Here is a 137788-nt window from a genome sequence, read left to right on the forward strand (position 1 = left end):
TGAATCACCAATCAGAAAGAATATATGCACCCCTATGTTCATCGCAGCACAATTTACAATAGCTAAGATTTGGAAACAGCCTAAGTGCCCATCAGCAGATGAGTGGATAAAAAAACAGTGGTACATCTACACAATGGAATACTACGCTGCTGTAAAAAAAGAAAAGAACTCGCCCAGCTGGTTTGGCTCAGTGGAGAGAGTGTCGGCCTGAAGACAGAAGGGTCCCAGGTCCAATTCCGTTGAATGGCACATGCCTGGGTTGCAGGCTCAATCCCTAGTAGGGGGGCGTGCAGAAGGCAGCTGATCAATGATTCTCTTTCATCATTGATGTTTCTCTCTGTCTCCCTCTCCCTTCCTCTCTGAAATTAATTTAAAAAATTATATATATATTAAAAAAGAACTCTTACCATTTGCCACAGCATGTATGGACCTGGAGAATATTATGCTAAGCAAAATAAGCCAGTCAGAGAAAGATATGTATCACATGATCTCACTGATATATGGAACAAAATAAATCAATAAACAAAAATAGATCCAGAGACATAGAAGCATGGAATAGGCTGTCGAACCTCGGAGGGAAGGCAGGAGAGGGTGGGTGGAAAAAGATCAACCAAAGAACTTGTATGCATAACCAGCGGACACAGACAATAGGGTGGTGAAGGCCTGGGGTGGGGGGCAGGAGTGGGCTAGCAGAGGTCAATGGAGGAAAAGGGGGGACTTATGTAATACTTTCAACAATAAATATTTTTTTAAAGAGAACTTCATATTGTCTTACGTGTAAATCTCTTTACTATGAGGGCTTAATTGAAGACAACTGGATTCTCATATCTGCTGCTGCAGTGCATCTGTTGTGAAATGGTATTGGTTGATATAAGTATGGGAGGGAAATCTGGCTTCACAGATACTTAGCTGGACTAGGGAGAAGCATTTTTTTTAATATATTTTTTTATGGATTTCAGAGAGGAAAGGTGAGGGAGATAGAAACATCAATGATGAGAGTAAATCATTGATCGGCTGCCTCCGGGCCTGCAAACCTGGGCATGTACCCTGACCAGGAATTGAACCGTGACCTCCTGGTTCATGGGTTGATGTTCAACCACTGAGCCACACTGGCCAGGCAAAGAGAAAAGCATTTTAATGGCCTTTTAGATAAATGTGGATATCCTTCTTTGACACAACTTGCATGTGGTAGTTTTTAAAGATTACTCAGATGTGAAAATTGAAACCATATCAATGAACATTATGCGCAATAACATTAAAATCATTGGTATATCTTGCACTTTAAAAAATATATGTATTTTTATTGAGTAAGGGAGAGAGAGAGAAGCATTAATGATGAGAGAGAACCACTGATCAGCTGCCTCCTGCACGCCCCACACGGCACGTGCCCCAACCGGAAATTGAACCATGACCTCCTGGTTCATAGGTCGATGCTGAACCACTGAGCCACGCCAGCCGGGCCTAACTTGCACTTTAAGTGGACATTTTACTCAAGGATGATATTGTAAAATCATGCCTGAGTAAAACATTGGAAAACAAAGTCATTTGGCAAGCACTGTTTCCTTGAGTTAGGCAGCTTTTCCAAAGGCAGAGTCTCTTAAATGTTGGGAAGCTGCCCAACTCACAGTGGCAGATGCAAATTCTAATTTTCAAGATAAGAATTTTAATTTTCACTTGAAAGTTCTCATTTTATCAAAGGCAACAAATACGGTCTAGTGTTTTCCTTAAAGGAACAGGTTCACTCCTTTCATTTTTGGGAAAATATCAGTCAAACGTGCCAGTTTGAGTAACCATAGTTTGTTTGATGCCCTTTCAAATAAAATGGGGTGCAACATCTTGTTCTATGAAGGAATTGCAAATGAAAGCAACGATGGGATATGTGCTAGAATGGTTGACATCCAAAACAGTGACAACAACAAGTGCTGGTGAGGGTGTGAAGCAACAGGAACTCTCCCTCACTTCTGGTGGGAATGCAAAACGATACAGCCACTTTGGAAGACAGTTCGGCAGTTTCTTACAAAGCTAAGCATACTCTTCCCATATGATCCAGCAATTGTGCTTCTTGATATTTACCTAAATGAGTTGAAAATGCATGCTACACAAAACTTACGCCCTAACCGGTTTTGCTCAGTGGATAGAGCGTCGGCCTGCAGACTGAAGGGTCCCAGGTTCTATTCCGGTCAAGGGCATGTACCTTGGTTGCAGGCACATCCCCAGTAGGAGGTGTGCAGGAGGCAGCTGATTGATGTTTCTCTCTCATCAATGTTTGTAACTCTCTATCCCTCTCCCTTCCTCTCTGTGAAAAATCAATAAAATATATTTTAAAAAATAAAAACTTGCACACAAATGTATAGCAGCATTATTCGCAGTTGCCTAAACTTAGAAGCAACCAAGACATCCTTCAATAGATGAGCAGATAAACAAACTGTGGCACGTTCATACAATGGAATATTGAGCGATAAAATGAAATGAACTTGTTAGGAACATAAGTGACCCCATCTTAAAACTAATCTGCCATCTTGACATCTGGGTGAACCTGAACCCATGACTCTCTCCCCTTCCTCTGGATAAGTTCTGAAATGCAGAACTCTGGGCTGATCACAGTACTCCCATTAATTCTCTCTCAGGGGGAGGCGCCCTGGATGTTTCTCACCCTGGCACCCAAGGCTCCTAGCTCCTGATCCCTTAGATTATCACATATTCTCACGGTTTTTCAAATCTGGGGGTGGAAGTTTCGGGGATCCATTCCTCTTATTAATGCCCAAGACTGTTTTCTGTATGTAAGTTCCCTAATAAACTCTCTAAACCAACAAGCTGGACTTGTCTGCCTCGTTTTTTTTTTGTTTTTTTTTTTTTTTTTGCTTTTTTGTTTGTTTGTTTGTTTATTTTGGGCTTATCGGCCCCTTCAGCTTTTGGGGACTGCTTTGCATACACAGCCCTTTCACAAAACAGAGCTATCAAGCTACTAAAAGACATAGAGGAAACTTAAATGCATATTGCTAAGTGAAGGAAATCAATATGAAAAGACTACATACTGTATGATCCAAAGTCTGTGCAATCCTGGAAAAGGCATAACTATGGAAATAGTAAAAAGATCAGTGGTTGCCAAGGATTGAGGGGAGGGAGGGAGGGAGGGCTGAATAGATAGAGCACAGGGGATTTTTAGAAAAGTAAAACTATTCTGTATGATAATGTAATGTGTCATGGTACTTACATGTCATTATACACTTGTCAAAACTCATAGAATGTACAACACAAAGAGTAAACCTGAATATAAACTATGGTATTGTTAATATATCAGTATTAGCTCATCAATTGTAAAAAAATGTAAGATGTTAATTGAAACTGGGAGAGTGGCCCTAGCTGGTTTGGCTCAGTGGCTACAGCGTTGGCCTGCAGACTGAAGGGTCGGGTTTGATTCCAGTCAAGGGCACATGCCTGGATTGTGGGCTCGATCCCTAGGGGGGGCATGCAGGAGGCAGCCGATCAATGATTCTCTCTCGTCATTAATGTTTCTACCTCTCTCTCCCTCTGCCTTCCTCTCTGAAACCAATAAAAATACATTAAAAAAAAAGAAGAAGAAGAAGAAGAGAGAATAAATCCTTGAGCTATTACAGGGCCCATTGGAATGACTCAGTAATTTTAAAAATTTTATTAGCCAAATTAAATGGGAATAGAAACATGTGAAATAAATTTTATCAATATTTTTTATTGAACTCAATATATCCAAAACATTAATCGACATGTCATCACTATACAAAATTACTAATGGGGTATTTATGTTTTTTTTTTCATAGTAAGTCTTTGAAAACCAGCATGTATTTTACTTTTACATCACATCTACATTCATACTAGCCACATTTCAAGTGTTCCACAGCCACATGTGGCCAGTGGCTACTGCATTAGACAGTGCAAGTGAAGATCACGATTTTTTAAAATTTATTTATTTTTATTAAGGTATTATATGTGTACATATCTTACCATTGCCGCCCACCCCACTCCCATACATGCCCTCACCCCCCAGAGTTTTGCGTCCATTGGTTATGCTTATATGCATGCATACAAGTCCTTCGGTTGAAGATCACGATTTTTGACCCACCTCCACTTGGCCACATTGTAGCCTTTCCATGAATGGGGCAAGGAGTGGGGCAGCCAAATTCTTCCTGTGAAAGCAGGCTGGTATTGTTCATCAAAATTCAGGTCTGCAGCCCTAGCCAGTTTGGCTCAGTGGATAGAACATCGGCCTGTGGACTGAAGGGTCCCAGGTTCGATTCTGGCCAAGAGCACATGCCTGGGTTGTGGGCTCGATCCCCAGTAGGGGCCATGCAGGAGGCAGTCAATCAATGTTTCTCTTTCATCATTGATGTTTCTGTCTCTCTATCCCTCTCCCTTCCTCTCTAAAATTATATATATACTAGAGGCCCAGTGCATGATTGAATCATGCACGTGTAGGGTCCCCTACATGCTTTTGCTTTCGATCGCAGGGGAGCTGGGTATCTGTCCGCTGGTGCACCAGGCCTTTCAGAAGCCTCCAGCGTGGCAGAGGCTTCTGAAAGGCCTGGTGCCTGAGTGGACAGGCACCCAGCTCCCACGCTTTTGCTTTCAATCACAGGGGAGCTGGGTGCCTGTCCGCTGGTGCACCAGGCCTTTCAGAAGCCTCCGCCCCGCTGGAGGCTTCTGAAAGGCCTGGTGCCTGAGCGGACAGGCACCCAGCTCCCCCGCTTTTGATGGTCCGCGGTGGGACGTGAGCTCGCTGCCCCAGAGGCCCCTTCTGTGCCGCAGCACAGCCATGGCACAGACGCTGAGCTTGAGCTGCTGCTGGCGACGCGAGCTCAGCGTCCCGCCGGCCCAATTGGCCACCCCGGCCACCCTGAGTCCCGCCCCCCCGCGCCTCCTGGCCAATCGCGGGCATAGCAAAGGTACGGTCAATTTGCATATTTGTCTATTATTAGGTATTATATATATATATACATATATATATATATAATTCAGGTCTGCAAAATATAATAATCTTATCTAACTGTGGATAAGATTTCAGTATAAATTAGAATAAAGAGTTTCAAGATGCTACAGAGGCCCAAAATTTATTGGACCCTTTAAAAAGTATTTGTTAGAGCAGCTGACATTTCCCCCTTGGAACTGTTACTTCTTGTGGGATGGGACAGGAATGCTTCTCTCCTGCATGTCCCTGTTATTCTTCTTCTGTCATGATAAACACCGTCCAGGAAGAGTGGACTTTCTTTGGCCTGGAGCCAGGTGGATGGAGAAATTCTTTGCCCTGGGCCCCCTCTATGGTCCCTAGGGCAGTTCCCTTTTCTGATGGGGCTCACTAACCCAGCGGTGGTGCCCCTGAAGGGAAATGCAAGATGATGGAACTCTGAAAGGAAAGGCGGGTGCGTGTGCCATCATTTCCTGATTCACACAGGCAGTGTTTGCTCCAGGCACTGTGCTGGGCACCTTGAAGGTGCTCTCGAACTCCTCACCAGCTCAGCTTTAGCACCTGCAAAACCCAGAGAGGTGAAGCGGTTCACTCAGGGTCACCGGGTAACCCTGAGCTTTCTGATACCAGAGCCCAGGATCGAGGCATTCCAGACTTTGGGGGAATTAGTGCTTTCTGCCCATCTACAGACAAGAGAGCAAGCGTTGTCCAGCAAGAAATGTTCATGTGTAAAGATAAAAAAATAAATAAATAAACATTTAAAAAAGCGAAATAAAAAAAAAAAAGAAGAAAAATGTTCACATCTGCTTTCTGCTTTCATGTGAACTAGGCCTGGCAGGGGGCTTACTGTCCCATCCCAATTTTATTTCAATCTCTACAAACTGGAGTCAGATGTTTGGTCACAAATAGAAGCCGCTGCCCTTTCTATACCAGCGGTACAGCTTTAGGAAACCCGGCAGGGCTGCTTCCTCTTTTCTGATTCCTGACAAGTTAGAAGACTCCGGGTGCCGGGGAGTCCTGTTGCTTTAAGCCTGAGCCTGGGTTTGGGAGGAGACTGGGAGGGCAGAGGAGGGTGCCCGCCTACCTGGGGGAACCTGCGTGAGGTGTGGCTGGAGCAGCTCGGGCTGTCAGGTGGGGAGGGAGGGGGGAGGCGGGCTGAAAGTTGGAGCAGGAAGTGAACCCAGGGCCGCCCTCGGAGGAGACAGACTAGGCGAGTTCTGCTGCTGACTGGCCTGAGCTGCTGAGACATGGTGAGTGAGCTGGGAACTAGGAAGGGGGTGATTTAAAGACAAGCTGGAGGGGCTTGGGGATCAGGAAAGCTGAGAAGGTGGCAAGTTAGAGGGCTGGGCCAGCGCTGACAACTAACTGCAAATAGCTCTGAGCTGCTGAAATTGGTGTTCCTGCTTCTTCTCTAACCCTCTCCCCTCCCCCCGACCTCAGTGCCGGCTGGGCCTAGAGCTGGGCCTCGGTGCGAGTGAGGAATGCGAATTCCAGGCAAGGAGTTGTCTGAGGGGCCCTTCATCTCCTCCCCCAGTTCCCGCCACCCTCCCACCCCGCCCCAGCAGGTGATGTGACATTCCTGGGCAGCGCTGCTGTTTCCCAGTGTAGATTCCGGCTCAGCTCCCCCCTCTGCCTTTCGCTTTACCCTATAGACTCTATAGTATAGAGAAACCCAAAGCATTTGTCTCTCTGAGTCCCAGGAGTTGGCCCCCTCTTTATACACATAAGGAAGAACTAAGAGTTTGTAAAAGAACCAGAACTTGGTTCTCTGTGATAATCTACTGTGGATCCACACCCTGCCCTGTTTTTGGAGATCCAGTGGGTCTGGGGAGGGAGGAGCTTAATAACGTTTTCTCTTCCTTGTTCAAAAACCTTATCATGAAGCCTGGGGGTGAGGCATTAAGCAGGGAGGACTTGCCCTCCATTTCCCCCAGTGCCCAGGCTGCTGTTTTTACTTAATATCAACTTAACTGGTGATTGTTTGGTTCCTGTACAAGCATGTCAAACTCAAAGGCTAACAGGGGCCCAATAAAGGAGGCGTGTGGCCCGCCGGCAGTGAGTTTGACATGTTTGCACATGGTGCTAAGAGGGATTGGGGAGAAGCAGAAGTTGTGGCCCAACGGCTCGCTGTCATGGGCCTTGTGAGGAACTTGGAGCCTGGCTGCTGGTGCTCTGGGTCACAGCAATTGGGCTGCCCAGGCGGCCGGTGCCAGAACAGCTCTCCAGCCACCCCCGGGGAGAGAGGGAGGGTTGCGCCAGGTGAGGGTGTTCTTCCGGCCAGCGCAGACATTTTTTGTTGTTGTTGTTAATCCTCACCAGAGGACTTTTTTCCCATTGATTTTTAGAGAGAATGGAAGGGAGGGGGAGAGACACAGAGAGAGAAACATCCAAGGGAATTGAGCCTGCAACTGAGGTGCATGCCCTTTACCAGAATCAAACCTGGGACCCTTCAGTCCTTGGGCCGAAGCTCTAACCACTGAACAATTAGTTAGGGCCAGTACAGACTTTTTTTCTTTTTCTTTTTTTAAATATATATTTTATTGATTTTTTTACAGAGAGGAAGGGAGAGGGATAGAGTTAGAAACATCGATCAGCTGCCTCCTACACACCCCCTACTGAGGATGTGCCCGCAACCCAGGTACATGCCCTTGACCGGAATCGAACCTGGGACCCTTCAGTCCACAGGCCGACGCTCTATCCACTGAGCCAAACCGGTTAGGGCAAGCACAGGCGTATTTAATGAGGACACGGTAGGATCTGGGAATTGGTAAATGGTGGGGTTTTGCATTTTGCAATGTCAGCTCAGCTGTCTACTCTGAACTTCTTTGAGGAGCAAGGAAGTAGTAGAGAGGAATCCAGTGGTGTGCTTCTTTTCATTGGCAGAGGCCCTGAGAACCTGAAAACATTCTGTTTGTAAACAATTCAAGCAGTGCAAAGAGCTAAAGTCCACCTGAGGCCTTCCCCTCCTCCGGCCTCTGATGCTGAGTCTCAGTGCCTCTGCCACTTGGCTTAATTAACCCCTGTGTGCTGCCCAGGAGGAGGCCAGTGGAGGTGTAGGACATGATCGAGTGCGGAACCTGCAGAGTGAGGTGGAGGGAGTCAAGAACATTATGACCCAGAATGTGGAGCGGATCCTGGCCCGAGGAGAAAACTTGGACCATCTTCGCAACAAGACAGAGGATCTGGAAGCCACAGTGAGATGGGGAGCCCACTGGGGACAAGAGGAAGAGAGGGAGGGAGGATCTTTGGGAATTTGGGGGTCGGTGTTGTTGGGAGCAAAATGAACAGGAGGGAAGTCTGCCTCTTCACCTGTTTTGGGAATTGAAGTTAGCTGAGTCCTCGCTTCTGATCCTGTTCTACTCCACCGATTGGTACTGGTCCAGGGAATAGGTCCAATGACCGGGGTTGGTGGGCGGGGGCTGACCCATGGAGGCATTTTCTAAGAATCCAAGCATTCTTAGGCTTCTCTCCTTCGAAGGTGATTTTCCTTTTGAAAGCTGCCCTTGACAGTCATTTGAACCTGACCTCCCCGGGGCAAAATATTGGCTTTGGAAAATCCCCTTAAGGCCCTTTGGCCTTCTCCGGGAGTGAAAACTGCTAGAGTCTTGCTGCGTCAGCTTTAAAAAGAAGCTGGGAAGAGAAGTGACATTCTTTGATGGAGTCCTCTGTGAGCTGAAGGCTAGAATAACATCTCCCACACATCTGCTCGACCTCATTCTTCTCTCTCTCCAGCCAGGTGCTCAAGAAGGGAGTTCCTCTAAAGTTCAACAAAGGCTGGGGCCTAAAGTTCCTTGTCCATGGGGACACACTGGCTGGGGCTTTCTGAGTCCTATGTGTAATCTTGGGCACAGCTCTCTTGTCTTCTTTGGACTTAGTGCTTCTTTCCACAGCCTAACCTGTGGAGCATGAAACGTAGTTACTGCAGCTCCAGTTTGGAGAGAAAGCACATTCCCTCACTTCCAACCACCATATTGCCCTGGCCCCTCTCCTCCAACTTCAGCAGTCCCCAGGGGGGCAAGGAATCGTGGGACCTGACTCTGTTCTCCTTGGCCCCAGTGTCTGCCCTCCGAAGGGGTGGATTGTGCTGCCAGTGTCACACCCCTGGGTGTGAGCATGTGTGAAAGTCCCCACAATGTGCATGGCAGTGCAGGGGTAAGAAGAGAAGGGGGTAGGCAGGTGGCCAGGGGGAGTCCAAGATTTCTAAATTTAAACTTGGCCCACCAGATGGTTATGAAGGTATGTTTGTCAAGGTAGGAGGACCGGACATTTTCTATGTAACAGTCTGTTACTTCAACTTACCACTTAAATATTTAGATGTATGGCGTGGGGGCCTGTATTTGTACTACTGTTCCCGTGGGAGGAGGAACTGAATCACACTCTCCCTCATCCCCTGCAGTCGGAGCACTTCAAGACAACATCGCAGAAGGTGGCTCGGAAGTTCTGGTGGAAGAACGTGAAGATGATCGTCCTCATCTGTGTGATTGTTTTTATCATCATCCTCTTCATTGTGCTCTTTGCCTCTGGTGTCATTCCCTCTTAGGATGACACCCCCCTGCCCTCCTCTTCGAGACATCCCTCCTTGGTGGGCGTCTAGAAGGGCCCTCTCTCCCGTCCCTCTCCGCAGGGAATGCTGCTCAGCCCTCCGCCCCTCACTCCGAGGCCCTCGGCTACATTGTCTGCCCCAGGGAGTACCTTGATCCCCGGGGAGGAGAGGGCTGAACCGTGGCCACATTCCCCAGGTCCTCGGGGTTGGTTGGAGAGTCCTGGAGAGCCCAGCATGTGGCTGGGACACTGATGGTGGCTGGTAGGCAATAAAGACCCTTCAGTATCCCTACGTTGTGAGGTGCTTTCTCCTCTTGCATCTGGCCTTTGGCCCTTTTCTCCCTGAGCACACCCCGGATTCTCCCATTGGTGGCCTGAGTTGTTGGAGGGGTGGAGAGTGCATGTTGGGAGAAGAAAGTGGAAGCCCCCCTGTTTTGTTTTGTTTTGTTTTTTTATTCCCCCTTCTTCCATTCATTGTCACAGGCCTCGAGAACAAAACTTTTCTGGGAACCTTGGCACATGGAAGACTCAAAGCCTTCACAGCATTCGAGGGTGGTGCGCAAGGCTGCTCAGTGTCCCTCTTGGGCCTTGCCATGTCGCTTCATTACTTTTCTGCTGGAAGCATTAACCGAGACATGAGGCCTGCCTGGGCCGAGCATCCAGGAACCTGGTTAAGGGCCACCTGCCTCTCCCATCACTGCCATGTCTGCTCTGTGGCCCTGTTGTAGTCTACTGCAGGGTTTAGAGGAACTGGACTGCTTTTCCTTCTCTCGTGGTCTTGCAAGTTGTATTTGTCTTTTGTCTGCTCCTGTCCTTCTGGGACTTAGCAGGGACTCCGGGCCTCAGCTGACCTAAGCGGGTGAGCATCTCTCCCCAGGTCCCGTGGCTGAGCACAGTCAGTATCACAGGACAGGGCCTGTGGCCCTCCTTCCCCTCCATGTACAATGGGACTCTGTCTTTGAGCCTCCCTCCTCCCCACCAGGTTCCATTGTCATTGTCATTCTTTCCAGTGCTCCGTCTGCCTTGCTTTGGGGGAAGAATTCTTGCTATCTGTCCCTTTTACCCTCATAGGCTTTCCAAAATGGAAACTAACCTGTTCTGGGGGAGGGAGGAGGAAAGCACAGAAGAGACTCATTGGTAATCTTTGCCACGATGATGCCCATCCTCTGTCTCCTCAGGCCCCTCCTAGTCTCCAGGGCCAAGGGACTTGGCTGAAACCTCTTCCTTGGGACCCAGACTGTCCAGGATGAGGCTTGGGTCTATGCTCACAGGGGCTCAACCCCAGGGAGGGAGCCCTCAACCCGCTTCCTCATGAGGGGCCACATTTAATATGTTGAGGGTGGCATGGGCTGGGGTGAAAAGGTGGCTTTGACTTCTTTGCAGCCACGAGGAGAGCACACAGATGGGGAGATTCACCTTCGGGAGGGCTCTGGAGGGGCAGCAAACCACCAGCCTCGCACAGCCTCTGAGGAGCAGGATCACAGCAGGGCAGCGCTGCACTCGCCCTCCTGGGAAATACAGAAAAGCTAGAGCCGCACCTTCTCCTTGCTGGTCTGTTTTCTTTTTTAATGGAGGCGAAATTCTCAGAACATACAATTGAGCATCTAAAAATGTACAGTCCAGTGGCAGGGAGTGCATTCACAATGCTCACTGTGAATAAACTTTCTTTAGTTTCGAAACTTTTGGCCCTGGCCGGGTAGCTCAGTTGTCTCCTTATGCCAGGGTTGCGGGGGTTCCATCCCAGTCAGAGCATATGAATGCAGAGTCAACGAATGAATGCATAAATAAGAGGAACAACAAATCGATGTCTCTCTCTTTTAAATCAACCGATCAGTAAAAATATTTAAAAAGCTACAACACTTTTGGGGGGTCTGTTTATGGTTATGGGTGAGATGCACTCACCATGGTGAAGACGCTGGAGACACCTAGCACAGTGCCTGACAATGGTGCTCCTACAGGCCCCCTAGAATGAATGAATCATGCCACCCCAGGTAAGCCCGGTCTACCTGATCGTGGATGCAGTCCCAGAGATGCCCCCCACGAGCCGGCCCCAGGGCCCACGTGGGGCCAGCGTGTAGACCCGGCGCCCGGCTGCTCAAACTTAGCCCCAATGCAGGAGGCTGGGGAGTCACCCGAAGCTGGGTCCGCTGGCCCGGGAGGAGGCGCCCTAAGGACCCTGGTCGCCGCTGCCGGCTGCTTTCGATTTAATTTGAACTTGGTCTCGGTTGTGGGGGAAGGCGCCCCCCCTCCGCCCCGCCCCGCCCCGCCCCTCTGCTTCCTCCCGGGCTCCGGCGCGGGGGCCACTCTGTGGGCAGAGGAGCAGGAGCGAGCCCAGCAGCGGCGGCAGCGATGGTGAGGGCCCGCGCCGGGAGGGTGGGCCGGGCCGGGGGCGAGGGGCAGAGGACGGGCAGCGGGTGTGACAGTTGTCCTTGTCCGAGGGTGGGGGCGTCCTCCGTGACTGCGGTCCCCGGGCGAGGCTGCCGCTGCTGGGGCCGGGCTGGGTCAGCCCCTCCGCTGCCCTTGAGCGAGGGAGGGAACCTGTGGCCTGAGCCCCATCCTGGCGGCCCCGCGCCGAGTGAGCGGGACTTGGGTCCACTTTCTGAGCCAAGGGATTCCCAGCACCGGCTTCAGGGTCAGGCTGTGCGATCCTGGTGGTGGCCACTTACGGCTCTGTGACCCGGGGCAAGTCACTTAACCTCCCCGAGCCTCCTTTTCCTCCCCCGAGAAGTGGGTCAGCGATACCTGCCCTGCTCGGTCGGTCGGTCCGTGGGAGGTGAAAGGAGAGAGCATGGCAGAGACGCACCTGCCTGGCACTCCTCCTGAGAAGTGGTAGGTAATGTGCTGGCCGCCTCGGCCCTCCCTGGGGCTGTGAGGCGTCAAGCCCCCGTTGGGGAAGTAGGAACCTGAGCAGATGGGGTGGTTGGAGATTGAACCAGCCCGTGGCAGGTTTTGGGGGGTGAAAGAGGAAGGAAGTTGTTTATAAAAGTTCCACTGAAGTTATCTGAGTGTGGCATAGGCCTTCCTTCTAACCCCTATCTGGGGACACATTCCTGAGTTGAGTCATCGCCACTCCGCCGCCCTGGCTGCAGATTCTGGCCTCTGCCCTCACTCGCCATCTCCAAGGCAAAGGTATCTGGAACAGGTGGTGCCAGTTGCTGTCCTCCCCTCCCCTCGGGAAGATGGGCCCAGCGGGAAGCGGGCTTGGTGCTTTAAGGTGCTGCTGCAGGGAAGCTGGCAGAGGTGGGATGGAAGGGCCCGGCTAGGGGTTGCCAGGCCTGGATGGCCTCATCTCCGGGGAACTGGAGGCAGGAAGAGGAAGCTGGGCAGGAAGGTAGTGCTGAGCTGTAAGGCCATGCCAGGAAACTGAGGGAGGCTCTGAGAATGGGACAGAGTCCAGAGCCCACTTCCCAGTGTGCAGGGCAAGGGATCACGCGGGAAGAAGGGTTAGCATTTGGGGAGAAGAAAGAACTCCTGAAATGAAAACTGAGGGTAGGGTAATGTATTGGGGGAAACTGGGAAACTCTGGGACTCTCACAGGTTCATTTGAGGCAAAAGGTAGATCAGAGCTTGGGAAGAATACATTGATCTCCTCCCCCTGACCCGTCCCCCCACCATCTCCTATCCTCATTCCTCTGTTCTTTCCCTCTTGCCCCTTTCTCTGCCCACAGCTCATTCCCTTTCTTTTTCCCATCCCCCTTCCCTACCTGGTCCTTCTTCCTTTTCCTTCTCTTCTCTGATTCATTCAATCTAATATTTCTTTGTGTTTCCATTGTGCTGGACATAATGATGGCTATCAGGGGTAGAGTAGGAATAGTGACAGGAAAGATGGAAATTGAATGGTAATGACGTGAATTCATTCATCTTTTAGATGGTCCTCTCTCATGCACTGTCCAAAGAATTTGGGTTTTGGCCTTCTTCATATGCATACAAGTTGAGTTGGCAGCATCAAAAGGCCTGCTGAGTCTTGAGCCAGTCAGCTAAAGCATTTGGCCTCCCTTTGCCTGCATTCAGGTTAGCACAAGTGTTCAGAATGTGGTCCTTGGAGTCTATGTTGGTTCAACTCTCAGGTCTTTTCCTCTCTGGCTCTGTGACCTTGCACAGGTGATTTAACCCCTCTGAGCCTCAGTTACTTATAAAACTGGGATAAGAGTACTATATTGTCTTCAATGAATTATTGTGAGGATTAAATGAGATAAAGTGAACTGACAGCTAGCACAGTGCTTGGCTTAGAGTAGTGTCCATTGAATGGTGGCTGTTACTACTGTCAAGGGGTAAAACTTCAATAGCCTGTAGTGCCTGATGGAAATAAACTAGATGCAGGTTCTCTCTTTTCTTTTTTTTTTTAATATATTTTTATTGACTTCAGAGAGGAAGGGAGAGGGAGAGAGAGACAGAAACATCAATGATGAGAGAGAATCACTGACCGGCTGTCTCCTGCACACCCCCCACCGGGGACTGAGCCCGCAACCCAGGCATGTGCCCTTGGCCGGAATCGAACCCGGGACCCTTCAGTCCACAAGACGATGCTCTACTCACTGAGCCAAACTGGCCAGGGCTAGATGCAGGTTCTCAAAGGCCCATGTAAAGTTCTGTATTTAGGTTAGAAGCAATTAAGGGCACACATTTACCATAAAGAAGAGCTAGCTTGGATGTATATTTTGTAAAAATATCTAAAAGATTTTATTGAGCACCAGTATTGTGTAGTGCTTGGGATCTGACTGTTAAAAAAAAAAAAAAGCTGGGAAAAGTTAGGCTAAATCAGTAAGAATAGCTATTATTTATCGAGTGTCTAGGGTGTGTCAGGTATTGTGCTAAGCATGCTATTTATAATATGTCACATGCCTTAGCTAACATTATGGTAGATATTATTATTGTCATCACTTTATAGATGAGGAAGTGGAAGGTCAGAAAGGTCATGTCCTTGGTCTTCAGTACTCAGCTGGTGAATGGCAGAGGCAGGATTTGAAGGAACTCAGGGCTGCAATGCAGAGAGCCCTGATCCTAGTCTCTGAACTCAGGTGAGTGCCACCTGAGGAAGGAGTTGATATACCTGGTTGCTGCCCAGGTCCATCTGGCCACAATGATGACAACTAGAATAGGGTTTCTTAGGCACTAACCAAGAGGGAGGGTGATAGCAGAGTCAGGGAGATTTTGAGAGCTTTGTTTTCAGAGGAACCAAGGGCATTTGGCCTGGAAAAATCTGATGGGACATTTGAGTGTCAAAGGAGGGATATTCTGTACAGAGGATAACTGTCTGTCAATAACATTTCCTGTATGACTTCCACTCTCTGTCTGCCAACTACACTGCTCCCTGCTCTCCCTCTGCTCACAACCTCAAGCCCTTCAGGCCCTGGAAGGGCTTGGAAATGCCTCTCTCCCCCACCCATCCTCTACATTCTCTGCCTCCCCCTTCCCCTGCCCCCACCCCCAGTGGACAGCTCACCCTGATGGCACTTCTCTTCTCACCCTGTCTGGCTGGCCTCTCTGTTTTAAGTTTTCTCACTTCCAGACATGCCAGCCTACCACCAACAGATAAATTATCCTGAAGCACCTCTGCAGTGTCACCCTTGGCTCAGAGACCTATATCATCCCTCCCTCCGAGTGAGCTTTCTCTTCTCTTCTAAAATTTATTTTATTATTGTTTTTTATTGATTTGAGAGAGAGAGAGAGAGTAAGAGAGAGATAGATTGATTTTTGTTCCACTTATTTATGCATTCATTTGGTTGATTCTTGTATGTGCCCAAACCTGCAACTTTGGCATATCGGGACAACACTCTAACCACTGAGGGGCCCAGCCAGGGCCTGCGCTTCCTCTTCTTGACTTTTCTCTGGCCCACCCTGCCGCTCCACCCTTACCCTCTGCCTAGCCCTCAAGAATGCCCCAGTTCCACCCCATTCTTCAAGGGCTCACCCCACCCACTCTATGAAGGTTCTCAGGAATCACTCCTCTGTGGGCAGCTCCAATACTCCCTATTTGCATCTCCCCGTGTAACTCTTTACTCTTCTCTAATTGTATCGTATATGTCTCTTTCCTCAGCCTTTAGGGATCTTCATATATATATATATACACACACACATATACATACATACATAAATACATATATATATATCTTTATTGATTTCAGAGAGGAAGGGAGAGGGAGAGAAAGACAGAAACATCAATGATGAGAGAGAACCATTGATCGGCTGCCCCCTGCACACCTCCCACCAGGGATCGAGCCCGCAGCCCGGGCATATGCCCTTGGCCAGAATTGAACCTGGGACCCTTCAGTCCGCAGGCCAACACTCTATCCACTAAGCCAAACCGGCTAGGGCGGGATCTTCTTAAGAACAGGCACAATTCATTCAGAAAGTATTTCCCAATGTCTCTGTGTGCCAGGCACTAGGCTGCATTCAATGTGGCAGCAGGCAGCTTGGCCTTGATCTCTGGTCGCTACCTCCTTCCACATCCTGTAGTTCTTTAGTTGAATGGGGCCAAGGAGAGCCAGAGACTTGAGTCTGAGGCCTCTGTGTTCCTTGGAGCGAATGTGTTCCTTTAGGCCTGGACCCATCTGGGGTCCAGACAGGCCTGGTGCCCAGTGGGGGAAGGAGACTGCAGACTGCAGTGGGAGGTACAGCCAGCTCTCCTAGAGAATGTGACCCAGTGTCACCCCATGTAGGAGAAAAACAACAGCTGTAGTCTTCAGAGTAGAAAAAATAAATATCCAACGTCCCACCAACCTCTAGCAGTGATTCTCATTTTCAAACCTTTGTCCATTCCCAACTTTTTGCCTTGGACAATTTGAATGTGCAGATGCCTTGTACTGTTTGAACGTGAGAGACTCCACATAATGGAACCTTGTTGAATAATCTAGTCATCATAGTAGTGGTCATGATGTGGTAGAGATGAGCATGGTTTCCCTGCTCTCTTTGTTATTCCTCCTTGTTCCTCGGAACTGCTTCCCCTGGCCGGTGAGTCTACCAATCTACCATGGTTTGCCTCTTGAAGCAAATACTTTTTTTCTAGCTCATGAGCAAATATTGACCTACTTGGGTTTTAGATGCTACCCCTCGAAACTCCTGCTGGGCTAGATAAACACACAGGGGTAACAGCTCTTGAAAATAAGAGTTGCTTTTGGACAGGCTATAATGCAAATGACTCACTCACCGAGTCCTTGCAATGGTCAGCACTGTGCTGGTGTCCCGGGGCCCTGATTCCAGGCAGACAATAGAAGGGCACTGGGCCCTGCCCTCCCTCTGGGAGCTTGTGGCCCAGTTGGGGAGGCGGACTCATGAGCTGGGGTTGCCTCGAGGCTGTGTGCAAGGATCCTGAATGAAGATTCTTGCCTGAGTAGGAGGTGGCCTGCTGTGACCACCAGATACCTTCCCTTTCTGTGGTTTTAAGTGGAATTCAGTCAAGTGCCAAAGTGTCTACTGTAGACAATGGACAATATGGTATGGCAGGAAAGGGAGCTAGGCCAATGTTCTGTGAAGAGGAGATGAGAAGAGGGATGGGCTGCGGGGAAGTAGAATGGGAGGAGGGAATTGCTGTGGTTTGTTAATCCTCTCATATTCATCTCCCTGATCTGTGTCTCAACCTGCTCCTGGACCTCCAGCTCTCCAACCAGGACCTCCTACCCTGGGTCTCTCTCAGTTGCATGTGTCCAAAGCCCAGTTCTTTTCTTGTTTGTGACCCATGCTTTTTTCCTCTCCCCTGTCCTCCCAACCTCCCCCAAATTGGACCCTGCACCTCCCTTCCCAGTCCTCTAAAATGAGCTGGGTACTTTTGTTGGGTAAGATCCAAGCCTGATCTCATCTGTGTGAGTTGGACACCAGTGAAGATCCTGGCTAGCTGGGAGGCCAAAGGTCAGAGGCCGGGAAGGCTGAGGTTCCAGGCAGAAAGGGACTCAACTTCGGGCATTGATGTGGGCAGGTCAGGCCAGGAGGCAGAACTGGCCTGACTACTCAGAGGCCCAAGGAGGGAGAGCTGATCTGTTTGTGTCTTTGTGTGTGTCTGTGGGTTAGGCAGAGGTGATGACGTGTGATGGTCCAGAATTACATTTCTAGCTCTGTGGGGTGGATCTTTCTCTCTGGCCTCTAGCCAAGTAGCTTGGTTTCCTCTTCTTTGCTGGGGGAAGCCATAGGGCCAGTGTGCCATCCTAGAACCATAGGTTAGACGCCACCCTAGAGCAGGTGAGAAAAGTACCTGCTTTGTGGAAGGGTGGGGTTCTGGGAAGGTCCCATCCTGGGGCACCTTAGAGGAAGCTGGCTAACCTAGGACCTGCTTCGATGGGCAAGAGGAGGGGCCTGTGAGACCAAGGTGAGCCACACACACCCAGGAGGTTGGCCCTTTACTCCACACATATATTCTTACATGAAAGATGCTGTTTCCCCTGCCATACATCACACACACACACACACACACACACACACACACACACACACACACACTGAGCAAGGAGACCTCTAGATTTCAGTACCAGGTGAGGGCCGGGTGGGGGCTTCATTCAGCCCTGACCTTGGGCTTTGTGCCCAGGCAGGGAAAGAGTTGGAGCAGTGCCAGCGGCAGGCGGACGAGGTGACGGAAATCATGCTCAACAACTTTGACAAGGTCCTGGAGCGCGATGGGAAACTCTCGGAGCTGGAGCAGCGTTCAGACCAACTCCTGAACATGGTGTGAGGCCTGGGGAAGCAGGGAGGGGGGAGGGAGAGGCTAGCGGGAGCCCTGATAGGGAGCTCATAGGCTGTGCTCTGTGCCTCCAGGCCCTTCGTGGGACCTGAGGGCCAGGGTGGGGCCTGTGGGTTTCTTGATGACCCCTAACCTAGATAAGCAATGGGAAGGCTTTGGTTTGAAGCTGTGGAGCTTTCTAAAGTTGAAAACTGGCATTGTTAACTGGAGGTTAGCCCAAAGGCCTGCAAGTTAAGGGCTACACCAGTGTCTGAGACTAGGAGTCAGGCGGGGAGGGTTCCAGGGCAGGCTATGTGGGGAGAGGGAGCATACAGATGGAAAGGATGCAGGAGACTATACCTTGCTGGGGCGGGGTTGGGAAGAGCTGGCCTCAGGTCTCTAGGGAACCACTAACTCCTGTCCTATGTCTGGGGACACCTACAGAGCTCAGCTTTCAGCAAAACAACCAAGACCCTGGCCCAGAAGAAGCGCTGGGAGAACATCCGTTGGCGTATCTGCTTGGGGCTGGTGGTGGCCGGAGGCCTGCTCATCATCTTGATTGTGTTGCTGGTCATCTTTCTCCCACAGAGAAGTGAGGGCAGCAGTGGCCCACAGGCCCAGGACTCAGGGGCTGCCTCGGGGCCTGGGGACTGACCCAGTTGGGCCTGGAGGAGAGGCCGAATGGCCGCACTGGCTGATTCTGGTCTCCAAAGAACGTTGGCATTTGCTCCTATCTGAGCCACCCCAGTGAGCACCTAAGGGCAGCCCCAAAGTGTGCACCTTTGCATCTCCTATCACACCACTGACTGGCCCTTGAGGGCAGCCTGCTGCACTGGCCATGGCAGGCCAGCCCCACTTGGAGCTCAGTAAACGCTGCTGCTTGGTTAAAAAGTGCTGTTTGGTTAACAGCTGGCGTGTGTGTGTGTGTGTGTGTGTGTGTGTGTGTGTGTTTGAAGGTCTCCAGGTTGTTCATTCTGCTCTGCTTCCACCCCTTGGGCTGCTTAGAAAGGCTACCACCCCAAGGCCTCCATCCTGGGGAAATGGCCTCTTCCTCTCACTTCCCTACTTGATCCAACCCTACACAGACAGATCCTTCTGGAGTGCAGGTGTAAAGGCACAACAGCCCCCAAACCAGACCCTTCAACTGGTGTCCTCTGAGCCTGTTTCCCTGAGAATGAAATCTGTTATTATTCTGATGTGTTGGGGGTGCTCAGAGGACCAACGGGACTCCAGATGGGATGACAAAGAGGGAAGCACTTCAGAGATTTTTTTTTTTTTTTTTTTACTTCAGAGATTTTTATATCACAAGGTGAGAGGCTAGACTTTTTGTCCTCTGAACACTTCCTCCTTCCCAATTTCTCTGCCCCTGGTTTTCCTCAAGCTTTGCATCAGATCACAGATGAGGCGGGTGGCGGTGAAACCGGGAAGGGTTTCTGTGGTGTTGTGATGCAGTCACAAAGGATGACTTGGAGTTTGCCCTGTAGGCGAGAATTTGGGCTTTTTAAAGCTCCAGGGCTACACAGGGCCAAGTAGGCAGGGCCTTTGGGGCCACAGGAAAGATCACTGGGTAAAGGCCATGGGAGAAGGAAAGAAGGCCCTGCCAAGACCGTGGACGCAGAGTAACCCAAGCCTGGGCGACTTAACTGCATTTCAAACTCAAGTGTGGGAAGGAAGGGGAATTCAGGGTCAAGTGTGTAACAGAAGCAGTTCTTAGTTAAGTAGAGAGAGGGCTACTGGAAGAGAAATAAGAACAAACCTGAGAGCTGTGTGGACCCCTCACCAGAGCTCATTACTTCTGAGGTAGGATAGTAAGCTAGGAAAATTCCTTGGCAAGTGGAATGGGGAAACTGAGACAGAGAGCTGAACAAACTGGCCAAGCATTTCCCGCCAAGTTACAGAAGGTCACTAGGGCAGAAAGCCCCGAGTGCCTAGCAATGAGCAAAATTGGTGCCAGACCTCAAACCCAGGGTGGCTTTTCCTGCCTTGGCATATCGATGGCCGGTATCTGTGCAGTTTAGACCTCCCTGACCTTTCCTCCCTAGAGGTAACACTTAGGCCTCAGCTGTATTTCAGCTCCAGGCTTAGGAAAAAACAGCAAAATCAGATGGGTGACACCAGGACCAGCTTGGATTACTAATGATACTCTGCCCTGGCTCCGACCAATCAGTGGAGACCACAACCCTGAAAGGATACACCTGGAAAAGCTGAGGAATATTCTATGGAGATCCTTCCCTAAAACTTCCCCTACACTCCCAGCCTTTAAAACCCTCAAAACGTAGGACCCCAGTGCACACTCTCCCTCCCAGGAATATGTCCGCACCTTTCCTCCCCCCTCTTCTTTCCCCGGAGGCCTGCATCTCCTAAAATCTAAGGAACCCCGTGAGAATTGTAACCAGGGGAGCACTGGGCAGGGGGAGCTAATCCAAGGCTAATGCCCTGCCCTGAACCTCTCCCAAGGCCCCCCTTTCTCTAACTCTCCAGTGAGCTGACAGCAGTCTCACCTTGGCTCACTTCTTTCTAGAGAGCCAAAGCAGCCCTGGGCGCCTGGGCTCTCTCCTATGGCTTCTTCCATCCTAAGCCGTTCCTTGTTTCACTTCCCCCAGCTTTAATAAACATATCCTCAAAAGCACCTGGACTTGCGCTGTGAAATCTTTCCTACACGAAGTCAAGAGCCCACACACTACAGCCCGTCCAGCAGACCAGCTCCGGCCATGTCCTTGTCTGGTAACACTCCCAGGGAGCTCACTACCATCTTCCTGGCCCTGGGAAAGATGGAGGAGAGCACTTGGCCTTCACTTAGAGGCCACGTGACTTGGGCAAGTCACTTCCTTGGCTTGGGTTTTACGTGTGTAAAAGGGATGTTAAGGGTTCTAGGTGGCAAATAAATGGTAGCTGTCAATCAAATCATTTAGTGCTGTGGTCCTCATCCCTGCCTCATGCTAGAATCACATGTAGAACTTATAAAAATACCACACCCAGGCCTAGATCAGTTAAATCTGAATCTTTGAGGGTTAAATCTAACAAGAATTTTTTTTTTTTCCTGAAGCTGAAACCCCTCTCCAGGAGACTCATGGCTAGTCAGGAATGCAATCTATTAGATCTGATCAAATAATCGAATCGATATCACCTCCCATGGGAAACTGACCGTTAGATCTTTTCCCAAACCCACATTCCCTTTTGCTTAGACCACATCCCTTTTGCTTAGACCACATCCCATTTGCTTAGACCACATCCCATTTGCTGAGATCAGTAACTTCTCCTTCTTACTTGTCCAGGATTCGCAATTGCCTGCTGAAAAAGCCCGCCTAGAGTCTAACTCCCCCTCTCTGGGTGCTGGCACCGTTTGGGGGCTCAGCTCATCTGATTTTCTGATGACCTAATAAATTAATAATTCTTTACCACTTTTGGCCTCCGGAGTACCTCCTGCCGGGACCTTAACACAAACTACTTATTTTATCAAGCCGCTAATTCTACAGGAACAAGGGAAGAAGTTGAGCGATGGGCTGAAGGTCACACTGATAGCCAGGAGCAGGTAAGGCCCCAGGTTCCTCATCAGGGATACTTCCTTTCTTGGTTGGAAATGAGCAGAAAGGTGTGTGGGTTTTTTTTTTTTTTTTTGGGGGGGGGAGGGGAGGGAGGAGATAGGGGAGGATTCAAGAACCAATTCCTGAACTAACTAGAGCTCAGGGGGTGCAGGGGGTGCATTAGTGCCCGGTGGGCCCAGGGCAGGGCAGCGGGAAGCGGGAAGCGCCGACTCCTTCTCCCCCTGGACTGTTAAGACTCTGCAGAGTGCCCCTGGACCAGCACCTCCGCCTGAGAGGCCTTGACCGAGACCCTCTGAGCCGCAGAGCCGACTGAGGACACCCTACATCCCGAACACCCGGCTTTTCAGGGCGCAAATGGGTCACTCCTTGTACCTATCTACTCTCGGCTCGGATTCCAAAATAAAAGTTTTCTAATCAGCCCCGGCCACTGCCATTGGCTTTAGCCTTTGGTCACCTGACTTACTCAAGCCAATGAGAGGTGAGAGCGTTAATACTTCCGCTTTCCCTGCGTGTAAGGACTGACGGTGTCCGCCTTCCGGGTGCTATGATTGGCCACCTTCTCTCACCTCGCTAGTTTATTGGCCGGAGCCGCGAAGCCGCAGTCCGCGGGGTCTGGAGGCTGCTGTGTCAGAGATGGCGTCCTACTTCGACGAACACGACTGCGAGCCGTTGGACCCCGAGCGGGAGGCCCGAACCAACATCCTGCTGGAGATCGCGAGGTGGATGCGCGGGGCCGGGCGGCGGGGCCGGGCGCAGGTGTCTGGGTCGGGGCTAGCTGGGGAAGGCGGGTTACCTGGGGCGGCAGATTGTGGGGAGGACGGGTGAATGTTCCGGAGTTAGTCCGGAGGCCCGATTTGAGGGGAAGTGGATACTTTGGCTCGGCCATAGGCCTCCCGGGTAGGGGGTTTCGGGAAGACGAGCTGGTGGCCCAGGGGAAGTCTGGCGGGAGGAGCGGGGGCTGGGAGGTGGGCGAAGGGAGCCGTGGGGGCGTGGCCGGGTGAGTACAGGGCTGAGGAACTACAAGCTCGCCGGCACTGCCACTTGGAATCTGGCTTCCCAGGGCATTCCCGCGTGGCCTCGGAGCCTGTTGCCTCATCTGTACAGTGGGAATAAACAGCCTGCGTGGTTGGGGCTGTGACAGCAGCTGTAAACCATTTCTCGCTCTGCTCTTAACCTGATGAGCACTGCTGATTGGGGTAGCTGTTACTAGCTGGAGAGGGTGTTGACCTATGGACGCCGGGTAAATTGTGGAGGCAAAGAGATAGTATGGTTTTCTGACCTTGCGTCCTTCTGCGCAGGTCACTTTTCATCAGTGTGGACTTTGAAGACTTGGGGTTGGTAGTAGATTGGGATCACCACCTGCCTCCACCTGCTGCCAAGACTGCGGTTGAGAGCCTCCCCAGGACAGTCATCAGGGGCTCTCGGTCTGGTGAGAACACTAATTCTTTCTGCTCTTGGAGGCAGGTCTGCCAGACCTTACCCCCACCCCATTGCCCGCCCCCCAAGCCAGACTGTGGACTGGCCCTTCAGTTTTCCAGGCCAGGTTGGGGCAAGTGACCTTTAGGAGTGGGAGCTGGGAGGTGGGGCTGTCGCAGCTCTCCTGATCAGCACTCCCTCCTAAAGAGCTCAAGTGCCCCGTGTGCCTTTTGGAATTCGAGGAGGAGGAGACTGCCATTGAGATGCCTTGCCATCACTTCTTCCATTCCAACTGCATTCTGCCCTGGCTAAGCAAGGTACTGCTCACCCTGCCCAGTTCTCCAGCCCCTTTATTTTTATGAACTGTTGGGGGAATCAGAGAAAGAAGAAGGGTCAGGGTGAGAACTGAGAGCAGCGGATGGATATTAGCTTATAAAGACCAGACCTGGGCTGGCTAGAACACTGCTGTTTTTTCCAGACAAATTCCTGCCCCCTCTGCCGCCATGAACTGCCCACTGATGATGATACTTATGAAGAGCACAAACGGGATAAGGTAGGAGCTGGTGGTAAGTGGAGGGGGTGGCTCCCTCTGGCTGTCCTCGATGCTCTCATCTCCCAACTCCGCAAAGCTGGGTAGGCCTCAGGTCCCCTGGCTCTGGCTGCTTTCTCAGTAACTGTGGTGAGGAGCACCCAGATGCCAGGGGCCTGAAAACAGTGTGAGCCAGTTCCATGATAGCTGGCCCATCCGTTCATCCACAGGCCTTCAGATATGGCCCCTGCCTCTTTCCTTCAGGCTCGCAAGCAGCAGGAGAAGCACCGACTGGAGAACCTGCATGGAGCCATGTACACATGAAGCAGCTGGGGCCAAGCATTGGTCCTCCACGTCGTCCTCTTGCACCTCAGATCCTCATTAAAGGTTTCTTTACCCACCGTGCGGCTGCATTGCTTAGACGCTGCACCTTCCACTATGGCCTTACTCTACTGGGGAAGATGGGCCTGGACTGCAGAAGGCACCAGGCTGCATATCCTTCCTTGCCAAGCCTGCTGGCCTGAGGGCAGTGGAGCCCAGGCCAAGAACCTGGCCACTGGGTCTATGTGTTCGTGGCTGGAAAGCAGAATGTCATGATCTGGCACCCAGTAGATATTTAAAGATGCATTCCTTTACCCTAGTTAACCTTGAAATTCCAGGCGCTTTCTTTTTGTTCCTAACATTTTTAAAGCCATTCTTTACACGCTCCCCACCCTCATCCCCTAAGGAATCAGATTTCAAACCAGACTCTGAGTGGGGGAAGTATGAAATGATCAGATCAGTCAGTTCTTTAGCCCAAAAAGGGCTTCAAGCCCTGGAGGGATGTTTGGCTAGTACCTGTCATCCTTTGTTGGAGGCAGCCCTGCTCTCAGAGCACCGGGCACTCAGGACTCTCCCTAGGGCTATTCTTTGCCTAGGGAAAGCTGTCCTGAACCAGGCCCTCTGACTCTCCAGAACAGACTACAAACATGCAAATTAGAATTATTTTAATAGATATATATAAAAAAAAGTACTAAAATACCCACATGGTTCTGCTGTGCTACTTGCCCTAAAGAATATAAGGGGCAGAGTGAAGAATCCCAGTACAGTTCAGTAGGCCCCAAAGTGGGCCTTCCCACAGACTAAGGTGTGCTCACTCTCCCCTTCCCCCCCACCCCCATCACTATCCCTCTTGCTGTTCCCAGCCCCCAGTTCCTGCAGCAGGAAACCCCAGTGGTCTGGCCTCGGCACTGGGTATAAAGGCACCTGAAGGGGTGGCTGGGTGACTGAGGATGTGTGACCTTGAAACATAAAGACAATATTAAGAGTGGGGAGCGGGTCATGTGCAGCTCAGGCAGCTGCCAGGGCCCGCTCCTATATGGCACAGGTGGATGTGGGATGGCCACTCTTCCAGGAGTGAGGAAGCCTCTATCCCAACAGAATACTTTCTCAAAATTGTTTTTGGTACAAAATGAATGCAGAGAAGACATGGGGTGGGGAGTAGTGGAGGCTGGGCCAGCCACCCTCCCCAGCCCTCAGATCATGGCGATGCTCTCAGGGGCGCAGTTGAGGTGAGTGGAGGTGCTACTGCTCCCGGAGGACTTGCAGGCCCGGCCAGCAGGCTGCAACGCAGCCACCAGTGTCTCTGAGGAGACGGCCCCAAACTCGTAGCAGAAGGTGCCGTAGAAAATGAGGATGTCGATGACAAACACCCACTCGCACAGGGCTGCCCCGTGCTGCAGCTGAGAGCTCTCATGGATGAAGAAGACGCCGCCTGGAATGGTGCTAAGGAAATGTTCAGTAGGACCTGTGGGGACTGGAGACACATCTGCCTTCCTGGATATATAATTAGGTTGGGGCAAAGGATGGGCCCTGAACTCCCAGGAGAGGGAGCGGAGACCACCCTGGATGGTGGTATCTGGAAGGTGTGCCGGTCTCCCTCATCTTGGGTGAGAGAAGGGCTGGGCTAGAGGATTTCCTGGCTGCCCTGTCCTGGAAGGATACTGAGGATCAGGACGACAAAGGCGACGGCTGCCAGCACAATCCGCAGGTAGGCCATAGCCAGGTCCTGAGGGGCGGCGGCTCCGTGGTAGGAGAGGACACAGTGCAGGCAGACAAACAGCAACCCGGCGGGGAAGGCCACACCAGCTCCGATGTAGTGCAGAGACTTGGCATGATCCACCTGGGCCCAGAGGGGCTGAACAGTGAAGCAACCCTGCCCCTCCCCCTTCACCTCTTCTCTGTCCCTCTCCCCTTCTTTCCCTCCCAGGTCCTCCTTCCCCACCCCCAACTTTGAGGGGCTGCCCCTGCAGCTTGGGTCAACCCTCAGGAGACGGGGTCCCTGCAGATAGCCATGCCCTTTTAGGGGAAGTTCTAGAGGTTGGGAGGGGGGGCGGTATACCTGAAAGTTTCCAACCACCACCAGGCCTGCAGCGTTGGTGCAGCCCGTGATGAGTGTTGTGGTGTTAATCCAGGAATGCCGGCTCTGCTCCAGGAGCTGCCCGTAGAGCAGGAGGCAGAGCAGGGCCACTGGGGAAGAGCATGGGTGGAGCTGGCATTAGTGCCTTCCTCTGGCTCAGCCCTGTCCAGGAGCCCGCTTCTCTCACCCCTCCAGACACTTTGAGGGCCAGAAGGGAACAGATGGGCGGGTGGTGAACTGGGTTTCCTCAGGCTGTGTGGGTGTCAGCCTCTAGTCTTTAAGGAGCAGGGAGAGAAGTGGCCCCTTTTGCTTTAGCCCTTGGGTGGGTGGGCTGCGTCGAGCAAGGGCTTCCTGTGCCCTTCTGGGGGGAAGGGAGTGTGGGGTGGGCTGGACCGGGCTGGCTAGGGGCTAAGGGCACAACTCACCCATGAAAGCACCCACGTTGCCAATGAGGCTGAAGAGGCAACTCTCTGGGGGATATGTGCCGCACTTGCTGAGGGGAGGGGGGCAAGGACAAAGTGAGAGGGGCAGGCGCACCAGAGGGCCCCCATTCTGGCCCACTTGCCTTCTCTTGCTTCATCTGTGCCCAATTTAAGCCACCGAGAAGGACCAGTGTCTTTCACAAACAAATGGTCCTTAGTGGTACCCCCTCCCCTACAAGAAAAAGCAGAGCTCATGTGTGTGACAAGTTAGGGAGGACCCAGGATTGCTTAGCAAACCCCAAGACTCCTTGGACTCCCTGAGACTGTTAAGGCCTGTAGCTGGCTTGGCTTTCTTTGAGCCAGAACGTGGGCCAGGCAATCAGAGGCCTTGAGCTTAAACCCAGGTATCTCGCCTGGCTGGCGTGGTTCAGTGGTTGAGTGTCGACCTATGAACCAGGAGATCAAGGTTCAATTCCAGTTGGGGCATATGCCCACGTTGTGGGCTCAATCCCCAGTGTGGGGTGTGCAGGAGGCAGCCAATTATTCTCATCATTGATGTTTCTATCTCCCTTCCTCTCTGAATTCAATAAGAATATATGAAAAAAAAAAAAAATCCAGGCAGCTCCACTAACTAGTTGTGTGACCTGAATGGACGACATAACTCAGTTTCAGTTTCCTTGCCCACAAAATAGAACAATAGCTGCCCCAATGCTGGGAGGATTAGACGTCATGCATGTAACGTGTTCCGCACAGTGCCTGGCACACAGTAATTGGAAAGCAGTACTGTTACTAAGTGCGCTTAATATAATTATTATTCCTGTGAAATCCTTTGGGACAGGCCTGTTTGAGGGGCTTGGCTGGGAGTCTATCAGGGCCTTGGGTCTCACTGATCTGCCCAGTTTCCAGGCCTTACCTGATGAGGGGGACATCATCCAGGGTGCAGCAGCTTTTGGGACCCCCTTGCTCAGTAGGGTCAGGAGAGCAGGATTCGTTGTAGGACCTGGAGGCAGGACAGAGTAGATTGGGGGACCCTTTGGCCTGTACTTCAGGCCTCTCAGAGACCACCCTCCCGGACCTCCCTTATCGGGACAGGAGAGCCCACTTCCCAGGGCCTGCCTGAGACAGAAGCCAAGGGGGCAAAGGGATGGTGGGAAGCAGTGGGCACGAAGCCATGCCTGGGGGGCAGGCGCGCCAATGTCAGAGAAGAGCAGTGACCCCGGGTCTCCATCTGGCTCGCAGCAGCCCCGGCCCAAGAGGGAACAGAGATGAAGGGAGCTTTAGAGTGAAGCTGTCTGCAGAGTACGCCATACCAGTTCTCCACAGGGCACACGTGGCGGTTCATCACGGCCATGGCATACCTGTGGGAACAGAACTGTCACCCCATGACTCCAGCCCAACCTAGCCTTCCCCCACTGAATATTCTCTTCTCCCTCGATTCTGGCCCTGTTCATCATCATTGCCCCTGCTAGGGACTCAAGTTGGGATGGCCCCGATGCCACACCAGAACCCACAGCAACGGCCACAAACTAGAGGACCTCTGGAAGTTGCCCTGCCTAAAAGTATGCCTGTCAGGGCCACCTTGCTGGACAGCAGTGGTGCCAGCCTGTCCCAAGGACTTGTCCAGGCATCAGGCCAGGGTTTGGAGACAGCCAGAGTGACCGTGGGTATCACCCTGCGGCCTGCAACAGGACAAGGGACTTTGTGTGTGCTATCAAGCTCCTGTTGGGTCCTGGCGGGGCCCTGTCCCTCCTCAGCCTGGGCCCATTTTGTCTCCCGCTTCCCCTCTACTCACACAGTCCATAGGCCAGTGATGGAGAATGCTGATAAGCTGACGGGAAGGAGGATCCAGGCGGTCATGAGGGAGGGGAGCCAGGGTGGTAGTGGTGTGGGAGGGAGGAGAAGAGGTAGGTGGGGAAGAGGGGGCAGGCCCAGCTACCTTAAGACACTTCGCCAAAACCATCAACTGCCCCGGCCTGGTGGAGAGAGAGGGGTCAAAGTCCAGGGTCCAGTGAGTGGTCAAAGCCGCGGGGGCAAGGGGTATGGGTGGGGAAAGGAAGGTGGTCATCACCTGATTCGGAGCTCCCGCCGGGACTCGGAGTGCCCACACTGAGCTCAGCCCACGCCAGAACGTGGCCACCCTCTGACACCGACCGGGGGCCTCCGCGTCCCACCCCCAAGTCACCGGTACTCAGGGGTTTAGGTGGCGCCATAACATCTGGACAGCGAGTCCCCCTCCCTCGCCTGAAGGAGCGGGTCTGGCAGCCAAGCAGCAGTAAGGTCGGTCAAGGGGCCAAGCCAAAGGAAAGCCCGGTGTGGGTCCAGGCCCGGTAGAAGGGCGGCCACACGCCGGCAACCCCGCGACCACTGCGCCCTGGAGAAGCGCGGGCTCGTGCGGGAAGCCCAGCCCGGCCCCCGCCCGCATGGGCGCCCGGAGCCCGCGGCAGGCGAGTCCCCGGACCCGGGGCACGAGCCTTCTCTGGTGATCCCCGGAGGGTTCTGGGAAGTAGGGGCCAGTACGCACCTCCCCGGAGCGCCCTGCGGCTGCCGCGCACCGTCCAGCCCCGCGTGGCGCCGTCCCCGGCTGCGGCCCTCTGAGCGGCCCTGTGGGTTTAAAGGGCCGGCGGCCACGCCCTCGCCCTCGGCCGCGCCCTCGCCCTAGGCCACGCCGCGGCGCCCGCCGGGACGTGGAGTCCAAGTCGCTAGTGTCCTGGGGCCCGCGCTCCGCCCAGGACTACAACTCCCGAGGCCCCGCGCCCAGTCCCGGTGGAAAGGGGGTGGTGCCCCAGCTTCGGGGAACCTGGGCGTGAGGATCGTGGCGTGGGACTCAATGGCAGCTCTGTCTCCGAGATGCGGGAAGGATTGTCCTGTTGCCCGGGTTCCTGCGGTGGAAGCTTCGGGAGGCGGGAAGCTGGGGGCTGCACCACCTTCCAGCTCCACCTGTGATCGTCCTGGCGCACGTGGCTGAGGAAGCCTGCTCCGCCGCAGGGCACATTCCGCTGCAAGTGAGAGTTCGGGTTATCTCTCCACCTGGCGCCGGGTGCCTGCTCTGTCCCAGGCGAGGCGGTCTGCAGAGAAGCCTTAGCTATGCCTTACAGTCAGGCGTCCTGGATTTGGCTTTTGCTTTCGACTCCGCAAACTCTGTAGGATGCTACTCGCACCGGATGCATTTTCAACGGAACAAGCAGACAGAATACTACTGTCCAGAATTCCGTGTCTAAAACATGGATTACCTAAAACATGGGTAACTCTTAACCAATGGATTATCCATTCTGAGTAGACCCACATGGCCAGGTGTTGGTAACAGGAAGGTGGGCGACCCAGAGCAATTTGGGGAAAAGAAGCAGAATAGTGTAGGAATAAATTACCCCTTCAGCTTCACCAAAACTTACAGGCCAAGAGTGCCCTCTTGGTTCCCTTCCTAATTAAAAAGGCAGAATACTTCCTTGCACATACCAGAAGGGTGCCTGGCGCTCTAAAAGGAAGCCCAGCATCTGTTGATTGCCCTTGTGAGACAACACTGGGGCCAACAGATCATTTACCTGAAGGGAGCATGGGCCCAGGCTGCCAGGAGGCCGTTTTAGGGAAAGGTTAAATGGCTGTTACTGTTAGGGAAATGGAGCAGATAAACCAGAAATGGCACTGACAAAGGAGGAACCCCTTTGGACCCAGTGACAGTTAAAAATGGAAAAAAAGGGGGGGGGGGAAACTAGTGGAAAAAGGAAACCTGCTGGAAAGCCCTTTGCCAAATCCCATCAGGACAAGTAAAGTATGGCGGTACAGAGCCATTGCTGAACAAGAACACTGGCCATGCTCTGTGCCTCAGGAAAAAGGGGAGCTTCTAATTCACAGAGACACCATCTTCTGACTCAGGTGTGTTCCCATTGGCACAGGCCCCTTTTTCTCATCTGCCCAAGGGTGTCATGAGCCCTCAGCATTTCCTATCTCATGAGTAGCTTTGCCATTCATAACCAACACTATATCTTATTGATCTGGGTTTGTGTTCCTGTCCAATCTGTATCCTGGGAAGACCTGAGAGAGCTGGCTGTTTTAACATAAAGTGGGTAGACAGGTGCTCTAGAGCTGTGAGGAGGAAGATTTGGGCTTAATCTGACAGTATGAGTAAGGAGTTACCCCGCTAGAGCACCCTGTAACTGAATGGGTAGTTGATAGGGGAGAGTTAGACAAGAAGTAGGACCAGAAGTCTTTAAAAGTCCCTTCCAGCTCTAAAGCTACGGGCGTTACCCTTCCACCAGAACAGTTCTTAAAACAGGCTAAGCAAGAGATGAGATTTCAAGTGCTGATTCTGTGGTGCTGAATGTTAGGAGCAGGCATTTCATCGTCACTTCCCTACATACACAGGTGATTTCACAACTCTTGGCAAAAACAGTGCTGTAAAAATAATGTTTATTGGTTAAAAAAATTACAGTCTTTGAAAATACCTTCCCTTCAGGATTTTTCAAATAATTTGCATACTTTTTATTCATCTACATAGCAGAAACATTAAAATGAGAAAACAGAAGACTATATGGCTTTTTATACATTTAACACCATAACGTAATCAGTGCAACCAGTCTGTCATTCTGGTGGCTCTGAGAAGGCAGAGGAGCCATTCACGCAGGTTTTCACTTCTAGCTTCACTCCAATCACTGGGGAAATTTGGGCTGGGTGCCTATGGCTCACTGGCCATCAAATTCCTCAGGGACAGGACAGGAATACAAAGAGAGAGCATAAAATGTTTTGAATAATTTTCAACATTCTATGGTGATTCTCCCAAAGGCTCCGAGGTAGGAAAATAATGTCTTTATTCCTCTTTCTGTAGTCAAGATTCATTTATATTTGTGAATCAGCTTGGAATCCACTACCCGACCATCCACACCAAATGCACAGCAGGTTGGATACCCACTACCCCAAAGGATTTCTTCCAGCCCTACAGGCTAACCGCTAGTTGGGAGTGCCCCTTAGGGCAGACCATGGAGATGGAATCTCTCTTTCAGAGGCTCTTCCATAGAGAGCATTTGTTAATGCCCACACTAGTCGGTCCTCCTAATGTCTGGCCAGGCTCCAGACTCCCACTCTCTCTCTCTCAATACAAAAAGCTTTACATTCTTTTCTTGCGTTATGTTTGCCAACTGGCTGGAACTCAAGCTTTAGTGTTTATTTTTGCACAGCCCAAGCCCTATGCAAACCCCAGCTTCCTTCTATTTGTAACATTACCCACTTTGGGCCAGGAAACACAAAACCTTAAAATCCAAGGCTTAACTCTCAGTAAGTGAAGGAACACTTAATTTTGGATGGACATGAGATATGCCTATCAGGCTACCAGCCTTTTTTTTTTAAGACAGCCAAGAATGTATCTAGTCAAGTGAGTGTTGAACCTGAAGCAGCCTGCTGGAAAGCTCCAGCCAGTCCAACACGGCTGCCACTGCGCTGCACAGTGCGGGGCAGTCCCCTGCGGGACATATCTACAGCCTGTGGGAAATGCTCTGAACGTTGTCCTTCATGGCAAAGCACCGATTTTTGAAAACAGCTGCCAGATGTCTGGAGGTAAGTCTGGTGAATAAACTGGTTAATACCATCTTAGATCCCAGATGGGGTGGCAAAATAAGCTACGAGCCTGTGCTAGAAAGCTGCCTGCTGGCTGAGGGCCATCACCAGAGAAGCATCTCAGGCACGCCTAGAGCAATGGCAGCCTGGGCACCAACAGTTCTGTTCTGCAGGACAACCTCTCATTTAAGTACCAGGCTTAGTGCTTTACGTAGTCAGACTGCATAAATCAAGAGTGAGGTCTTTCTTGAGTGGAAAATATTTTATATGCACTTGATATGCAAAGTGCAAGAAAAATTCTACACGTAAGGAGCTCTCATGAGTTTCTTACCTGAGATTACATGACAAACACAGAGAGACAATAGGTACATACTTCTCTTCTCACAAAACAGGAAGGGAGGCTAAAATCTCCTCTTCTGGTCTGGTTTCTAAATTTTATAATAAATCCAGGAAGCAGGTCATCCAGCGGTGAGAAGATGAACCCCAAAGTATTTCCAGACTGGGAAGTCTAAGAGTTCCAGTGAAATCCTATGTCCAAGTCAGATCAGTTGAAGAGCTGGAAGACTAAAATGACTGGTCCTCTGAGCTGCAGGGAAACTGGGATGATGGCACAGCCCCCTTGACCCAGGCTCTGGAGGGTAGTTAACATTATGTTAAAAGGCACTTTGACTCCAGCTGCATATATAGAGGGCAAACTTTCTCCTTTAAGAGTAGAACTGAGCCCAGGACCGGCAAGTTTAAGGCCTTTAACCTTGGGCCAGTTCTGTGGGTCAGGAGCACTCTGGTCCCTTCACAACCAGGCCTTTCTAACTAATCCACCTCACGGACGTTCCTGGCACTGTAAGCTCTGGCCACCTGCACTTTAATAAGTATTTAAGAGTGCCCTCAGATGTCCTTTAAAAGTTGTTGAGATGGACCAGCCAGACTGATCTTGAGACCCTGATGTGAAGAAACCCCTGGGGCAGGCAGACTTTGGTTTCAAGAAGTCTCAGTGCTCATGGGTTCACATAAACCCCAAATTTCAAATTACAAAAAAGGTTCCAATGTATTGGAAAACCGAAGTGGCTTGAACTGCAGTGTGGATTTCTCAGCTCTTTAGCCTAACCTCTGCATTAGGAAAAATGTTCACTTAAGTGAAAGCACTGATACTCCTGGGATTTTTATTATAAGGATCTGTTGGGAGACTATATACTCTTAGGAGGCAGGAAAAGAGAAAGAATGGGGCAGGGGAAGAGCAGATGAGAGGTTCATTTCCTCTGAGACATTGTTTGGGCCTTCCCCCGTTCTCCCCCCACTTTGCAACTAAGGTTCTAAATAGGCAATTATTGCTGTTGAATTGCTCTTTGTATCTATGTTCCAGACTGTTAAATCACATTTCGAAAGGCAGTTTTAAGCATGTTTTGATAATTCCCCTTTAAGGGATGAGGATGAAAGCTAGAATTCTATAGTCCTAACCAAGGCAGGTTTTGCTGCAAGAAATCCTTGCAGTTTAGTTTTGGCATCATCTTCTTAGGTCTCCTTATCTAGATAGTGTAAAGCAGTGGGGCATGACAGAAACTTGAAAAAGCTATGGCAGGGGAGGGAGACATGCTTGGGAGTTGGCCTCAAAAATGAACATCTCTCACTGTGTTGCTATCAGGATTACTGGGAGAGCGTATCAGAAAGGTAGGCCCTCCCCCTCCCTCACCCCAGGACCCCAAACCTCCAATGTCCTGAGCAGTTGGAGGCGCAGTCACATTGGGAGGTAAGGAGTGGGATGGAACTGATGGACTTGGAGACAAAAAGATGAAGGAAAGAAGAAACAGTTGGAAAAAAAAAAAAAAAGACCTAGGAAAACATGAATGAACATGAGCAGAAGCACGGTAGGAAGGAACCATAAAATAACATGGCTCATGGAGCTGGGTGGAGCAGCAGTGGCCAGGTATCCCAGGGCATATGAACTCAGTGAGAAAGCAGCATGTTGGCATAAGGTTCATAAACCTTGGCTCTCCCTGGAGTCTCTGCTTCTAGAACACCAAGCTAGCCAAACAAAATTCTCAAAAATTCCAAATCAGGATGGTCAATGGGCCAATATACAAGGAAGGTGGTCAGGCATTGTCCCTGCAACACCCTTTTCTAGCAGCTCTGGGGTGTGTTTGTGTGTCAAGATCAGCCCAGACTGGTCCTGGCATCTCCAAACTAGGGAGCTCCCTGGGCAGTGACTCCAGCCTGGAGGGAATGCTTTCGGCCCGGTCAGTCTCGGCTCTGGCGCTTTGCAATCTCCTCCTTGATGCGCAACTTGAGGGCCTCTTGCATGGGTGGATCCAGAGGCGTGTGTGCTGACACCTCCTCACTCACCCTTCCTGGATCATCGTCCTACGTGGAGGAAGAGTCAGGAAGCTCAGGGTCTGGCCTCTTCTGGAAAGGCGACCTGCCCTGTCCCTAGACTACACTCTCAAAGAACTCCATTTGACTCAAACTTGGCCAGTGCCTGCCATTTCCCAGGTATCCCCTGTAACAGTGATTCTCAACTGAGGGCCATGAGCCCTCCCTGTCGCCCGCTGAGGATCCCTGTGTGGCAGGAGTTGTGCTCAAAAGCATTGCCCAGCAGTTTATGCTCCCAGGTGGAGCAGACACTCCCCTCCGACCCTGATGAAAACAGTGGCTTGGGGGCTGGCAGTGATTTCTACCAGTTCCAGGGAAACCTTCAGGCTGTAGCTGTTTCCACCAGGCGTACCTGATACACGATAACAGATGTGACCTCTCCGCTGTCCGCCTCATATTCTAAGCAGAAGAGCTGACGGCCAGAAGGCTCTGGCTCGGAGCCGCCACTACTGCTGCTTTCACGGGACTCTTCACAGTCTGGGTTGCTGGGGTGGGTAGAGCCATCTGGAAGGATGAACCAGAGTGAGAGGGAAGAGGGGAAGGCCGCTGGAGCCCTGACCACAGAGATAAAAGCCCCAATCTTTTCCTAAGTGTGCCTGTATGTGATATGGGGTGCCAGACAGTTTCGTGTACCTCTGCATTCCTGCCCTAGGGCCAGCACAGTCCTGTCACACAGCAGGCATACGATACACATTTGTTTAGTGAATAGGGTTGGAAGGTATAGGAGAGATGGACAGAGCTCTGCCCTGTTCAAATCCAGGCTCTGTCATTTATGAGCTTTGATTATTTGGGCCTCTGTGCCTGTTTTTCTGATTGTGAAACATAAATAAGAGCTCCTATCTTATGGGGCCTATGATAACTATGTGAATGTACAGAAGACCTAACAACACCTTAATGCTCAACAAATCTGGCGTCATATGTTGGCTGTTGTGATGCCTAGGTCTCAGGGAACCTGGGGACAAAAGCCTTTTGCTGGGTTTGGGCTTCAGTCCACAATTCTGTCCTGTACAGCTGTGCTGAGCCTTTTCTCTGTGAGGCAGTGGGAATGCGGACATACAGTATGATGGGGCACACTGGCAGACAACTTCTTGCTGGCTCCCCGCTATGTCCTGTAATACTGATGTTTAACTGGGGGGCCGTCCGTCCACCCGCCCTGTTCTCCAGGAAGCAGCACTGAGCCGAGATTGGGGAGCGTCGAGGTGGAGGTTCCGGGAAGGGACGCGATGAGCCGAGCCTTGGGAAATAAGTGGTGTGTGTTTTTCCAGAGAGAGAAGGGGGCGCGTCGAGGCAGAGGGCGCGGAGGCAGGCAGGGTGGGCGGCCTCACCTCGGCGTCGCGGCAGGTACACCTGCAGGTCGGGCTTGCGGGGCCTCGTGGGCGCGGGCGTGTGCCGCCTCCTCGCCTTCTCCTTGGCCGCCTGCTTCACCTTCTTGTCGTAGTCATCCCTGGGGGGAGCCGGGCGGGAGTCAGGGACAGCCGGGCCGGGCGGGGCTGGGGGAAGGGCGGCGGGGTGGGACGGTACCGGGCGAGCTGATTCCGGCGGATGTGGTGCACGAAGCCGTGGCTCATGTCCAGCCGCCCGCCAGGCTTGCAGCAGAGACGCGGCCCTGGGTCCGGCGCCGCTTCCATCTGGAGCCCTGGGCGCGGGGCCGCCGCCGCCGCACCGGCCGCCTTCCGCCCCGAGAGCTCAGCACCGCCCCGCGCTCGCCTTCCGGCCTCGCACGCAGCACTTCCGCCCCGAAAGGGCCGCCGGGCCGAGCGCCCCGCGCGCGGAGTTCCTAGCGCGGGTGGGCGGCGGGACGAGCGGAGCTTTTCTTTGTGACACCACGTGGAGGAGCAGGGTTTGGGCTGGCTGCTGCTACGTCGGACAGTTCGGCTCCCGTGACGCCACTCGGGTTCGGCGTGGAACCTTCCCGTCCTTCCACTGGGGATAGGGTGCTGTGCACCTTGCCACCTGCTGCGTGACCTCGGCTGACTACTGAACCCCGCTGTGCCTCAGTTTCCCCATTTGTACTTGGGGACCGGAGAGCACATACCTCCAGAAAGCCTGTGAGGGGGCGAGTGCTCTGGCAGGACACGCAGCGGCGCCCCGACCACAGCCCCCGCCCGCCCCGGCCCCTGCTCTGCCCTCGGCCGACCTGGCGCCCACTGGCTGGATGCCTTAGCTGCCCCCGCGGGAGGACCCAGGGGTGTTCAGGGGTCTGAGCGTGTGCCATTTTCGAGTTCTACTTAAACACACACACACACCACAACACACACACACACACAGACAAGATTAGGAATTCGTGATTAGGGAAGCGACACACCGTGGTGCACCAACACAGCAAAACGTCTATGTGGGACGCGCTGTGGACACCACGAGGATGAATTTAAAAATAAACTCAGCGGAGGGAAACGGGCAGCGTCCAAAAGGACCCGCCCTGGGCTTCCCTGTCTCAGAAACGACAAGACGCCAACTAACCTGTAGCGACAAAGAGGACACTTTTGGGGCTGGTGGGTAGGTTCATTGTCTTGAGTGTGGTGATGGTTTTGATGGGAAACTCAAGACGTTAAAAGTTTTTAGTTTTCAATCGATAGTTAATAGGCTCGGACACAAATGCATGTAGAAAGCTACTGTTGCAGGGACTGGAATGTGTGACCTGCGCTGCCTTCAGGAGACCCGCAGCCATTCGTTGTGCCCCGGAGGCCTGCGAGCCACCTAGACGGTATCTGAGCCCTTGTGCTCCGGGGAGAGGGCGTCTGCCGCCCGGCATGCAGATGAAGGGACACTGACCAGCAGATGAAGGGTCACCGGCCCGCAGATGAAGGGATGATCGGCAGATGAAGGGATGCTTGGAAAATCACGGGCTGCAGCTTTTATCTGATTAACCTTTCCCCTGAATTCCAAACCCCTTACTTACTTTCTCCTGAATTCCAAACCCTTTACCTACACTTTCCTTCCTGTAAAAAGCGTGGCTTGAGATGAGATGTAAGACGGTCCCGATTGCTGGCCGCCAGAATAAAGGTCCAAAAAGATGGAAGCCTTGTCTCTACTTACTGGTTCTGGTAGTGACGGGCAGCACACACGCCGACTTACTTCCCTGCTTTCAGTTTCCGAGTGGATCCCGGCAGTTTTGAGACAATCGCACACTTTAAAGTGCGGTTTATTTTTATTTTAAAATATATTTTATTGATTTTTTACAGAGAGGAAGAGAGAGAGAGTTAGAAATATCAATGAGAGAGAAATATCAATCAGCCGCCCCCTGCATACCCCTGCTGGGGATGCACCCGCAACCAAGGCGCATGCCTTTGACTGGAATGGAACCTGGGACCCTTCAGTCCAATGGCTGCTGCTCTATCCACTGAGCCAGACACTTTACAGTGCGGTCGGTTTATTGTATGTCACAGCCCCTCAGTAGATCTGACAAAGAAAGGAGCTCCGGGGTCATGACAGTCACAGGCCCCGAAGCCGTAGCTTTATTGGTGTCATTGTAAGTCCCCCCTGTTCCATGTATGCACTTCCGTGTGCTACAGGAATAACCCTCTAAATGTGGGTTTAGAGTAAGGTGACCAGATTTTAACATTGGTAAAGCGGGACACCATTGACCAGGGGGGGGAGGTTCTTGCTTAAAAATTTGGTCTATATGGAGCAACAAAAATTTTCATAGAACACAAAAACAGTATTGTAATATATATTTTTAAATTTCAACATAAGTACAATTTACAAATATAATAAATAAAAAAATTATGTATAGTATTATTTTATTCTTTGGCATATTTCTCATTTGAGTGAATTTTTTTTAGTAGATTGCTGTCATTGTTTAAAAGGTCATGAATTTGCTGTAACGTAAGTCGTAAGTGTCACTTTCAAGGCCGGCGCTAGACTTTTTGCCGCCACTATAAAATATAAATAATACGAGTACTGTCTGCTAAATTCAAGAAAATTTATGTATTTATGAAATAAATAAATAAATTACTTACCTAAATTATCTGAATAGCTGATTTGTAATGACATCACTTGTTTAACTAGCTTACTAGCACGCAGTACGATGTGTATGTCTGAGAGACAGTTACAAAATGTTTTCGTCGTTGCCAATCCCAAAAAATGCCATTGTTCATTAAGTCCAAACAATGGTGGTCGGATTCTAACAACTGATCAATAATGCGAACTTTGATAAGCAGTTCTCGATAATCAGTTCTCAACAATTATTTGTTATTATTAAAGTTTAACATTATAAAATTAACAAAAATAATATAAAACTCATATCCTGGCTAAATAGCCACATGGCCGCCAAAAACCGTATATTCCCTTCCCGTTCTCTTGTCATGCATTCTTTCCAAAAATTGGGACTTTTTTAAAACGCCGTGGGACGCGGGACAAATTGTTAAAAATCGGGACTGTCCCGCCAAAAGCGGGACGTCTGGTCACCTTAGTTTAGAGGCTCCGGGCTGCTGCAGGCAGGGGATGTTTGGGGGATGTCGTCTGGTTCTCCAGCGCAGGGGTGTCAGTTTCCGGCCCGAGACTGTGGAGCCGACCCCCTAATTTTGGTTTTGGGGCACAATGCATCTTTTTTTTTTTTTTTAAATCCTCACCCAAGGACAGTTTTTTTTAATTATTATTTTTTTAAAATATATTTTTAATTGATTTTTTACAGAGAGGAAGGGAGAGGGATAGTCAGAAACGTCCATGAGAAACATCGACCAGCTGCCTCCTGCACATCCCCCACTGGGGATGTGCCCGCAACCAATGCACATGCCCTTGACCGGAATCGAACCTGGGACCCCTCAGTCCGCAGGCTGACGCTCCATCCACTGAGCCAAACCGGTTTCGGCAGGACAGTTTTTTTTTAGGGAGAGTGAAAGAGAGAGGTAAAGACAGAGAAAAACATCGAAGTGAGAGAAAGACATGGATTGGCTACCTCCTGCAAGGCCGACCAGGGCTCAGGCCGGGGAGGAGCCTGCCACCGAGGTACAAGTCCCTGACCCGAATCGGAATCGAACCGGGGACCCTAGGTCCGCGGCCGACGCTCTAGCCACTGAACCAAATCTGTAGGGCCAATGTATCTTGAAGAAATCTGGGACCCAGTGGCGGCTTCCTTTTTACCCAGAAATTCTACAGCCAGTCAAAAGTTCCAGTCCCTTTAAGCTGGAAATTTGGGGCAAGGTGGCAGTAGCCCTGCAGGTCGCTCTCAGCTGCGCACGCAGCCGCCAAGAGGCCGCTGGAGGCGCCGTACCGCCTAGTTTTCTGTGACACGATTTGTCCCCAACGGCGACTCGTAGAGAGTCTTGGGTTGGACTCAGCGCTGCTCCTGATTGGCTGCCTCCCGCGCGCTCCGGAGTCCGGGGGCCCCCGCGCTGAGCGACTTTGCCGGTAGTGGCGATGTCCGGCCGGTCCAAGCGGGAGTCTCGTGGTTCCACCCGCGGGAAGCGCGAATCCGAGTCACGGGCCAGCTCGGGTCGCGTCAAGCGGGAGCGAGATCGGGAGCGGGAGCCCGAGGCGCCGATCGCCCGCGGCAGCCCGGTGCGCGTGAAGCGGGAGGTCGAGTCGGCGAGCGCGCGCGAGGCCCCGGCTCCGGTGGTGCCCGCCGTGCGGGTGAAGCGGGAGCGCGAGGCGGACGAAGACTCCGAGCCTGAGCGGGAGGTGCGAGGTGCGCGGGGCCGGGCCGGGCTGGGCTCGGGCTGCACTGCTGCGTTCTCCTTTTCCTTTTCCAGCCTTTCCTCCCCGGGGGCTGGGGTGGGCGGAATCACACTTCACCGGTGTCCGCGACACGACTCCCGGCTGCGTCTTAAGATGGATAGTCGTCTGAATGATAACCACAGTTACACAATTTCTAAGCAACAGCAATAACAGTAGCCGCTTTACTTTATCGAGTGCCTAACACGGGCTAGATATTGTGTTAATTATTTTACAGGAGTCACCTTCAGTGTTTACAAAACATCTGAGAATCGAGTCTTGCTGTAATTTCTGGAATTAGACTATTCAGAGTTGAAAGCCTGGACGCTGAGCACCCGCACCAGTTATCCCGGCTGTAGCAGACAGGAGATCTGGATTCTAATCCTGACTCGGAGTCACTGTGGTTTGGGAAAGCGGGGTTCGAGTTTTTGCTCTGGTGAGAGAGAGAGAGAGAGAGAGAGAGAGAGAGAGAGAGAGAGAAACAGTGATGTGAGGGAGAAACATTGATCAGTCAAACCTGCAACCTAGCTATGTGCCCTGACGGGGAATGGAGCCTGCAACCTTTTGGTGTCTGGGAGGAAACCCCTACCAGCTGAGCCACCCGGCCAGGGCTGATGTACACTCTTTTTATTTTATTTTTAATTTTTTTTATTTTTAATATATTTCTTTATTTTATTAATTTTTTTACAGAGAGGAAGGGGAGAAGGGATAGAGAGTTAGAAACATCAGAGAGGAAGGGAGAGGGATAGAGAGTTAGAAACATCGATGAGAGAGAAACATCAACCAGCTGCCTCCTGCATACTCCCCACTGGGGATGAGCCACACCGGTTAGGGCATGATGTACACTCTTAAATCTACCTCGTATCAAGAATTGTGGTCCTACCGGTGTGGCTCAGTGGTTGAGCATCAACCCATGAACCAGGAGGTCATGGTTGGATTCTCGGTGAGGGCACATGCCCGGGTTTGGGGCTCGATCCCCAGTGTGGGGCGTGCAGGAGGCAGCCGATCAATGATTCTCTCTCATTATTGATATTTCTATCTCCCCGAGAGGGATAGAGAGATAGAAACATCAATGAGAGAGAAACATCGATCAGCTGCCTCTTGCACACCCCCTACTGGGGATGTGCCCGCAACCAAGGTACATGCCCTTGACCGGAATCGAACCTGAGACCCTTGAGTCCGCAGGCCGACGCTCTATTCACTGAGCCAAACCGGTTTCGGCGAGTAAACAGAATATTTAAAAAATTGTGAAGTGTCTAAGACCTTACCCTCTTTGCAAGCTACCAAGTTAGCCTGTGGCAGTTTCACGGATGCTGAAGGAAGACACGGGACTGTTGGACCTCAGACAATGTATTCCATTGGTAACAGTAGGCAGAATGTAGCATTGGTGTCATTTCCCGAGTCCAGAGAGCCTGTGTCTTTGATGAGGGGCTGTGAGATTGCCTCCCCCTCCTTTGTCCTCCAAGGTTGTTCGCTATACAGACGTCTTTGACAAGATAGTCTGGAGTTGTTCGTGCCTCTGGTCACAATATGTGCAGAAATACGAGGCGACCCACAACACTGTTCAGCTTAAGAAGTGGAACATAACCAGAATCGTAGGCGCTCCCCTAGGCCCCTTCCCAGCTGTGTCTGCCTTCTTTGCTTAAGTATTCACTTCTGAATATTTTCTGGTCACTTCTGCTTTTACTCCCGTAGTTATACTTTTACCTCATATATGTATCCCTAAGTAGTACTGTGTTTTATTTGTATTTGATATAAATGGAATCACACTGTATGTAGTCTCCTTATTTGCCTTTTTTTTTTTTTTTTGCTAGCTATCCAGATAGATATTCATGGCTACATAGTGTTCCATTAATGATGTACCAAAATATATTTCCCCATTTTATTTGTGGTGGATATTTCGGTTGTTTCCAGTTTGGGCTCTTTCAAACATTGCTGCAATAAATATTTTTTAGTAAAGTACTCCTGGTACGTGTGTGCAGAAGTTTCTCTATGGTACATAAATAGAAGAGAGATTGCTGGGTCAAAGGGTCTGCATACTTTCAGCTTTGATCTTGCTGTACTATTTTCTAATAGGTTGTAACAGTTCTCACTCCCAGCAATACATGAGCATGCTCATTGCTTCACATATTCGCCAACATTTGGGATTTTCTGATTTTATTTTTTTCCTCTGGTAGGTGTGAAGTGGGTTTATCATGTGCAAGGATATTTGCATTTTCTTGATTATTGATGAGGTTGTATATCTTTTCATATATTTATGGGCTGTATTTCTTATTTTCTGTTGGGTCATCTGTTTTTTTATTGCTTCACGAGATTAAAAAAAAATGTTTTGTTTTTATTTCAGAGAGAGGAAGGGAGAAGGAGAGAGAGAGAAACATCAACGCTGAGGGAGAATCATTGATCGGCTGCCTCCTGCACACCCCCTACTGGGGATGGAGCCTTCAACCGGGCATATGCCCTGGCTGGGAATCAAACCCTGACCACCTGGTTCATGGGTCAACACTCAATCGCTGAGCCACACTGGCTGGTCCAGATTTCTTTGTGTAATCTGCAAACAAATCATTTGTTGGTTATATCTGTTTCAAATATATTCCCTCAGTCTGTGGCTTATTCCAATAGTGGGCTTTTTTGTGTGTTGCCAGGCCACATGTATAGGAGCTCACCCTGATTAGCTTTTCCCATTTGTTTCTTTGTTTTCCTGGCATTTGACAGGTTTCCAATTCTCACAACCTATGATGATTTTCCTTTCAGCAAAGAATGGCCGAGTGGATTCTGAGGACCGGAGGAGCCGCCACTGCCCATACCTGGATACCATTAACAGGTTAGTAGGACAGCAATGCCAAGAGCAGCAAAAGAAAAATGCAGTCTATGCAAGAAGTTCTTTGGAATGCACGTTGACCAACACATTCAAAAATTTTATCCCTTTTAAAGCTTTCTGCCCAGAAAATTGTGCTTCTTGCCATGTTTACTAATGTTTGCTCTTTAATGTAAAGTGTCAGAGGACATTTTGTTTTAGGGTGGGCGTAGGCTTTTAGCTCATTTTGAATTTGTGTGGTGAAATAATGGGATCCGCAGTGTCAGTGACAGTAGCAAATTTAAATATTTATTGAGCGCCACTGTGTGATGGCTACTACTCTAGGTGCCCATGGTTTATATGTGGCTATTGGACCACCCTCTGCAGGGCGCTGGGTGAGACTGTGGAACACAGAGCCAGTGCTGCTTCACTTGGGTGCTGTCCTGGACCTCCATCCCTGTTAACTGCTTGTGTTTTGTTTTGGTTCTCTTAGGAGTGTGCTGGACTTTGACTTTGAGAAACTGTGTTCCATCTCCCTCTCGCATATCAATGCATATGCCTGTCTGGTGTGTGGCAAGTACTTTCAGGGTAAATAAATGTTTGTATTATAAACTTACTAAGTTTGCAGCTCTAGCTGCAGGTCTGCTCCAGAGAGATTTTTCTTAAAGAAACTAAGCTGCTGTTAGGTCTCATAATCCTTATCTTTGTTCCCAGGAAATTGGAATACTCAGAAAACCAATAGAAGGTTCTCTGATTGGTTAGAACCCAAATCCATATGAAAGAGGGAAAGAGCTAGTCACGTGAAAGACTATGTAGAAGATTTCAGAGTCTCTGGATTTTTGAATCTCTGTTGTTTTCTATACTTACGTCTTTTTCTGAGAATCCTTTGGCTCTAAGGACTTTTTCATTCTGTTTTCTGGAAATTTATGATTTCAATTCATTCAGAACAAACAAATGCTATGTACATAGTATAGTGGATGATGCAAAAGAAATATAAATAACATTCCTTGCTCTTCTTATAAGGATCTTATACTCAAGGCTAATACACAAAACAATTAGCAAACTCTATAATACTGTAAAGATTACTGCTAAACTGTGTGGCACTGAGTATAAATAAGGAGTAGAAGTATACAAAGATCATTATTGGCTGGAGTATTTGTGTTGAGTTCATGAAAGAGGTGGAGGTGGGACTTGAACTGGTAGGACCTAAAGGTTTGAATGAGGTGAGGAAGAGATATTCTAGAAAGGAGTGCCAACAGTGAAGAAAGGTACTTTAGGTACGGGATTGTCCTGACTATGGGCAAATGGAAAGTCAGGACTGAGTGATGATGGACTGTCACAGGATATGTATATGTGCATATTTATGTATGTACGTGCATATATTATATATCAATATATACATAGACATTCCTAACTCAAAAAATTTTTTATTTCCTAATTTTAAAAAATAAGAAATTAACTCATGTATGTATATACATATGCACACACATTATATATATATTTTTAATATACATTTATTGATTTCAGAGAGGAAGGGAGAGAGAGAGAGAGATAGAAACATCAGTGATGAGAGAGAATCATTGATTGGCTGTCTCCTGCAGGCTCCCAACTGGGGATTGAGCCTGCAACCTGGGCATGTGCCCTTGACTGGAATCGAACTGGGACCCTTCAGTCCGATGCTCTATCCACTGAGCCAAACAGGCGAGGGCCACACATGTATATTTCATATTCATATGAAATCAGTTTCCCCAACCAATGTCTTATGCCATCTAGGGAATAAAGTAACTGTTGTGCTATTCTTGCTAACTTTTGTGATGAGAGAAGTTCATGTGGGAGGTTCATTTCATGGATGAAATGAATTGTACTTTGTTTTGCCAATATTAACATGTTCCAGTACAAAACAATGAAAGGAAAATCAAACTTGATCTGTGCCTTTCTGGAATATGCCCTTTTCTCTACAGCCTTTCATCCTTCCTTGCAGGCCGGGGTTTGAAGTCTCACGCCTACATTCACAGTGTCCAGTTTAGCCACCATGTCTTCCTCAACCTCCACACCCTCAAGTTTTACTGCCTTCCAGACAACTATGAGATCATCGATTCCTCCCTGGAGGATATCACGGTGTGTGTCCAGAGGGCTGATTTGGAACCAGTTCTCCGGAGAACCATCCCAGGGATCCTGGGATGGGTATCCCCTCCCACCAACCCCCCTCCCCAGGGAAGAGTCTCAGCCCCTTGGTCTTGAAGAGGTTTCTTTCCCTTTGGGGGGAACCAGGGAAACCAAGTAAGGAGGTCAGGATCCATAATTATGGCCTATAGGCTACAGCCTCGCCATCATTCTGCTTTTACTGTTGAGGGTTGGGACTGAAAAAATATGGCTACTTACTAATTGGGGTGAAAGCGTTTTTATGAAATAAGTTATCTTTCCACACTTGGAGTGAGGATGTGAATTGGGCCTGGCATAGGACAGTGCATACCAAGCTGCATTCCGTCCTAGCTGCTTTGATGTGATGTGGCCAGAGTGGCCAACCTGTCCCATCTCTGGGCTCCTGTTTGTGACCTGTGCCAAGAGTCACTGTAGTTAAGAAGAAAGTGTGGGAAGTCCTCTTGGGCTTTGTTTAATGTTGGAACTTTTGATTATTATTTTTTTAAGGAAAACTGGGTGTTCAGAGTGTTTGAAATACTGCTAATGCTACTTTTAGCCTATATTTGAAGTTAAAGTGGCTATGGACAGTATTTACAGAGGGAGAAACGGAAGTAAATTCCAGGTTTCAAAGGGAGTTAGTGGTGACTGCTGTCCATCCTGTGACATGGCACATGTAGCTCTAGGACTGGGAAGGATCTGCTCCTGCCCCTCCAGCCCCAGGGGTTATGAGGTCTCGGTCTCGCACGCTGGGGTGGAGGTGCTCCTGCTGTGCTCTGGGTCCATGTGCTGGGCCTGACCCTACGGCCTGCAGAGACCCGAGTGTCCTGCCGCTTCTGACAGTGATTGGTCATGGGGTTGGCTGGACCTGTGTTGGAGGATAAACCTGAGGTTCAGTAATGCTGGGTTAAACATAGATATCCCCTTCTAGATTAGTAATGTGGAGAGGGCCTACTCCATGTGACCTCAGTCTTTATACCTATTGTTGGGAGCTCTTTGGGTGTGTGATGAGACGTTCATGACCAAAGGGTTTTTTGTTTTTGGCAGAAATTGCTGTTCGAAATATATCTTGTGAACTCTGTAGGCAGCTCTAAAACAACTTACAATTGTCTTTTTGCTTTGCAGTATGTGTTGAAGCCCACTTTCACAAAGCAGCAGATTGCAAACTTGGACAAGCAAGCCAAATTGTCCCGGGCATATGATGGTACCACTTACCTGCCAGGTATTGTGGGCCTGAATAACATAAAGGCCAACGACTATGCCAACGCTGTCCTTCAGGTAGGATCAAGAAGGGTATAGTGAGGGAGAGGCGTGGCGAGGGAACACTGCGGAGGTCAGCCAAGAAATGACTACCTGTGACAGAATGCAGTCACATGGTCCCCAGACCCTGAGTCTTACTGAGGACTCTACTTGAATATTTGCTCTCAAATGAGGAGGCCTTTCCTGGCCTCTGGAGCGGCCAGGGAATGAGAGATAGGATTTGTGTGTGGCCTGGCAATACAGGTCAGGGGCAATAACCAGTAGGAAACACATGCTAGGTGATGCATTTTAAAAATATATATATATTTTATTGATTTTTTACAGAGAGGAAGGGAGAGGGATAGAGAGCTAGAAACATCGATGAGAGAGAAACATTGATCAGCTGCCCTCCGCACACCCCCTAGTGGGGATATGCCTGCAACCAAGGTACATGCCCCTGACCAGAACCGAACCCGGGACCCCTCAGTCCGCAGGCCGACGCTCCATCCACTGAGCCAAACCGGCCAGGGCAGTGATACATTTTTTAAAATACATTTTTATTAATTTTTAGAAAGAGAGGAACGTGAGGGGAGAGAGACAGACAGACAGACAGAGACAGACATCAATATGTGAGTGAAACATCGATTGGCTGCCTCCTTGCCTCCTCCATGCTTTCTATCTGGGATTGAGCCCACAACCTGGGGATGCGCCCTGTTGGGGAATTAAACTGGCAATCTTTCGTTGCAGGGGATAATGCCCAACCAGTGGAGCCACACTGGGCCTGGCTGTGATACTTTTTTTTTTAAGAGATTGGGGAAGGTGGGGAGGGGGAGAGAGAGATCGGCTGCCTCCTGTACTGCCTCCTATACATGCCCTGACCAGGAATCAAACCTGATCAAACCTGTGACCCTTCAGTGCATGGACCGACACTCTAGCCATGGAGCCACACTGGCCAGGGCTTAAATACCTTTTTTTAAAAACTCGTGTATCATATTCATGTCAGCAGAGTGTCTGCAGAGTTGGACTTTGTGTGAAACTCAGTATGAAAGCTATTGCTGTAACATGAACTCTGAATGTGAGCATTTACTTCTGACTTTTTAAAAAAATATATTTTATTGATTTCAGAGAGGAAGGGAGAGAGATAGAAACATCAATGATGAGAGATAATCATTGATTGGCTGCCTCCTGCATGCCCTGTACTGAGATGGAGCCCCAACCTGGACATGTGCCCTTGACTGGAATCGAACCTGGGACCCTTCAGTCCACAGGCCAACACTCTATCCATTGAGCCAAACTGGCTAGGGCTACTTCTGACTCTTAAAGGCTGTCACAGGCACAGTTCTATTAGAAGAACTTCAGTTGGAAGAGCTTGGCTCCCAGGGGCCTTGCAGGGGCTTTGGATTAATCAGGATGTTTGACTTCCAGGCTCTGTCTAATGTTCCTCCCCTTCGGAACTACTTCCTGGAAGAAGAAAATTATAAGAACATTAAGCGTCCTCCAGGGGATATCATGTTCTTGTTGGTCCAGCGTTTTGGAGAGCTGATGAGAAAGCTCTGGAACCCTCGAAATTTCAAGGCACATGTCTCTCCCCATGAGATGCTTCAGGCTGTTGTCCTTTGCAGCAAGAAGACTTTCCAGATCACCAAGCAAGGTAAGGAGCAACTCATTAACATTTTTTGATTTTAGGGCAACAAATCTTATTTGATGAATAAACTTCCACTTTGCATTGAACCTTATAGTAGCTAGAGTGAGTGTCTAATGGATCGCATGGTTAGGTTCTGAACTTCTATTTTATCAGCCTTCTTTGGTCAGATTCCCAAGACGTCTCAGGTGGCTAGAAAACCTGTCTAATTGGTAAATTAACATGTCTGGCTCGGGTGAAGACCAGGAAGCTGGGAAAAGACACTGACCCTTATTAAGCACCTGCCACCTTTGCCACTCATTTTGTCATGTTGTGGAATAGAATATTCTGATGAACTATTTTGACTGTTTTCATCCCTCCAGTTAGTTGTTGCCACGTGAGTAAAGTGGACGCTTTGTAGCTCTTAGTACCTGGATCTCATGTAGTGTCCTCTAGCATCCATGTCAGCTTATACACCTTTCATTCATGGTGCTAGTAGATTTTAGAGCTGCAGGGATAAGAAATAATTTTTTTCTTTCAGGAACTCCCATCATAGTGGGGAAGATAGTTATGTAAAAAGGTGATTATAGGGTGTTAAGTGCTCCGATAGAGGAAGTAAAGTGTGCTCTGGGAGGGAGCGTGGAACAAGGACCCCATTGGAACATGTGGGAGGAGGGTTGGGCATCAGAGTGAGGAAGAGACACCTGAGTTTTAGGTGGAGGGGGAGACAGGTCAGGGACATTCCAGGAAGAGAGGATACTGCGGACAGATGCATGGAGGTGCCTGGCTCAGACAGAAGACTGCAATTAGCTGGACTCTTGTATTTCAAGGGAGAATGATGAGGACTGAGTGGAGGTTGGGAGGGAGGGACCAGATTGTGGTTGTCCAGTTTATATGCCTCTATAAGAAGCTTGGTTCATATTCTGACAGTAACGGGGAGTCAGTGAAGGCTTTTAAGCAAAGATAGGACATCAGATACATGTTTAAAAAGATTATTCTGGCTGAGGAATGACTTAGAGGGGAAGTTCAATAATAGCTTTTAATGAGATACAGGTTTGGAGCAGAGATGATAATCGAAGGTCCTGGTTGGATCAGAGAGCCTCTGGAGAGAGTCAAGATCAGAAGACTAAGAATTTGACCTTGAGCATTTAATGTCCAGATAGAGGAGGGTGCCCAGGGGATGGGATGGCGTACCCTAAAAGGAAGGAGGAAACCAGGAGCATGGGGTCAGGCCAACCAGTGCGAGGTTTAGGTTATCACACTGCCTCCCAGCTTCACCGTGTCCCTCCCTTCTTTTCCAGGGGATGGAGTAGACTTTTTGTCCTGGTTTCTGAATGCTCTGCACTCAGCTCTCGGGGGCACAAAGAAGAAAAAGAAAAGTAAGTCATGTCACTTGTAAAAGGGAGCTCTGTTTTGTTTGCTTCCTTTTATTTTTTTTAAATATATTTTTATTGATTTCAGAGAGGAAGGGAGAGGGGAGAGAGAGAGAAACATCAGTGATGAGAGAGAATCATTGATGGGCTGCCTCCTGCACGTTCCCCACTGGGGATTGAGCCCGAAACCCAGGGATGTGTCCTTGACTGGAATCGAATCTGGGACCCTTCAGTCCGCAGGCTGACACTATCCACTGAGCCGAACCAGCTAGGGCTGTTTGCTTCCTTTTAAGAACACTTTGCAACTTCCCAACCGTTTCTAATGAACCATTTAATCTTTGTGTTGGGGTGGTGTCTTTGAACACATGAATTTTGTTCTTGAATAGGCTCCTCTCTATGTTTTTATTAGAATATGGTTATAGCCACTAGAATTTTTAATATGTGGAAACGCATATAATTGTGCTCTAGAAATCCTGGCCCTGCGGGGCTGGGCAGTGTTGTAGACTACTAAAGTTAATGTGAGGAGGACTCTGGGGGTGCAATGCCTGGCTTGCAAGTTGACTGGTAATGCAGACTGGAAGCTATTCCTTGCCTGAGCCTGTACTTGGAGAAAGGAGGCTGGCCTCCATACAGACTCTCAGACCTGTGCTCCTTCACATCCATGTTGGCTTTGCAATGTTAAGACATTTTTTTATGAATGCCAATCAGCTCAGAGATTGCTGAGTTAATTAGCTCAGAGTGCTGAGTGATTTTGGAGTGCTAATGCAGTTTTCTTCCTCTCTTCTTTCTGTGCTCTGGTGGTGCTGATGTTTCTTGATGTGGGATTGTGGCCTGATGTTCCTTCTACTAGATGGCCTTGCACCTCTACCAAGTGTCCTTAGCCTGTGCACACCATCTGAGTTGTCTGACTTGTGTCCTTGAGGATTGTAGAACCATGTTGTGCTTTCTGTCTCATTTTTTTAATTCTGTTTTCAATATTTTTATTTTTGTTAATCCTCACTTGTTCTCCATCGACCTTTTTACAGAGAATGGAAGGGAGGGGGAGAGACAAAGAGAGATACACATCCATTGGTTGCCTCCTGCACATGCCCCAATTCAGGGCTAGGGATGAGCCTGCAACTGAGGTATATGCCCTTGACTGGATTCGAACCTGAGACCCTTCAGTCCACAGGCTGACACTCTAACCACAGAGCAAAACAGTCTGCTCCATTCTTTAGTTTGTCATTTTTCTTTAATGTCCAATGCATGGTAATCATTGTCTCCCTTTTGCAGGCAGCATGTGGTCATGGGAAGTTCCTTGGATGTGCAGTTGACCCTTGAGCAACATGGGGTTAGGGTACCACCCCCTGTGCTGTAGAAAATCTGCATACTGGTATAACACTGACTCCCAAAAAAGTTAACTAGTAATTGCCTGCTGTTGACTGGAAGCATTACCAATGACATAAATAGTCAACACATGTTATATATGTTATAAGTATTACTAGAAGCCCGGTGCATGAAATTCGTGCACGGCAGGGGGGTGTCCCTCAGCCCAGCCTGTACCCTCTCCAATCTGGGACTCCTGGAGGGATGTCCGACTTCCTACTAGGATCGGGCCTAAACGGGCAGTCGGACATCCCTCTCACAATCCAGGACTGCTGGCTCCCAACTGCTTGCCTGCCTGTCTTCCTGATTGCCCCTAACCGCTTCTGCCTGCCAGCCTGATCACCCCCTAACCACTCCGCTGCCAGCCTGGTTGATGCTTAACTGCTCCCCTGCCAGCCTGTTTGCCCCCAACTTCCCTCCTCTGCCAGCCTGGTCACCCCTAACTGCCCTCTCCTGCAGGGCTGGTTGATCACCTCCAACTGCCCTCCCTTGCAAGCCTGGTCCCTCTCAACTGCCCTCCCTTGCAGGCCTGGTCCCTCACAACTGCCCTCCCTTGCAGGCCGGGTGCCTCCCAACTGCCCTCTCCTGCTGGCCATCTTGTGGTGGCCATCTTGTGACCACATGGGGGCAGCTATATTGTGTGTTGCAGTGATGATCAATCTGTATATTACTCTTTTATTAGATAGGATAGAGGCCTGGTACAGGGGTGGGGGCCAGCTGGTTTGCCCTGAAGGGTGTCCCTGATCAGGGTGGGGTTCCCTTGGGGCGTGGGGCGGCCTGAGCGAGGGGCCTGTGGTGGTTTGCAGGCCGGCCACGCCCCCTGGCAACCCAAGTGGAGGCCCTGGTATCTGGAGTTTATTTTCCTTCTACAATTGAAACTTTGTAGCCTGGAGTGGAGCCAAGCCTGCTGCTCCCTCCGGGGCGGCAGCCATTTCTGTGGCAGTTAATTCACCTTCTACAATTGAAACTTTGTAGCCTTAAGCGGGTGAGCCCGGCCAGGGTGTGCGGAAAGCTTTGCTTCCCCTGTTGCCGCCGGCAACCCTGGCCTGCTCTCTCAAGCTCCATTCTGCCGCCATTTGTTTGAATTTGTTTACCTTCTATAATTGAAACTTTGTAGCTTGAGTGGAGGCTTAGGCCTGCAACGGCGATGGAAAGCTTGGCTTGCTCTGTTACCTGGGAAACCTTGCTCTCTGTGGCTGTAGCCATCTTGGATGGGGTTAATTTGCATACTCGCCCTGATTGGCTGGTGGGCGTGGCTTATGTAGCGGAGTGATGGTTAATTTGCATATTACCATTTTATTAGAGAGGACATTCTGTATTCTTACAATAAAGTAAGCTAGAAAAAAGAGTTATTTAGAAAATCAGAAGGAAGAGAAAACACATTCGTAGTATTGTACATACTTATTGAAAAACATTTGCCCATTTATTGAAAAACAAGGGTCAGCTGAATCTTGTTTTGCTTGTGAAATTTTTTGTGACTCGTAAATCTCCACACTCTGTAAATTATTCATTCATTTCAAATGCACTTAATTTTTCTCTTATGGGCCAGGCCCTGTGCTTAGAGGGTCAAAGGGCATTTTTGTGGAGATGACAGACATAAAATTATTTACACAAACAATTATAAAGGTACCATGTTGACATACATTGCAAAGATACTTCTATGTTTAGTGACAGCTTTGGATCTGATGATTGGAAGGTGCTCTAAATCAGAAACTTAGAAGTTAGGACTGTATTTTGGAAATGTTTTCCAACCTGACAGAATTTGCATTTTGATTTCTGTTTGTACAGCTATTGTGACGGATGTTTTCCAGGGGACCATGAGGATCTTCACTAAAAAGCTTCCTCATCCTGATCTGGTGAGTGAGTTGAACCTGAGTCTCAGACTGATTATATTGCCTGAGGGGACATAGGATTGACACAGATGCTCAGAGAACCAGTGTGGCCTCTTGCCCAGGAAGAGGTTCTATGATACACCTGCCAAGTGGTGGTTTGCCCATTAGTGAGCTTAGGTTTGGGAGTTAGTGGTTGGATAGGGCCTGCTGGTTTAAGTGTTCTGGCCATTGGGTGGTGCTGGCATGTTTTTTTCAGAAGTTCAGGTAAGCTTTTTAGATCATTTAAAAGCTTTAAAAATAGTCTAGTATTTAAGTAAACTCTCTGAAGATGGAAGCCTATCCATTCTTGCATTCGTCTATTCAGATGGTGAAACTGCCCAGTCTGATTGACTTCATCCTATATAATAAAAGGGTAATGTGCAAATCCACGTAATGGCAGAATGAGTAGTCGCTGTGATGCACACTGACCACCAGGGGGCAGACACTCAATGCAGGAGCTGCCCCCTGGTGGTCAGGGCGCTCCCACAGGGGGAGTGCTGCTCAGCCACAAGCAGGGCTTATCGCTGGTGAGCGCAGCTGTCCGCCTCCAGGGTAGCACTAAGGATGTCTGACTGACATCAGTCGGACATCCCTCAAGGGCTCCCGGACTGTGAAAGGGCACAGGCTGGGCTGAGGGGACCCCCCCTCCAGTGCATGAATGTTGTGCACCGGGCCTCTAGTTTCAATATAAAAGAAGCATAATGTGAATGTAACAAAACCTTGTTCTATCTGTGGTGGTCTCTGAGCTGCTCACACTCCTCTCTCTCCTTCTCCCCCCATTTTCAGCCAGCAGAAGAAAAAGAACAGCTGCTTCATAATGATGAGTACCAGGAGACGATGGTGGAGTCCACCTTTATGTACCTCACTCTGGACCTTCCCACCGCACCCCTCTACAAGGACGAGAAGGAGCAACTTATCATCCCCCAGGTGCCGCTCTTCAACATCCTGGCCAAGTTCAACGGCATCACTGAGAAGGTAGCCCATTTGCACACCAGCCCTGCCCTTCCTCTCTCTTGACTTTTTAAAAAAATATTTTTTTTACTTTTAGATAGAGAGAGGGAGAGAAAGGTAGAAACATTGATTAGTTGTTTCCTGCACCCCCTCTGCAACCCCCCCACTGGGGACTGAGCCCAAAACTGGACACATGCCCTGGCCAGGAATTGAACTGGGGACCTCTTGGTCCATGGGATGATGCTCAACCACTGAACTACACCGACTGGGCTCTTGACTTTTTAATTTTCTTTTTATACTTGGAAATTACCACACATATGTAACGTAATCATTATAAAGTTGTCCTACGTGAGCTTCCCAGACCCCGTGCTGTTTCTAGCTGATCACCCCCTAACTCTTAACTTGAGTTATAGTACCCCCTCTTGTATTTCTCAAATGTCCCTTTAAACCTTCTGCCTCTGGTTAGTATGGAGGAAGGAGGGCTATGTAGGACAGTAGAAACTCATAAAGGTAGGAAAAACTCCCATCTTTTAAAAAATATAACATTAGTATTAAAGTGGGGAAAAACAACTAAAATATAAACCAACAATTTATTCTTACTGTATCAAGTTAAAAGTTTCTTTTTATCTGCTGAGTTGTTGCTTGGTATGATTTCAGTCTTCTTGAATTTAATAAGCTAGTTTTGTGGCCTAATATGATCTGTCCTGGAAAATGTTCCATCTTTGGCCCTAACCGGTTTGGCTCAGTGGATAGAGCGTCTGCCTTCGGACTGAAGGGTCCCAGGTTTGATTCCGGTCAAGGGCATGTACCTTGGTTGTGGGCACATCCCCAGTGGGGGGTGTGCAGGAGATGGCTGATCGATGTTTCTCTCTCATCGATGTTTCTAACTCTCTATCCTCTCCCTTCTTCTCTGTAAAAACTCAATAAAATATATTTAAAAAAAAAAAAAAAAAAATCTTTGGGTGAAATATTCTATAAATGTCTATTAAGTTGAACTGGTTTAATGTTACTTACATTTAAGGCTATTATTCCCATATTAATTTTCTATCTGGATGATCTATTCATTTATGTGAGTTGGCTATTAAAATCCCCTGTTATTGTATTACTGTGGATTTCTCCCTTTATGTTCATTAATAATTGCTTTCTTTTTTAAAAAAATATTTATTGTTCAGATTATTACAGTTGTTCCTCTTTTCCCCCCCCATAGTTCCCCTCCACCCGGTTCCCACCCCAACCCATGCCCTTATCCCCCCCCCTCCCCCCCCACTGTCCTGATCCATAGGTGTATGATTTTTTTCCAGTCTCTTCCCTCACCTCCCATACCCATTTCCCCCTGCCAAGATTTGTCAGTCCACTCCCTTTCTATGCCCCTGATTCTATTATATTCAACAGATTAGTCTGTTAATCAGATTTTTTTATTCACTTGATTTTTAGATTCACTTGTTGATAGATATATATTTGTTGTTCATAATTTTTATCTTTACCTTTTTCTTCTTCCTCTTCTTAAAGAATACCTTTCAGCATTTCATATAATACTGGTTTGGCGGTGATGAACTCCTTTAGCTTTTTCTTGTCTGTGAAGCTCTTAGTCTGACCTTCAATTCTGAATGATCGCTTTGCTGGGTAGAGTAATCTTGGTTGTAGGTTCTTGCTGTTCATCACTTTGAATATTTCTTGCCACCCCCGTCTGGCCTGCATAGTTTCTGTTGAGAAATCAGCTGACAATTGTATGGGTGCTCCCTTGTAGGTAACTAATTGTTTTTCTCTTGCTGCTTTTAAGATTCTCTCTTTGTCTTTTGCTCTTGGCATTTTAATTATGATGTGTTTTGGTGTGGTCCTGTTTGGATTCCTTTTGTTTGGGGTTCTGTGTGCTTCCTGGACTTGTAAGTCTATTTCTTTCACCAGGTGGGGGAAGTTTTCGGTCATTATTTCTTCAAATAGGTTTTCAGTACCTTGCTCTCTCTCTTCTTCTGGCACGCCCATAATTCTGATGTTGGTATGCTTGAAGTTGTCCCAGAGGCTCCTTATACTATCTTCATATTTTTGGATTCTTTTTTCTTTTTGCTTTTCCGGTTGGGTTTTTTTTGCTTCTTTGTATTTCAAATCTTTGACTTGCTTCTTTCGATCCTCTAGTCTGCTGTTGGATCTCTGTATATTATTTTTTATTTCAGTCAGTGTATGCTTAATTTCTAGTTGGTCCTTTTTCATATCCTCGAGGGTCTCGCTAAATTTATCGGCCTTTTCTAGAAAAACCTTATAACCGTGGTTTTGAATTCTATATCTAGTCGTTTGCTTTCCTCCATTTATTTCATTTGTGATCTGTTTCTTTGTCTCCACATTTTGGCTGCTTCCCTGAGTTGATAGAGTGGCTTTGTGTGCTAGGTGTCCTATAGGGCCCAGTGGCTCAGCCTCCCCAGTTACCTGAGGTGGACACTCTTGATGCACCCCTTTGTGGGCTGTGTGCACAGTCTTGTTGTAGTTAAGCCTTGACTGTTGTTGGTATCACTGGGAGGAATTGACCTCCAGGCCAATTGGCTGTGAGGATCAGCTGTGACTATGCTGAGAGAACTTCTGTGCTGGAGACACCCTTATGGGACAAGACTTGCAAAAGCCTCTGTGCTCAGCTTGGATGGGGTGGAGTCTCAGCGCGGAGCAATCAGCAATGGCTTCCCGTCAGCCCTGCCCCAAGAGGCTCCTGGTTCTCAGCGTCCCACGGCAATTGCTGCAAGCACCTCTGAGAGAAAGAAGTCCTCGAGCCTCACCCGCCGCCAGACAGTCCAGTTTCTCCCCGAATGAGTCTGGGTCCCCAGAGTCTTGCCTGGAACCGGAGTTCAGAGCAGTCGGGAGCTTCCGTCTCCCTCTCGCTTGAGAAAGCCAGCCGTGCACTCAGTTGCCAGCCCTCTCTGTGTACGTGCTTCCACACCTCTGCCCTCCACAGCTCCTGTGAGTCTCAGTGTGCTTTTCTCTTTCCTTCTAGCTGTAGAATTTCCACTCAGCCAGCCTTCCTTTGGTACTGGATGATGATCGTTTTGTCTTTTAGTTGTAGTTTTGAAATTGTGCAAGGCAGCAGTTTAGGTGTTTACCTATGCCACCATCTTGGTTTCTCCTTCTATGTCCACTACCTTTTAAGCATCTTGGTCTGGGTAGGTTGTCCTGGGTCCTCCACCATTCAGTCTCCTGAACATGCTGAGTGAGTCCTCAGTGAATGTTACCTGATAGATTGCACTTGACCCACAAGTCTTGGTACCTTTGAGGAGGAAGGAACGTGGTAGTGTGTTGGCACCTCTGCTGGAACACCCTCAATGAGGGTTTCTCACTGCCACATAGTACCTGTTCCATAAGTGCATGCATCCGAAGGCCAGGAAGTTCTTCCTTATTTTGAATTAAGTTAAACTTTTATGGTTTTAATTCTGCAGCTTTTAACATATCCTCTTTTTCACTTGACATTTTTGTTTTTCTTGTAGAAATGAATGCCCACAGTTGAGGTAATTTAGTCATCTTTAGCCAAAGTCTCCTTTCTAAGCTTTATACATGGTTTCTGGGATCAGGTGTCTTGTGAATTCTAACTGTAAGGCAATTACATGAAAATCTTAAACCAAAGCAAACCTTGTGCCCCTGCTCTGGTACTCGAGCACTAATTTGATAGTTTTCTTTCTATCTCTAGGAATATAAGACTTACAAGGAGAACTTTTTGAAGCGCTTCCAGCTCACCAAGCTGCCTCCATATCTAATCTTTTGTATTAAGAGATTCACTAAGAACAATTTCTTTGTGGAGAAGAACCCAACTATTGTCAACTTCCCTATTACGTGAGTATTACCCCGCTTCAGTTCTTCTTAGGGGGAGTGAGCCTGAATTTCTCATTTTTGTACCACTATTAATTTTGAACTGTTTAGTTGGAAATTGCAAGGAATAGAGCCTACCTATACGATGTAAGTTAAGAGTTCTTATTTGAAGACTATACTGGTAAATACTTCAAGGGCCTCAAGGATAGATGTTTATCTGGAAGTAATCCCCCATTTACCTTCTTCCTGTTGTTTGCTGGGAATTGTAGTCTTTCAATCTAGTGAAAAACAGTTGATAAAAATAGAGTAGGACAGCCCTAGTCAGTTTGGCTCAGTGGATAGAGTGTTGGCCTTTGGACTGAAGGGTCCCAGGTTCGATTCTGGTCAAGGACACATGCCCGGGTTGTAGGCTCAATTCCCAGTGGGGGCGTGCAGAGGCAGCTGATCAATGATTCTCTCTCATCATTGATGTTTCAATTTCTCTCTCCCTCTCCCTTCCTCTCTCTGAAATCAATAAAACATATTTTAAAAAATGTAGACTAGGACAGGTAGGACTCTGCCTGGCTTTGAAGATACTCCTGAGCAGTTAGATGCATCTGTTTGCTGGTCATCACGTCTTGCACACTGCAGTTGGGTGTGGACAGTGAGGATGACTCCAGGTCTGTACTCACAGTCTAAAGTTCAAAGGGAGATATCTGTCTAGAAGTGACCACTAGAGTAACACTGTTAGCAGGTCTTGTGAATCCTTTCAGGTTCACATTATTGTGATTCGAGTTGTGAATGTTAGCACATCAGACAGTTCTGCAGAGATTGGAAATACGATATAATCTCTGTTATTCTACCTTGTATTATTTAAATTTACATAAACATTTGTAGGCTAAAGATATATTTTTTTCTAAAATTATATAGTTATCATATTCTCTTAATATTCACATTAACTTTCAATCTATTTTCCTATTTAACTATTTGAAAGTTCTTTAAAAAAAAAAATATTTTATTGATTTTTTACAGAGAGGAAGGGAGAGGGATAGAGAGCCAGAAACATCGATGAGAGAGAAACATCGATCAGCTGCCTCCTGCACACCCCCCATCAAGGATGTGCCCGCAACCAATGTACATGCCCTTGACCGGAATCGAACCCGGGACCTCTCAGTCCGCAGGCCGACGCTCTATCTACTGAGCCAAACCGGTTTCGGCTTAATAACTGTCTCAATACAATTTTGTTGCAAAAGGAGGGAGAAGAATAAAAGTGATGTCAAAGCAGGAAGGAGGGCAGATAGCTCTCTTAGGTCCTGCTTCTTCTCCTGTGTCTGGTTCCGGGAGATGGCAGGATGGCAAGCGCTCCGAGGGCTCCTACCAGACCTAACTCAGGTCAGATTGGCTCCAGGCCTAGTTTGGAAACCTTTTTTTTGCACTTAATTCCTCTTTTGCACTTAATCTACCTCAGGTTGGTTTCTATTATTTGTAACTATTCCTCTTGGCTAAAAGAAAGAAAATCAAATAAAGAAGCAAGATCCGGCCTGGCCCGTGTGGCTCCGTGGTTGACCATCGCTCTATGAACCAGAAGGTCATGGTTTGATTCTTGGTCAGGCCACATGCCTGGGTTGCAGGCTCGATCTCCAAAAGAGGTTATACAGGAGGCGGCCAATCAGTGATTCTCTTGCATCATTGATGTTTCTATCTGTTTCTCCCTCTCCTTGCCTCTCTTTGAAATCAATTAAAAAAAATTTTTTTTTAAAAAAAAGCAAGGTTCCAGAAAATCAAAGAAAAAAAAATAAATCAGAATGCCTGGTTTGCCATATTGAAGTTGTTACCATGATTATGTGCAGTGGCAACCCACACAATCATGTGGTTGGGTCTCCCATGGCCTGAGGCCGAGCCGGTGCTGTCTGAACACCGCAGCTGCAGCTGATGCCCAGGCCAGGCAGGGGCTGAGGCGGTCAGCCTGTTGTCTCGATCCTCACCGTCTCAGAGATGGTGACTCATTCTCATCATAGAAGAGCCTTACGTTAGGTAACCTGCTTAAACTCACACATAGCTCACGAGTGGCAGAGCCCTGATTTTAGTTCAAGTCTGATGGACTCCAGGCCTACACTGTACTGTTGACTGCTAGAGAGGCTTTTAAAATGTGCTTTTCCCAGAGAGCCAGCCTTTCTAGTTTGACTCATTTTTATGGCAGATTATGTGAATTTCCACAAACCTGGACTTCTTTGGGTCTGCAAGCCTACCTAGATCCCAGGTCCTAAGATAGGCTGCAGTAGCTTTGTGGTTCATTTGTGAAGGACAGTTTCCCTAACCTGTAGCCTTGGTCTGATCACCAGGAATGTGGATCTGAGAGAGTACCTGTCTGAGGAAGTGCAGGCCGTGCACGAGAACACCACCTATGACCTGATTGCCAACATCGTGCACGACGGCAAGCCCTCCGAGGGCTCCTACCGGATCCACGTGCTTCATCATGTGAGCGGTGCTGACTTCTCGTGCACAGAGGGGCACAACAGCTGGTGCTCCTTTGGCACCTCAGAGGGCAGCTCCCTTCAGTTTGCCCTTTCTTCACCCTGACTGGGATTCCGCAAGGAATAAGATGTCAGTGATGAGTTTGAGGCAGTGGCTCTCAATTTTGGCTGCACATTGGACTCATCTGGGGAGATTTTAAAGTCCTGATATTTGGGTACCACCTCAGGCCAATTACATGAGAACCATGTAACGTATGCCTGTTGGTTTTCAACTGTGGTAGAAGCCAGGGATCCTGCTAAGTATCCTATAGGCAACCCCCACAGCAAAGAATTATCTGCCTAAAATGTCAGTTAGAGTTAAGAGACTGCATTGGGAGTATCTGGAGGTGGGAAGCAGGCATCACTGATGTTTTAAAATTCCACTGTGCGGCCAGCTTTGAGAACCCCTGTCCTATGCTGCTGCCTTACCACGGAAAGTGGAGTCTTCGGACCTGCAGCCCTCACCTCATGAGAACGTCGTTAGAAATGCAGAACCTCAGGCCCCACCCAAACCTTCTGAATCAGAAGCTGCATTTTAACAAGAACCTCTGATTGATACAAAGTTAAATTTTATGAGGTACTTGTCTAGAGGTTCCCTTTCAGCTAAAAAATTTTGTGAATTTGGCTCAAGCTAAAAGTGGATGAAACGTACTTAAGATATATTTGGCATTGCACATATTATTAGCACAGGTTGTTCTAATTTGGTTAGTTTTCTGGGACTGTTCTGTTTACCAAGCGCCTGGGAAGTTCACCAAGTGCTCAGTGCATGTTCATTTTGTTTATATTTTTAAAGCACACCTCCAAGACCGGTGCTAATACCACCACTTTACAAGTGAGGAAACCTACTTTCATAGTTGCAGTAATTTATGTACTGAAGTCAGTAGACTTAGGATTTAAGCCTAGATATTCTTAACCAGACCTCAGGCCGGGAATGGGGACTTGATATGTGATCCTCAGCTTTTGTTTAGGTTCCTGTGTTCTGAACTATTGGACTATCTGGAGCATCTACAGTGTACTCTGTAGTGTCTGTCTTTGGCATTTCTTAGAGTTTGGATGGATGAGGCAGGTGAACTTCCAGGAGTGCCTCTGTCCTAATCCAGAAACCTCTTTTCCCCTTGCTTATGGCTGCATGAAGTGAGGTAGGTTTTGCTGTGTTTGCAGCACTAGTTTTATTGACCAAAAGGAGTGAGTTAATAGGATGAATAGTGTCCACCAAGGACACTTTTTCTTGACTATCACTGTGTTCTATGGGGTGGGGGTGGGAATGTCCATTGTTAGGTTTTTCCAGCAGTTAACACTGTACCTCCTAAGTGAGTGTGTCCAGTCTCTCATTTTGGGGCAGCAAAGAGATGTCTTAGGTGAGGAGTAGAGGACTTTTTCCCCTTCTCTTTATTATTCACCTAAATTCTTCTTAAAAGGTATAAGGTGTTTGGACTGTATTATACTTCAAGGAATCTTTGGCAGGAATTGTGTTTGCCAAAATCAACACCCAAAAAGCTCTTTAAATTGAACAATGCCTAGTAGAGGTCATGCACCCTTTTACTTAGGATGACTCCTGCTGGGTGATGTTCTCGTGGCTATTCTGATTCTTCTGACTTCTGACTGTGGTCCCTTCCTTGTATACCCTTTTGGTTTTAGTGAGCAGACTAACCCAGCCCTTCATACTCTTTGCAGGGGACGGGCAAATGGTATGAATTACAAGACCTCCAGGTAACTGACATTCTTCCCCAGATGATCACGCTGTCGGAGGCTTACATTCAGGTGAGTTTGCCGCAGACGTGACCAGTGCCAAATAGATGGGGTGTGGGGTCAGTGAGGAACGATGTGCATGGAGGCAGGAAGTAGGGTTGGGTTGGAGCCTCAGTTAGGCTGGGCACCTGTTGAGATGCACTGAGGAGTGAGGTTATATGGCCTTGAAAGTCTAGGAGTCTAGGAGTCTCCAGGGAAGACGAGCAGGCAGGGAAGTACGGAACACTTAAGAGTGAGCAAGGAGGTTATGTTTATGGCCAGGTTAGTCTTGCACAGGTGTGTGATCTGGTTTCAAGGAGGAAGGGCCTGGAATCATCAGGACATCAGTTAGGAGTCGGCTCTGAAGCTTCCCCAGTTCTCTAGTCAAAGTTAACCCTCTTCTCGACCCCACAGCACTCTCTGCTCTTTATTGGAGCACCAGCCGTGTTATTCCACCTCCTCTGTTGGGTTGAGAGCTGGGGGAGCAGACTGTCTCTGCCTTCTCTTTGTAATTGCCCTAGTACCTGGTGAAGAAGGAAGACTGAGACTAAGGGAAAGCTACAGCTTTATCAAAAAGAGGGCAGACCCTTCTCATTCTAGAATGAACTCCTGACAACTTTGTCTAAGGTTGTAGGCTTGACTATGAGTTCTTTTTCAGAAGGGAGTTTGGAATGGGAAGTAAGAAGGAGATGGAGGGAAAAGTGAAAATCACATGAAAGGGAATTTTCTGGAAATTGTTTCAGGGAACTTAAATGTGTAAGTTGAGCCCCAGGCTATCCGTTGCCTAGGTTAGGATAGGTATTTTGTGAATTCTGTAGGTTGAATACCAGCTGCTAAATATCTATTGAATTCATTTCTTACAGATATGGAAGAGGCGCGATAATGATGAGACCAACCAGCAGGGGGCTTGAGGGAGAAGCCAGCCAGGGCTTGCTCCCAGGGCTTTGTTGAATATGTAAATAAACCACTGCGGTGTGACTGGACCTCCCTGGGCCAGCCTCGTGTCTGTGGGTGTGGTTCACACCGGAGCATCAGAGGGCCCACCTGCCTGGGACGACTTCAATCACTTTATTGTAGATGATGTTCTTTCTCTGTCCTGTCTAGCTCCCCTCTAGCTTCAGCAGGCCAGAACGCCTTTACAGATGATGTAATTTATTTCTGAGTAGCTATGAGTATCTGGAGGACAAGATAATTTCTTCTAAGCCTCAAAGCCTCAGGATTCTAGGAATAAGAGCATGAAGCCAGTAGCATCCTTTTTTCTTCCTGGTTTTTTTTTTTTAGAAGGAATTAAATATTTTCCTGTTTGTAAACCAGCCTCTTGTTTTATATCCTTCCCTTAGGCTGTTTTTTTTTTGTTTTTTTTTTTTTTTAAGCCTCACAAACTGCCTATCCTACAGTCTGTCATCTGGTGGACACCACGCTCGTGTCTTCCTGTCAGCTTGTAGGTGGTATGTCAGCGAGGATTGCATTTGTCTCTAAGTAACAAAATATCTGACCAAAAGCGATCGATTATCATTGTACTTAACGAGAAGTCCAGAGGTGAATGGTTTCAGCCTGTGATGCAGGGCTGTGAGGGAAGAGGGACGGAAGGACGGTCAGAAGAGCAGCTGGCTGCAGTGCAATTCTGAGAGTCTCAGCCAGGCCAGCGGGAGCCAGAGAAAGCTCGCCTGTCAGAAGAATCATGCAGAAATGGCTTTCGTCCAGCCCGTCATTGACGAGGAGCAGTCTGGAGAAGTGTGACCGTGGCTGAGCACTGTGCAGGCCTGAAGGGGTGGGAGCTGAAGCTACAGTGCTGATGGCAGTCAGTCCACTACAGCAAGTCCTCTGCCCCCTTTACTTCTGGGACACAGTACTGTCCTTGCTTCCTTCTGCCTCCGACAGCTTCAACATTTCCTTTGCAGGCTCACCTTCCTCCATCCAGCTGTTAAAAGTTGGGATTCCAAGCCGTGGCCCACGGGGCTCAGCTGGTTGGGCATCATCCGTTCACTGAAAGGTGGCCAGTTCAATTCCCGGTCAAGGCACATGCCTGGGTTGCGGGCTCGATCCCCAGTAGGAGGCATGTAGGAAGCAGCCAATTAAACCTCTCCCTCTCTCTCTCTAAAAGAAAAATCAATAAAAATTCTTAAAAAAATTTTTTTAAATGGATTCCTCGTTCGGTAGGCCCTCTTTCTCACTGTTTACTTTTTCTGTGGGCCACTTCAGCTGTGCCTGTGGCTTCCATTTGTCACTTTAAGGGCTGTGACTCCCAACTTAATCCCAGACTTGTCTAAATTCTCGAATTTAGAGCCTACTGCCTATTTGACATATTTTGGGTGTCCTAAAGTCAACTCAAACTCAGTGTTCAGATCTGAGCTTGTGAGTTTTCTCCTCATACTTGGCCCCTTTCCAGTGGTTTCCATGTAGGTGAAGGGTTCCACCATTCATCCAGTTATGTAAGCTAAAATGATCCTTCCACCCTCAGTTTCCTTGTCTAATCCGTTACCAACTCCTATCGATTTTACTTTGTGTTTCTTGAGTTTTCCATTTTCATTCTTTGCCAATGTCTACTCTAAGCTAGGGTTGGCATAGTCCAGGGCTAATCAGGAGAGAAAAACTAAAAATTTTATCAGGGGAAATAGAAGTTCAAGGATTGTGAACTATACTGGGATTGGAGTACACATGCACATGCTGCTTTCAGGTGCGCACACCAAAGCCCTTTCCTCCTCGAGTGTCAGTCTCCTCCCTGACAAAGCTTCAGTGCCAGCTGAAGGAGAAATCTAAAGGGCCCAAATCCTCCACAAAGCAGCCAAAAAGGGTGGATTTGGAGCTGAGAGGCACTAAATTGATACTTGGCACAGTCTACCTCTGATGACTCAGCTTCCATATGCCCTCTGACACACATTGAACTCCATACACAGACAACAAAAAACCCCATCATTTCTGCCTAACAAAAGCAGCTACCCTTCTTACAAGTGAGCAAGTTTCATGCATTTGTTGATGGCTATAGTGGTTATTCCTCAGACCCAGTCAGTCCCACTGAATATTCTATTACCTAGAGACAGTTGTAAAGTTAACTTCCAACAAATTTTATATAAAATAAAAATGGGGCCTTCCTTCTCCCGCTCCCGCCCGCCGCCCGCTCGTCCTTGGCGTCCTGCTCCCCGACCCTCCTGAGCCCCCGCACGCCGCCCGCCGCTGGTCATGTCAGGATGGAGATCCGGCAGCACGAGTGGCTCGCGGCCTCCCCCCACAAGGGCTTTGAGCAGATGCGGCTCAAGAGCCGCCCCAAGGAGCCCTCGTCCAGCCTGACCCGGGTGGGCGCGAACTTCTACAGCAGCGTCAAGCAGCAGGACTACAGCGCCAGCGTCTGGCTCCGCAGGAAGGACAAGCTGGAGCACTTTCCTAACCATTAACAATGCAAGGAGAGAAAACAAGATGGCGGCATAGGTTAAACACCTAACCTACAGCCTGGCACAACAATTTCAAAAATGCAACTAAAAGTCAAAACGGACATCATCCAGAACCACAGGAAAGCTGGTTGACTGAAATGCCCACAACTAGAAGGAAAGAGAAAACCACAAGGAAAATCAGAGGAGCCGTAAAAGCCTGAGGTATGGAGACATGGGCGGAGACACGAGCACGTGCGCGTGTGGGGAGGACGGAGCCGAAGAGGAAGGGGCGGCTGACGGCCTGGCCAGCGCTCTCTAGCAGGAAGGAGATAAAAGCTCCAGTTTGCGCTGAACCCCAGCTCCGACTGCACTGAACCCCAGTTCCGGGCGAGACCCTGGGAAGCCAGGCTCATACTGGGGGAATCTGGGCTGTAAGGCGGAAATGCAGAGAAGCGGCGAAAGGCAGAGCACCAGAGGCGCGCACGGGAATGCGCGCAGAGGATGGTCTGTTGACTGTGCCGCTGAATTGCCCTGGTGGGAAGGAGACAAAAGTGCCAGACTGCGCTGAGCCCCAGTTCTGACTACACTGAAACCCAGTTCCGGGCGAGAATCTGGGAATCCAGATTCATTGGGGGAGAGACTAGACTGTTTGGCGGCGGGCGAAACTCCAGGGCGCTTTTCTCTCAGAGGTGTTTGCAGGGAGTACAGAGGGACACTGAGACATAGGAACCTCATAGGGCGGGGCTGACAGGAAGCCAAGGCTGTAGGCTCCACCCTGAAACTCCGCCCCATCCAAGCTGAGCACAGAGGCTTATACAATTTTGCAAGTCTAGTTGAATAAGGCTGTCTCCCGGCGTAGACACAGCTGATCCTCACAGCCAATTGGACTGGAGGTCAAATCCTCCCAGTGTACCAACAGCAATCAAGGCTTAACAACACCAAGACTTTGCACTCAGCCCACAAAGTGGGGTATCAAGAGCGACCACCTAGGGAGATTGGGGAAGCTGAGGCTATAGGGAGGCAGCCAAAAGGTGAAGACACCGAAGCAGGTAGGTCACGAATAGAAGGGATGAAGGAAAGTAAACTAATGGACGACACAGTGTTCAGAACCACATTTATAAGGTTACTTAATCTTCTGGAGGACCAAGATGGCGGCATAGGGCAGATGCCTGATTGTTGCCTACCACAACAATTTTGAAACTACAACTGGAAAACAGAGTAGACACCATCCAGAACAATGGCCGGAGGAATTGCTGAGAAGGAATTGACCGATGGGAGTTGGGATCGGGAAGACGAGGCCCCGCTGGGTCCTGGATCCAGGTGCGCTCACCCAGCGACTGGTCGCCGCTGCAGACCCGAGTGCCGCCGCAGTGACCTCGGACCAGCCCGCCACCGTGCACTGGGCGCACTGGAGCTTCGCCGAGCCCGCCGCCCAGCGAGTTCCGTGGCAGCCGCCCCGGAGCTTTGAGAAAATGGCCGAAGGAATTGCTGAGAGGGAATTGACCGACAGGAATTGGGATCAAGAAGATGAAACCCGCCGAAACCGGTTTGGCTCAGTGGATAGAGCGTCGGCCTGCGGACTCAAAGGTCCCGGGTTCGATTCCGGTCAAGGGCATGTACCTTGGTTGCGGGCACATCCCCAGTAGGAGGTGTGCAGGAGGCAGCTGGTCGATGTTTCTCTCTCATCGATGTTTCTAACTCTCTATCCCTCTCTCTTCCTCTCTGTAAAAAATCAATAAAATATATTTAAAAAAAAAAAAAAAAGAAGATGAAGCCCCGCTGGGTCCCGGTTCCAGGTGAGGCCGCGCCCCTGGATCCGGGTGAGGCTGGGTCCCGGGTCCTGGTGAGGCCGCGCCCCCCTGGGTCTGGGCGAGGCCGTGCGCCCCTGGGTCTGGGAGAGGCCATGCGCCCCAGGGTCCGGGTGAGGCCACGCGCCCCTGGGTCCGGGTGAAGCTGGATCCTGGGTCCAGGTGAGGCCGTGCGCCCCTGGATCCGGGTGAGGCTGGGTCCCGGGTCCGGGTGAGGCCGCGCCCCTGGTTCCGGGAGAGGCCACACACCCCTGGGTCCGGGTGAAGCTGGATCCTGGGTCCGGGTGAGGCCGTGTGCCCCTGGATCCGGGTGAGGCTGAGTCCTGGGTCCGGGTGAGTCCACGCCCTTGGGTCCGGGCGAGGCCGCATGCCCCTGGGTCCGGGTGTAGCTGGATCCCGGGTCCGGGTGAGGCCGTGCACCCCTGGATCTGGGTGAGGATGGGTCCTGGGTCCAGGTGAGGCCGCGCGCCCCCGTGTCCGGGTGAGGCTGTGCGCCCCTGGGTCCGGGAGAGGCCACGCACCCCGGGGTCCGGGTGAGGCCACGCGCCCCTGGGTCCAGGTGAAGCTGGATCCCGGGTCCGGGTGAGGCCGTGCCCCCTGGATCCGGGTGAGGCTGGGTCCTGGGTGCAGGTGAGGCCGCGCCCCTGGGTTCAGGAGAAGCCACGATCCCCTGGGTCCGGGTGAGGCCACGCGCCCCTGGGTCCAGGTGTAGCTGGATCCTGGGTCCGGGTGAGGCCGTGCGCCCCTGGATCCGGGTGAGGCTGGGTCCCGGGTCCGGGTGAGGCCACGCCCCTGGGTCCGGGCGAGGCCGCATGCCCCTGGGTCCGGGTGTAGCTGGATCCCGGGTCCGGGTGAGGCCGTGCGCCCCTGGATCCGGGTGAGGCTGGGTCCCGGGTCTGGGTGAGGCCGTGCACCCCTGGATCCGGGTGAGGCTGGGTCCCGGGTCCGGGTGAGGCCGCGCCCCTGGGTCCGGGAGAGGCCACGCACCCCTGGGTCCGGGTGAAGCTGGATCCCGGGTCCGGGTGAGGCCGTGCGCCCCTGGATCCGGGTGAGGCTGGGTCCCGGGTCTGAGTGAGGCCACGCCCTTGGGTCCGGGAGAGGCCACATGCCCCTGGGTCCGGGTGAAGCTGGATCCCGGGTCCGGGTGAGGCCATGCACCCCTGGATCTGGGTGAGGCTGGGTCCCGGGTCCAGGTGAGGCCGCGCGCCCCCGTGTCCGGGCGCGGCTGTGCGCCCCTGGGTCCGGGAGAGGCCACGCACCCCGGGGTCCGGGTGAGGCCACGCGCCCCTGGGTCCGGGTGAAGCTGGATCCCGGGTCCAGGTGAGGCCGTGCCCCCTGGATCCGGGTGAGGCTGGGTCCTGGGTCCGGGTGAGGCCGCGCCCCTGGGTTCAGGAGAGGCCACGTGCACCTGGGTCCGGGTGAGGCCAAGCGCCCCTGGGTCCAGGTATAGCTGGATCCTGGGTCTGGGTGAGGCCGTGCGCCCCTGGATCCGGGTGAGGCTGGGTCCCGGGTCCGGGTGAGGCCACACCCTAGGGTCCGGGCGAGGCCACATGCCCCTGGGTCCGGGTGTAGCTGGATCCCGGGTCCAGGTGAGGCCGTGAGCCCCTGGATCCGGGTGAGGCTGGGTCCCGGGTCCGGGTGAGGCCACGCGCCCCTGGATCCAGGTGAGGCCGTGCCCCTGGGTCCAGGAGAGGCCACGCGCCCCTGGGTCCAGGTGAGGCTGGGTCCCGGGTCTGGGTGAGACCACGCGCCCCTGGATCCAGGTGAGGCTGGGTCCTGGGTCCGGGTGAAGCCGCGCCCCTGCATCCAGGCGAGACCAAACCAGAGGGAGTCGGACCTGCATTACCACCATTTGTCCACCATCCAGAGCTGAAAAGTCAGTGCCAACATGTACACATAAGGAACTGGTGGACATTGAAATTGGGTCTCAAAAGAACTGTTGGTCCAGAAAGAAACTTACTACAGACTGATTCATTTGCCTGTCAGCATAACTATTATTGCTCGTCTCACATTTGGTTCTTATAAGTATATTTCTAGTAACACATGATCTCACTCATCTAGGGGAAATGATGAACAACATAGTCTGATGAACAAAAACAGACCCACAAACAAGGAGGCATCGATCGGACTGTCGGGCCTCAGAGGGAGGGTAGGGGAGGGTGGGGGTAGGGGGGAGAGATCAACCAAAGGACTTGTGTGCATGCATACAAGCCTAACCAATGGTTAAGGACAACAGGGGGGTGGGGGCATCTGTGGGAAGGGGTGGGGGATGGGAATGGGGGGATGAGGACAAATATGTGACACCTTAATCAATAAAGAAATTTAAAAATAAATAAATAGATAAAATAAAAAAAAACCAAAAAAATAAAATAAAAGTGGGAAGAAGAGAATAAATGGTTAGCATATACAAGTTACCATGTATGTATAACAAGCACAGAGAAAAGAAGCGAAGTTACTTAAGAGCCCTCGTTTTGGTCACAATGATGTTACCGCTGTCACTGACCTGTCCTTTCACTACCCCTTCCATGCTTCCTCTGCTCCAAGCCTGAGCCTCACCTCCGGGCTCTTCACTTGCAGAGCGATCCAAATCTTAAGTCCCTACGGGCCTGACTCCGTAATCATCCTGCCTTTGCCCTGTAGTTTTTCCATTATCCTTTACTATTGGACATAGACCATGTTGCCTATATTGTGTAGGAGGAAACCAATTTCCCCTTGGTAATGGTCTCTGAGGGACTCCCCCCTCCACTGCATGAATCAGGAGCAGTCTTTCTGACAGGTAGATTACACCCCCTCTCCCTCAGCGTTGTTTCAGTAGCATAAGGAGCCCAAAATGTCCAGTTGGTGGTCTCATCCTATATAATAAAAGCCTAATATGCAAATCAACCAAACTGCAGAATGATCGGCGGAACAACCGGTCGCTATGATGCGCACTGACCACTAGGGGGAAGACACTCAATGCAGGAGTTGCCCCCTGGTGGTCAGTGCACTCCCACAGGGGGAGCGCTGCTCAGCAGAAGCCAGGCTCACGGCTGGCAAGCACAGTGGTGGTGGTGGGAGCCTCTCCTGCCTCCACGGCAGCGCTAAGGAGCAGCAAGCAGGTGGGCGGTAAGGAGCAGGCTTGGGCCAAAGCCGGCTGGCAGACATCCCCTGAGGGGTCCTGGACTATGAGAGGGTGCAGGCCAGGCTGAGGGACCCCCCACCCAGTGCACGAATTTCATGCACTGGGCCTCTAGTCTTCTAATATAATGGAACCATTGTTGTGTCCTCTGATGGAAGCACTCCTCCCTTGGGAACTAAGACCTCTAAACTGGCAGAGCTTAAAATTGCTGGAACAGGAAACAAAAATTTGCAAGGTTGCCTTGGCTGATGTGGCTTGGTTGGGTGTCATCCCGTGCACCAAAAGGCTGCCAGTTCTATTCCCTGTCAGGGCACATGCCCAGGTCGCAGGCTAGATCCCCAGTAGGGTGCATGCAGGAGGCAGCTGATCAATGTTTCACTCTCATATTCATGTTTCTCTCCCTCTTTCTCTCTCTCTAAAAAAAAAAAAAAAAAATCAATAAAAAAATAAAAACATCCCGGCCTGCATGGCTCAGTGGTTGAGCATCGACCTAGGAACCAGGAGGTCATGGTTCGATTCCTGGCCAGGGCACATGCCTGGGTTGCTGGCTCAATCCCTAGTAGGGGGCGTGCAGGAAGCATCCAATCTATGGTTCTCATTATAGATGTTTCTATCTCTCCCTCTTCCTCTCTGAAATCAATAAAAATATATTTTAAAAATATATAAAAATATAAAAATACATTTGCAAAGTTATCCTATCTAACACAGAGGGAATATGCTAATTGACTGCTGCACCCTCAAAGATGGTGGTGCCCACAGCCACAAGATGGCAGCGCCCAGTCCCCTCAGCCCCACCGGGGCAGCAGGCACAGCAGGGTCGGGCCTGCCCTTAGGTGGGCCTGGCCGCTCCGCGCACCTGCCTCTGGAGTCCCCCAGTCCCCTCAGCCCCCCAGCTGCCCAGGGCCGGCCCAAGGCGCAGGCAAGCCTCGGATAGCGGCTGCCCAGCCACCCAGGGCCACCTGAGGTTCAGGTAACCAGGGCCAGCTGAGGCTTGCGCTGCCGGCAGTGGCAGCAGCAGAGGTGTGATGGGCGTCACCTTCCCCTGATCGCCGGGTTGCCTGCCTCTAAGGGCTCCCAGACTGTGAGAGGGGGCAGGCCGGGCTGAGGGACTCCCCCCTCCACTGCATGAATTTTCATGTATCGGGCCTCTAGTTAATTATAATTGAGTAGCCACTTCAACATCCACCCATTTTCTAGACCCATGTATTTTGGCTGTGGGGGAGAGAGCACCAGAGAATGGTCTCTGAGTCAAAGCATAAACTGCATCCTGTAAAACAAGCACCAAATGGTATGGTAGCTGAGTTTTCAGTAAGTCGTTCCACCATGCAGTTAGGCTAGCTGCTTCCGGGTGGTGGTGTATGTATATATTCTATGAAATATCTGTGTTCCATCTGAATGTCCACCCAAAGGCACCCGTTGCAGAGAAGACTCTTAATAATTAGGTGTATACTCCAGAGGCATGCTCTGTGGATGTCAGCCAGCAGCCTCTTGCTTCAGCCACCCCCAGGGCTTGCTCAGTGAGCTCATGAGCCATGGTGGCGGGGCCAGAGGCTATGCATGGGCTTTCCTTTCCCCTGACCTGAGCATATGCACTTATTCAAGGAGTCCATCTATAGAGTCTTTTTTCTAGTCTTACAATCCTGTTCCTTCTGAATCCCCGACCATCAGCCAAACCATTGGCAACTTCAGGCCATCTTACACTCCAAATATAGTGAACAACCAATATACTGCTTGAAGTTATGCCCACTAGATGGCTTTCCTTCACCACTGTCCTTCAGTGTCACCCTGAGTGGGGATGAAGGGCTGCAGCTGTCCCCTTGCAGGTTGCACTCCATATTGTACAGATCCATCGATAAAGCTGGCCTAAGTTTTGTCTTCCTTGGTCAACTAGTGTTAAAGGGCCCCCAGGAGGCAATGCAACAGGAGCTGGTATCAAAGAATGTGAGCCACCTGCTCAAGTATCTTGCTTGTGCCTCTTGGACCTTCCTGAGCTTGGTCTTGATGTGCTAGTCCCACTTGATAGATTGCGGCTGCACATGCCCAACATTATGACTAGAGTCAGACAACGGTCAGTTCATGAGGGGAGGCTCAGGCTGCACGGTCACCTGATGTCCCGTGGTTAGGTGAGCAGTCTCTAACATGACCCAGTAGCTGGCCAGAAACTGTTTCTCCAAAGGAGAATGAGTATCTGTAGAAGAGGGCCTAGACTTGCTGCAAAATCCCGGAGTTCTGCACTGGGATTCTCCTGTTGGTCCTATTGCCAGAGGCTCCACACAGCATTCCTGTGTGCCATGGACATGTCATAATATCACTGGATCTCCTGGAGCATAAGGCCTAAGCCACCCACTGTGCAGCTTAACTTGCTGTGGAACGTTCTCTTGTCCTGGTCTCCCCTTGAAACTATCAGCTTTACAGCTATGAGTCTGTAGTTGTGTCGGAGTAGCATGCTCAAACGTGGTATATGTTGTCTCCCGAAGCCAAAAAAGCCTAGTAAACATTGTGCCTTTTTATATTTTTGGACCTGCCTGAGCAGGCGGGGCAGGCGGAAGGTGGTGGTGGGGGATGGTGGGTCCTGTAACTTGTCTTGCACTGTGGAGGGGATGTTATGATATAATCTAGACCATTGATCCCCAGGAACTTCTCTGAATTGTTTTGGGATTAAATCCTACCCTCTTGTTCGCTTATGTCTTACTAAGGTATCTAAAGTACTTGGTACTCCCTGCACATCAGATCCCATCATCATCATGTCATCAATGTAGTAGACTAGTGTGATATTTTGTGGGTCGTCAAGACGATCAAGATGTCCGTGGACTGTATTATGGTGGAGAATGGGAGAATTCACATTGTCCTGCAGCAACACTATGAAGGAATACTGCTGGCCCTGCCAGGTAGAAACAAACTACTTCTGCTGATCTTTATAAATTGTCAGGGAAAAAGGCTTTAGCTGCGTGCTACGTGCCAGGCCCCTGTAGTCAAGGTGCTACAGCTCGGGCAACAGCGTCAGTTGGCGTCACCGTGTGACTGAGTTTATGGTTGTCGGAAGTCATTCTCCAAAATCCTCGTGACCTCTGCACAGGCCCCCTGCCACTGTCATTCTAGTCTAAGCTGTTGCCAGTTTCCATTTACAATGGTTTCCTAACAGGTAGCCCCACATTCCCTTGTCCCCTCCCTCCAGTTCATTCACTTTAGCCAGAGTAATCTTTTAAAACACAAATCTAACCAAGACACTCTCCACTCCCTGATCTCCCGCTGAAGACACTACTTTGGCTGGTAGGATAAAGACTGGAACCCTTAGTCTCTCTAGCCTCCCCTCCCAGGAGTTTCTCCTCGTCCTCCACCCCAGGCTCACTGTCCTATTGCTCAGATGTTCACAGGACGCAGGCCTTTATGCCCTCTCTGCCTCTGCTAGGGATGCTCTCTCTCTCTCCCTTTTAACTCCTGCTCGTTCACCTCTCTGACCTCGCATATCTGCTCGGTACCATGTGTATTTCTAATCGATGGTACTTATCACGCTGAAGTATTCCATTTTTCTTTTTATGTGAGTCTATGATTAATGACTGTCTCCCTAATCAGACTCTCAGTTCCAAAAGGACAGACTGGAACGGCTTCTTTCATGCCCAGCCCTAGGGAAATGCGTGGCACCTGGGGGCCAGTCACGAACGCTCATTGAGCAAATGGTGCCATGCTAAGCCTGTGCTCTCTGTCTCCTTCTTTTGCACAAATGGTTTTGTCTCTTTACGCTCTCCCAAGGTGTTGCTGAGCACAGAGCTGACGGTCACATCCTGTATGCAGTAGCTTGAGGTCCTCCGTGGATGACATATGACTTGCTTCCATCACTGCTGTCCGAGCCAGAGGCCTGGCTCGCATGTCCTCACAGCTGTGATCCCAGCATCTGCTTCCTCCTGGAGATCTCGGGCTCTGGCCAGTCCGAACCACAGATGCGAAGGAAGTGAGATCCTGCTTTCTTAGTCAGAAGTCACAAAGCAAAAGATTCATATGGGGAAACCTATCCTAAATTAAAAGACATATGAGAGGGGAAAATTTGCAGCCTATAGGACATTAAATGAATGAATACACTCAGTATATTTTTACTGGTAAAACAATGAAAACTCTCCAATGGAAAACCGGGCAAGACACCCACACACGCATTTCATAAAAGAGGAAACATAAATGGCCAATAAATGTAAAAATGTTTACTTAGTAAACAAAGAAATGAAAATGAGAACAACCAGAGGGTTCATGTTTGTATTGTAGACTAGCGAAGATTCGAAAGCTGCTAATACTCAGGTTGGTGAGAGTAGAGAAGAGGCCTTGCTTGCTGTTGGTAGAGAAGATGGTATGGTGCACACAGAGGGCAGTTTGGTAAAACAGCCCATACGGAAAGTAAAGATGTGCACAGTTTTTGTCCCCAGATTTCATGTGTTGGAATCGATCAGATATTGGTAATTGATAATAGTTGTTTAAAAATGAAAGTTTGTATCAAGAAAAAAAACAGTTTATATCATGAGCCAATTAGCTATGATTATGGATATCTATATTGACCTGGAAGGGTTATTTTTATTATTATTTTTAAATAACATAAGCTTTTTTAAAATCCTCACCCGAGGATATGTTTATTGATTTGAGAAAGAGAGAGAGAGAAGAGAGAGAGAGAGAGAGACATCTATGTGAAAGAGAAACATCGATTGGTTGCCTCCCCTACATGTTTCAACTGGGGATTGAACCTGCAACCTAGGTATGTGCCCTGACCAGGAATCGAACTCACAACCTTTTGGTGTATGGGATGACATTCCAACCAACTGAGCCACCAAGCCAGGGCTGGACAGGTTATTTTTATTTATTACTATTACTGTTATTATTATTATTATTATTACTAGTAGCCCATTTGCAGGAAAAATCCTGCAAGCGGCCGCTGTGGCCGCATCCGCTGCCGCTGCCAACGCCGCTGTTGTGGCTGCTGCGCCTGCACCCGCGGGCCGCTGCTGCCCACCCCGCTCTGCCCCGCTCCGCCCCACTCCGCCCTGCCCCACCCTGCTCCGCCCGGGCTTTCCCTCTGGCAGCCATCTTGCTTTCCGCTTTTCCTCCATCTTCCTTCTAAGTTGTCTTCAGTCTTCACTCCTCCCTCAGCGTATGCAAATTAACCGCCATCTTTGTTGGGTAATGTGCATACCCGCCGTGATTGGCTGGTGGGCGTGGCTTTGGCTGGTGGGCGTGGCTTGGGCATAGCGAAAGTGCGGCAATTTGCATATTTATTTTATTAGGTAGGATTATGTGTTAATCCTCACCTGAGGATATTTTTTTCATTGCTTTTCAGAGAGAGTAGAAAGGAGAGGGGCGGGGGGAGAGAGAGAGAGAGAAACATTGATGTGAGAGAGACACATCGATTGGATGCCTCTTGCATGTGTACCAACTGGGGGTGGGGAGTGAATCGCAACCCTGGTATGACCCATTGACTGGGAATTGAACCCATGACTCTTCCATTCCCAGGCTGACATTCCAACCACTGGGGAACACTGGCCAGGGCTGGACAGGTATTTTTAAATGAACAGAGCTGTTTATAAAGCAGCATACATAGGATGTTCCCATTTTTAAAAAATCCGTTTACCTATTTTTGTGTATGTGCAGAGAAAAGTTTGGAATGATCTATAATGTTACCATGATTGTGTTGTGGATTTTAAACCTCAGTCATTAACCAGGGGACATAAATGCTACTGTCTTTATTTCTCTGTAACTGAACTAGTTAATTTTGGCTCCTAAGCCCCTAAGCTTCCTATTTCCATTTGAAAATAACTCAGCCTCTTATTGTTTAATGTTCAGCCCCTACTGAATCCTCCTTTCCTCTCCTGGGAGTGATGTACAGATTGCCCTGCTGTGGGGAGAGGAGCCCGTGACACACCTTGTCTGTGGGTCTCCATCCAGTTATCACTCATCTGGTCCGATCTCCACCTTCTTGTGCCCGAATTGGCTTCACATGTCTGACTTCTGCTCCCCTCAAGGTCTGCGAATTGTCAGCGCCTTGTCCCCAGTCATGGGTCCTTGTGGGCCCACCATTTTGTTCAGAGCCGATTCTGACAGCCTCTTGGGCCTGGGTGTGGCTGCCTTCCTGTCACTCGGGGGCACCCTCTGGGGAGGGCCTCAGGTGTGTCGCCTAGGCCCCTCCTAAGGCCATCTCTTCACTCTCTCTCATGTGTTGGAGCCAGGCTTCTCCAAGGAACTGAGTTCTCTCGCACCGCACCCCGAAAGTGAAAGGGCCCCTCTGCTCCTGGCCCTACCTCCTCCTGGGCCTTTTGCCCGGCCTTGCTGGCTGGGTGGTCACCGTCACCTATGAATGCCTCCCTCCTTCAGGGTTGGGTTCATCTTCCCAATCAAGCTTTCAAAACCATCTCCAGCACTCTTCTTTAAGGGACCTTGGTCTTGCCATCGACAGACTGGCTTTCAAGACAACAGTGTGCTATCGATTTACGAAAGTCTACTTAAAAGGTTAAGTGCAGGGGCGGAGGATGTGTGTGTCCAGAAGGCCCGCCTCGGTGCTTGCGTGGCGGAGGGGTGTGGGAATGCATTGACAAGTACACATCCTGCTCTAGTGCGCTCCTGGGACGGGGGATTGTGGGTGAGTTCCGCTCATGTTTGCTCTGCAGTTTCTGAATTTTCTACAACAAACATGTATTTCTTTTATAATAGAAAATACAATGACAAAAATTCTTTTGTAAATAAATGGACACTTCCAGGCATTTGGGTCTTTAGTGCTAAAGGCCTACTTATTTGTTTTACATTTTATTTAAAATATATTTTTATTTCAGAGAGGAAGGGAGAGGGAGAGATAGGAACATCAATGATGAGAGAGAATCATTGATTGGCTGCCTCCAGCAACCCCCTACTGGGGATCGAGCCCGCAACCCGGGCATGTGCCCTTGACTGGAATTGAACCCAAGACCCTTCAGTCCACAGGCCGATGCTCTATCCACTGAGCCAAACCAGCCAGGGCTACTCATTTGTTTTCCTGTATATTTCGAATTTTTGGTGCCCTAAGACCTCACCTCACCACAGTGAGTGGACTCTGGGAGAGAGGAGGTCAGAGGGGCCGGGCTGGAAGTAGTGATAAGAGGGAGACTGGTATGGCATCAGCTTCATCAAGGAAGGGAGTGAGGCCGTGGCTTCCGCGGCATCTTAAAGGACAGTGTCTTTTTCTTTTTAGTACAAGGAGAAAGGGCGGGGTTAGCATTGTTACAGGCAGTGATGGCGAACCTCTGACACGCGTGTCAGTGCCATTTCTGATGACACGCGGCCGCTGAGGTGGCCGCATGCCGAGGATGAAACATTTATGTTATTTAAACTATAAATATCACGAAATAATGTTTTTTCCTCAAAGTGACACACTACCCGAGTTATGCTCAGTTTTTTGGCGAAGTTTGACACACCAAGCTCAAAAGGTTGCCCATCACTGGTTACAGGCATTGCATTACATAGGAACCGATCCTTAGCATGCACACCACAACTGAGCTTGGAGGAGCGAAATCATAGCAGAAATCGAATCAACTTGGAATTTCAAATAACAGTTGCCAGTTCGCCTTACAAAAAGATAAAAAAGAAAACCCCTTTTACATCTTAAGCAGCAGAACATCTCAGCTATGAAGGTTTGCCCAGTCACCTTCCCATCATGCTTGAGTCCTTGACCATGCTAGAGATGACCTGATTTAAAAAAAAAAAAAGCTTGAAGATTTCATGTCTATCTGTTATGGCACTTTATGTTCCCATTTTTATTCTTCTGAATTTTGAATTCTGTGAAAGTGTTAGCAAAATAATTGAAAAAGCTAGTGTCGTGCATACGTAGAGATGGGGGTGGGCGGGGCCCAGCTTCTATCCCGCTGTCCTCTGGAGCTGGGGAGGGGCCGTGCAGCTGGCGCATTCACCTTGGCCCAGCCCCGCGGGGTCCGTGGGACCTGGGCTGGCTCGGTGGCGGTGGCGTGGGAAGGCTGGTCTGTACTGGACTGGAGCCCCTCATCCTCCGAAGACGCTCCCTGGCCGTGCCTCCCACCCAGAGAGGGTGGGCAAGACCGACAGAGGACTGAGGGTACAGGCTGCAGGCTCGTGGTCCACCAGCTTAAAGTCCTTTTGAGGAAAGGAGGTGGGCGTGGGAGTGAAGGCTTCTCTTTAGTGAGGGGGGGCCTGAAGGGGGGCCCTAGGGTCCTGGAGACACCTGATGGCTCCCCCTAGCGGAGGAGAATGAGGGCCAGCGTATCCTTGCTGGGGACCTGTGGCCGGGCTGATGGTAGAGTTGGGACCAGAGCTGAGGCCTCCTGTCCCAACACACTGCTCTTCCTGTTTCAGCAGGAATGGTTGGCCCAGCTCCTCCCGGTGCGGGGAGACCTGGGCACTGGGGAAAGGCGGCGGCCCTAGTTGGCCCGGGTCCCGCTGCTGTCACTAACCCGGTCCCTGTGGGGTAGGTCTGAGTCGGGGCAGACATCTCCCCATGTGCTCCCACCGCCTCCCTCAGGGGCTTTGGTTGGAGAAGGTGTGAGGAGCAGGGCTTCCCCCTCAGATGGAAGAGTAGACCGGGAGTGAGCTCCAGGAGGGCCAGGGGCTCCCTGCTTTGCCTACACTTCCAGCCCTTGCCCCCGAAAGGGGCCTGGCTCCAGGGCACACTGCATTTTCAGAAAGTGAGTGAAGGTATGAATAAGTGGCCACTGTGTTAGGGGCTGGCTCTGAGCAGAATTGTAAAGTGGACCAAGTTTGCTCTCAGGGGACTTCAAGTCCACTGTTGTGTCTGTCCCTCCCAGGGCCACTTTCCTGCCCGAGGCCCCTGGTCACAGAGGTGCATGTGACCCACCCGTCCATCCTAAGGGGGTGCCACCTCTGACTTAGACGATGACGTCAGAGAGAGGGAAAGGAGTCTCGGGAGGGAGGGCCCGTGACGGTGGACTTCCTGTCAACATTTTGGGCAGCTAAGTCTGACTTCCCCTCCGTGTCAGGAGAGGTCAGCCTTGGTCTGAATGCACCAAACCCTGAAGACCAGGGAGCCCAGGCTGAGCTCTGGGGGCCCTCAGGAGTCTTGCAAGAGCTGTGGCCTGTGAGGAGGGGGACTGGGGAGCAGAGCCCCCTCCTGGTGGGTGCAGGACCCATCCCTCTCCCTCCCTGAGGTGGGGCCTGGACTCACCTGGCACAGCTTTGAGTTCTCGTCAGAAGAGGGAATCCGGGATACACTGGAGAGGACTGAGCTTGGCCGCACACACCCCCAGGGCCTGCGCAGGGACAGCACTGGGCCTCAGGCCTCGCTCCCCATGCCCTATCCCAGCTCTGAGGGGGACCGAGGCTCCTTCCGAAGTGGTGGCTCTCCCTCCACCTGCCCCCGGGGTGCTCTTCGTGTGACCTCTCAGGCCACTTCTGAGCCACAGGGGGGCCTTGGGGCTTTAGAGCCAGAGGAAGTGGGATGATGCTTGTCCCAGGACACTTTCCACCCCCCACCAAACATACACGGCTCCACGAACACCCCATCCCATAATGCACGTCAAACCATACTCCTACTCCTTTAAGCTGCCCCCTCCCTTCTCAGATTCCTCCTTTTTTCATTCTTTCATGGCTCTTTCTTGAACCCTCTGAGCCTGCCTTTTCTATAATTAAAAGGGGCAGGGGATGGCTGCTCTGGACCCAGGGTGTAGGGTCTCTGAGGATCATGGGCCAGAGACGGTGGGGGGCTCTGGGAGCTGAGGAAGCCCTAGGGCCACCTGGGAGGGGAGGGCACACCTGGCAGGTGGTGCGGGCATCCCAGCCCCTGGACATCAGGCTCTGCAGCTGCACCGAGTGCTGTTCCACAAACTGCTCACACTGAGGAAGGAGAAAGACACGGTGTGGGTGAGCCCAGGTCCTGCGGGGCGCTCCTGCCTTGCCGTCTGGCCTCTCCATTTATCTGGGTCACTCCAGGGCTCCCTCTGACCCCATGGAGGTCCAGGCATCAGACCCTTAAGCAGCTGGCAGGGGCTGAGATTAGGTTTCCGTGGGGGAAACCCAGGCAGAGGGTCAGAATCCTAGCCACCACCATTCCCTCCCCCAAGATTTCAGTTCTTGAGGAACTCTTCCAGCTCCTCTGGTCCTAGAGATGCGATGTGGTGTGCATTGATTGGTTGCCTCCTGCACATGTCCTGGCCAGGGCCTGATGGAACCTGCAACCCAGGTAGCTGCCCTTGACCAGGAATTGAACCTGTGATCCTTCAGTCCGAGGGCCTAACCACTGAGAAAACCAGCCAGGGTGGGATGTCTCCTTTTGTAGGTGGGTTTGTCCCCAGGGAATCATACTGGGAGGAGGGATGGGGCTGGGACAGGCGGATGGTGGAGAGAAGGCCAGGCCCCCTCCTGCGCCAGCCGGCCCTGGCGTTACTCATCTCCTGATGGATAACCGGCCTCACACTTCATCCACGGGGGAGGCCTGCTGGTCCTCCGAGCCACGCCCTTGGACTGAGGCCATTCCTGACCACAGCAGGCTTCGCCCTATTACAGTCCCATCATTGTTCGGCCCACAGCCTGTCCTCTCTGAGCTCCTCAACCGCCGGGGTCTGGCCCACTCTGTGCATCTCTCGCTGGGAAGCCTTTGCTGGCTCAACCCCCTCCCTCGGGCAGGCCCTCGCCCGAGTCCCGTTGCCTGCCCCGCACCTTCTGCCTGTCCAGCCAGAAGCGGAGGCAGGCCTGGCGCATTGCCTGAGGCACGGCCTGCTGGCTGCTGTTCCCTGCCTGGGTGGTCACGAACTCGCAGAAGCGGCACTTGGGGTCTTGCTGTAGCCATTCTCCCGGCAGGAACCCCAGGGGTGTGAGACCTGGACAGGAAACAGTCAAAGGCGCCCTGCAGAGGTGTTCAGTGCCTGTCCTCTCTGGGGCAGTGCAGGGGGGCCAGAGAGGGAGGGGTCCTGCAGGGCTGGGGGAGGGGGACGAGAGGGGGCAGTGGCAGGGCTGGGGCAGCAGGCTCACCTGGGCCAGCGCCGTCCTCGCTGGAGCACCGGAGGGCGAGGCCGCAGACCACCTGGGGCAGCACGCGGCCCAGCAGCACGTCCAACAGGATGACAGTGTAGCGCTCGGCCAGGCACTGGCAGATGCCGCCCGCCACCAGGGGTACCACGTGGCACACCTGAGCCACAGCCGGGGCCAGTACACCCTGGGGAGGGGCCGAGAGAGGGTGGGGTGGAACCTTCTCTTGCAAGATGTACTCCATGCTGGGACCCGCTGGGCACCTTGTAGACATTCCCTTGTTCCCTTCGGGGAACTATTATGCTGTTTACAGATTAGGACGCTGAGCATCGCAGCGTCCAGGGCACTTGCTCAGAGTCAGTGGGTGAACACAGGAACCGGGCCGTGGACCCAGCTCTGACTAACGACTGAAATTGCTGAAAGGTCACAGCCAGCCCAGAGGTGTGGGCGCCACCAAGGTCACACGGCAGCTGGAGGGGAGGTGGCCCGCCCCCGTGCCTTCTCCCTCCTGACCCACAGTACTCTGTGGCTCCTGGAGCCAGGATGTCCCAGGTTGCAGGAGCCCCGGGAGAAGCCAGGAGTTCCCCACGGATCGCAATTTCAAACACAAGTCTGAGCCGAGGGGCCGGGCGGAGGCCGCGAGAACGCTGGCTCGTGCCTCACTCCTTCATTCACTCGACCCGTGCATGTAAACTTTACAGGTAAAGGACCTGCACGCCACAAGTGGGTCTCGGCCCTGCTCCTGCGGCAGCCCCTGCTGGGAGTAGGCACAGGGAAGTGTATGGGTGTCATACCTTCCAAATGCGTACATGTCACCGCATGCACCCGCCTGCTTGCATGGGAGCCCACACTTGGCCTCCCGACGATCCAGTCCTGTCAGAGGCCGGCCCATCCACTTGTGCGCGGGGCTGCACCCTCCCCCACTTCACCAGGGCCTCACCCCGCACTGTCCTCTCTCCTTCCTCGTGACATCTCCCACCTGCCCACCAATTGGTCTCATTGGCATGTGAGCAGGCTAACGTAGCCTCCGGCATTAGAAAGCCTCACCCATCTCTGCTCCCCTTCCCAGAAAGACGCCTTGAAGAGCTGTCCCTACTGGCTGCTCCCACATCTTCCCCCCATTCTCCTGGAGCCCACTCCACGTGGGCTTCTGTCCCCGCGACTCCTCCAAAACCTCTCAAGGTCACAGCAACTTCTGTGGCCAATTCCCTGGCCACGTCTTGTCTTGCTCTCCCAGCAGCTTTCAGCCCAGGTGACCACTCCCTCCTTCTCCAAATGCCTTCTTCTTTTGGCTTCCATGACATCACACCATGGTCCCTCCCCCGCCCCCCCCCTTAGCCTGCCCTCCTCCCCACCACTTCACTGACTGTCCCTCCTCAGGCTCTTTTGCTGGCATTTGCCTTTGCTTGACTGAGACCCCTCCTCCACTCTGTCCCTGGATGATCCACCTCGTTCCCTTGGATGTGAATCTCACCCATAGTCAGCGGCCCTCAGCTTGATGTCTCTGACCTGACCCTTCGCCTAAAGCAGCGGTCGGCAAACTCATTAGTCAACAGAGCCAAATATCAACAGTACAACGATTGAAATTTCTTTTGAGAGCCAAATTTTTTAAACTTAAACTTCTTTTAACGCCACCTCTTCAAAATAGACTCGCCCAGGCCATAGTATTTTGTGGAAGAGCCACACTCATGGGGCCAAAGAGCCGCATGTGGCTCGCGAGCCGCGGTTTGCCGACCTCTGGCCTAAAGCTTGGGTACTCGGCTGCTTGCTTGAAATACCCTCTTGCGTGCCACACAGGCATCTCGAACTTAACATGGGCAGAAAAGAACTTATTTTTCTGCCCAAGTTTCTTCTCAAGTTTATCCATCTCAGCTGGTGGCCTAAGACCTGGTTGCTCAAGCCAAAGTCCACAGAGTCATCATTGGTTCCTCTTCTGTCCTCACTCGCCAAGTCCCGTTCACCACCAAGTCCCGCTGAGCCGACCTCCCAAACATAGCCTCAGTCTGCCCTCCTAGTTCCATCTTCTCTCATTTCCGTTTCTGCAGTAATCGAATTATTTTCTTTGCTTTCATCCTTGCCTCTCATCTGCCCAATGCATGCTTCAAGGAGCAGGAGAGTGGTCTTCCTAGAGTATAAATCCGGTCATAGCATCCCCTGCTTGAAGGCCCTCACCAGCTCTAAATTGCATGCAGAGTGAAATCCAGTGTTTCTTAACTTGGCTTAGACCTTCCCACGTGGCCCGGCTGTGCCTACCCCTCTGCTCCCTTCTCCGGTCACTTCCCCCGCCTGCCCAGTGGAGCCGCACTGGCTCCCCTCAAGCTTGCCATACCGTTCTTGACTGAGGCCCTTTGTTCTCAGGCCTTGTTGACCTCTAGGTCTCAGCTTAATGGCCACCTCTTCAGAGACTCCCTGACCAGCCAGCCTAACCCTCGTTCTCGCATCGCTGCCCATCACCTCCCTCTTTAAATATTTTTTTGGCTGGACTGGTCAATAATCCGAGCTGCCCTTCACTTGACCCTGGGGACCCACCCACCCCGCCAGCCACCCACAGCCAGAACAACCCAGCTGGTGGCCAGCAGACCTGGGTTTCCCAAACGGGTCTCCTAGGTTCCAGAGTCCTGCAGCTGTGAGAGGTCGCCGGGCCCTGATTTGGGTCTCTAAGAGGGCGGCCTGGCACTCGGTGTAAATGTCAATAAGGAAAGCCGAGTGTGGAGGTGACCCGGGAGTCACTTTCTGCAGGCTCTTTCCCAGGATGGACCCGCTGCCACAGCTCCTCGCTCCGAGGACTGGGGAGGGTGGCAATGGACAGCCGTGGGCCCAGCCCCTCCTGGAAGGTCCTACCACGGCTGGGAACACAGGCTGGGCTCCTGGCCCCAGCAGGTGCGTCCTCAGCCCGGAGCCTTGGTCCCAGAGTCCCCTGCTCAGAGTCTGACCCTTGCCACCTCCTCGCTCACTGGCCTGCATCCGAAACGTGCAAGCTGCCCCGACCCTGGCCCGGACACCTGCCCACAGTTGCCCGTCCTGTGTGAAATCTTGGAATGGAAATGCTGACATGCAAGCAGCCTGTTTGGGATTGGGCTGAGGCTTTGTGGAGAGCAGTGGAGGAATGTAGCTTGGGGTCTGCTCAGGGGCTTACCCAACGAGTGGAGAGCTGCTCACCTCAGCTGTTTAATTCTCTGCTCCGAGCCTATCACTTTCTGAAAAAAAATCTCTCCACCACAACGCAAAGCAGGGACCTTGTCTGCTGTGAGCCCTCGGCCACCTGGGAATGGGGAGCGGGCAGAGCTCTCCCCACTTGGGCCCCATTTCAGGGCAGGACAGCCCGGGCAGTGGCCACCCCAGGTCTGGAAGATTCCCGGTTGGCACAGGTAGGGAGGGGGGCCCATCTGTGGAAGCTCTCCTTTTGAAACACGAAAGCCCCTGTTCTACAGAGACCTCTGGGGTTCCCTCCCCGTCAGGCGCTGGGCTGCGGGAGGACAAGACTGGGTCCCGCCCCTTTCTGTGCCGTGACACTGCCCAGTGCCGGCCTGGTGCGGAGACGGGCCTAACATCAGTTAAGTGAGCTCTGGGCCTGGCACCTCCTGGGCCTGAGCCTGAGCTCTCCTCCTGACTTACAGTCCGGCCCTGATGGACGTGTGAGGAGGGGTGTGAGGAGGCGGGGAAGGTGGGGCTGTGCGGGCCTCACCTTGGGAACCACCGCTTGCACCCGCTTGATCAAAGTCCTGCAGAGCCAGCAGATGGGGAGAGGGAGGGGGAACGTCTGCTCAGCGAGATCCTAGCGGAGAGAATGGCGTGGAAGTTGGGCCGGGCACTGGGCTGGGCATCGGAGAAGGCACCCTTCAGGCATCCTCTTTTCTACCCCTCCTGCCTCAGGCGCTGCCTGAGCTGCTCATTTCCCTCCCGTTCTGCCCCCACCCAGAGCCCAAGGGCTCACAGGCCTGGCTGTGCCCCAGCTCCCTGGATGGCCACCTATCTGGTGTAAGGGGTCACCAGCGCGGGGCCGTCCTCACCTGCGTCTGCGGCAGTGCCTGGCGGGCCCCCGGCAGCGCGGGGAGGACCAGTGCGGCCAGCAGGGGGTCCGGCAGCTCTGGCTCCTGCCCTGGCTCTGGACGCCCCGGTCCGCACAAGCCCAAGTGCTTGCAGATGGCCCTCGGGTTCTAGGGAACAACGGAGGGCGAGAGGTTAAGGTGGGGGAGGGAACCCATTCCTGCCAGGCTGGCTCTAGCCTCAGGGACTAGGGCCACTGTCTTTGGGCCTGGACAGGGGAGGGGGAGCAGGCTGGCTGGGGTTAGGGTTAGAGCTCTGCGGTGGTGTGGGGCAGGGGAGGGTGGGGGTGGGGGAGGGAGGGGCGACATAAGGGGGAGATGGGGCCATGTGGGAACTTCGGGGCAGGTGCCTGGGAATGTGTGTGAATGAGCGTGAGCATGTATGTTTGCGAGAATGAATGAGTGTATGTGCGTGAGCGTGTTTGTATGTGTGAGTGTGTAACGGGTGGGTTTTGTGTGAGATTGAGTGTGTGTGTGAGTGTGTGACTGGGCCTGTGTTTGTGTGAGGGCATGAGGGTGTGTGTGGGGTTTGTAAATGTGTGAACCCTCTGCGTACAGCTGAGCAGATGGGACAGTGAGCTGGGCACCTGGCTGAGGGGCATTGTGTTTCCTGGGCAGGTGGGCAGGGTCTGTGTGGTGTGTGTGGTGGGTGGGGTCCTGTGTGGGCATCTCTGGGCGGGTGGGCAGGGTCTGTGTGTGGTGTGTGTGGTGGGTGGGGTGTGTGTGGTGTGTGTGGTGGGTGGGGTGTGTGTGGTGGGTGGGGTGTGTGTGGTGGGTGGGGTGCTGTGTGGCATCTCTGGGAGAGTGGGCAGGGTCTGTGTGTGGTGTGTGTGGCAGGTGGGGTGTGTGTGGCGGGTGGGGTACTGTGTGGGCATCTCTGGGCGTGTGGGCAGGGTCTGTGTGTGGCTGGTGGGGTGTGTGTGGTGTGTGTGGGCCAGGTGGGCAGGCCTGTGTATGTGTGTGGTGTGTGTGGTGGGTGGGGTGCTGTGTGGCATCTCTAGGCGGGTGGGCAGGGTCTATGTGTGGTGTGTGTGGTGTGTGTGGCGCGTGTGGTGTGTGTGGTGTGTGTGGTGTGTGTGGTGTGTGTGGCGGGTGTGGTGTGTGTGGCGGGTGGGGTACTGTGTGGGCATCTCTGGGCGGGTGGGCAGGGTCTGTGTGTGGCGGGTGGGGTGTGTGTGGTGTGTGGGGTGTGTGTGGCAGGTGGGGTGTGTGTGGTGGGTGGGGTACTGTGTGTGGGCATCTCTGGGCGGGTGGCAGGGTCTGTGTGTGGCAGGTGGGGTGTGTGTGGTGTGTGTGGCGGGTGGGGTGTGTGTGGTGTGTGGGGTGTGTGTGGCAGGTGGGGTGCTGTGTGGGCATCCCTGGGCGGGTGGGCAGGGTCTGTGTGTGGCGGGTGGGGTGTGTGTGGTGTGTGGGGTGTGTGTGGCGGGTGGGGTGCTGTGTGGGCATCCCTGGGCGGGTGGGCAGGGTCTGTGTGTGGCGGGTGGGGTGTGTGTGGTGTGTGGGGTGTGTGTGGCAGGTGGGGTGCTGTGTGGGATCCCTGGGCGGGTGGGCGGCGGGGGGCAGCCCTCACGATCTGGCTCTGGAAGTAGTCGAAGACCAGCGGGAAGTAGGTGTCGAGCACTTGGCGGCACTTGGGCACCAGCAGCTTCAAGGGCAGGACGTCGCACTCCTGCTCCAGGGACTTCCGCATCGTGTCCTGGGAGCAGGCGGGAGCCACAGGGGAGAGAGGGGACAGTCAGCCGGCCTCCCCGCGGCCAGCCTCTGCACGCAGGCGCCACGGCAGGCGGGCCTCCCTCTCCTCAGGCACCGGAGCTGGCGCCTGCCGAGGAGTTCAGTAGTCGGCCCCGTCCCCCCCAGGAACAACCACCTCTGGCTGAGCTCCTCCCAGAGCCCTCTCCTGGCCAGCAGGGGCCGGGAGCCCCAGGCAACCGCAGGGCTCACCCTCTAAGAGGCGAACCTCTTCTTCCTGCCCTGTCCCCACCGATTGGCCCCCAACCTTCATCCAGGGTCTGGGCCTTATCACCTGGAAAATGGCCTCCTTGGTCATCTTGGTGAGGATGAGGACGATGTCACTGCATTCCTGGCACAGGTCATCCTGGGGACGGGGACCCCAAGGTGGGGACATGAGTGAGGGGCATGCCCCCAGCTCAAGTAGGTGAGGCTCTTTCAGGCAGAGGATGACAGGCAACTACCCACCATCGAATCCCACCCCATTCATCCACCCCATCCCATCCCATCCCATCCCATCCCATCCCATCCCATCCCCCCCTAACCCACCCCCTATGGGGGCACCAATCCCCCAAACTTATCCAGAGTCTACCCAGCACCCTCCCTCCAGACCGCCAGCCCCGTGCGCCCTTGGGTGGTACTCACGGGCTCCGCGTGCCCCCAGACCTCCTGCAGGCAGTGCCCCAGTGCTCGGCACTGCAGTGCTTGCTCCAGGCTTTGGCACCAAAACTCGGGGCCCCGGGCACAGGCCAGGGAGGAGGTGGCCCCTGCAGCTTCTGTTTGGGGCCAGAGCAACCTTGGGATCCAAGCCACACCTGGCACCCTAACCTCGCCAACCTCCAAGCCCAGTTTTATTGGTGACGCTTGGCCGTTAAACGCGCTGGAGTCAGGCAGCTCTGGGTTCCACCAGCCTAGAGCCCAGCAGGTGTGACGTCGGACAGGCTCTGGGGCCCCTCTGAGCCTCAGCTTCCCCATCTTTACAATGAGGGTAACACCCAGACGAGGGAAACGCCTGGCCCAGAGCCGGAGCTCAGTCAGCGGTGACGATGGCCTTGAAGCCCCTCGACCCCTGGCCCCGGCGGGGTTGGGGGGGGGGGAAGGTGAGAGAAGCTGGGAGACTCACCAGCACCTGGGCCCCACAGTGTGGGCAGCAGCAGCAGCCACAGCAGCAGGCGAGACTTGGCCATGGCACCTCCCCAGCCTGGACACTCTGCCTGAGGTGGGGCCTTATAGCTGCGGGCGGGGACGTGGGGCCAGGGCCGTGTGGGGCAGGGGTGACCTCAGTGTTTGCCTTTGTCCTGGAGGGCCCTTCAGGTGCTTTGACCCCACCTTTTCCCAGCAGCGACTCTCCTGCTTGCCCCCCTCCCCTTCCTTTCCTCCCTCCCTACCTGATGCCTGTTCCTGCTGCCTTTGCCTCCTGCTCCCACTCCCATGGGCCTGGACTCCCGGCTCCCTCCAACCAGGGGGCTCTGAGCCTCCACATCTGGCCCCGTCTCTCTGAGCTACGGGAGAGAAACTGAGGCCAGGCCAGGGCCGCCCGAGTGACCCCTCCCGCCTCTACCCCAGGCCTCTTGGGCTTCCTCTGCTCTTGAGCAATGCTCTTCAGAGCATCCTGCCTGGCTCTTGACCCAGGGCAAGCACCGGAGGGGCAAGCCGGACCCCCCTGGGCCACGTGCCCCCACACCGCCCTGACCTTCCCCCCCAGGAAATGCCTGTTTCTGTGACACATGGCTGGCTTTAGTCAGAAGTGTTTACATGAAACAAAGAGGAAACGGAGGGCCGGAGAGCCTGAGACAAGGAGGCAGGGCTGAGATTCCCTGAATGGCTGTGGGACAGACCTGTCCAGGGGATGTGCTGTGACCTCCAGGCAGGGGCTGGGCACAGCTGGTGGTTCAGGAGGAAGAAACTGGCCTCTGCAGCTGCGGAGCGCTCAGGCCAGGCCCCACAGGGCAGGGCACACTCACGGGAAAGCACACCATGTGACCTGGGGCAGACGCTACTGCCAGAGCAGGAGGACAGCATCCGCGCGTGGCCACCACTGGGTGGTCAGGTCATGTGCTGGGTGCGGAGCCCTCTAGACTCTGGGAGGTGCGCTAATAATACTCACGGTGTGGTCGGGCAGGAATTAGTACCAGGATGAAAATAGTTGGACACGGGGTGGTCAAGGGACACCCTCAAGGTCACACAGGGATTCGTGTTGGCCTCAAGCCCTTCTCAGCTTGACAACCACAGAGTTGACCAAGGGTGTGTGTCACTGTGTGACCAAGGATTGGGAGCCCTGGGAGGCGCACACAGCCTCGAGGAGGAGGGACTGACATGTGCTTGTAGTTTAGTGTTAAACAAATTGTGTCCGGTGTGGATACAATCGGGCCTGGCTGAGCAGGGGAGAGGGGACTGGAGTTGGCTGCCTGCAGGGCTGTGTGGATCAGGGTCGTCTAGCTGCTGTAACAAAGAGCCCTGGAGTCCACTGGCTTCCCACAGTACATACTTCTTACCCACGTCACAGCACAGAGCAGGTTGGCTTCGGTGGGGAGGCTCTGGTCCCAGTCATTCAGGGTTTTAGGAAAAGGCGAGTAGAGAGAGCTGTCCCAATAACACCTTTGTGAGAGGCTGGGACACAAGGACGTCCTGGGAACCGTAGCCAAGAGAAGCCGGAAAAGGCATTTCTTTCACTGTTGACAACAGGATGTGCCCAGAGACTGCCATAAATACTTGGGAGTGGGGGAGACCTTTAAGGGATGAAATTCTTGCAACAGCTGGGAGGTGAAGTTAGTACTCTGGCATTGACTCCCTTTTTAAGCCTATATTGTGATAACCTAATTTATTCATTTTTTATTCATGCATTCAATTAAAAATATATAATCGACACCTGGCCAGTGTGGGTCAGTGGTTGAGCATTGACCGAGGATCCAAGAGGTCACCAGTTTGATTCCCGGTCAGGGCTCCATCCCCAGTAGAGGGTGTGCAGGAGGCAGCTGATGAATGTTTCTCTCTCATTGATGTTTCTATTTCTCTATCTCTCTCCCTTCTTCTCTCTCTGAAACTCAACAAAAGCATATAAAAATGAAGAAAAACAATGTGCCAGGCACTATTCGAGGCAATGGAGATGCAAGACTGAACAAACTGGTAACATTCTTGGGTTCCTCCTTGTGGATGCTGTTTAGGGAGGCAGGTGTCTCTCTAATAGAACTTAGGGCTTCGGGGGCAGGGATCTCACCTAACTCATATCTATGGCTCTCACAGGACCCTGAGGGGCTTTGTCCATAGTAGGTGCTTTGTCCATAGTGGGTGCTTTGTCCATAGTGTGTGTGCAAGCATATTTCCTGAACCAGGTGGTCTCAATGAGTTAATCCTGCTCAGGATATAACAGGTCAACATGGGAACATCTTCCAAATGGCACTTTGTGTTTATCCAGTAACAAGCACTATTGAGGCAAAGGATGAGCTAAAATTAACTCGCAGGCTTTCCTAAAGCTAGCAAGAAAAAGTCCGGCTTTGGGGAACATTTTTGCTGTTTTTATGTTAATTTATTTCTGATTGCAAAAATACTTGTATCAGGTATTTTAATGTTACAAGTAAGAGAGAACTTGACTCAAACTGACTTACATATAAAGGAAATTTTTGGTTCATGGAATTCAAGAATCCAGAAATAGATCCAGTAGCTGGATGCAAAGCTTGGTCCATAGGCTCCCATCATGTCACCGGGTTATGGCTTCTCTCTGTGCCTGTTCTCCGATTTCCGGTGCGTCTTCTCCCAGCTCCTGGTGCTCCCCTCTCGGTGTGAAATGGGGGCGGCTGTTCCAGATGTCACCACTGTCCAGGCAGAGAGTGGGGCTCCGCTGGTAGCTCTGATGACAGCAGAGGAAACCTTTCTTCCCTGAAGCCCCTGCAAACATCTCACATTTCATTGGCTCAAAATGGGGTACGCACCCATCCCTGAACCCATCTCTCTGCCAGGGAGTGGGACGCACTGATTATTGGCTGACAACAGACAGGGTTCGTCCCTGCAGATGGCTGAAATGAGGGAGGGGCAGTGCCCTCAAAGTCTTGGCACCCACACAGAAGGAAGGGAGTGCTTACTGGGAAGAGACATTGATAACTGTCATTGTAAGACATCCAGCCTGGCCAGCATGGCTCAGGGGTTGAGCTTCAACCTATGAACGAGGAGGTCACGGTTCAATTCCCAGTCAGGGCACATGCCTGGGTTACAGGCTCGATTCCCAGTGGGGAGCACGCAGGAAACAGCCAATCAATGATTCTCTCTCATCATTGATGTTACCATCTCTTTCTCCCTCTCCCTTCCTATCTGAAATCAATAAAAAATGTATTAAAAAAAGAAAAGAAATCCATGCACAAAAGTGGACAATGGAGAAAAGGAAAGTTGCCTGTATTCCTAATTTCAGAAAGGGCCTCTGGTGACTTTTGGCTGCATTCTCTTCCAGAATTTTCCCATGAATATGTCAACACACATGTTACATATATGTACATTTATTTGTGTAGGAGGCTGAATACAGCCCTACCCCCCCCCCCCCCACAATATGTCCCACTCTAAACCCAGAATTGTGGAGTATGCTAAACTCTCACTCTGTAATTAGGTTATTTATATATTTACTAGAGGCCAAGTGCACGAATTTGTGCATGGGTGGGGTCCCTCAGCCTGGCCAGTGATCAGGGCAGCCGGCTGTGGGGGACAGACCATGGGAGGTTGGCTGGCTGTGGGAGGTTGGCTGTGGGACTGCACTGACCACCAGGGGGCAGCTCCTGCATTAAGCGTCTGCCCCCTGGTGGTCAGTGCGTGTCATAATGACTGGTTGTTTGGTCGTTCGGTCATTCAGTCGCTTTGGTTTTATATATATATATATATGGTATAGTTGACATTAAGATAGAGAAAGGGTATCCATTTTGGCCTAACATAATAATATGAATATTAAGGACAGAGAACTCCAAACTGGTAGCAAAAGGGGAAGTCAGAGAGATTCAAAGTGCCATTGCTGACTTTGAATATGGAGATGGCCAGGAGCCAAGCAACACAGGCAGCCTCTAGGAGCTGAGGATGATTCTGGTGGACAGGCTGCAAGGAAAGAGAGACGTTACTGCTACAATTGCATGGAATGGAATTGCACCAACACCCTGGATGAGCTTGGAAGTGGGTTCTTCTTAGGGCTCCAGGTAAGAGCCCAGGCTGTCCCGCTCAGACTTCAGACCTACAGAACTGTGAGATATTAAATGATATTGTTTTAAGCCGCTGAGCTTTTTGTGATCTGTTATGCAGCAATAGAAAACTAATAAAATGTGCCATCCTTATTTGATTAAAATGGATTATCTTATGCCTGATGTTCTGCAACTTAACTCCCTCCCCACATAGTTTATCTTGAACATCTTTTTATAGAACATATAACTTTAACGCCTTTTTATGCCTACATAATGTGTCATTTTCTGAGCTATATCATAATTTACTTAACCATTCCCCTGCTGGTGGATTATTTTCAGTTGTTCAGTACTAGGAATGATACCTCAAAGAACACCCTTCCTATGTACGTCTGTGGCCTTCCCTCAGGACGGTTAGGGAAGCTAACTCTGAGAATCACTGAAAGGGCCAGCATAATTAAATTCTGGAACACCGCCGCCAGCTCTACAGACGCCCGCTGACCTTCCCTTCCGTGAAGGAGAGGCTGCCTTTCTCATCCCTGAAATTGTGAATAGTTTTGTTTTCCAACTGTAAAATGCATGTAACAAAATTTACTATAGTAACCATTTTTAAAAAGTATTTTATTTATTTATTTATTTAATTTATTTTTTAGAGAGAGGAAGGGAGAGGGAGAGAGAGAGAAACGTCCATGGGAAACATGGCTCAGCTGCCTCCTGGACGCCCCCTACTGGGGATTGAGTCTGCAGCCCAGGCATGTGCCCTGACCAGGAATCAAACCAGCAACCTTTCAGTTCAGAGGATGATGACCAACCAACTGAGCCACACCGGCCAGGGCTACAGTAAGTGTACAGTTCAGTGGTATTAAGCATAATCACATTGTTGTGCATCCATCACCATTCTTGATGTCTAGAACTTGTTCATCTTCCCAAACGGAAACTCTGTATACATTAAACAATGCGTCCTGCCTCTATGATTTCGGCTACTGCTCTAGGTACTTCACATGAGTGGAATCACCCAGTATTTGCCTTTCTGTCAACTGGCTTATTTCACTGAGCATCATATCCTCAAGGTTCATCCATATTGTAACATGTGTCAGGATTTCCTTCCTTTTTGAGGCTGAATAATATTCTACTCTCTCTCTCTCTCTCTGTCTCTCTCTCTCTCTCTCTCTGTGTGTGTGTGTGTGTGTGTGTGTGTGTGTGTGTGTGACATTTTGTTTATGGAATTGTGACCCTTTTAAATGTCCCTAAATACACCTGTAGGTTGTGGCTGCCATTGGTTTGGAGGGGATTCGTGTCCATTGTCAGTTTATGCTCTTTTCTGCTTTATCGGCCCAGCCTCCAGTTGTCTGGGCTTTGGGGAAAAGGGGTCCAGAGAGGCCTCCCACAGGCTTCTGGGTCTCCTTTCCTCGGGAAGAGGTGCTTCGGGCCTCTCCTGTCCTGACCAGGGAGGAAGACACGTCAGGTAGAGCCCCAAGGGGGACCAGGGTGGCTATGCCTGGAACCTGGGCAAAGTGTTGAGGGAGAATGTGGAGCAGAGGTAGGCATCCTGAGGAAGGAGGGGCTGAGAGGGAGCAGACACTCAGGCAGCACGAGGAGGAGAGAAGGCCAGGGAGCCTGCTGATGGGACTGCCTGGGACAGGGGACAGGGGAAGGGGGGTGGGGGAATGGCCGCTGCAGGGGAGGGAGAAGAAACCGATTCTTAATATATTTGGTTGCCAGCCGCCATTCCTACAGAGCAGGTGGCTTTCCTGGGGGACTGGTCAGGTCACGGTACCTGATGGAGCCCTGGCTGTGGCCAGTGCTGCGCTGGGCACGGTGGTGGGTGAACCAAGGGCACAGCACCGCTCTCAGGAAGCCCTGCTGTCTTTCTGAGAACACACGAAAGACACCCCACTCACCAGGAAGCTCAGTCTGGAGAAACACTGACCCCCAAACCCAAACCTTAGTGGCTTAGGACCACAAATGTTTGTTTCCTGTCCAAGCTCATGTGCAGGGTGGGGGACCACGGGCTGTGCTCATCACGGTCTCCTGGGTGCGGAGAGACACACCGACACCGCCTTGAACTTGGCCGCTCACCGTGCCAGGGGAAAAGAGAATTCCGAATGTCTCATCCTGGCTGGCAAGTGTCCCAGCGGAAGGGGACCCCCTTTCCTTCTGCTCAGATGCATCTTCAGGACAGGCAGGGCCCCACCCTATTGCATACTGGGCGGCAAGGACGTGCAATTCCGCCTCTGACCAGAAGATGGCGACCGGGAGCGAGGCACAGAAGCCGTGCGCGGAGCCCTGGGAACCCGCACCTCCTTTCTCCCTGGCTTTACTACGCTGAGCCTGAGCCCCTGGGGGTTCATCTCTCGGCACCCCAGGCCCACACGCCTACAGACGTTGCTGTGTTCTGCTGAGGAAGGCGCTCCTTCATGGCAGGCCGGTTAAAAAAGCCCAACCTTCTGTGATTTCTTGCAGCACCAAACACCCGGGCTTTACAGCATCTTAACTCTCATTTCTTACTATTCCAGGTATTTGTGTGACTGTCTCCCACTGGAACGGGAGCTCCATGAGGACAGGCCCGTGTTTGGGGTTAACGCGCCTTCCGGTCCCTAGTGCCTGTCTGAGCACTTGGCACGGAGTAGGCAGTCAATTACTATTTGCTGAGTAAATGGATGTGGCCCCAGGCTGGGTTCCAGGGCAGGGTGTGCCCTGCGGGCTGGTTGCGGGGACTGCCCAGAGGGCGATCTGAGCAACTGCTGGGAGAGACCTCCTCCTCGGGGAAGAAGAAACCAGCTCAGAGCTTGAGCCTGCAGCAGAGCCCTAGCGTTTTGGGCTGCCCCAAGTGTGGGTCAGATCTAAAAACAGCCAGGTGTACCACCGTCATGGCTCAGTGGTTGAACTTTGACCTCCTATGAACCAGGAGGTCACGTTTGGATTCCCGGTCAGGGCACATCCCTGGGTTATGGGCTCAATCCCCAGTGGGGAGCATGCAGGAGGCAGCCGATCAATGATTCTCTCTCATCATTGATGTTTCTATCTCTCTCTCCCTCTCCCTTCTTCTCTGAAACCAATAAAAACATATTTAAAAAACAAAACAAAACAAAAAACATCCAGGTGTGTGTCCCCAGCTCAGACCCCAGGGACAGATGTCTGTGAGTAAGCACTCAAACAGCAGCTTCGGCCAAAGCGCTGGGACATGTCGGTTCACGTGGCCGAACACATGGAGAAGCCAGAGTGGCATGCGGGCTTCTTCTCGTTTCAGGGTAGAACCCTCAGCTTTGGGGTCTCCGGGCGCCAGGGGACACGGCCCTGGCAGGGAGGGCCACATGCAGCCAGACCTGGTGGCAGTGCAGAGGGGGCAGTGCCCACCGCCACACTGCCGCTGGCCTGACGCATAGGTGAACGAGTCGCAGTCATGGTTGAGGAGCCATGGGTAAGAGGTGTGAAGTCCTGCAGTGGCCCAGGTAAGAGACAACAAAATGTGGTTAAACACCACTATCCTGAATTGGCATTCCTGGGGAGACCTGAGTTAGTAATGAAAAAATGTAAATACAGGTAAAAGACTGGCAGGAGGCATGCCGAGTGGTTGAAAATGGCTATTTCTTGGTAGAATTATGTGTGATCATTACAAATTGTCTCTGTACTTAAAAATAAAGGGGGGGAAGGGGCTGAAAGGGAGTGAAACCAAAGAAAGGAAAACTTCCCTCCCTCCTCAAATATACTAGCAAACAGATGCTTTTAGAAAACAATTCAAGCCCTAGCCGGGTTGCTCAGTGGTTAGCGTGTCGGCTGGTGGACTGAAGGGTTGCAGGTTTGATTCTGGCCTCGAGTTTGTACCTTGGTTGCAGCCTCAATTCCTGGCCCCGAGTTGGGGTGTGTGAGGGAGGCAACCAATGGCTGTGTCTCTCTCACATCGAAGTTTCTCCCTCTTTATCACTTGCCCTCCCTTCCACTCTTCCTAAAAACCAGTGGAAAAAAATATCTTTGGGTGAGGATTAACCAAAAAAGAAAAGAAAAGAAAAGAAAAGAAAGAAAGAAAGAAAGAAAACAGTTCAAATTAGTATAGATTCGGCCTTCTTTTGGTTGTGTGGCAAGGCAGGGCTGGTATGAATCAACAGTGGTACAGGAGAAGCAGGAATCCCCAAACATGGAGGGTGGGCTGGGAAGTAAGATTCTGGAAGGGTGAGAGCAGTGCTCAGCCTTGTTACAGGAGGTGGCCCTGGATGTGGCAGGGCTCCGGTACCAGGACACCCAGCAGCAGAAGCCAACATCCAAGTGAGGCCTCAGGGGTCATCCGACGGAGCTGGCAGGTGTGAGATGGGGAAGGGGCGGAGGTGGAGGTGAAGGCTCAGAGGGGGCTGTGGGAACCCTGCTTTGGAAGCTTCCGAATCCAAGGTCTTGTCAACCCTAGAAGCCAGAGATGGAAGTTGCCATGACTTTGGAGCTTCTCAAAAGAGGGAACCAGCCCTGGCTGGTGTGGCTCAGTTAGTTGGAGTGTTGTCCTGTACACCAAAAGGTCATGGGTTCGATTCCCAGTCAGGGCACATATCCAGGTTGTGGGTTCAATCCCTGGTCGGGGTTTGTACGGGAAGGAGCCAATTGATGTTTCTTTCTCACATTGACATTTCTCTCTCTCTCTCTCTCTCTCTCTCTTCCTCTCTCTCTTCTCTCTCTATCTCTCTCTCTCTCTCTCTCTCTCTCTCTCTCTCTTCCTCTCTCTCTTTCTCTCTCTCTCTCTCTTCCTCTCTCTAAAATAAATGAAAACATATCTACATATAAAGAGGAGACAATATAGGGGTGGTACAAGGATGGGAGAAGAGCAAAAGATGGATATGAAGGAGAAAAGGTGATGTAAGAGAATTAACTTCTGAGAGCAGAGGCCTGGGTGAGGGCTGGGCACCTTTTGGGGCCTGGAAACTTGAGAAACTGGTCATGAGCAGAGGTTTTCTAACCACTGAGAAACTACTGACCTCTCCTTGTGTCATACTCTGAAGTGTGACTCAGTTGGTATTGGCCTGTGGTCAGGAGCGCAGCCTCAGCTCTGATCAACAAGGGGAGGTTCGAGAGTCAGCCCTCGCCAAAACCGGTTTGGCTCAGTGGATAGAGCGTCGGTCTGCGGACTGGGGGGTCCCAGGTTCAATTCCGGTCAGGGGCATGTACATTGGTTGCGGGCACATCCCCGGTGGGGGGTGTGCAGGAGGCAGCTGGTCGATGTTTCTCTCTCATCGATGTTTCTAGCTCTCTATCCCTCTTCCTTTCTCTCTGTGAAGAACCAATAAAATATATTTAAAAAAAAAAAAAAAGAGTCAGCCCTCACCATCGGATCTGTCTTTAGTTGGCCACAGTGGTGCATCAGGAGCTTTTGTTCAAGACACGAAACAGGTGTGAGGTGTGCTTGTCATTTCTCAACCACCGGTCAAGCTTCCAGGGTCCTCAGGCTGACGAGGCACCAGAATGGGCCCTTAGAGTCAGCTGATGCAGGAACATCTCTGTGACACCTGTTTGAGAAGGTATCCAGGGAGGTACGTCCAAATAGTGAGGGGAAACTAGACCATATAAGGCTCCTTCTAATCATTCATCCATTTATTCCATCCATCATGCGATTTCCTTCCCTCATTTCTTCCTTGCAGATCAATTCCATCCCATCCACCCATCCACCCATCCGTCCATCCATCCATCTAAAAGGACACAAGGGCATGCTCACTTTCCTGACTGCTGTAATGGTTTCACAGTTGTATACAAGTGTCAAAACTCATTAAGTTGTACACTTTAGATGTATGCAGGTGAGTGTAGTTAATTATATATCAACAAAGTTGGGAAAAAGGAAGATAATTAGTGAACATCTATCAACAATGTTCCCAAAGAGGTATAAATACTTTTTTTGGAATTATTTTGTTTTTAAAAGAAAACACTCTTTATTAAATAATATCATAACCCTAAAAGATATAAAAATGTATAAAATTTAGGATGTGTAGGGAAGCTATCCTGAGTCATAATTCTGTCCCATTTAAAAAATTATGATTCATATTGTAGTTGTAAGTTTTGATTAGTTTTATTGTTCAAACATTAACAAATTACTTTAAAATATGTTTTTATTGATTTTAGAAAGAGAGGAAAGGAGCCCGGCTGGCGTGGCTCAGTGGTTGAGCGTCGACCTACGAACCAGAGGTCACAGTTCGATTCCTGGTCAGGGCACATGCCCAGATTGCAGGCTTGATCCCCCATGTGGGGCATGTAGGAGGCAGCCGATCAATGATTCGCTCTCATCATTGATGTTTCTATCTCTCTCTCCCTCTCCCTTCCTCTCTGAAATCAATAAAAATATATTTAAAAAAATAAAGAAAGAGAGGAAGTGAGGGAGGGGGGAGAGAGAGAGAGAAAAAAAACAAAACACATTGATGTGAGACAGAAACATCAATTAGCTGCCTCCAGCATGTACCCTAGCTGGGGATCAAACCTGCAACCTGGGCATGTCCCCTGACCAGGAATTGAAACTGGCAACCTTTCAGTGCACAGGACTACGCTCAACCAACTGAGCACAGGGCATATGTGACGTGAAATATATGGTGCTTAGGTGTGTAGTATGATGAGTTTTTTCCACCCCAATATATTTTTATTGATTTCAGTCAGAGAGGAAAGGAGGAGAGAGAGAGATAGAAACGCCAATAATAAGAGAGAATCATTGATTGGCTCTTTCCTGCATGTCCCCTACTGGGGGGGTGGGGGTTGAACCTGCAACCCGGGGAATGTGCCCTTGACTGGAATCGAACCTGGAACCCTTCAGTCCGCAGGCCAATGCTCTATCCACTGAGCCAAACTGCCTAGGGCAATGCGATGAGTTTTTAGATGCATACACCCATGCAATTCACACCCCAATCAAGATATAGAACATTTCATCACCTCAGAAGGCCCCTTGGTATCCTTCCCACATTCTCCTCTCATATCTTACCATTTTTTCTGTTTTCCGCCCCCCACCATAGATGAATTTAGCCTGTTCTAGAACTTCATATAAGTGAAATCATATAGAATCTAGTCTTTTGTGCCTGACTTCCTTTTGCTCAGTCTTTGAGATTCATTATTTTGTCACATGTATAAGCAATCATTCCATCTTATTGCCAAAGAGCATTTATTATATACCTTAATTTGTTTATTCATTTACCTGTTGATGGGCATTTGGGTTATTTATAATTTTTGGTTCTTATGAAACATTTTAGTAATATTCTCTTCCTTTGATTTTTTAAAAAAAATTTTTTTATTTTTTCAATTTTTTTATTAAGGTATTATATGTGTACATATCTTACCATTGCCCCCCCCCCACCCTTGATTTTTTTTATTATAGTACTATATATATTAAAATTTGCCATTTTAAGCACTTTAAATGTACAATTCGGTGGCATTCATTACATTTAAAATGTTGTGCCACCATTACCAATATCTACTTCCAGAAAAACTGTCATCATCTCAAACAGAAACCCTTTCATTTCTCCTCCCCGCAGTCCCTGGTAACCTCCACTCTGCTTTCTGTCCCTATGAATTTGTCTGTTCTAGACAACTGATGTGAGTGGCCTCATACAATGTTCATTTCACTTCGCATGATGTTTTCAAGTTCACCCATGTTGTACAAGCATCAGAACTCGGCCCCTTTTGATGGATCGAGAGCATTGCATTGTGGATGTGCGCCACATTTCGTTAACCCAGTCGTCTGTCGACGGACACCTGGGTTGTTTACGAGTTTGGCTCTTGTGGATAATGCTGCAACGAACACTGATGCACAAATATCTACTTGTCATTCTTCTAGTATATTCCTAGGAGTGTAATCGCGGGGCCGTCTGTCTGTGAACATCCTTGTACAGTCTTTGTGTGTCCATCTGTTTTCATCTAGCGCGAGTCAAGGTGTAGAGGTGGAGCTGCTGGGTCATAGGGCAGGGGTATGCTCACCTCCACGAAAAAGTGGCAATTCAAGTTTCAGCGATCGGGCCGTTTTATGCTCCCACCAACAATGTGTGTGGTCTTCATCAACATTGGGTGTGGTCTTCCCCACATCCCGCCCTTTATGTGCCAAGTGATGAGTGTGATTTTTAACATCACACTATCTTGCTCGATAGATGTTATTGTTTATTTTTAAAAATTGAGATATAATCAGCATATGATATTAGTTTCAGGTGTACAGCATCATGATCTGGTATTTGTATGTATTGTGAAATGTTCACCACCATAAGTGTAGTTAACATTCATCAGCATACTAGTGCGTAGTCACACTTGTTTTCTTGTGACGTGAACTTGTACTCTCTTAGCAATTACCAAATATACAATACAGTACCGTGAACTATAATTACCATTACACTCAGGACTTACTTATTTATAACTAGAAGTTTGTGTCTTTTGACCACATCCACCCACCACCAATCTGCTCTCTCTTTCTATGAGTTTGGTTTTTTTGTGTTTATCTGTTTTGTTTTGTTTTTAGATTCCACATATAAGTGAGATCTTGTCTTTTTAATTGTAGTCATTTTGATGCCATTATCTTGTAGTTTTAATATAGAATTCCCTCATGACTTATGATATTGAGCACTTTTTCAAGTGTTTATTGGTCATTTTTTATCTTCTTTTGGAAATTAACTGTTCACATACTGTGCCATTTGAAAAATTGTATTGCTTTATTATTATGGACGTAGTAGTTGCTACAACAAGGAGCTCATAGATAGACCCACATGTACACGGTTAGTTGATTTCTGACCAAAGTGCCAAAGCAATTCAATAGGAAAAAAATTTCCCCCCTCCCACAAATTGATCTGAAACAATGGAACCTCAACCCAGCTCATTTGAGACGAATCATAGACCTAAATGTAAAAATTAAAAACAATAAAGCTCCTAGAAGAAAACAAGAGGACATCTCCTTGACCTTGGAGAAAGCAAAGAGTTCCTGAAGAAGACACAGAAAACAGTAACTTTCACGCAGGAACTCTGGACCGGGGCTTGACTTGCCATGTGCCAGTCCACAGACCCCACCAGTAGGAAGACAGTGGGACCTGCCTGGGGGTTCTTCACATGGGACCCCCGAGGCCTGGGTAGAGGCTTGTGACTAACTATGGGGACTGTGTCCTGTACCTTCAACACCCCAAGCAAGGACTTACTGGAATATCTGATCTGGTCTCACCGCATACTCCACAACAAAGAAAGACATGAGTCACCTTCCGGGGCCTTTTCCCCTTAATTAATGTGGTCTTCACACATTAGACCAAGGTCTCCACAAGTGCTCAGAGCAGGCCTCCTGTTGTGAAGAGGCCTGATGACAGGAGGGGGGGGGGGGGCGTTGTATGAGCTGGCTGCAAGTTGGGTAGCAGCTTTGCCCTGGACACTTACGAGACAGGACCAGTGGAGTAGGGGAAAACTTGGGGCCTGCTGTCTGATGGACCTGGGTTCAGACCCTCAGACCTATCCTCTCAGAGCTGTGTGTCCTTGGGCCGCTCTGAACCCTGGTTTCTTTGTACGAGGTTAATCGAGTTTGACATCAATTGACCATTCGGTCTGAGGGCTGTTTTAGGCAGGGTGGGGACCCTGGCGGTGGAGCCAGCCTTGCCCTCAAACAGTCCACGTGGAGGTGGAGACAAATGCAGTACCTCAGGCTCCGCTTTGCCCAAACAAGCTCCCTTTCCTAAACTTCCTGCTTCACCACCAGTCCCTCAGCCTCCCAGGCCCCAAATATTGCCAGACTTTCGCTTCTCTCTTCTATGTCCTGTATCCAATTAGCTACAAAGTCCTATCAACTCTTCCTTTAAAATGCCTTTTAGCAAGAAATCCTCCTGTAGCCAATACTGCTATTGCCAACCCGATTCCGATTCCTTCTTATTCTTCCCGGCAGAATCCCAACTTTGTTCGGTGTGGCAGCAAAAGGGACTCCACCCCTGTCCGCTCACAGAAGCTGAGTGGAGGCCCTGCAGGGGCTCAGGAAAGGCCGTGTTCTAGACCAGGAGGCTGCGCTGCAGGGAGGACTCAGCCGGGCCGGGCCTCCTGGCAGTGGCTGGGTGGGATCCTTAGCGATGACACTGAGGGGCCTGGGTGGGACGTGCTTCGGGAAGGGTCCTGACAGGTGCCTCTCCCATCTCGGCAGCCGGAGGTGAGAGACCCCAAAGGAGGTAGAAGCTGGGGTCTAGTCTCCCCACCCACTCAGCTCAGAAAGTTCTAGTCTGTGTGTTTGGGGAAGATAGGGAGCATGGACCCCCCTGAGGTACCGCTCCTCCCCCACCCTTCTCCCCAAATTGGTGTCTGTGGTAAACCCTGTGACGTGGGGAGGTGACCTATCAGAGAAGAAGGTCCCGGCAAGGTCAGACTGCTGGGCTCCCAGCCTCTATAAAACGGGGCGCGGGGGCTGCCTGGGCAGCTGCCCACCATGGCCTCCTGGATCCTTCTGCTCCTTGCCTTGGCGCTCCTGGGCTCCCCAGGTAAGGACACCCCCCCAGTGTGGATCCCCACGGCTCCCCACCCCTCCCAGCTTTCTTGCCATCATCACGGAGGCCTTTCCCTCAGAACCTGGTCCAGCCCAGCCTGCCAGTGACCTGGCCGATGGAGAGACAGCCCGTGGGAAGGAGTGAGCCGGCTGGGCTCCAGCCCAACACTGCTGTTTCTTCCCCAGGTCTCCCCTTTTCTGGTGTGACCTCTGAGTGCTCCGACCCGGCGATGGCCCCCCTGAATGACGGAGAGCAGCTCTTCCTGGGCCTGGCCCAGGGGGGCCCCCAGGTACCGGGTTCCTGCTCACAGACACTCCTTTCTCTCCTCCATGGACAGTGCCAGGGGCAAGGGCTGGGGTCTCTAAGGAACAGGGAGGGGGAGGGGAGGTGTGAGCTGCTTTGATTCACACCCAGGCCTGGGGGAGGGGGCTGCTACATTGGTCTGCTAGGCCCTCCCTAAGAGGACCCTCTGGGGTCTGACAGGAGACCAGAAGAGGGGTGCATGCAGGCTGGCAGAGGTGTTGGTCTGGGGTCTCTCAGGAGGGTGGGCAGGGGCCGGCCAGCCTGGTTCAGGCCCTTAAGACAGAAAGGTCACAGATGAACCTGCTGGCCTGGGAGTGTGTGGGAGACGCCTCGAGGGCCTTCCTTTCCTGACAGGCTGACCTGCCGACCACCTGTTGGCTGTGCAAGAGGATAATCCAGCAGCTGTTGGACATGGTGGGGGAGCAGCCGGATAAGGTGAGGCTTGTGGGGCCTCGGCCTGCTGCTCAGGGAGTGGGGCCTGGGCCGGTCTCCCTCGGTTCCCAGCAGGGGATCCTGGGCCCCTTGAGTGTCCGTGGATGGACCTCAGAGAAACCCGGGAAATCATGACAGCCTGGGAGTGTGGACGTGGGAGGAGGGGTGGGCATGGTTTCGGGCAGCTCTCAGGGCGGAGCTTTGTGAGGCGGGTTCCAGGGCCAAGTCAGCCCTGGTAAGTTCCAGATCTGCACCTAGCTGCGTGCTCTGAGGAGGCACGAACTCCGGGCTCTGTTTTCTCATCTGTGGAATGGGATGGACCACCATTTCCACCGGGCAAGTTGCCTACGCCCTTACAGGAGCAGAAGCGGGGGCGGGGGGAGGTGTGCTCCGTCCCCGACGGGCACTGAATAAATGCCTAACAGGTGGATGTGTCACGACCAAGAACCATGGTCTCCCTTCCCCTCCCTCTCCCTCCCTCTCCCTCCCTCCTCCAACCCGCTGAGCATCGTGGCACTGCCCGGCCCACCCTCAGGCCTGGGTGCGCAGATGCGTCTTTCTCCCCGGGGATGGCAGCAGAAGATACTTTAAAATCGGAGGTGCCAAGGCTTCGAGCTCTGATCGCCTCCTGACCTTCCCACACACCTCCTGTAGGGGGAGAGCCAGCCCGGCCCTGACCCAGGAGGCCACACGGGCAGAGCCTTTAATGTGGGGCTGGCAGCCCCGGACACCATTCTCCACTCAGAAGCCGGGGGGCAGTGGGACAGGGGGCTGACACGCTGGCAGGGCCAATAGCCTTCTCTCAAGAGCCCCTACTGCCAGGCTTTGGCCCGAGCCTGGGGCCTGGGAGTGGGAGCCGGGCCCTGTCTCTCCAGGCCCTGCTCCCAGGGCCGCCTGGCGCCAGCTCCTCCCACCCGGCGCTGCCCAGGGCCCAGGGCTGCCGGGCCTGCGGGGGGCAGAGCTGGGCGGGGCCCCTCCGGTCCCGTGTCCCACCGTGACGCTGCCACCGCAGGACGCCATCGCCAAGGCTGTGTCCCGCGTGTGCGGCAAGGTGAAAGGCGTCCTGAGAGGCCTCTGCAAGCGCATCATGAGGAAGTCCCTGCAGCGCGTCTCCGCGGACATCATGGCTGGCAAAGAGCCCCGCGCCATCTGTGTGGACGTCCGCATGTGCAAGGCTCGGGCCGGTGAGTGCAGAGGGGACGGCAGGGCTGGCTCCTGAGGGCCCCACCCCGCCTCCCGCAGCAGGTATGACAGGGGCTCAACACACACACACACACACACACACACAGAAACTTCATAAGCAGCTCATGTGTGCTCCCGCCCGCGTGCTTCCTTGTTTGGACACATTACTTCCCTCACTTCCGACATGGGCAAGGGTGGAGACGTGGGGCAGGCGGGCTTTCGCTGGAAACGTTGGAGAAGCTCTCATCAGGAGCTTTGGGAAATGCTCCTAAGATCTTGGGGCTTTTACCCCTGGCAATCCTGGCGTCAAGTCAGGTCCCCATCTCTCCTCAGCTGTGTGACGCTGGGCAAGCAACATAACCTCTCTGGGCTCCAGGTTCCTCAACCTTGAAGTGGGGGTGGGGTGGGGCGGGTAATTTCTATTTCTGAGGTTGGAAGGAGGATGAATGAGATAAAGAGCTTAACCCCGAGGAAATGCCCTGGGACTGAGATATTCCAGAGACAGCAGAGCCCGGATCAGCGCCAATCCCCGCCCCGCCCAGAGCTTTGGGGATGGGAGCCTCGGCCACACCCTTCCCCACGGCCCTGGGGCCTGAGAGCTGGGCTGGGGAATCCTGCTGGGCAGGGAGGGCTCCCCCAGCCCCTTCCCCAGCACTTTCCAGGCTGTGCCCAGAGAACAGGTGGGGCTGGAGGGGGCCTAGGACTGGCCCTGGCAGCTTCCCCAGCCCTCAGGGGTGCTTTGGGCCTTGGTGCTGCAGACACGGGGGTCGCCCCTTAGTGTGCGGTCCCCGTCGCTTCCTGTCATTAGATCCTGTGGCTTTTATCTTCAAGGCCCCCCAACCCGCACAGTCTCCGGACTGGCTTCCGGGATGTGGCTGTGGCGTGCTGAGCAGCGACAGGTGGCTCTGAGTCCCCGCAGACCCCACACACCCCACAGCTGGCTCTTCTCTCCATTCTAGGTCTCCTGTTAGCCTCTGGCTCCGCCCAGGGGAGAAAGCACAAGAACCCCAGCCCTCGCTCGTGGCCCCTCCTTCGGTCCTAAATCCGGAGTCAGCCTCCAGTTTCTCACCTCCCTCCTCCTGCCCCCCCCTCCCCCCCCCCCCGCCCCCCCCCCCCGGAGAATAAAATGTGCATGCTTTCAGCAGCTTCTTTTCCTTTGGTGGATTTGGGGGGAGGAAGCGGGGAGGGGCGGAGGCATGTCGGGGTAACTCATCCATTCATTCAGTAAATGTGTGATCTGTGGCCCCCACACTGTTCTCCGTGCTGGGGATTAAGTGGTGGACACGGCAACCTTAGCAGCTCTCACACATGTGATCATGAAACGCTGATCGAGCACACACTAGAGCCACATGTTGCTACAGCGACTGGGGTCCTCGGCAAGTGTACCCCAGAAGCTTCCAGAGCGGCCGGGGACACCAGCAGGCCCAGGGAGAGTTCTGCGGGTCCTAAGGAGCAGGAACCATCCTCCCCTGGGCAGCCAGCCGCCTGCTGCTGTTGGGGAGAGCGTATTATTTAGGGTTCCTTTGGTTTCAGCAACAGCAGCTTTAGTTCACTCCGACTTACATAAAAAGGTGATCTATTTGCTCAAACAATGAACACGTCCACAGAGAACTTCCGGCTCAGAACGATCCAGAAATGTGTGGTGGCCCCTGAGCTCCAGGCCTGTGTCTGTGCCATCCTCCCATTTTTTCCCCACCTCCACGGAGTAAGCCGACCTCAGGCTACCTTCCTTCTGGATGGCAGACGCGGCGCACCCGGCCCAAACGTGCCATCTGTGCACACGTCATGGGGCGGTGGGGGCGGGGGGGAGTCCCTCGGCAGCTCCTCGTCCAGGCTTCCTTGGAAGAGCCAGGAAGCGCCTTTCCCAGGAGCCACGCCTGTTTCTCCGCAGCAGCGCTCCTCAGCCCCGCGGGCCGGGCGCCCCCTGGAACCCATCCCTCTCCCCAGGGGCATGGGGCACACTGAGCAGCATAGGACACGTCAAGGCACACTCCTGGGCTGAGGTGGGCCCACGTGGCCCTGACCATGTGGTGGAGATGGACATGACAATCTGGGAAGAGGTTGTAGCCAGAAGAGGGGAAGTAGATCCTGGCCACACAAAGAGCAATGGTGCATCCGCCAGGGTTCAAACACACACACACACACACACACACACACACACACACACACACACGTCTTCTGCATGTATGTTTATGTTACCATTTGTATTAATTTGGCTTAACAAATGGCTAGATGGTGGTGACATTTCCGGAGGTGGGGAAGACATCGGAGGGGTGGGTCTGGAGGGGATAATGAAGGATTCTGCTGTGTCCACGTGAAGCGCGTCTAGCAGATATCCGGTAGAGATGTCAAGCAGACCACTCAGGCGGGGAGGGGCGACGGGGCCAAGATCCACCTTTGAAGTCCCGGAATTGGATGAGATGGCCGAGAGCAGTGATTTCCAACCTTTCTATCCCATGGCTCACATAAACAGTTACTAAAATTCTGCTGCACACCAAAAAAATATATATTTCTCTCAAAATAGGTATAACTTTGATTTATTCATATTGGACAGCTATGTTGTGTTGGCTGTTTTTATTAAAAAAATATATGTTTTTATTGACTTCAGAGAGAGGAAGGGAGAGGGAGGGAGAGATAGAGACATCAATGATGAGAGAGAATCATCGGTCGGCTGCCTCCTGCACGTCCTCCATTGGAGACTGAGCCTAAAACCCAGCCATGTGCCCTGACTGGGAAGCGAACTGTGACCGCCTGGTCCGCTGGTCGATGCTCAACCAGTGAGCCACAATGGCCGGGCTGTTTTTTAACTTGACCATCTAAGGCAGTGGTTCTCAACCTTCCTAATGCCGCGACCCTTTAATACAGTTCCTCATGTTGTGGTGACCCCCAACCATAAAATTATTTTCGTTGCTACTTCCTAACTGTAATTTTGCTACTGTTATGAATCATAATGTGAATATCTGTGTTTTCCGATGGTCTTAGGCTCTACAGCAGCGGTTCTCAACCGCGACCCACAGGGTGAGAACTGCTAGCAGGGTCGCCTTAGACCATCGGAAAACACAGATATTTACATTACGATTCATAACAGTAGCGAAATTACAGTTAGGAAGTAGCAACGAAAATAATGTTATGGTTGGGGGTCACCACAACATGAGGAACCGTATTAAAGGGTCGCGGCATTAGGAAGGTTGAGAACCGCTGGTCTAAGGGAAGAGAGGTCAGCGCCCCTGACCGAATAGTCAGGTATTGCATGTTCTGAAGTTTTGCGGCACTCAAGTTGAAAATCGCTGGCCTAGAGTGAGTGCCGACGGATAAAGCCAGTGTCTGAGGACAGAGCAGCCCGTCCACACGAGGAGGCCTGGGTGGTGGAGGAGGAAGAGCCAGCCAGGAGGAGCCAGTGGGACAGGGGGAAACCAGGCACAGAGCCAAGGAGCCAAGAGGACAAACTGTTTTGGGGACGAAGGCGTGGCCCGCCATGTCCAGCGCTGCTGGGAGGTGGACCGAGGACTGGCCGCCGGCTCTGGGGCCTTTGGGTCTTGGTGACCTTGATAGGAGCCGTTTCTATGGCTAGGAGGGGACAGCACCCCCTGGAGTGGGCGTTGGAGTGTGACGTCAGCATATACGCACAGCTTTGTTAAGGGTTTGCGGTAAAGGGTTGGAGAGAAATGGGGCAGAGCTGGAGGCCAGGTGGAGTTCAGGGTGGGGTCTGGGTCTAAGTGTTTGCAGGCTGCTAGGCATGGCTGATGGTGCAGGACATCACCGGGAACAGTGCAGGTAAGGCCTTGAGAAGGGAGAGGGTGGGACCAGGGCACAAAGGAGGGTCAGCAAGAGCTTCTAATGGCGGGAGAATTAGGGGGTAGACTCACCTTTAGGGATAAAAGCAAGCCCAGCCAGCTTCTGGTTATTGCTCAGAAGGGAGCGTGAGTGCATATGAGGTGCCTGCTCCTCCCCAGTCCCTTCTCAGTTCTCTAACATCACCTCTCTCACCACGGGCAGCCCTCAGAGGCCAAGTTGTGTCATGTGACCCCCGGCCACTTCATAGACCCCTGACCTAAGCTAGAGCAAATGACTCTCTCTCCTGGGAATTTGGAACGTCCCCCATTTTAGTCCAAACCACCTTAGCCAGCCCTGGCCAGGTCCCTGCAGCTGTCCCCTAGGGGTCTTCAGATTTCCTTCTCCCCCACACCCCTTTCTCCACACCTCACCAAGGGCTCTCTTAACAATGCAAACCGCTCCTTAGTGTGCTGGGAGAACCCTTCAGCGACTTCTCATGGAATTCCGGACCAAGTTCTGACTCTGTGTTAGATTCTGGTGTCAGAATAGTAAGCCAATAACATACAACACCTGCCTCGTGCAAGTTGCTGTTAAAAAGTAATTATAACGTCGCCTTAAATGTACCCAGCACACTGAATCTCTGTTGTTAGGAGAAGTAGAAGTTATCAGTTTAATTAACCGGCGTCCCCTAAGTAGTGCATGTCAGCTCATGTGCAGCTGTGTGTGCATATGAACATGCTGAGTGTGAAGGTTTTCCTCAGGAGAAGCGCTGGCGATCGAGCTGGGTGACATCTCGGGCTTTTTACTTGCACTACCTGTTTTATCAGGGAACACTGTTTTTAAAAAGAAATATTTTTATTGATTTCAAAGAGGAAGAGAGAGGGAGAGAGAGATAGAAATATCCGTGATGAGAGAGAATCATTGATTGGCTGCCCCATGCACACCCCCCCCATGGGGGATCGAGCCCGCAACCCGGCATGTGCCCCTGACCGGAATCGAACCTGGGACCCTTCAGTCCCCAAGCCAACACTCTATCCACTGAGCCAAACCGGCTAGGGCAGGGAACACTATTTTAAAAACTGTGGTAAAAAAAACCCGTAACATAAATTTTACTATTGTAAATTGCCGGCTTGATCTCCAATCGGGGGCATGCGGGAGGCAGCCAATAGATGTTTCTCTCTCATTGATGTTTCTATCTCTCTATCCCTCTCCTTTCCTCTCTCTGAAATCAATAAAAATATATTTTAGAAACATACAAACAAACAACAACGACAAAAGACAATTCAGCTGCCAGGCAGGAATTTGTGGCGTTAACAACTGGGTGGGTGTTGGAGAAAAAGCCCGGCGAGCCCTGCCCAGGCCACTGCACACAGGCCGAGCGTGGGCACACCGTGGGCTGCAACCTCAGGGGCTTCGCACTGCGAGGTGTGGAGGGACTTCACCCAAGTCGTCCAGCCAGTTCATAGGTCCACGCTCAACCCCTGAGCCACACCAGCCGGGCTGGCTGCGGTATTGTTTTCAGCCATGCCCCAGGACGTGCGTGGCTTTATAGTGGAATCCAATAAAATCCGAGTTTTTTTGTGGGGACAGTCCCTGAGGTCAGTGTTTGAGGTTGGTTCTGACCCAAGGAGGCTTTCTCACAGCTGTCTCCTTTCCCCTCTTCCTCTGACAAATTAGCCCGCCTACAGCTTAGCCCGAATCTTCAATGAATCTATTCATCTCCCTCCAGGTGCCTGTCGTCACTGCTTCCTCTGTTTGTGAGAGCACCTTGGAGCTCGAATCTCTCCCCACTGGGTTGCCAACGGAGTCAGTTTCTTTAGGGAGGGCTTTGGCCTCCTTCTCCTCCGCGGGGAAAGTCTCGAAGCCCAGGCCCGGTGCTGTGGGCCAGGACAACGGCGTGCTTCTGTCTGGGTGTCACCGCCACGCGGGGAACTGAGTGCTCCGTGGGGACAGGGGGCAGCAGCCAGGCCTCCTGGGCTTGCCTCTTCGGGTGGGAATTCCCTGCCTATGAGCTGGGGCAAGAGGAAGTTGTAGCCCCAGTATTTTCAGCCACGCCACACTCCGCGCAGAGCCCCACGCCCACCCGTGGGGGCTGAGCAGCAGGAGAAAGCCCTACCTCTGCGCTGCCCTCTCCTGGGACTTAGTCGTAGCGACAGTAGCTGGGGGCAGGATGATATTCTCCCGGGAAGACAGCCTTCTACCCTGTACATGCTCTTGTCCGCACATGTTTGAGCTGGGAGGGGGCGGGAGGGAGAAGGTGGGTCTTGGTTCAAATACCACAGACTCTTGTGGTTCTTGCGAAGTTTCAGTAGATTTTTTTGGGAAAAATTATTTCTATATTCGGTTGATGTATTAGGTCAATTTCCAGAGAATTTAAATGGTTGCTTTAAAAATAATTTCCACCAGTTTCTCTGGGAAATGGGTCCCTTGAGCGTCTCGTAGGAGCTCAGAACAGGCCTCTCCAAAACGTGCCACTTTGGTATGTGAATTATTTTGAGTTGAAGGCCGTGGTGATCTTGCAGGCTCGCGAGAAACTTTTACCTCTCTCTTAAAGAATTTAAATTAGGGGCCGTGTCTGTAAGAAAAGTTACACGGAGAGAACTTGTTAGGATCAGAGGCCTCTGTGGATTGGAACTAACACATCCAGAGGGAGGGGGCTGCTGACAGCTACAGGCTCAGCCATCATGGCGTGAGCAAGCAGGAGCTATGCAGGACCAAAACCACGAGGAAGCAGCCAATGAAAATGAACATAATAATAATAATAATAATTGTGGATTAATAAAATAAAAATAAAAATGAAAGCTAACTATTTTTTAAAATATATTTTTATTGATTTCAAAGAGGAAGGAAGAGGGGGGAGAGAGAGAAACATTAATGATGGAAGAGAATCATTGATCAGCTGCCTCCTTCACGTCCCACAATGGGGATGGAGCCCCAAACCAGGGCATGTGCCCTGATAGGGAATCACACCATGACTTCCTGGTTCATAGGCTGATGCTCAACCACTGAGCCACACCGGCCGGGCTAAGAGCTAACTCGTGTTGAGCATTCTCTATACGGTGGGCTCCGTTCAAAGTGCTTTACAACGTTATCTCATATAGTCCTCCTGAAAACCGAGAGCCCCGTGTGGTTTCCGGGTGAGGAAATGGAGGCACAGAGCGGGTACCTAACATGGTCAAGGCCCACAGCTAGAAGTGGCAGATCTGGGGTTACAGCCCAGGCCGTCTCTTGCCTCTCCTGCCACTCAAAGGAGCAGGTCTGGTAGTGCTAGCAGGGTGACAGGGGACGGGGACTCCCGTAGCCCCTGACTTCCGGAATCTCCATGTCTTGTTCTGGTTGCATTGCCTCAGGCTTCCACCGTGGACCCACCATCCTCCTCCAACACTTCTTCAGCCACTCCGAGTAGGTCTGTTTCTTGCCTCCGATTGAGACTTTTTAAAACAATCCTCACCTGAGGATATTTTTTCCATTGATTTTTAGAGAGAGTGGAAGGGAGGGAGGAGGGGGAGACAGAGAGAGAGAAAAATATCGACGTGAAAGAGATACATCCATTGGTTGCCTCTCTCATGCGTCCCGACAGGACCCAAGCCAGGGATCAAAACTGCAACCGAGGTACGTGCCCTTGACCAGGAATTGAACCCACAACCGTTCAGTCAGTGGGCCGACGCTCTGACCACTGAGCAACCGGCCAGGGTGAGGCCCTTAGTTTCTGTAGCCTGAGGCAGTGGGGATGCGCAGAGGGCTCATGTCCATTTATAAATTCCTGCGGACCCCACAATAGGAAGGGGGAGGGCCCTGCAAAACTGCTCAGCTCCTTGCCTTACTGCGGTACCTTCACTAAGTCCTCTCCTGCTCGCCCCCACTCCCACCCCAGGGAGGACATTCCTTTGGAGGCCTGGCGGACCTGACTGTGCCCACCAGGGGGAGCGGGTGCCCAGTGGCCGGGCCTGGTTTGGACAGACTTGCCTGAATTGCTTGATGGTCCTTCATCAGTGTGCTTAGATGAGGGGCATTTTTCTTTGTTAAAGTTGCGGATTATTTTCCACAGTTTGTATGTAGCTATCAAGTCCAAAGGTGCTTCTGGTCTCCAGCTGGTGTGGGTGATCTCCTGTGATGATTTTATTACCAAGACTAGTGGCCTGGTGCACGAAATTCGTGCACGGGTGTGTGTGTGTGTGTGTGTGTGTGTGTGTGTGTGTGTGTCCCTCAGCCCAGCCTGCACCCTCTCCAATCTGGGACCGCTTGGGGGATGTCTGACTGCTAGTTTAGGCTTGACTCCACAGGGATCAGGCCTAAACCAGCAGTTGGACATCCCTTTCGCAATCTGGGACCGCTGGCTCTTAACCGCTCACCTGCCTACCTGCCTGATCACCCCTAACCACTCTGCCTGCCAGCCTGATTGCCCCCAACTGCCTCCCCTTCCGGTCTGATCACCCCTAACTGCCCCCCCCCCCACTGCCGGCCTGTTCACCCCCAACTGCCCTCCACTGCTGGCCTGCTTGCCCCCAACTACCCCCCTCTGCCGGCCTGCTCACCCCTAATCACCTCTGCCTAGGCCTCGCCACCATGGCTTTGTCTGGAAGGACGTCCGGTCTCCTGGAAGGTCTCCCGGTTTAATTAGCATGTTACCCTTTTATTAGTATAGGTTATTAGTATAGATTCACTAGGAATCCAACTCAAAGTCAGTGGTACAGGTGCTGCCACCTACTGGAGGAAAATAACTGTTTCATCACAACTACATGAAAAGAAATTGTATGACAAACCTCAGAGCTCCCAACCTTTTTCCTGTTTCCCTCATATCAACTGGTATTATTATGGGTCAACTTTTTGTAAAAACAATTAGATACCAATAGAAAATGTTGCTTTATTTTCTAATTAATAGCTAATAAAATGTGTACTATTTGTCTAGGGCAGTGATGGGCAACCTTTTGAGCTTGGTGTGTCAAACTTCGCCAAAAAACTGAGCATAACTCGGGTAGTGTGTCACTTTGAGGAAAAAACATTATTTCGCAAATGTTTCATCCTCAGGAGCAGCAAATGTTTCATCCTCGGCATGCGGCCACCTCAGCGGCCGCGTGTCATCAGAAATGGCTACGTGTGTCAGTGCTGACAAGCGTGTCATAGGTTCGCCATCACTGGTCTAGGGCTTCCTATGCGCTAAGCACTTTACATACATGATCACATTTATTCTCACCAAAATCTTATGAGCTAAATATTATCATCCCTATTTTACATACAGGGAAGGTGAAATTCAGAAAGACTAAATAATTGCCTACTCCCAGAGTTCACTCTATTAAACATTAGGCTGTTTTGACTCACCTTTAACTTAACATTGGATCATTAGCATTTCATTATTTGACTAAATTAGCACACTTAAAAAAAGGCACACAAATCCTGAAAATATTTCAAGTGTATTCCATGATTAAACAAATAAGTAAATATATTATGGATAGTGAAAATCAGATTTTCACTGTTGAAATTAGAGTAACAAAAATGGAAAGGGGGAGGGTTATAACGCACCCTGTATATTGAATTAGAATCAGAAGAATTAGATATAGAAACAGACACAGGTGTATATGTAAGCGTGTGTGCCTACAGACATATATTTTCTAGCTTTGTCCTGTAAGAGGGACTAGAAATAATGACAATCCAAGTAGCTATGAGCATACTAGCTCCTAGATCTCAGCTTCTAAGTACCATTCTCTAATAAAAGGAATCAGGGAATCCTTGGAGAGATGGCTGATTCTAGAGCAAGAACAGGGAAAATATAAATGAGGTTGGAAGATTTGCCATGCTAGCAGAAAGTGCTCAAAAGTGATGAGGACATTACAAAAGGACATAGAAGCCATGTTAACAAGGTACCTACTGGCCAACTATGAGACAATTTGAATAACAAATAAATAAAGATAGTAATAGATCATAATTCATAGAACAGAGCAAAAATCCATGACTCCATATTGATATAAATAACTGCGTGAATAGATAAATGAGGAAGAAAGGAAAGCTCTTCCTTACAGTAGAATTCCAGCTAATAAATGTAGGAGGAACGATGAAAATAGGAAATCACCATGTGGCTAACATCTCAGTAATACTTGTTGCAGGCAAGAACCACCAATGGAGCGCTAACATTAGTGGGTGAAAGTCTGATGAGGAACAAGGTATGTTCATAGTCTCGAGCTATCTTCCCACCAGGTGCTTCTTAGTTACAAAGGGGAAAGCAATACCTTTGCGGTGGATGAATCTGTAGGCGCCCTATCCCGGTGGTCGCGCGCCTAACCCAGGGGTCAGCGCGCCCATCGCCAGGAATGGGATGCATCACCTTCACGGCCTGCGGGGGTGGGGGGGGGGGGAGCACTGAGAAGGACACAGCATCCCTTTCCTGACGTTCCTGCCCCAAATGCATAACCTCAGCCTCATCCTGGAAAAACACGAGGCGCATCCAAGGAGAGGAGCATTCTACGGAGTAATTGGCCGCTGCTCTTCAGAAGTGTTATTATCATAAAAGACGAGGACGGAAGGAACTGTCCCAGATGGAAGGAGACTAGAGGCCTGACAACTCAATGCAATGTGCAAGCCTGGGTGGACCCTGGAGCAGAAGAACCTTGTGGGACAGTCGACAAAGTTGGAAAAAGATCTGGAGACAGTGTTGTGTCACTGTTCATATCCTGGTTTTTGTGTGTGTTTTGTTTTTTAAATATTTTTATTGATTTCAGAGAGGAAGGGAGAGGGAGAAGAGAGATAGAAACGTCAATGATGAGAGAGAATCACTGATCGGCTGCCTCGTGCATGCCCCCTACTGGGGATCAAGTCTGCAGCCCAGGCATGTGCTCTGATCAGGAATGGAACCTTGACCTCCTGGTTCATAGGTCGATACTCAACCACTGAGCCACACCTGCCAGGCAATATCCTGGTTTTGATAATCCTGTTTTTACATAAGATATTCACACTTGGGAAAGCTAGGTGAAGGGTATATATATAATTCTTTTGTATTATTTTTGCAAGTGTAAATTATTTCAAAATGGAAAATTAAAAACAAACTTGTAATCAAATATATTTGATTACACCTACTGATGAATGAGACTGTGCAAGGGTGTGGGGCTGGGTTATCGGGCACTGAACAGGGAAGAAATGCCTTTAAAAAGGCATACCAAAGTATGTCAGGATTTCGAATGCCCAAAGTTTAAGATCCCCCCCAGGCCAGAACCTAAGCTCTCTGGTCTCCAGCCTCTGTCTGACCTCTACGTGTTATCAAAACACAGAAGGGGAAGAAGGGAAGTATTTGTGCAAATATTGAGCAACACACGTGTAAATGTTCACTAGAGGTTTCCGCCGAGTTGTAGAACTCACATCAGGCTGACCAAACCCTCCATTCCAGTTCTGGAATGTTCCGACCCCAGTTCCTGGCTTATGTCTCTACATTTCACAGACACCCCCACAAGCTGCACCCCGGGTGAGGATCACAGGGCTTACACTTCCTGCCCTCGCAAGGCTGGCCCTCCGGTGACACACTTAAGGAGGCTACAGGAAGCAGGTCATATCTGCTGAGAGCTTAAAATAATAATGTTGAGGATAATGACCGCGGAGTGGCCACATGCCAGGCAGTGTTCCAAACGCTCTCATGCTTAAACCAACCCGGAGGAAGAGTGTGTTACCATACACACTTCCCTGAGAGGCGAGTGGCCTGGCCGGGGTCTCCCTGTCTCACATGCACAGCAAGTGACTGGTGGAGGCATGACCCCAAGCCGACGGCCTCGGAGCCCACGTGCTGAAGAATGAGACGGCGCAAGAGTGGGGTGAGGGGCTGGGTATGGGGCACGGAGTGCAAGGTTAACTGGGGGGAGCCAAGCCCTTTTTGAGTTCGATGTAAATGCTCCTCACTGAGTCTAGGAACAGGGCCTCTGGGGGGTCAGTCACCCTGGACCCCGCTCTCATTGTCAGGCTGTCGGTGTGACTGGCAGGGGCTGGTGTGTGGACTTCCCGTGACACCGACTCCTTTCTTGTTAGCCATTGAGCACTTGGTCCTGTTAAGTGCCACTTGGAGACTCTGACTCATGGGGCTTCCTGATACTTCTCCTTCTGGGCAAAGTCTCCCCTGACTCCCAGGGTTCTGAGACCATTCCTCAGGGTGGGGGTGGGAGTCCTGAGTGGAACAAGCACCCCTTCTGGGGTAAAGTATGGAATGTGAAGTCTAAATAGGAACAAACCTGAACAGCCACCCCCTCTCCCCTGAGGTCTCCTCCCTGAGAAGTGGATGTTAGGGAGGCCAGGGGCTGGACCAGGAGCTCTGCCTGACCTTGTGGTGTGACCTTGAGCAGGGCCCCGCCCTCACGGGGCTTTGGTGAACTCAGCTGTGAATGGGGGGCGTGTGGTGATTTCTGGGGCCTCTTCCAGCTCCTGCGTTTCGTGGCGCCAGGAGCTGGGGACAGGGCAGAAGGAAGCCAGGCCCGTTCCGGGCGGACTTGAAGGTGTTTGGTCTTGACTTCCTCGGAAGCGCTTGGCGGAGGTGTTAGGGTGGGGCTGTCAAGGCTCTGGCCACACACAATTAGGGCTGAGGTGACTCAGAGTGAGCACGCCATGTGTTAAAATAAGAGTTGGCATTTCTGAGAAGGGAAGTCCAGGAGCCGGCCAGGATGGGGTGAGGTTGATAAGGAGCCCCGCATTGTTCTAGCTCTCCCCTGAGGCCCACGCCACATCCGAGAAGAGGAGAAGCCAGGTCCCTGGGCGCTAGCAGGGCTGGGACAAAGTGGAGGCAGAGCTGAGGATGGGGCCCTGTCAGGGGCTGCGGCCAGGAGAAGGCAGGGTGGTGCAGTGGTCAGGAGCATGCTTGGAGTCAGGGCCCCGGTAGCTGAGTGCCACAGCCTGCCACATGATTATCATTCTCACTCCAGCACCAGAGCAGGGTGGAATGGGGGCAATCAGAGGGAACCCTGAAGGCCTACTAGGTGATTTGAAGCTGCTGTATAAGCCCAGCAACCCTGGGCAGCCCCGACCCCCCTCCCACCCCCACCTCAAAGGTCTGGGCAAGAGCCAGGGAGGGTAGCATGGGGCTGGGGAGCTCTCCAGTTTAAGACTCTCAGTCTTGAAAGACAAAGGCTGACAGGAATGCGAGGAAACCACTATTTACTCTATTTAAAAGTGCTCTACAGAAATGTGTCCTAGAATGTTCCCAGGCAGAGGATGCTGGGAGAGGCAAGGCCTGAGCCATGAGAATCTGAGACGTGAGTGAGGACCCTGGGCTCGGACCCCGGGCTCTGCAGAAACCACGCCTGGATTAGTGAAGAGGCCATCTCTCCTCAAACTGCAGGAGACAGGCCACAGGGCGGTGGGTGCCAGCCCTCTTTGGAGCTGGAAAGGAGCCAGAAAACAAGGGGTTCAGGAGATGTGAGGGCAGGAAAGCTCAGTTTGAGGTGCCTATGGGGGCAGGGGACAATGGTGCCTCTCCCGGGTTGGCTGGTGGCAAGCAACAGAAATCTGTTATTGCTGGCTTAGCTAGAGAGGAAGTTAGGCAAGGACCTCACAGAACTGGAGGGCACTCAGAGGATGAGGACGGGCACCGGGGACCTTGCAAGGAAAGCATCGGGCTCTGGGCTGCTGTCAGCCCTCCTCAGTAGGCTGTCTGGTCACCTGTCGTAGTTTGTCTGCAGATCTGGTCTCCCAGTCTGACTTTTGTTGCTCGTGGCTTCAAGTGACCTTGTTGCACATGGCAACCACAGGCCCTGAGACTCATGACCTTCTAGATGCAGCACAGGAAGTCGGCTCACCAGAGACCTGAGCCCCGGATTCCAGGGAGAGGGAGAGTGCTGGGCTGGGCCAGGTCGGGGTTCACTCCCTGTCTAACAGCCCTGTGAGGTGTGACACAGAATAGCACAGGAACCCACCACTTCTGCACCCCAGAGAGGTGAACTATGGCAATCAGCAAGCTCTGCGCCCAGGAGGTGGGCAGAACCAGGATTGCAGGATGGAGGCCAGGAAACCTCTGACAAAGTGGAGGCAGGGCTGAGGATGTGGCCCGGGTGAGGAGGAGCCCAGCAGGGAGCTGGGAGGGAAGGGGGGTCCGGAACATGTTTCCATGCCCAGGAGCTGGACATTTTGCTCACGGATGAAGAAGAGTGGTTTGAACTTTTATGTTAGAATTGCCCTTGAAGAGAATCTAGCATCTGACTGCCACTGAGATAGCAAACAGTTCTGATTTCTCTAGGAGTTCCTTTTTGCTCAGGATAACTAGAGAGAGAGAGAGAGAGAGAGAGAGAGAGAGAGAGAGAGAGAGAGAGAGAGAGAGAGAGAGAGAAATAGAGAAGTTAAGGAGTGACACAATTTTCATACCCTAGAAAGAAACCAGGGGAAAGGTCAAGGAGTGTGTGTGTGTGTGTGTGTGTGTGTGTGTGTGTGTGTAAACCCGGACCCACCCCAGGCGATTCCCGTGTGCACCTGGGGCTGAGGATCACTGGTCTCAGGAGAGACAACAGGTCATGACCTCCTTCTTCATCCGGGCTCTCCGATGTTTGCAGAGTGAGGGTGGAAGTCAAGGTGGCAGGGCCGTGGGCTCCGGGAACTCACATCTGAGAGCCTCACGGTGCAGAGGGGTGCTTTTCCTAGCCCCATTTCCATCCGTGAGGCCAGCTGCCCCTTAGCAGGGCAGCTCTGACTCCATTTACCTCAGGTGTCAGGCAGTCTGCAGGCATCCACCACGTGAGGAGGCAGACAGAACCTCCTGCCCCTCAGGGGCTTGTAACAGTGTTGAAAGACGGAGGCGGTGCTCACAGACCCACAATGAGTTGCACCCACTTGTGGGTGACTGACCGTCCTGGTGTTCTGGGGTTTTCCCCGTTTGAGCACTGAAAGTTCTGCATCTGAGAAAACCCCTCAGTCCTGAGCAAACTGGGGCAGTTGGTCACGCTGCACAGCGGCTTACCGCGGGGAGTGCATGTGGGAGAGATGCGAAGTCAAGGGTCAGCCAGCTGCTTCCAGCACCTCTCAAGCCCCCGCACCCATGTCTTCTAGAGGCGCCTCTTATCAGGGTGTTCCAGGTCCCGCCTGGTTCTCAGCGCCGGGCTCTGCCCTGTCTTGAAGAATGTTGGTTTTTCTCACACCCACACATGCACACACACACACACACACACAAAAGCAGGTATTGTTTAAACTTAAAGCAGGTTATATTCTAGGAAAAGGTGGTATAAGTAAAAAAGATAAAAAATTGGATCAGTTTTCCCACAGAAACAATACCACGATGAGGAGCATTGAGCAAGGCAAACAGTTCTATAAAAAGGTCTATCCTGGCCACGAAGACTTGCTCTAAACTCCAAGTTTCTAACCTTTAATTTTCTCTCTGGAGCAACACAGAGCCACGTGTTCTCTTAGATAAATCAGATCCCCAACGCCATGGCCCGAACATGAACTATCTGTGCTCTAGACAATGCCCGGTTCCTTCAAAGTGCATTCACATCAAAGAAAAAAGACCGATCAGTGATTAGTCTCATGCAATGTTATTTTATTTGTGAAAAAGTTTCCCTACGGAGGGTCTCCCAAAGAGCAGGTAGAGCCACGGTTCTCTGCTGTGGCCACGTGTTGGAACCGCCGGGGAGCTGTAAAACCTGCAGAGGCCCGGGTCCCACCCTGCAGAGGCTGAGAACTCGGTAGGGCTTGGTTGCTGGTGCGTGGCGGCTGCTCTCGGGGCCAAAACCAGCTAGGATTGCTGAGCGGGAGGGGAGATATTGGGAAGGCTGCCTGAGGTCTGTGGTTAAGGCCTAGGGTCTTGAGTGCTGGAACACTGAGCCAGACACTAATTGAAAAATGAAACCTCGGTGGTCACTGAAGTCGGCCTTCTCCTTGTGCAGATGGGGAAATGGATCCAGCCTCTAGAGCGATGAAGGGATGTGTTCAAGTCCCTCAGCGGTTAGAAGTACAATTTAGAACATGGGCATTCCGACTCCTCTTCCTGGACTCTTTTCACATTTGGTGGTTTTAAAATATGCCCACAAATTCCTTGATACTCTTCTCTTTCAAAAGTAGAGCTTAATTCCCTTCCCCTTGAGTGTGGGCTGCCTCACTGACTCATTTCTAATGAGTAGACTGTGGGGGGACTTATGGGTGTGACTTCTGAGACTAGATCATAGATGCTCTCGCTCCTCTACACCCCGAAGCACATGACAAATCTGTCTTCCTGAATCTGAACCTCTGTGATGAAGAATGGATGCTGTTTCGCCCGAGCCGGTTTGGCTCAGTGGATAGAGTGTCGGCCTGCAGACCAAAGGGTCCCGGGTTCGATTCCGGTCAAGGGCATGTGCCTTGGTTGCAGGCTCCTTCTGGGCCCGGGCCCTGGTTGGGGCTCATGCAGGAGGCAACCAATCGATGTGTCTCTGTCACATCGATGTTTCTCTCTATTTTTCCCTCTCCCTTCCACTCACCCTAAAAATCAATGGAAACATATCCTTGGGTGAGGATTAGCAACAACAACAACAAAAGAATGGGTGTTACTTCCACCCTTGCATACTCTAGAAAGAAAGGCTGTCATGCAAATGAGTAGAGTAGGCAAGCTTACTGAGAGATGTTTTAACTTCTGAGGAGAAAAAGTTGATTTCAAGCTTCTAGACACCCTTCTTTGAAGCGCTACCACTAGCCCAACAGAATCAGAAAAGTTGCCCTTCCTTAAGACACCTGAATGCCACCCGCCGGAGAACTGTAATCCAAGTTCAAGTTCACAGTCACTGCAACACGTGTGGGCCCTAGAGCTGTGCAGCATTGTGTGGGGTTTACACGCATAGAACCTTGGCATCTTAACAGAGCATGGGGTGTTCAGGTTCCGGAGGTTGTCTACTCCAGAATGTTCTACCAGCTTTTACTTGGACCTATTGGATGTCCTTTAAATACAAGCACTGTATTTCTAAAAAAAAATAAAAACTCCACCTTTTATTCTCTCCTAATTCTTATATCTCCTTTGCTTGCTGTGATCTGATTAGTGGAAATGTACTAGGTGCCACCCTGTCCTGTCCCATTCAAAGGGACAACCCCCTTTGTGGGCTCCTCCCCACCTCCCCCAGCTGCCCGCGCTGCCCTGCTTCCCTCACCTGCTCCAGCCAATCCTTCCGGTCTCCTCTCCTCCTTCCCCCCAGACCTGTGGGAGCTCCAAGGGAAGGGAGCCTGGGAGCCTTGCTCAGAACAAGTGGCTGATGAAGCTGGTGGCTGGACCCCTCCTCCCCCGTCCCTCCCCTGAGTCCTCAGCCTTCCTTGTTAGAGGAGGGCATGTTTGTGGTAGTGAAGACAGTGTTTGGGGTGGCCGGGCCATCTGGGAGGTCTGGTGGGTGAGGCAGCGAGAATATCCAGGGCCAGAGGTGAAAGTGGACGCCACGATTCATCAGCTGAGGCTGTGGCTGGAGAAGCTAAACTGCTCTCCCAACACCAGGAAATTGGTCGGAGTACCCAGGGCAGAGAGTCCCCAAGAGCAAGTGCCACTCGGATGAGACTGGCCCTTGGGCAGAGGCTGTGGAGCTCTGTTAGGCACATCCTTCACGTGGAAGGCTCTGCGGGGACAGGCACTGACTCGGGATGGGTCGCTATACCTGCATTCCGGTTCATCGATAAATTCAACATGTGACCTTGGGAGAGACTCTCGACCTCCCTGAGCAACAGTGTCCTGTCTGTGAGGTGGGGCTAGGCCCACCCTCTCCAACTCAGAAGTGTGGTGAGCCCAGCCGGTGTTGCTCAGTGGTTGAGCGACGACCTATGAATCAGGAGGTTATGGCTCCATTCCCCAGCAGGGCACATGCCCGGGTTGCGGGCTCGATTTCCACTGGGGGGCATGCAGCCGATCAATGATTCTCTCTCATCATTGATTTTCTATTTCTCCCTCTTCCCTCCTCTCTGAAATCAATAAAAATATAGTTTTTTTTAAAATATATTTTATTGATTTTTTACAGAGAGGAAGAGAGAGGGATAGAGAGTTAGAAACATCGATGAGAGAGAAACATCGATCAGCTGCCTCTTGCACCCCCCCGACTGGGGATGTGTCCGCAACCAAGGTACATGTCCTTGACCGGAATCGAACCTGGGACCTTTCAGTCCGCAGGCCGACGCTCTATCCACTGAGCCAAACCGGTTTCGGCAAAAAAAAATATAGTTTTTAAAAAATTGCTGTGGGAGGAGAGGGGTTGGAAGCCTGGGGATTCTTTGAGAACATGATGAAGGAGGGTCTGTGCAGAAGCAGCTAGAAATCGGGCAGCTTCAGGCCAGGGCCAGAGATCCCAGTAGTGAGCTGGAGGGAAACTGGAACTAGAATCTCCCAGACTTCTCCATCTGTAGGGGACGGAAGCACCCCACCTTGACCTTGGGCTATTTCTAGAGAGCTGGCCAGGCCACTCTCTCCATGACGGCAGCAGCTGGCTGCCTCCCCACTGGGGCTGGCTGCCCAGTCCCGCGCCTCAGGCCTGGCTGGGCCTGCTCCAGACTGGGCTGTCACCTGGTGAGCTGACGGAACCCACGCCTAGCCCTCTGGAGAAACCCCAGTATCTCAGAGGCTTTAGCTCCTGAGAGGAATGAAAGACCTTGAGAGGACTTTGGCCCCTGGCACCTAGAAGGATCCACCCTGCAGAGCGAGGCTGATTGGCCAATTGGTCAGTGACATTTACTAGCCACATCACCTCCACGACTTTACTTGTGCTTAACGCATCACCCTTTGCAGACCTCCTCCCTCAGTCATTGCTCCGTTCAGCAAATATTCATTGAGGGCTGATGGGGACCCCACAAAGCTTACAATTTAGTGAATAAACAAGTAAATAAAAATGAAAAACAAATGCAATCCCACGTTGTGGTAAGAGCTAACAAGGGAATGAGCAGAGTGTAGTGATGGTGGGGCCTCCCTGAGGAGGTGTCGTTGAAGCTGAGGCTTGAAGGAGGAGAAAGCCAGCCGTGTGACTAGCGCAGGAAAATGTTCCAGGCAGAGGGGGCGGCATATGAAAAGGCTCTGAGTCAGGAAAGGGGCCAGTGCCTTAGAGATAGCAAGGAGCCGAGGGGACTGGACAGAATGAGTGAGGGAGGCAGGGTGGGAGGCCAGGTCAGAGTGACAGGCAGGGCTCAGGTCATGCAGGGCCTTTTAGGCTACAGGAAGAAGTTGGGCTATTTCTCCAGGTATAATGGGAAGCTGCCAACGGGTTTTAAGGAGGCAGTGATGGGGTCTCATCCTATGTAATAAAGAGCTAATGTGCTAATTAGACAGAACAGCAGAACGACTATCCGGATGACCTCCTGGACGACTGTGCGGACGACCTTCTGGACGAAGCCGGGGCTGTGAGGGGCTTCGAGGGCCAGCCGAGGCAGCCGGGGCTGCTAGGGCCAAGCCCCTTGCACTAATTTCGTGCATCGGGCCTCTAGTTTATACCATAAAAAGGTTACTCTGACTGTTGTGTGGAGGGAGAGAAGATAAATGTAGGAGACTTGCCGAAACCGGTTTGGCTCAGTGGATAGAGCGTCGGCCTGCGGACTCAAGGGTCCCAGGTTTGATTCCGGTCAAGGGCATGTACCTTGGTTGCGGGCACATCCCCAGTAGGGGGTGTACAGGAGGCAGCTGATCTATGTTTCTCTTTCATCGATGTTTCTAACTCTCTATCTCTCTCCATTCCTCTCTGTAAAATATCAATAAAATATATATTTAAAAAAAAGTAGGAGACTATTGCAGCAATTTGGGTGACTTGCACTATATTAGTGTATGAGGCAGGATGGGCTAGGTTGTGTTGCATTAACAAATAGCTCCTAACCTGAATGGCTTCACATTACAAATATTTACTTCTCTCTCATGCTCAGGTTTATTTTTGGTCATCAGAGGAGCTCTGCTCATTTTAATCACTCAGGGATCTAGGCTGACAGGGTCCCCATTTCAACACGATCTCCATAATCCCCATGGCAGGAGGAAGGGAAGTGTAATGGCTCTTAAATTCCCCACCAGAAGTGACAGATGTCTCTTCCTCTCACAAGTTGTTGACTGAGTTAACCACACGGGCGTGCCTGACTTCAGATGGTGTGGGAAAGGACCTTTCTACCATGTACCCGGGAGGAGAAAAGTTGGACCACACTTATGACCATTACAGGCCATGAGAGTGAAGATGGAGAAACACAAACAAATTCAAGATATATTTTGAAAGTAAATGTGGCAGGTGTTCCTGATGAGTCACATGTAGAGAGGGAAGAGTCTAGATGGCTCCCGGGTTTGTGGTTTAAGCCTCTGGCTGGTTGGTGGTCCCGTTCGCTAAGGAGAACACTGGGTGGGAAACAAGCTTTGGGTGGAGCTGGAATGAAAGACTTGGAGTTGGGCATGCTCAAGTAGAGCAACTGACTTAGGCAAATAATTCTTGAGCTCAGAAAAGAGGGTTGGGCTGGATACAAATGTGGGTGTCATCAAATATAGGTGGTGATTAACACCCTGGGAAGGGATGGGCTGGGTACAAATAAGAGGGCGCAGGGATGAGCCCGGGAAACTCCATCACCATGAGGGAGAGAGGTGAGCAGCCGGCCAAGCAAAGGAGCAGAAGCCGGAGAGACGGGACGGAAGCCGAGGGGTGTGCGCCACAGACAGCAAGAGGGCACGGGCTTCCTCAAGGAGGCTGCTAAAGTGCATTCTGACGGGACAGAGAACTGACCCTGATTTGACATGTGCGGTTTTCCTCAAGTGGGGGAAGAAAAAGCCCCTTTAGTGGGCGTGAGAAACTAATGGGAGGCCTGGAGGTGTAGCTAACCCAGTGGCACCTGATTAGGCCTGAATGATGTCCTAGTTTACAGTGATGGCGAATCTCTGACACGCGTGTCAGTGCCATTTCTGATGACACGCGGCCGCTGAGGCGGCCGCATGCCGAGGATGAAACATTTATGTTATTTAAACTATAAATATCGAGAAATAATGTTTTTTCCTCAAAGTGGCACACTACCCGAGTTATGCTCGGTTTTTTGGCGAAGTTTGACACACCAAGCTCAAAAGGTTGCCCATCACTGTCCTAGGAGCTATTCTCCCCTCCCAACGCCCCTGCCCCCCGATTCCTCGTCTCTCATCTGACAGGCCTTCTCAGGGAGGTAAGATGATGGCCTCAGCTTCAGTCCCATCTCCTTTGTGCAAGCTAGTAAGGGCATGCATTTCTGTCCTAGGAACCCAGTAGAATTGCCATTGCTTGCATCGGGCCAGGCTTCCCTCTTTGCCCGGACTAAGCTCAGAGCCAGAGAGTTTGGCGTTCTGGTTGTTCCAGCCTGGATTGTGCTGCCCATGCCCCTAGAGCTAAAGGGGTTCCCTTGGAGAGGAGTTAAGCCCCAGGGAGCAGGTGCCCTAACTCACAGCATGAACTGACCCTAGAAGGTGCCACTCCCTGGGGCATAAAGTACATCCTGGCCACTGCTCCAAGTCAGGACCCCTGGAATGGGCCCCCTGTCTAAGTCACAGAGCTAACAACTCACAGAATTTAGTTTAGAAAAATTCAAAAGGTACAGAGGACATGCGAGGAAATGTAAATCTCTGTCCCACCCCCAGTCTCCCCATGTTAGCAATTTCTAATGTATCATTTCAGAAATTTTTAGTGTTTATGTGAAAACTAGAGGCCCGATGCATGAAATTCATGCAAGGGGCTTGGCCCTCGCAGCCCTGGCTTGGTCCAGAAGGTCGTCCCGCTGTTCGGCCATCCGGTCTAATTAGCATATTATGCTTTTATTATTATAGATTATTATAGATACATATGTATGTCCTCCTTCTTTCTCTCTCTCTTCTTTTTACAAAAGTGGTTGCATCCTATAAGTATTGTTTTAGTTTTCGTCCTTTCTACTTAACAATATTACTTGGTGATTGCTCCGTCTCAATACAAATATAGTTATCCTATTTATTGTCTGCATAGTATGTTGTTGGGTGAATGTACCATACTTTATTTTAACCAATTTCCTGTTAAATTGGTTGCTTCCAGTCTTGTGCTAGAAAATAATGTTGTAATGAGTACTCTAGAGCAGATGCTTCTGCACACAGGTGAGTGTGTAGGTGGGATGTGAGGACTGATAGGCAGTTGACAGTCCTCCTCTGCCTGGGACAAGACTTGGAGCATCGCTGCTTGCTAGCGTTGCTAAAACACATTCACTTCCAAGGCGCCCAGTCTTGCCTCTGAGGTCAATGTTCCAAATTCTCTGAGGGAGAATCTGAGGGACTCAGCCCCAGCCGGTGTTGGGTGTCAATGGGGACAGGTTAGCACCTTGGGAATGGGTGCGCTCACCTTGGGGAGAGGGGTAGATGAATGAGAGGGTGCGGGATGAGACTCCATCACCATGAGGCTGGGGAGAGAATGGGCAGCCAGCCAAAGACAGCCCAGGTGAGAAATGTCAGCCCAGGTGAGAGATTCAGAAAATGGAACGTTTATGATTGAAGCAAAAACTCGGTGATGGGGGAATGCAAAACTCCAACTGCGTACAGAGGAAGAAAGCCTTAAAAAAAAGTCAATGCTTTAATTGTTTTTGCACAGCATAGTGATTATAGTCAACAATACTCCACCATAAACTTCAAAGTTGCTAAGAGACTAGGTCTTAATTGTTTCCACCACAAAAAAGAATGATTATGATGGAACAGGATGGAGGTGTTAGATAACACTGCAGGAGGTAATCATATTGCAATATGTAAATGTTTCACATCAGCATCAGTACACCTTAAACGTACACAACATTTGTTATATGTCAATTATAACTTAATTTTTTAAAAAGCAAGCTGACTCACTGCCCAGAACCTCTGATCGGTGCAGGGATTGGAGGCCCCGCGTTCTCTAAATGTGGAGAGTTGAGTCGGGGGAGGAGAGGGCTGAATACAATAGGTTTGGCTGCAAGTCTGCCTTCGACCCTGCAGAGCCCCCCCCCCCGCCCCCTCCCCCCCCCCCGCCCCCGCAGAAAGCAAAGCCTTTTCCTTTTCTCTGGAGAAAGTGAGCCAGAGGGACACGGCTGGGGATTCCAGGCAGGGGCGGGGGCAGGGACCAGGCAAGGACTTGAAACCGGGACGATTAAATCAGTGGAGGAAGTGGCCGAGACCCCATTCACGAGCCCTGGAGGGACCTGCAGGGTTGACTAGCCCTGCACCCCCACACAGAGCTTCCAATGAGCTTAACCTTTGTAAATTGTGCAACGCCACACCTGCAGAGGAGGGCACCCGCTGTATCCGCACAGTCGCAAGAGCAACCCGACAGGACAGCACATCCCCGGCACCCCCAGGCCCCGGGTCCCCTTTGTGTGCAGCCCCTCTCCTCGGCCCTGTACCACTACCTGGGCCTTTGTCTTCCTCTCCCGCTTGCCTTTCTCTCTAGTTTAACACCCACGATATCTATTCCCATGGGAGCCACGTGTTGCTATGAACAGGAGCAGCAAGCTCACGCCGTGCTGTGTGAGGAGAGGGCCCCCTGCACCCTGGATGGGAGCTCCCGGGGGAGGAGCAGCTGAACCAAGTCCGTCTCAGCCTCCCCGAGAGCTGCTGCGAGACCCTTTGGAGAAGGCATTGGTGAGGCCACAAGCGAACCTTGACCTCGGGGCTACCAGCGAGCGGGGATGGGTTTCCAGCAGAGAGGTGGCCAGAGGACGGCTGCTCACTGTGGCCGGCCCCCAGCTCCCAGGAGCGGGTCAGAGCAGAACCATGAGGGGAGCGGGGAGGGCGGGAAAATGAGGTCCCTCAGCTGAGCCTCTCCTGGAGGGAGAAGAGGAACTTCATCCACACACAGTCACGACCAGCCAAGTCCAGACAAGCCGCTGAGCCCGGGCCAGACTCCCTGGGCATCATTCTGTCCTCAGGTGAAACAGATGGTGTGAGCAAGGCAGTGAGCGCCGTGGTGATGGCAGCCTTCACCGCGCCTGTGTCCAGTTGGCACCCGCTGTCCTCCACGCCAAGTGCCCAGCTCCCTTCCTCTCTCCCGTCCCGTCACCCTGGGCTAAGCTCCTGCCTGGGAACACCTGCTTCCTGATTTCCTTCCCGTTCCGGCTTGCTGCGGGCCACACATCCCCCAGCAGCTCCTGGGAAAGGGGTGCACTCCAGGTAAATGTGTGTGTGTCTGAAAAGGCCTCTCCCCCTCCCAGGTGATTGAGAGTTGGCTGGACTGATAAATCTAGATGGGAAATAGTTTTCCTTGCAACACTGCTTCGTTGTCTTCTTGCTTTTAAGGTGGCTGTTAAGCAGTTTCTCAAACCTTACCTCCCCCGCCCCGCGCGCCCACCCCCAACCCCTCCCCGGGCTCTGAAATGTCACAGTAGTGTGCCTTGGTGTGGGTCCATTGTTATTCATTTTTCTGGGCACATACAGGCCTTTTCCATCTGGAAATGTACATCATCCAGTTCCACATACTTTTATGAAGTTGTTTCTTTATTGATTCCTTCCTTTTTTTTTTCCTGGCCTCTCTTTCTGGAACTCAGAAAGAGTGATTTGGATGGTAGACTTCCTGCTCTGGTTTCTCTGATTTTCTGTCTTTTTGCTTTTTGTTCTACTTTCTGGGAAATTTCCTCAGTTTTTTCTTTCTGTTGAGTTTTTCATTTCACTTTTAAAATCTAAATATCTGCTTAATTCTTCTTTTTAAAAAGGCAATATCATCCTGGCCACTGCAGCTCACTTGGTTGGAGCATTGATCCATGCATCAAAGGGTCCAGGATTGATATTTCTTTTACATTGATGTCTCTCTCTCCCTCTCTCCTCCACTCTTTCTAAAATAAATAAAAAAAACTTAGCCTTGGGTGAGGATCAAAACAAACAATCAAAAAGCAATCTCTTCCTGCCCAGCCCGTGTGGCTCAGTGGTTGAGCGTCAACCATGAATCAGGAGGTCACGGTTGATTCTGGGTCAGGGCACATGTCTGCGTTGCAGGCTCCATCGCCAGTAGGGGGCGTGCAGGAGGCAGCTGATCAATGATTCTCTCTCATCATTGATGTTTCTATCCCTCTATCCCTCTCCCCTCCTCTCTTTGAAATCAATAGAAACATCTTTTAAAAAAATCAATTTCTTCCTATTTGAGGGACACAGTAGTTTTTCTCATTTCTCTGAAGATGTTAAGGTCATATTATTAAAATTAGTAATAGTCCTCCCTTCACATACACATATTGCCTGTTCCCAGGTTGTTTTATTCATGTGATTGTTTTTAAAATTGAGATATAATTGACATATAACATTGTATTAGTTTCAGGTGTACAACATAATGATTATATGTGTATAAATTGTGAAATGATCACCAAAGTAAGTCTAGTTAACATCCATCAATTCATATCATTACAATTTTTTTCAAGATCTACTCTCTTAGCAACTGTCAAATAACTATAGTCACCATTAAATCCCCATTATGTATTTATTTTATAATTGAAATTTTGTGCTGGTTGTTCACCACGCATTTCACTTGCCCCCCATTCCCTGCTCTGGCAACACCCATCTGTTCTCTATGTCTGTGAATTTGTGTGTGGTTTTTTTTTGTTTGTTTATTTTATTTTTAGATTCCACAAATGAGTGAGATCATACAGTATTTGTCTTTCTCTGTCACAAATGTCAGGATTACCTTCTTTGTAATGGCTAAGTTATATATAGAATATTTTCTTTATCAATTTATTCATTAATGGACACTTAGGTTGTTTCCTTGCATTGTCTATTGCAAATAATGTTGCAGTGACCATGGAGGTGCAGCTAGCTTTTCGAGTTAGGGTCTGTTTCCTTTGGGTAAATACCCAGAAGTGGAATTGCTGGATCATATGCTAGTTCTATTTTTAATTTTTTGAGGACCCTCCAAACTGTTTTCCATAATGGCTGCGCCAATGTACAATCCCACCTACAGTACTCAAGGGTTCCCTTTTCCTCCCGTCCTCGCCAGCACCAGTTACTTCTTGTCTTTTTGATGACAGTCATTCTAACAGGTGTGAGATGCGATCTCACGGTGGCTCTGATTTGCATTTCCCTAGTGATTAGTATGCTGAGCACCCTTTCATGTACCTGTTGGCCGTCTGTATGTCCTCTTTGGAAAAATGTCTGTTTAGATCCTCTGGCGACTGAGTTGTATGAGTTATTTATAGATTTTGGATATGAACCCTTCACCAGATAGATGATTTGCAAATATTTCTCCGATTAGGTAACCTGCCTTTTCATTTAATTGATGTTTTCCTTTGCTGTGCCAGGGTGGGTTTTTTCCTTTCCGTTTGCTTATTTGTTTGTGTCAAGGGCTCTTTCTGTCTTTCCTCCTAGGCTTCCCAGATCCTGAGTTTTCTAAACTCTCCCACCTGGAGGTAGAGGTCTGGCTGGGGGCCCCCAGGGGCGGTGGGGAAGGAGAGCCCGGCCTCGGCATCCAGCCCACTGGACAGCAAAGCCACCTGTTTCTCTACTGGAGCTCACCCCTCACCCATGCCAGCTGAGCTCTACCCAGAGACCCTGTTTCCTTCTTGCCAGAGAAGACACTTCCCGGCGGGGGGCGGGGAGTGAGCAGCCTAGCTTTGCAGGGGAAGGCAGGGGGCCAGGGACCGCCTCTCACCCCACATCCCCCTCATCCCCTGTTCTGGCCTCCTACACCCTCCCTCCCAGAGTCACCAGGGGCTGATCTCTTGAGAATATCATCACCCCCACTTTCCAGATGAGAAAACAGGCTTAGGTAAGTGAAGGAAGCCACCGAAGATCACACCATGAGTTAAACGGCAAAGCTCTGAGCTGAAAACATCCAAGGCCCCGTTCTTAGCTGTTCCCGGTGCCATGTTGCCAAGAGGCATTGTCCGGACAGCTGTGGGATGGGGGCTCCAGTGAAAACTGTCTTCTGCCTGCGGGGTGAGAAATTTCCCAGACAGCCAGGGCCCTTGGAGACCCTGCGCAGCCCAGGCGCAGGGGGCCACCAGGGGGCAGCAGAGGCCCGCACTGGCGCGGCTGCTCTGTCCCCGGCTGACTGCACTCCCGCAGCTGTCCTGAGTCAACACCTGAACCGCCCGTGGCCAAGAATAGCAAGGGGACTTCACGTGGGTCCTCCCTCCCAGGGTTTCGAAAGCCCCTCACGTCATCCCTACCATTTCACAACCCAGCGCACAGAGCACTGTTTCCATCTTCCTCCGACAGGTCCTCCAGGGTACCCACTCTCGAAGGAGGCATCCTGGGCTGGGTGCTGGGATGAAAACCAGACAAAAACAGGTGTTGCCCGAAAAGGAACCTGTTAGGTAAACAGGTAGCCGAGGCGCCCGGTGGAAAGCGCAATAATAGACGGACGTGTGGGATTCGGAGGCAGCGCGAAGGGGAGGAGGAGGGGCGGAATTATAATGCAGGGATTTAGCTCAGAGGTGACTCCGGGAGCCTTGTCTGCCCGCAGGAGGCACGGTTCCTGAGCCCAAGCAGAGAAAGAGGCTGAGAATTCTGGTCTAGAAGGATGCCGGGTAAAAGGTCCCAGGTTGAAAAAAAAAATGGATGTTAAGAGAATGTTGAATGTTCTAGAAACCATAAAGCATGCATCTCTAAGTTCTGCTTCAAGGTGTGGGTTGGGATAGTTTCCACCTGAGCTCCAGAAGATGGCGAGAGAGGGTGGAGGAGGGTGGCCAGGAGGTTGTTGAGGTCGGGGAGGGGGCAGGGGGGCTTGGGGTCCCAGCAAAGCTAATGGTGAAGAGACCCGGCCTTGCCTGCTACTCCGGGCCTAGGCCCACAGCAACCAAGGAGGACAAGGGAGCTTGGACCAGCCCCGTGATGAGTCCCTCTCATTATTGAGGCTCCCTCCTAGCTGGATGATCCCAGTGGGGTTCCAGGTCTCCCCCCAGCACAGCCCCTCCCCCCATAAATTTGAAATAAGCCTGGCTGGGTGAGTGACTGGCAACTTGGACTCATTCTTGGCTGGAACCTGTGTGGTCCCTGAACGCTGGCCTCCCCCAAGTTTGGCCCAGAAGGGAGTGGGGTTGGGAGGGAAGGTGGAGGCACGGAAGACACCACACAGCTCTGCTTGCCCCTTGCAGCCTTCAGTCATGCCCGCCCGTGGCACCATGGACACGGGTGTGCTGCGCCACAGCCACAGAAAGCTGTGTCACCTCGGACACCCTTGCCGCCAACATTTACTTTTATGCCCGGGCAACTTCTGTCTGCGCAGGCTAATCCCAGGTGGTGGCTGTAGGTATAGGTGAGAGCAGGGGAGAGAGAGGAGGGAGAGAGAGGGGCACCTGGCCTGGGTACTCAGGGGGCAGTGGCCCCACCACAAGCAAAACATTGCTTAATCTTCTTATGCTTTGTCTTAGAAGCTCACATGCACTTTACCTGCTACTTTTTAGTGTGTCCTGGCAAGTTCTAGCATAAAAACTATGTTTTAAAGGACCTACAGTTCCATTTAAAGTGAGTTAAACGGCTATTTCCTCACTTCTAAGATGCTGTCAATTGCAAGAAAGAAGCAACCGGATTTAAGAACATGCACCTTTATTTTATTTTTGGAGGAGCCAAGGACGTGGCCACATTAAACAAGCGCATCAGTGCATTCAGATTTTTAGGAATGTTAATATGTGGGGGAAAAAACACACATCTTCAAGTCAGGGAAAATTTTATTGGTAATTTTCAGGCTCCAAAAACACTTGAGAGTAAAACGGGCTTTCCCGGGAGGTGTGCGATGGTTGCCCTGGACTTCATGGCCCTCTGGTCGCCTAGAATGCTCAGGGGCTGGAGTTTCGGTTAATCAAACCATTCTGGTTAAGTAAGGGTCACTCTCAATACATTACACATTTTACACTCTTTGATCCATGAACCAGGAGGTCACGGTTCAATTGTGGGTCAGGGCACATGGCTGGGTTGTGGGTTCCATCCCCAGTACGGGGTGTGTAGGAGGCAGCTGATCGATGAGTCCCTCTCATTATTGATCTTTCTATCTCTCTCTCTCTCCCTCTCCCCTCTCTATGAAATCAATAAAAACGTATTTATAAATTTTTTTTACACTCTTGGAGTTAGAGATTGTTCTGAAATAGAATCTCATCAATAAGCACTTAATGAATACCTAATGGGGCCCATCTCTCTACCTGTATATGGCCAACTCCAGAACATGAATGATTCTCACCCTAACAGTTCACGATTCCACAGAGCTACTCAGGGCCTCTGTAAGGGACACAGTTAAAGAAGTGGGAGTTGGGGTCTGAGTGAGAATCTGTGCCATTGGTGTGTTATATTGTTTTGCGCAAGTACTTTGTCACATGTCTCCTCATTTGTTTCTTGTAACAACACTGGTAATATTACTGCAGATATTCTCATTGGACCAAGGAATACATGGAGGCTCTGACGGACTAAGCCTCTTGCCTGGCACCGTGTGGCTAGTGAGTTGTCCGACAGGCCTTCCCCCAGGCACCTGGCGCTCCGTCCCCAGGCCTCCCTCTTCTTCATGCGACTTCTGAGCTGCAGGAAACATCAGGGCAGCTTTAGTTTTGTGTGTTCCAACAAAATCAGATTTGTCTTTGCATCTTTTTCCCACCCAGAGAGGCAACCCCCAAATAATTCTACGACTTTGAAGAGAGAGAGAGCAAGACCTCTGGGTTGGGTGTGGATCTCTGACCTATTTAAATCAGTAACCATCTAAGCCCCAACTGTGTGCCCCAACTGTGTGTCACCAAAGTGGGCTCCTCCAGTGTGACCTCATGCCTGTCTCTAACCCCCCAAGGGCAGGCTCTGGGACCACATGTCTATTAGGACCAAGTCACCCCTGAACTCTACCTCAGCCCGCCCTCGAGGCGCTCCTGTCTGTGAGGAGACGGGCTGCTAGGCTGTGAACACACCAGGGTGAGCTGTGGGGAAGAGCTGCCGGAGCTCAGAGGAGGGACGAGGGGCAGAGGGCAGGGGCAGTGAGGCGTAGGGGAGATTTATCGCTGAGGGGTGACCTTTGAGCTGCCCTCTGAGGGATGAAAGAAACTCTGTAGGTGGATAGAGGGCATTTTTGGCAGGGGAACAGCGTGAGCAAGGCTCAGAGGCTTGGGAGTACATAGCACTTAGAGGATGGTATGAGTGTGAAAGAACACACATGCGTGTGCATCTGAGAAAGAGAGAGAAAGAGAGAGAGAGAGAGAGAGAGGGTGGGGGGAGAGAGGTGGGGGAGAGAGGTGGGGGGGGGGGAGAGAGAGAGAGAGAGAGAGAGAGAGAGAGAGAGAGAGAGAGAGAGAGAGAGAGGAGAGGTGGGGGAGAGAGAGGTGGGGAGAGAGGGGCTCTTAATTGTGTTCTATCTTTTCCCAGTCTCCGGCTTCCCGGAGTCCCTCCCCAGAGCTCTCGGCCTCGTTTTGAACTCCATGGGCCTCTGGGCCCGGGGCTTCTGCACTTGAACCCACAAGTGCTTCCTTGTCCCCTCAGCAGCTCCTGCCCTGACTCGGTTCTTCCGAAGCCGGCCCTACGCTTGGCTTCCAGAAGGACACTTGATCCCACCTCATGGCTGGCAGTGGGCACGGCCTGGGAGCAGCTGCGTTGACTCCAGATGGAAAGTGTTTGGAGAATTCTGACGTGACATCACCCCAGCACAGCACTGCGCTGACAGCAACTGATCTGGGAGTGGCCAGGTGAAGTCACTCACAACCTTGCTCCTGTCAAGGGCTGGCGCAGATCAAGGAGCTCGGCTGGGGGTGGAGGGGGGGGGTGGGAGTCTAGAACGGAGAGGTGGCACCGGGAGAGGACTTTGGGGTGTCCTGACCATCTTGGAGAACAGCCCGGAGCAAATGAGGCCCTTCACCCATCCCCCGTGACTGGAGCCCAGGGGAGGTCCTGCACTCACTCGCTGGCCGTGGGCAAGGCCCAGTTTGGCTGCTCCGGGCTCTCCTATGCGCCCCCCACCTCGAGCCTAGGCCACCTCTTCTCACCGGCCGGGCCCACTGCCGGGCCCAAAGCTCTGCCTGTGGCCTCTTGTGATCAGCCCTCCCAGCCCGGCTAAGCCCTCCTCAGCCAGCAAAGAGCTGGGGCTGCCCTCGCGGGCGGATGAAAGGGGAGCGCCCTGTCCCAGCTGACATCCGCACCCTGGGCCCAGACCCAGGACTTGTCTTCAAGGCACCATCTGTTGCCTGCGAGGGCTGAGTAGGGACAGGAGGCTGGCACTGGGGCCTAGCGGGCAGGTCTGGGAGGGGGAAGTCAGGGGCCTGCCCAGTGGTTTAGAAGTCCCCCTGGTGAGAGAGCACCCGTATTGCCCCCTCTTCCTCTGCCACTCTCGCCCACCTGTGCAGAGTTTGGACCTGGGACTGAGGAAGAAGAGAGTTCAAAGCGGTCAGCCCCCAGCTCAGCCTGAATGTCCCTGACATCTAAGAGCACTCCCTTCTGGGGAAGCCAGAGGGCACAGCCAGATGGTTCCCGGCCCAGGCGAGCATCCAGTTCCAGGCATCACAGGGTCACCATGGGCTCATGAGACAGGAGCTGGGCGCTGGGCATCAGGCCACAGGATGGGCTGCCTGGGGTTGGTGCCCTGGCTGGCTCTCTGCCCTCCCCGGGAGCAGGCCGTCCGCAGAGCATAGAGATGGATGGGGCCAGAGACTCCTCTGGGTGGGAGCAAACCCCACTCCTCAGGGCTGCAGGACAGGAACACATTCCAGGGACTGGGGAGGGGAAGGGTGGTCGGGCCTTCCCTGCCTGCTCCTGCCACCTGCTACTTTGGAAGGAATAGTGGGTTGGAGAGAAAAGATACAGTTGCTAGCAGGACACAAGAAAACTGGGGCCTTGGCGATATTGGGCAGCTGCTAGAAGGGAAAGGTGAGGGCATTTGAAGATTAACAGGGAAAAGGAGAAGGAAGAGAGAAACATGAGAGGGGAGTGGAGAAATAAAGGGAGGAGAGGCAAGAGGAAGGATTGGGCTACAGGTAACAGAGCCTATAACAACAGTGGCTTAAACAAGATGGTGGCTTCCCTTGCATACATCTCTAGGTAGGTGGTCCAGGGCTCGTGTGGAAACCCGAGTTCCTACCCTTCCCACCATTCCCAATAATCTCAAGCTTCAGTGTGAAGGGAGGGGTGGGAGAAAGGCACACCCCTCACTTTAGGGACATACATCTCACAGCCAGAATGTCCTGACAAGAGCTACCTCTAGCTGCAAGGGATGCTGGGAAATGTAGTCTTTGTTCTGAGCATCCATGTGTCCAGAGTAAAAGGCTCCATGAGCAAGAAGGAGACAATGGATATTGGGTGAGAGGAACATTAAGAAGAAGAGAAGCTCTCAGGAGGAGGAGGAGGCAGGAAACAGGAAGGAAAGGAGACAAAGACCTTTGGAGTAGCTTGCACTCAGAGTCAGACCTGATGTCCCAGCACACCTGGTCCCACCCCGGGATGACCAGGTCTAGGGGTTCGTCAGGAGCTCCCCCACCGCCCCAGAGATTGGTTAATGTGTTACTGGGCCAGACCTGAAGTGGGCTGGAGACTCGGATGAGGGTCTCAGAGTAAGGTCTGTGCCGAACAAAAGGGAAGGAGACAAAGTGCAGGTTCTGCTTTCTTTCTTACCGAGAAGAGGCTGTCGAGTGTACCTGGTGGGGTGGCAGGAGATGTGAGCACTATGCTGAGTCACATTCTCTCAGGATCTGAGGAAGAACTCGTCCAGTTGTCTTCAAGGTCTGTGCAGGTACATAAGGCAGGGGGTCATCTCATACATCAGTTCAGTGGTTTGGGTCACAAGTCACAGGAAACCCAACCACAGTGTTCAATAAGAGTACTTATTATCGCTCGACACAAGAGATCCAGAGGAGGCAGTTCCAGGATGGATTCATTCAACAGCTCCGTGATGTTCCACTTCTCAGAAATTCTCATAGCTTTTTCTTTTGGTTGTGAGATGGCAGCTGGTCCTCCTAAAATTGCCTAAAGGAAGGAAGTCTTCTTCTCACCATGTCACTTACCTGGGAGAACCTCTCCCTCAGAATTCCCCTTCTCCTGGCTGAGCTGGGTTATCTCTCTGTCTCTCTGGGTTAGGGTTAGGGTTAGGGTTAGGGTTAGAGTTAGGGTTAGGGTTAGAGTTAGGGTTAGGGATTAGGGTTAGAGTTAGGGTTAGGCGAGGGGGAATGGGAGCACCCTCCATGTTGTGGTTGGGTTAGACCAGTGATGATTCATCACCTGGGACCACCTTCTCTGAGCACAGTGCAGCTGGATCCTGAGCAAAGACAAATTCTGTTTTCAGATAAACAGGGAGCCGTGGCTGTGGGTTAGGTCTAGGGCAGACATTACTAATCAGTTATGGCTCTCCTTCTCACAGGGGCCTAACCAATCAAACGGCACTGGCACAGAAGATAAAGCGTACATGACATCTTGGCTTTAGATAATGGGAAGGGAGAAAATCACAATTCAGGCATCTTCAGTGAGCCAGTCATCTTGTCACTGCTTCAGGCGGTGCCTTTAAATGTGCCTGCACATTCTTTGACAGCCCTTCCTTCAGAGCGTTGCAGCGAATTCCTCTCCCGTTGAGTGTGGTCTGGGTGGAGTAATTCCTTTCCAGTGAATAGAAAATGGCAGAAGTGATGGTGTGCAACCGTTGACACTAGGTTTCGCCCTGCTCTCTTTTGGATCATTTGCTTTGGGTGAGGACAGCAGCCCTGCAGAGACATCCATGTGGGGAGGAACTGAGCCCTTCTGCCCGCCATGTGAGGGAGTTGTTTTTGAAGGGGATCTTTCAGCCCGTCAAGTCCCCAGAGGACCGCAGGCCTGGCCGCCACCTCGACTGTCACCTCATGAGAGACCCCAAGCCAGGACCCCCCAGCTAAACCACTTTCAAAGTCCTGACTCACTGAAACCATGACATAATCAATGTTTATTGTTTGTGGCCACCAAATTTTGGGGTAATTTGTTATGCAGCCAGGACTGGGATTAGGGTGAAACCAGAGAGGAACCCCAGGGCGTAATATTTGAGGGCCAACCCTGAGGGTGAGCACCTCCTTAAATTTTGTGCCCTAGGTTCCTCCCTTGACTCACCCTAGTCCCAACCCTGCGTCTAGCAGGACATAAACCTCCATCCCCTTTCCATTTCCCAGCTTGCATGTGGGGGTCCTTGGGGTTCTGAAGAAGCTGGTTCCATCTCTTGTTCCAAAGGGGGTGGGGGTGGGGGCATGTGACAAAGCCCATCAGGACGTTCCAGTACCCTTAGGTCACAGTGATGGGATCAGTGTGGCCTGTGACTCAGTCTTGTCCCACCAGAGTAGATGTCAAGCCTTTTGCTAGAGATGCTGGGACAGGCATGACTTCACTCTTGTGGTTGAACAAGGTCAG

At 51.2% G+C, this 137788-nt stretch overlaps 8 protein-coding genes across 10 annotated transcripts; 5 read left to right on the top strand and 3 right to left on the bottom strand.

The window, feature by feature from the left end:
• The first annotated feature begins 6071 nt into the window (after positions 1-6071).
• On the top strand, positions 6072-9773 carry VAMP8 (vesicle associated membrane protein 8). Its single transcript, XM_028131783.2, has 3 exons — positions 6072-6189; positions 7975-8133; positions 9336-9773. The coding sequence occupies exons 1-3, from the start codon at positions 6187-6189 to the stop codon at positions 9477-9479; spliced, it is 306 nt and encodes a 101-aa protein (XP_027987584.1). The 5' UTR covers positions 6072-6186; the 3' UTR covers positions 9480-9773.
• Positions 9774-11729: 1956 nt separating this feature from the next.
• On the top strand, positions 11730-19054 carry VAMP5 (vesicle associated membrane protein 5). 2 transcript variants are annotated; one of them, XM_028131782.2, is made up of 3 exons: positions 11730-11833; positions 17997-18134; positions 18573-19054. In XM_028131782.2, exons 1-3 carry the CDS (start codon positions 11831-11833, stop codon positions 18780-18782), a joined length of 351 nt encoding a protein of 116 aa, XP_027987583.1. In that variant the 5' UTR covers positions 11730-11830; the 3' UTR covers positions 18783-19054. The 2 variants fall into 2 exon arrangements, with proteins under 2 accessions (XP_027987583.1, XP_054584104.1); XM_054728129.1 differs by lacking the exon at positions 11730-11833 and adding an exon at positions 11926-12310.
• Positions 19055-22248: 3194 nt separating this feature from the next.
• Positions 22249-24019, top strand: RNF181 (ring finger protein 181). Its single transcript, XM_008155915.3, has 5 exons — positions 22249-22392; positions 22972-23102; positions 23297-23406; positions 23568-23642; positions 23883-24019. Exons 1-5 carry the CDS (start codon positions 22307-22309, stop codon positions 23940-23942), a joined length of 462 nt encoding a protein of 153 aa, XP_008154137.1. The 5' UTR covers positions 22249-22306; the 3' UTR covers positions 23943-24019.
• A 568-nt stretch (positions 24020-24587) lies between these two features.
• TMEM150A (transmembrane protein 150A) lies at positions 24588-29065 on the bottom strand. 2 transcript variants are annotated; one of them, XM_008155916.3, is made up of 8 exons: positions 28960-29065; positions 28231-28411; positions 27749-27796; positions 27352-27438; positions 26442-26509; positions 25999-26126; positions 25602-25779; positions 24588-25371 (listed from the first exon to the last, which is right to left on the bottom strand). In XM_008155916.3, exons 2-8 carry the CDS (start codon positions 28293-28295, stop codon positions 25133-25135), a joined length of 813 nt encoding a protein of 270 aa, XP_008154138.2. In that variant the 5' UTR covers positions 28296-28411; positions 28960-29065; the 3' UTR covers positions 24588-25132. The 2 variants fall into 2 exon arrangements, with proteins under 2 accessions (XP_008154138.2, XP_027987580.2); XM_028131779.2 differs by having other exon boundaries at positions 27614-27796.
• A 1755-nt stretch (positions 29066-30820) lies between these two features.
• Positions 30821-36030, bottom strand: C16H2orf68 (chromosome 16 C2orf68 homolog). Its single transcript, XM_008155917.3, has 4 exons — positions 35868-36030; positions 35672-35790; positions 34699-34850; positions 30821-34337 (listed from the first exon to the last, which is right to left on the bottom strand). Exons 1-4 carry the CDS (start codon positions 35972-35974, stop codon positions 34215-34217), a joined length of 501 nt encoding a protein of 166 aa, XP_008154139.1. The 5' UTR covers positions 35975-36030; the 3' UTR covers positions 30821-34214.
• Positions 36031-39640: 3610 nt separating this feature from the next.
• Positions 39641-62680, top strand: USP39 (ubiquitin specific peptidase 39). Its single transcript, XM_054728291.1, has 13 exons — positions 39641-39972; positions 42750-42819; positions 43286-43380; positions 44774-44910; positions 46057-46209; positions 47596-47821; positions 49093-49170; positions 52318-52385; positions 53187-53375; positions 57016-57158; positions 59456-59591; positions 61301-61387; positions 62218-62680. Exons 1-13 carry the CDS (start codon positions 39705-39707, stop codon positions 62263-62265), a joined length of 1698 nt encoding a protein of 565 aa, XP_054584266.1. The 5' UTR covers positions 39641-39704; the 3' UTR covers positions 62266-62680.
• A 6136-nt stretch (positions 62681-68816) lies between these two features.
• Positions 68817-87562, bottom strand: SFTPB (surfactant protein B). The gene is made up of 11 exons (XM_054728444.1): positions 87499-87562; positions 87021-87151; positions 86671-86742; positions 86218-86343; positions 84612-84758; positions 84287-84376; positions 80605-80788; positions 80293-80453; positions 79390-79470; positions 78803-78887; positions 68817-68834 (listed from the first exon to the last, which is right to left on the bottom strand). The coding sequence occupies exons 1-10, from the start codon at positions 87560-87562 to the stop codon at positions 78825-78827; spliced, it is 1119 nt and encodes a 372-aa protein (XP_054584419.1). The 3' UTR covers positions 68817-68834; positions 78803-78824.
• Positions 87563-101900: 14338 nt separating this feature from the next.
• On the top strand, positions 101901-104938 carry GNLY (granulysin). Its single transcript, XM_028131820.2, has 5 exons — positions 101901-101952; positions 102144-102247; positions 102616-102696; positions 103706-103877; positions 104835-104938. The coding sequence occupies exons 1-5, from the start codon at positions 101901-101903 to the stop codon at positions 104915-104917; spliced, it is 492 nt and encodes a 163-aa protein (XP_027987621.2). The 3' UTR covers positions 104918-104938.
• Positions 104939-137788: the final 32850 nt, after the last annotated feature.

The sequence above is a fragment of the Eptesicus fuscus genome, chromosome 16 (assembly GCF_027574615.1).
Source record: "Eptesicus fuscus isolate TK198812 chromosome 16, DD_ASM_mEF_20220401, whole genome shotgun sequence".
Lineage (NCBI taxonomy): Eukaryota > Metazoa > Chordata > Mammalia > Chiroptera > Vespertilionidae > Eptesicus > Eptesicus fuscus.

Bases quoted from the DNA above. Each gene is read 5' to 3' on its own strand.
- SFTPB (XM_054728444.1), bottom strand. From the start codon at position 87,562: ATGGCCAAGTCTCGCCTGCTGCTGTGGCTGCTGCTGCTGCCCACACTG. The intron at 86,743-87,020 runs GTGAGTACCACC...CCCCGTCCCCAG, and splicing joins TCTGGGGGCACGCGGAGCCC to GATGACCTGTGCCAGGAATG. The intron at 79,471-80,292 runs GTGCGGGGCAGG...CTCCTTCCTCAG, and splicing joins TCTGGCTGGACAGGCAGAAG to TGTGAGCAGTTTGTGGAACA.
- VAMP5 (XM_028131782.2), top strand. The intron at 18,135-18,572 runs GTGTGAGGCCTG...GGACACCTACAG, and splicing joins CAGACCAACTCCTGAACATG to AGCTCAGCTTTCAGCAAAAC.
- USP39 (XM_054728291.1), top strand. From the start codon at position 39,705: ATGTCCGGCCGGTCCAAGCGGGAGTCTCGTGGTTCCACCCGCGGGAAG. The intron at 49,171-52,317 runs GTAAGTCATGTC...CTGTTTGTACAG, and splicing joins CACAAAGAAGAAAAAGAAAA to CTATTGTGACGGATGTTTTC. The intron at 57,159-59,455 runs GTGAGTATTACC...TCTGATCACCAG, and splicing joins ATTGTCAACTTCCCTATTAC to GAATGTGGATCTGAGAGAGT.
- TMEM150A (XM_028131779.2), bottom strand. From the start codon at position 28,295: ATGACCGCCTGGATCCTCCTTCCCGTCAGCTTATCAGCATTCTCCATC. The intron at 27,439-27,613 runs GCATGGCTTCGT...TCCTGCCTCCAG, and splicing joins TTGGCGCGCCTGCCCCCCAG to GTCCTACAACGAATCCTGCT. The intron at 25,372-25,601 runs GTATCCTTCCAG...GCACCATTCCAG, and splicing joins CTTTGTCGTCCTGATCCTCA to GCGGCGTCTTCTTCATCCAT.
- C16H2orf68 (XM_008155917.3), bottom strand. From the start codon at position 35,974: ATGGAAGCGGCGCCGGACCCAGGGCCGCGTCTCTGCTGCAAGCCTGGC. The intron at 34,851-35,671 runs GTGAGGCCGCCC...TCATCCTTCCAG, and splicing joins GTACCTGCCGCGACGCCGAG to ATGGCTCTACCCACCCCAGC. The intron at 34,338-34,698 runs GTACGCCTGGTG...TCCTCCACGTAG, and splicing joins CATCTGTTATCGTGTATCAG to GACGATGATCCAGGAAGGGT.
- RNF181 (XM_008155915.3), top strand. From the start codon at position 22,307: ATGGCGTCCTACTTCGACGAACACGACTGCGAGCCGTTGGACCCCGAG. The intron at 23,103-23,296 runs GTGAGAACACTA...TCCCTCCTAAAG, and splicing joins CATCAGGGGCTCTCGGTCTG to AGCTCAAGTGCCCCGTGTGC. The intron at 23,643-23,882 runs GTAGGAGCTGGT...TCTTTCCTTCAG, and splicing joins AAGAGCACAAACGGGATAAG to GCTCGCAAGCAGCAGGAGAA.
- VAMP8 (XM_028131783.2), top strand. The intron at 8,134-9,335 runs GTGAGATGGGGA...CATCCCCTGCAG, and splicing joins CAGAGGATCTGGAAGCCACA to TCGGAGCACTTCAAGACAAC.
- GNLY (XM_028131820.2), top strand. From the start codon at position 101,901: ATGGCCTCCTGGATCCTTCTGCTCCTTGCCTTGGCGCTCCTGGGCTCC. The intron at 102,697-103,705 runs GTGAGGCTTGTG...CTGCCACCGCAG, and splicing joins TGGGGGAGCAGCCGGATAAG to GACGCCATCGCCAAGGCTGT. The intron at 103,878-104,834 runs GTGAGTGCAGAG...TCTCCATTCTAG, and splicing joins CATGTGCAAGGCTCGGGCCG to GTCTCCTGTTAGCCTCTGGC.